General features: G+C 32.9%; 8 protein-coding genes and 1 long non-coding RNA gene across 30 annotated transcripts; 4 read left to right on the top strand and 5 right to left on the bottom strand.

Moving 5' to 3' along the window:
* Window positions 1-4,444: 4,444 nt before the first annotated feature.
* EXL5 (EXORDIUM like 5) lies at window positions 4,445-5,876 on the bottom strand. Its single transcript, XM_039032269.2, has one exon. The coding sequence runs from the start codon at window positions 5,591-5,593 to the stop codon at window positions 4,559-4,561; it is 1,035 nt and encodes a 344-aa protein (XP_038888197.1). The 5' UTR covers window positions 5,594-5,876; the 3' UTR covers window positions 4,445-4,558.
* Window positions 5,877-21,367: 15,491 nt separating this feature from the next.
* Window positions 21,368-21,727, bottom strand: LOC150036278 (uncharacterized). Its single transcript, XM_090313623.1, has one exon. It carries the CDS (start codon window positions 21,725-21,727, stop codon window positions 21,368-21,370), a length of 360 nt encoding a protein of 119 aa, XP_090169749.1.
* Window positions 21,728-42,666: 20,939 nt separating this feature from the next.
* LOC120077644 (uncharacterized) lies at window positions 42,667-52,381 on the top strand. Its single transcript, XM_039031594.2, has 13 exons — window positions 42,667-43,177; window positions 43,483-44,578; window positions 45,644-45,865; window positions 45,973-46,205; window positions 46,625-46,699; window positions 47,470-47,541; window positions 47,632-47,730; window positions 47,832-47,903; window positions 47,986-48,100; window positions 49,345-49,413; window positions 49,499-49,928; window positions 50,578-50,704; window positions 51,511-52,381. Exons 1-13 carry the CDS (start codon window positions 43,028-43,030, stop codon window positions 52,162-52,164), a joined length of 3,414 nt encoding a protein of 1,137 aa, XP_038887522.1. The 5' UTR covers window positions 42,667-43,027; the 3' UTR covers window positions 52,165-52,381.
* Window positions 52,382-57,420: 5,039 nt separating this feature from the next.
* LOC120078318 (Transmembrane amino acid transporter family protein) lies at window positions 57,421-59,262 on the bottom strand. Its single transcript, XM_039032553.2, has one exon. The coding sequence runs from the start codon at window positions 59,114-59,116 to the stop codon at window positions 57,815-57,817; it is 1,302 nt and encodes a 433-aa protein (XP_038888481.1). The 5' UTR covers window positions 59,117-59,262; the 3' UTR covers window positions 57,421-57,814.
* Window positions 59,263-68,212: 8,950 nt separating this feature from the next.
* Window positions 68,213-78,002, top strand: CGL1 (alpha-1,3-mannosyl-glycoprotein beta-1,2-N-acetylglucosaminyltransferase). The gene is made up of 19 exons (XM_039032275.2): window positions 68,213-68,571; window positions 68,800-68,850; window positions 69,689-69,776; window positions 70,495-70,557; window positions 71,000-71,034; window positions 71,142-71,218; window positions 71,311-71,356; window positions 71,463-71,525; window positions 73,511-73,577; window positions 74,534-74,602; window positions 74,681-74,750; window positions 74,849-74,910; window positions 75,343-75,433; window positions 75,726-75,819; window positions 75,970-76,032; window positions 76,116-76,154; window positions 76,226-76,396; window positions 77,176-77,303; window positions 77,511-78,002. The coding sequence occupies exons 1-18, from the start codon at window positions 68,503-68,505 to the stop codon at window positions 77,281-77,283; spliced, it is 1,326 nt and encodes a 441-aa protein (XP_038888203.1). The 5' UTR covers window positions 68,213-68,502; the 3' UTR covers window positions 77,284-77,303; window positions 77,511-78,002.
* Window positions 78,003-81,040: 3,038 nt separating this feature from the next.
* On the top strand, window positions 81,041-99,690 carry EMB2762 (CCAAT-binding factor). Its single transcript, XM_039031804.2, has 15 exons — window positions 81,041-81,618; window positions 81,732-81,824; window positions 81,916-81,989; window positions 82,282-82,343; window positions 82,427-82,478; window positions 83,002-83,096; window positions 83,887-83,957; window positions 84,052-84,153; window positions 95,811-95,869; window positions 95,957-96,131; window positions 96,747-96,920; window positions 97,866-98,022; window positions 98,489-98,546; window positions 98,625-98,730; window positions 99,021-99,690. The coding sequence occupies exons 1-15, from the start codon at window positions 81,244-81,246 to the stop codon at window positions 99,189-99,191; spliced, it is 1,824 nt and encodes a 607-aa protein (XP_038887732.1). The 5' UTR covers window positions 81,041-81,243; the 3' UTR covers window positions 99,192-99,690.
* Window positions 99,691-102,588: 2,898 nt separating this feature from the next.
* LOC120078339 (Pentatricopeptide repeat (PPR) superfamily protein) lies at window positions 102,589-108,485 on the bottom strand. 21 transcript variants are annotated; one of them, XM_039032583.2, is made up of 10 exons: window positions 108,099-108,457; window positions 107,947-108,016; window positions 107,803-107,856; window positions 107,115-107,150; window positions 106,356-106,713; window positions 106,153-106,271; window positions 104,955-105,134; window positions 104,687-104,743; window positions 104,204-104,268; window positions 102,589-102,939 (listed from the first exon to the last, which is right to left on the bottom strand). In XM_039032583.2, exons 5-10 carry the CDS (start codon window positions 106,485-106,487, stop codon window positions 102,899-102,901), a joined length of 594 nt encoding a protein of 197 aa, XP_038888511.1. In that variant the 5' UTR covers window positions 106,488-106,713; window positions 107,115-107,150; window positions 107,803-107,856; window positions 107,947-108,016; window positions 108,099-108,457; the 3' UTR covers window positions 102,589-102,898. The 21 variants fall into 21 exon arrangements, with proteins under 21 accessions (XP_038888511.1, XP_090170026.1, XP_038888517.1 ...); XM_090313900.1 differs by having other exon boundaries at window positions 106,356-106,705; XM_039032589.2 differs by having other exon boundaries at window positions 107,947-108,013; window positions 108,099-108,232.
* A 4,352-nt stretch (window positions 108,486-112,837) lies between these two features.
* On the bottom strand, window positions 112,838-116,793 carry LOC120078408 (uncharacterized). 2 transcript variants are annotated; one of them, XR_016529604.1, is made up of 6 exons: window positions 116,594-116,793; window positions 116,391-116,509; window positions 115,421-115,586; window positions 114,844-114,907; window positions 114,674-114,732; window positions 112,838-113,088 (listed from the first exon to the last, which is right to left on the bottom strand). It is a non-coding gene; the product is annotated as an uncharacterized LOC120078408 (long non-coding RNA). The 2 variants fall into 2 exon arrangements; XR_005482008.2 differs by lacking the exons at window positions 114,674-114,732; window positions 114,844-114,907.
* A 10,583-nt stretch (window positions 116,794-127,376) lies between these two features.
* GLR2 (glutamate receptor 2) lies at window positions 127,377-137,416 on the top strand. The gene is made up of 6 exons (XM_039032791.2): window positions 127,377-128,186; window positions 128,985-130,330; window positions 130,407-130,684; window positions 131,492-131,523; window positions 131,625-132,019; window positions 136,700-137,416. The coding sequence occupies exons 1-6, from the start codon at window positions 127,940-127,942 to the stop codon at window positions 137,144-137,146; spliced, it is 2,745 nt and encodes a 914-aa protein (XP_038888719.1). The 5' UTR covers window positions 127,377-127,939; the 3' UTR covers window positions 137,147-137,416.
* The last annotated feature ends 6,763 nt before the right edge of the window (window positions 137,417-144,179 follow it).

Here is a 144,179-nt window from a genome sequence, read left to right as displayed (position 1 = left end):
CATCCCTAGAAAGGAGAGCTCTATAGTAGATATCAAAGTAGTTAGAGGATATTATTTTTATTACAAATTTGGTTACTATCTCTCTTTTTATCACATTTTTAGAGAGCAACGGTTCATTCTATTACAATTTTGACATCCTTTCGAGAGTTGTTCTCTACTTTGAAAAAATGTCGGTATTCTCCTCTCATTCACTACGAGGAGGTACGAGAATAGTTGGTTGAGTTGTTCTTTGTTTCCATCATCTAAAAAACATATATTTAGAACTTAGTTGAAAAAATAAATTTATTTAACTGAAAAAGTGGAAAGAAAAACGGTACATGTTTCTCTGCAAAGTGGATTACAGCCGGTTTGCTTGGACTTCAGAGTTTCATTCCCATGATCACGTGAGTTTCAAAGCTATTGGGCCCGAACCATCCTCGTTAGTGGGCCCAAAAGTGGGCCTCACGTGAGTTGATCCGACACAAATAATTGGTAGGGTAGTAGGGTAGTAGGGTAGGTACCTCGGCATTTGATATTTTCCTCCCTCAATCTTTTTTTCTTGTTTTCAAACGCCACCAATAATTTTACATCCTAGTATATATATATATATTATTATAATGATAAGTTGTTCGAATTTTCTTTAATTGTTTTTTTTAATTAAAATTACATATTTAATACCTAAACTTTGAAATTTGTATACAAGTTCTTTGAACTTTGAGGTCCGGTTTGACAACGATTTTATTTTTTACTTTTTGTTTGTGAAAATTAAGTTTATAAGCACTACTTCTACATCCAAAATTCTTCCTTTGTTATCTACCTTCTACCAATTGTTTAAAAAATCAAGCCAATTTTTGAAGAAAAAAATAGCTTTTAAATATATATTTTTTTTTTAAACTCGACTACGAATTCAACTGAGAAAATTCTTATAAATAGAAAAAATTTTAAAATAATTATAGTTTATAGCAAAAAGTTCTAAAAATACGTACTTTTAGAACTTTTTGCTATAAAGTGTAAATGTTTTTAAATATTTTTTATATTTAAAAAAGCTCCTTCGACTATTGTAATTACAAATATGCAAAACATTGTTATAAATATAAATGGTTACCAAACCAGACATAAACTTTAAAGAATGTCTAATATGTTTTTAAGATTTTATCAATTAAACCTTTACATTTTCACAAATGTATCAATTTATATATTTAATTATATTTTATTTGGATGAACAACGTTTGTGGTTTATCATTTTATCAATTATAGTCATAATTCATAAACTTCGAGAAACAAGTCAATTTTGACTCCCAAATCATATTAACAAAAAAAAAACCATTCATATGACACGTCCATTTTATTAATCCACGTTAGAAGAATTCACATATATGTAAAAATTGATGCATTGACGATTTTCAAAAATAGTTATAATAAAGAGTTTAAGTCGATTCATGTATAATAATATACAAGTTTAATCAAACTGCTACAAGTCTCACATACTATTTTTTAAACAAAATCCGAATAATGATGTAAATTGACATATTTACAAAAATTTTAAATTTAAATCGATATAATTATTAACTATCGATTTTAATCAATTTAACTCTTAAAGTTTAAAGGTATAATTTTTAAAAATTTTATTTCAAAATTTGGGGGGAAATGAAAGAGCTATATTTAAAGGACAATAATATCCATTGATATTTTTGTTTTTGGGACTATTGGAATAATTAGTTGGGAAGCATGAAATATAAAGCATCTAACCTTCGCAACAAAAGTCAAATTATAGTACAGCTGTGAATTGAGAAAATGCCTTCATTTTCAACCTTTTATTATACCTATCTTTAACATTGTATTTTGTAATTTATTGTACCCAAGTTATTCATCGAAGAATAATTATTATTTTTAACTTAAATTCTAAGTTTTTTTTTCCTTTAATTTTGAGGTTTGTATTCGATTGATCCATTAATTTTTAAATATGTCTACTAATATTTTAACTTTTAATTTTATTTATTTTTTAATATAATAAAGTACGATGATTCAAACCACAAACCTATCGGTCTTTAACATACATTTTAATTTTGTATTTAATAGCTCACACGGACCCACATGCAGCATCGAGTATACGTATTTCGGAGTTTGAAATCATAGATTGAGTAGTCATCACATCTATGGTTTATTTAAGATGTCTTTAATTTTCACAGAGACGACTTGTAAATTATCGCTCCTACTTTTATATTAGATTCAGGACAACAATTTTTCCTCTATCTGAATATATATGTATGCATGATAATTATTATATTTGTATTTAAATGAGTGAAATTAAACAATAATTTTTAATTTTCATTAAACTAAACAAACAAAAAAAAATTAACTAGTTGGATTATTATTTAAAAATTGATAGTCAAATATTGTAAATTTTAAAAGATGACCTTTATATATATTAAACAATACTACTTTCTTAAAGTTAGCCTTTAAACACCCGTTCAACACTTGTTAAACAAAATATGGAGATTTTGACAATTTTACAGCTTGAAGAGAAATATTAAATAATAATAATAATAACAATAATAAAAACCCTTATAGAAGAGCGTTAATTTTGTAACAATTTAGTATTTAAATTTTAGTTTATTATATTTTAGTTCTTGACTTTTTAATTTTGTAACAATTTAGTTCATAAATTTTATTAGGTAACAATTTGGTCATAATTTAGTTTCCTTCGTAGAAATTGCTGTTGAGATTTAATGAGATTTCTTACCTAAACAAACCAATAAACTAATTAGAGATTCGATATTTTTGAAAAATACAAAGTCTACATCATAAAATAATAAAATCGGCATCTAATTTTGATAAATTAGTTTATGTTAGGGTGTAAATTGTTGTGTATTTAAAAATAAAATGACTAAATTATTATATACTAAAGTTCAGGGACTAACTTATTATAAAACTGAAAGTACAAGGACTAAATCGTTACAAACCAAAATTCATGGACTAAATTGTTACTTTCATAAAAGTTTAATGACTAAAAGTGTTTTTTAACCTAAAAATTAAATAAGTGGTCCACTCGCTTAGCATGAAATACGTCGTCGTCTCAACTTCGTTCTTCTACCATTATTTTAACAAAATCTATAACTTGATTGATATATACTTTTTTTTTTTTTTTTTTTTTATGAAGATTTGCAAAACTTAGTCACATTAACTTAAAAAGAGACTGGTTACGACTAACATGGCTCAGCTACATATTTTATGTGTTAGCAATTGCAAGATCTGCAGTTTGATTCCTCTCATCCTTATTGTATTAAAAGAGGAAAAAAATACCAATCACCCTATAAATTTTCAACTCGATAATGTTGAGGATCCCGTGTTGAAAAAAATAAAGAGACCTCACACTTTTTATAATATAAAGGAGTCATTCCTCTCGTTGTCAATTGGTTTTTAGATGAAACCCTCATATTACCTAATATGACATTAGGGCTAATAAAGTCAAACAAGTATTCGGTTTACTACTTTCTCCAACCGTTTCAAGGGACCTCACACTTTTTATAATATAAATGAACTATCCCTCTCGTTGTTAATTGATTTTTAGATGAAACTCTCGTATTATCTAATATGATATTAGAGCCAATAAAATTATTCGGTCTACTACTTTCTTCCATCATTTGGGAGTATTATAAAGTGTATAGACCACCAACAAACTATATAAGTATTGTTTCGATCTCAAACCCCCAAATATATTATTGTCAATGTATTATAATTGCTCCATAGTTATCTTTGCTATAAGATTCGAAATCACCGACAGACTTAACACTTGTCAAGCTGAATAGCTCTAGTGCAATAGAATTCCACGATGATTGATGAAGGATGTCGTTGTATATAGTTTTTTTTTTTTTTTTTTTGGGTGTAAATTTCCTATTTTAGTAAGCATAGGTACAAAATGCAACATGATTCAACTATAATATTTTTTTTACTTCGATTCCTTGGATGGTCGAGTGACGGATCTAAAAATTTTGTTGACGAATTTTATATAATTTAGTAAAAATAAATGTAATTAGTGTGACTTGAGTCTAAAAGGACTAGAAGATAAATATATCACTGAACTAATTAAACTAACTAATAGTTCTGATATTATGTCAGTTATATATATACACATGTATAACTAACACGAACCCCCTAGGTCCATAATAAATCTGCTCCTCAGTGGCCCCTGCCAAATGTTATACTAAAAAAAACTTATGCACAAAACTCATAACCTTTATTTTATATTTAAATAATATTTTTGCCTTTTGATTCCTCTATTTTTCATTTTAGTTCATTTTGATTCATCTACTTTTAAAATATTTATTTTAATCATTGAACTTTCAAAATGTGGCGATTTTGATCTCTTACAAGTGAAATAAAAATGAGAATGAAGAGATCAAAATTGTTATTTTTAAATTATAATGACTAAATTAAAACAAAATTAAAAGTACAAAATCAACCATTTTAAAATATAACGATCAAAATAAAAAAGTGGATAACCAAAAGTATATTATTTCAAGCATTATTTTATATACACATACAAAAAAAAAAAAGAAAAAAAAGTTCACCTTCTTCCTCAGTCCAAAGCGTTGGGCCCTGCACAGGCTTTTAAAACCGGACTCCATAGCCACTGCACCAAAAACCTCCGTCCATTTCTCCCATTCATATTATAACTTCTCCCTTCCTTATCCTTCATCACCGCCCCAATATACCCTCCGCCGCCGCCGCTACCGTACAAGCCCTCACACAGATCCCCAATCTCCGTCGGCGCCGTTGGATCCTCCCCTGCATACCAAGCATTCACCAACGGATTAGACGACAGCTCTGCCAACTCATGTCCGATCACACTTATCATTCCGTCCACCCCCACATCCCCGTTCGGCGGCGATAGCGCCGCCGGCCCTCCACCGCCCATGTACCCCGGGACGGCGAACGGATAAGCGCAGACTTCCGGGCATTGCTCGCCGGAATTTCCAACCCAGGCGTACGGCAACGTGTAACCGACCATCGACGGGAAGGTGAAGTAATGAAATCCACAGACGGCTCTGCAGAAATCTTGTACAATTACGTCGCCGGAAGTTAGGATTAGATAGATTCCGTTGCGGTGGTCGACGGGAAGCGGCGCGGATTTGACGGCGGAGGCGATGACTTGTTGGATTGAGAGACGGGTGAGTTGGGTGCCAAGGGAGTACCGGAGATCGGAATACTCACCGGCGACGACGACGGAGTGGGAGACGTTGGCGCCGGTTTGGTCCGTGTAGAGAGAGACCGTCCGCCACCACTCGGCGACGGAGGGTGACGGAGTGGTGGCAGCGGCGCCGGAGATGGAGGACAAAAAGTCTTTGATTAGAATTTTTTGGGGAAGAGCCCATTTGCCGTACCAAATAAGGTAGATGTTGATCGGAGAAGATGACAGCACCGGCCCCATGTGGTACCGGAGATTGACCAAATCGGAGGAACCTTCGAATTTTTTTGAGGAGGAAAGAGGCGGCGGGGGAAGTTTGGGGTTGTGGACGGCGGCGGATCTCGAAGAAGAAGAAGCTGCGGCCACAATCTCATTAGTAAGGATGAGGAGAATCAAAAGAGCAAAGAGGGGTTGAAGGGGAGACATTTCCGGCGAGTGTGGCGACGGAGACGGCGGAGAAGTGGTGGAGAAGAGAGGGGTGAAACTTTGGGGATTGAAGTGGGGTTGGAGACAGCTAGTTATGTGGCTTTAGAATTTGTAGGGCACTTACTTTTATAACGATTTTGCCACCTTTTTTTTAGTAATTTTTATTTTGTTTTAGAGGTTTCAAAATATCACAGGTTTAATTCTAAAGTTTCGAGTGTACTCGATAACCTCTAAACAGGGTATTGAAAAGATTCGATAATCCAAATAAAATTCATCATTCCAACCCAATTTGTATGATTTTTGTTGGATTATTAGATTGGATCGAGTTCAAATAAATGAAATTTTTATAATTTGATTGATTCATAAATTTACTTAAAATAACTCAAAACTAACCCAAACTTATTATTTACTTTAAAATGTATGAATTTTTTTACTTATGATATATATATTATTTATTTTAGTTTTATTTAATTTCATTATTTTTGGATAATTTTTTCTCCAACAACTTCTTAAAAATAATCTATTAGCACTCTGAAATAAAAATTTTCATTATATACATTGAAATGGAGTTTTAATTTTAATTCAATATATGAAAATAATTAAATTAAATTTTTATATAGTAATAATTAAATCAAGTTTTTAATTCATTTTAGGATAAAAAATTAGACAAATGATTCAAGTAACTCGAACCAACTCAACCTATTTTATGGTTGGGTTCATTTTTTAATAAGAGTTATTTGAGTTAAATAAATTTACAACCCGAACAATTGAGTTAGATCTAAAAAGTCCTTCGACCCAATCCAACTCAACCCACGAAAATCCATACCTCTAAATTTTTAAGTGTTACAAATTTACGTGTGAGATTTGAGTTTTATTTCAATTTGATTTATAGTTTTTTTTCGAGATTTTATATTTTTAGCATTGTTTTTTCATCTTTAATGTTAGTACCTTTTAATTAATTTAAAATATTCTAAAAAGTTATCATTAATTAAGTTTTACTATTTTCCATCATTGTTACAATTAAATTTAAAACTAATTATTAAACATTCGCGTAAATGATTAAAATTGAGTATTTAATGAAAAATTGAACTTAAAAGTATGTGGGGGGAACCCTCAAATTTTAAAGGGAAAATGTTAACATTTTGAAAATCAGATACTAAATTGAAACCATGCCCAAAACTTAAGGAATAAATGTAATAAATGTGTAACATATTGAAATATAGAGACCAAATGAAACTAGACCCAAAACCTATGTACCAAAAATGTATTTTTTTTGGGTTGTTTTCAAATATAGAAAAATATACCAAAATATTTACAAAATATAACAAATTTTAGAACTATCAATAATAGACGCTGATGGATGCTAGTAGACTTCTATCTGTATCTATTATCAGTGTCTATTAGCATCTATTAGTTCTAAAATTTTGCTATATGTTGTAAATATTTTTAATATTTTTACTATTTGAAATAATTTTTTTCCCATGATAAACGTTTAGATTAAAATGCTAATCTGGTCTCTATATTATTCAATTTTAGTTCTCGTGGATTCAGATGTTCAATTTTAGTTTACGTGCTTTTAATAAATCTTAAACTTAATTCTGAGTGTACTTTATTGTTGATTTTTGTTCATAGGTGTATATATATAAATAGTTTATCTTATTTTTCTATTTTTGAAAATGTCCTTTATATTTAATTGATTGATAGTTATCATCGACGATCTTAACGAATAATAAAACTTCCAATCAAACATTATATAGGAGTTATTAGACAATTCATAGACAAAAATATTTTTTGTGTTTCTTATTTCTCACTTTAAAAAGTTATTTGATATTATTGATACATCAATGTTATAGTTGTTTAATAACGATTCAAAAAATAATTTTCAAAAGTCGTTTCTTGTGCTAACAAGAGTATAGCTCAATTGGCATAGTGTTTGTATTATCGACCTTAAAATATGAGGTTTGATTCCCTTATCTCATATTTTAATTACAATACTTTTTTTAAAAAAAAAAAAAAAAAAATCGTCCCTCGTATACAAAGTAGTCAATAACTCGAAGTAGTCGATTTTCCGTAATTGACGTTGATATTAAAATTATTCTATTCATTACACTTTTTTAAAAAAATAAAAAAATAAAAAAATACACACACGTATATGTGTGTGATTGTCATACAAAGTGTCTAAATAACCACAAATTTTCCAACTATGATAATAATAAATATAATAATGTTGGCTAAATTAATATTTTTCTCTTTTGTGAATCTCAATATATATATAAAAATATTTATTTTCTCTGTGTGGATGTTTGTCTTTTTAAAGGAAAAAAAAATACATTTTGAACTTCAAAAGATTAATTCAAAGGTTGTTTCAGTGAAGTTGAAAAGGTTTTGATTTTTCTTTAAAAATTAAAAATCAAAATTCATTTGAAAATAATTTAAAGAAAAAATACATTTTTGTTCCCTATATATATTTTTTTAGTTTTGATTTGATTCATTTATTTCAAAATATTAGGTATCGTTTGGTAACCATTTGTTTTTTGTTTTTATTTTTCAAAATCAATCCTACAAATCCCACTTTCACCCCAAATTTATTCCTTTGTTGTTTTATTTTATTTACCAATAGTTTAAAAAACCAAGCCAAAATTTTAAAACTAAAAAAAGTATATTCTAATTTGTTTTTGAAAATTGGATAAGAATTCAACAATTGTACTTAAAGAAAGTTACAAATAATTGTAAGAAATGGAGAGAAATAAGTTTGATTTTCAAAAACCAATAATAAAAAACGAAATAGTTATCAAACGGAGGATTCATAGTTCAGTATTGAGTAAGATCTCAGTGATTATGAAAAGCAAAGCTATGTCCATGTATGTCAACATGTTACCGTTTTACTCTAGAAATTTAAGTTTTGTTTCAATTTGATCCCTAAATTTCAAGATTTACAATCTTAACACATCGATTTTTCACTACTGACTCACTTCAGCCTTGGCGTTAACGTTTATAATTCTTTTTAATTAACTAATAGACATTAACATAAAAGTTGTAGGTGAGTATTTAGTGAAAAATCGATGTTAAAAGTGTAGATCTTGAAATATAGAAATTAAATCGAAACAAAACTCAAATTTCAAGAGTAAAATTGTAACATATTGAAATATATAAATAAATTGGAATCAAACTTAAAATTTAAGGATCGAAAATATAACATTAAAATAAGTTTTTTCATAATAAGTTATGATCTTTTTCTTCTTTTAAAAAATTTAAATAATTTTTTGAAGGATATTTGAAACAGGCAAAATAGACCAGGTATTTTAACACATTTCTTATGTTTCCACCAAGATCTTTTTAGAGCCTAAGAAAAGTTATATGATGGGATAGTTACAATGTCATAACTCCTAATAATTGTTTCACATAGGTTCTAAGGGTAGTTTTTAAATTATTTCAAAATATAGCTCTGATATAAGGTACAATGTTATGACTCATAATAATTGTTTTTCCTTTTTAACTCGTTAGGTCATTTTAGTTCTTAATTTTCGAGTTAAGTTTTAATTTAGTCATTGAGTATCAAAATGCTAAAATTTTATCCTTAACATTTGAGTTTTGCTTTAGTTTAATCCTTATGTTTCAAGATTTATACTCTTAATCTCGATTTTTTACTAAATACTTACTTTATGTTTTTAGAATTAATCTATGTTAATAGATTAAATAGCATTAAAGGAATTATAATTAATTAAGTTCCACATTTTTTTTCACGTAAAATTTCACTTCATAATTATTTGCAATTAATCGATAGAAATTAACAAAATAGTATTTAATGAAAAATTGAGATTAAAAATATAAAATTTTGAAATTCAGGGATCAAATTGAAACAAAATTTGAATCTCGAGGGTAAAATCGTAACATTTTGAAACGTATGGACTATATTGAAACAAAACTCAAAACTTCATACATTGAAACAAAACTCAAAACTTAAATACTAAATGTGTAACCATTAAAACATAGAGATCAAATAAAAATTAGAGTCAAAACCTAATGACCAAAAAAATAATATTCCTTTATTTCACGTAGGTTCTAAATTATTTCAAAACATAGTTCTCAAAGATCGTCACTTCGACGCAAACTTTATCGATAAATAAATTAAAAGAAAAGGATTATATAATTTACAAACAACCAAATGTTATGTTATGAATGAAAATTTTGAAATTGTGTCGTTATTAGACTTTTATTGATTAAGACTTTGATGTATTTTTGTTAATACAAAACTTGGGTATTTATGAACTACAAAATTAGAGACTAATGTGCCAATTTCATAAAATATAACTATTTAAAATACATAGGGACAGAAAGGGAAATGAATTATTGGTTGTTTCTAAAGATATCCATCACTCTCAACTTCTAATGACTAACATTAAATAATCTTAATAAGATTTTATGGCCCTTTCTCATGAAGCAATGAGCTATATAATTTTGCATCAAATTAAAGCTGGTTTTATCATAGATAGCATCAATTAAAAAACCAAACACATTTTGTCACTATTTTTTCATATCAACACATGTCTTATTGGCTACAGTCCAGTTCAATAGTTTAATCCTAATTTGTCATGTGATATATTCTATTTTAATAGTTTGTTAGTTTTTTTTTTCTAAAAAACATTGTATAATTAGGACGATTGCAAAAACATTGCCATATAGTTTATGATGTACCAAAGTAGTACTATACATTTGTATATATCATTTGATTTTAGTTATTTTATTTCTTTAAATAAAATTTATGAATACTATTCCACCTATGAATTTCTTTTAATTATTATTATTGTTCATTTTTTTCAATGCTAAGTCAATTTTTGAAAACTTAAAAAAAAAAAAAAAAATCTAAAAACTTGTTTTTTTGTTTTAAGATTTCGACCGAAAATTCAAACATTTATTTTGAAAGTGTGAAAAGCGTGGTAAGAGAATTTAGAGAGAAAAAAAATATTGGTTTGAAAAACATAAAATTAAAAATAAAATTATTATCGAACCATGACTTAAACTTTTCAAATACTTATTTTATATTAGTTAGTTCTTGTCTGAAAAACATGCTAGGTTAATAATAAAAATTGATATTGTTTTTTATAATATGTGGAGTGGGGATCAAATCATTTCATACCTCAAAGCTGTTAATACAAATTCATGTGAATTAAGCTAAGTTCAAGTTGGTTGTACAAAATATTATCATTATTATTGCAAAATCCATAGACCAAATAATAGAACATTGAAAATATAAAAGTTGTAATGTGGTTTTAAAAAAGGAATTTCTTTAAAAATAAAAAATTATACTTCATACCAAAAAGTTTCAGAAATACTAAACACTTTAAGAACTTTTTGTTATAAAGTGTAAATATTTTTTAAAATTTTATATTTATAAGAATTTTTCTTTCAAAAACCTAATGTATTTCATATTATTTGATTTGAGTTTAGTTTTAATTTGATCTATATAATTAGCGTACGAGCATGATCATTTGTGATAGAAAAAAATTGTTGCCAATACTATATTAAACAAGTGAAATACTTTCTGAATGGTCGATATTTCAATTTACATTAGATAACTACATCTAACTTTATGAGCAAGTTAATAAAAATAGGGACATTAAAGATCCGTTGGATAACATTTCAGTTTTTTATATTTTGTTTATGCTTCTCACTTTTGAAAAAAATGACTTGTTTCCTAATCGTTTCCGTTTTTTGTTTCTAAAATTTGAAGAATGTTTTAAAAAAATGAGACCATAAAAAATAGTTTTTCCAAATTGTTTTCATTTTAATTAGATCCGTTCCTGGTTATAATCAAAATTGTGGTTGGCTGAGTTATGCCCGAGGCATATCTTGAGCTTATGATTCTGTTTGAATCGCACGGATAGCTTTTTATTTTATTTTGTTTTTCTTTTTTATATTTCCTTCTTCTCTATATCATCTTTTCTTTTATATTTATTTATTTTGTATTTATATGTTAATTTAATTTTCTAGTAGTTAGATTTATATATTATTTTTATTTACAAATTTGAAATTTTTATGTATATTTGACTCTTTTTAAATTTTAAATTTTGTAATATGCATATTTATATATTACTTTAATTTTTAATTTTTTTTTTTTTTTTTGAAATAGTCAGTACATATGAAACAAGTTAGAAGTTATATATATAAATTTTATTTACTAAGATATGATTCAAGGTTCACTTTAATATTTTTACAACCACGACATGTATGTAATAATATAATTAAGTTATATTTAAATTGACATCATTTAAAACAAATGATTTGAGTGAGAAATAATATTGCAAATCAAAATTTAGTAACATATGAATGATAGAAACAATTGTACTATTATCATTGATTTTACATCAGGACTTATTGTATTTGATAACGTAAACATTTAATAATTATATTTTATTTTAATGCATGCTATATATTTTATATATAATCAAATTATATTGAAACTATAAAATACGAGAAACGATAAAGAAAAAATGATTATTAAAGAAAGTTATATTTCTGTTTCTTTTTTAAAAAAATAATAAACATAAATAATTACCAAACATATTCATGTTTCTACTTTTTAAAATATAGAAAATAAAAAATAAGAAATAGGAAACAAGAATATTACCAAATAGACCTTAAATGTGAGATTTAATCAAATCCTGAAGTTCAAATTCAAGATTTTCAGAGTGAAATGGACTAATTTGAAAATCTAAATACTACCAGGACCAAAACGGTAATTTAACTTTTTTTTTTCGAGGGTAATTGAAAAAATGTAGTAAAAATTTTCACTACATGAGAATCTAAGCATGGAGTCGTTGTCACGCTTGTGAGAACCAATCACAAAGTGGAGGAGAAGGCCACTTTAAGAGATTCAAATTCGGTTGATCTGGACCGTCCAATCCGGCGAAGAAAGTTGGGACCGTCGTATTTGATTTGCTGGCAATCATTTTGATCGTTTACCGTGATCATCGATCCGCACCGTTTTACCTTTTTCTCTACACGATTCAGATCCACCTTCTCAGTGTCACTGTCACTGCCCACTCCTTCCCTTGCTTTTAAGTATCTTATTTATTTTTATTAAAATTACAAATTTGGTCTCTAAAATAAAAAATAATAATAATACTATTACCTTTACCAAATGATTTATAATTAAAATTTAGCTATTTTATTTAATAACATAATGGACTTTTATGAGGTTTTATTAAACCATTAAAGGTGTGTTTGATATGTGATAAAAGTATAGAGTTGAGTTGAGTTAGTAATTATTATCTGAAGAGTTAAATTATCTAGGGAGTTAAATTGTCTGTGTTTGTTTGCAGAGTTAAGTTAGTAATTATTGTCTGTGTTTGTTTGCAGAGTTAAGTTGGTAATTATTGTCTGTGTTTGTTGTGCATAGTTGAGTTGAAGGATATGATGCAATTTTTTTTGTGAATGAGATTAGTTCTATTTTTTTGCTGTTTATTTTTTTATTTCATTCTTTTATTTTTTAGTTTTATGCTTTGCTATTGTTGATTATTTTTCAAATATACACGTATTTTCTCAAACCATTTATGACATAAACTGAACAATCTCAATTCTTTTTCTTAATTTGTAGAACATCATATATTATTTTTGATATATTCTTTTCAAAGACTGTAATAATTCTAATTATCTTTAATCGATAAAACATACCAATAAAATATATTTCATATTGCTGCTCAATTAATTGGTATATTGTATATTGTATGTATATATATTGAAGGTAATTATCCCAATTACTAATTCGTATATTGTATGTATATATATTGAATCTTGCTAACCTAACTTTATTATTTCTGATGGTTTATTTTTATATAATATGGATAGTATATTTGGGGATCCAGACGGCAAATATGAGGGAAAAGAGAAAGAAATGAAAATATATTGATTTCTAGGGCTAGTTTTGAGGGATAAAAAAGGGAAGTTTTAAGTGGATTAAAAATGAGTTTTAATAACCCATAGGTTTGATGATAAAAAAAGAGAAAGAAATGAAAATATATTGATTTTTAGGGTTAGTTTTGAGGGGATAAAAATGTGGAGTTTTGAGTGGATAAGAAAGGGTTTTAATAACCCATAGGTTTTCTTTATGGGCTTAACAAACATGGGTAATAAATATCCACCCAACCCAATAACTCATCCTCATTTATCAAACAACTCCTAAGTGAAATTCCAACTTTTAAAATTGTACAGGTTAAATTCTAATTTTCTTTCCATCATAAGAACCAAATTTATAATATAATATTTTTTATAAATTAAATTTTTTATGTTGCCGACATGAGTATAGTTTAAGAGTCAATATATTACTTAAGTTAACAAGTACTTCTAGTCTCTCAAGTATATTTTGGAATAGCAATTTATTCTCTAGATTTTTTTTAAAATTGCACGGAGGGTCTCTTTATAGAGTCAAGATGAAAATTAACCCAAACTTTAAAAACCAATGAATTTTGACCCTCTACTAATGTTAGCACCATGTGAAATTACACTTTAACCCCAATGTAATTCTTCTTTTTTCTTTCATGCGTTATTTTTCTTCTATTTTTCGGCTAATCCTGCATCTTCCTCATATTCTTTTTTTCCCCTACATTTTTCTGCGTTTTTCTTCCATTTTTTCCTTCGTTTCTTCCATTTTTTTCATGCGTTTTTTTGTGTGTGTGTTTTTCCCCTTCTGCCCACTTCCCTCTACCTAAGGAGCGAGATCAAGAATCAAGAGGAACAATAAAAAATCGAGCAAGAATAATTGAAGGAAGGTGTTGATGCGGGAAAAAGTCGAAGAAACGAGATAAAAGAGCGAGAATCGAGAAGTGAGGAACGAGATCAAGTTCGTTTTCAGTCCATTCGTGGGTTGAATTGGTAATTTCATAGCACTGACGTCAGCAAGAGGCCAAACTTCATTCCATTTCAAACTGTGGACTAAATTTTACTTGTACCCTTAAAAAATGGTCATCCATACAAAAAATACGACATTTCTAAGCATGACAATTTAATATTTATATTTTTAAATTTGTAACAATATAATAATTGAACGGTATGTAATACTTTACTTTTTGTTATTTTCATATTATTAACGTTTTAGTTCATACAATCTTTTTTTCCCCCTCAAAATAGTTTTTATTATGTAACAACTTGGTATTTATATTTCCGATAAATATATTTGATCCATAATCAACTTCCCAATCACATACACACTAATTCATCTTAAACTTAACAATATTTTTAATGATAAAAGTTAAATTATTAGGAAAAAAAAATGACCGAGATCAAACCATTACAATTAAAAGTGTATAACATATATTTGTAACATTAGAATTTCAAACTACTTCTTATTTAAAAGATAAGAAGGTCGAGTCAATTATCGAACCAAGATCTCAAAATCAACCACCAAAATTAACTCTCTTTTTTTTTAAGTCTAAAATGAACTAAAATTAATATATATCATTATTTGTCTCTCTATATATATCATCCCTTTCTTCATAAATTCTCACAAGGACCCATCTGGCCATTTGGTATCATATCACGAATGCATGAACAACATCAAAATTAATAAGACTACTTAAAATTGACAACATTATTCACGATATCAATATATCGTTTTCTTTTTAATCAACATCATTGTTATAATACAATGGATCTTGTCAATTTATTATATCTAGTCGTCAATACGAGAATAACTCAATTGGAGTAAGTTTATATTATTGATCTCGGAATCAGAAGTTCGATTCCTCCATCCACATACAGACAAAAAAAAATGATTACATCTAGCTTGCTCGTATGGTGTTTCAACCGTTGAAATTCATTAAAATATTTGATGGTTTCAATTAGATAATGAAAATTAACATGCTTTTATGTATATGACAATCGTTGAATTATATAATTTACTATTGATTTTAAGTATTAATTTACTATGATTTTATTAATTATTAACTAATCTAACCGTTGATTAATATGATTATAGCAATGAGTGATTAATGTTTATTATGTCGTGTGTTTTTTGTTATATGATATTTTATCTAAATTATCTCAAATGTGCAACTTTAGTTTCTTTTATTATTATTTATCCATAAAGCTCAAGTAACATAAAGTATAAAGACATTGTTAACTAAAAATATTTGCCCTAAAAAAATGAATAAATAACCAAATATTCAATTTACATGTCACAATTAAAGGGATTTTTTTAACAAAAAAAGTTATGTATTTTAGTTATATGTGATATTATTTCAATATAGATTAGAATAGTTTTGCAACTTTTCCTTCATCATTAGTTGTTTTTATTGACTACATGAAGGTTTGTCTATTCCTCCCAAATGAACCATGCAAAAGATCTTTAATTTTATGATAACTCGAGTAAAAATTAGGGTTATTTTCAAATATAACAAAATGAATCTAAATATTTATATGATACAGTAAAATTTAACTCCTTCATCATTAGTTGTTTTTATTGACTACATGAAGGTTTGTCTATTCCTCCCAAATGAACTATGCAAAAGATCTTTAATTTTATGATAACTCGAGTAAAAATTAGGGTTATTTTCAAATATAACAAAATGAATCTAAATATTTATATGATACAGTAAAATTTAACTGTTTATCTGTGATAGACAATGATAAACTACTATCTGTGTCTATTTGTGTTACTAGATACATATAGTAGTCTACCGCAGATTGAATGTGATATTTTGTTATATTTGTAAATATTTTTCAACAATTTTGTCATTTAAAATAATTTTTCTAAATTTTAATTGGTTAATAAAAGATATGTTCAATGAGTAAAATATTCAAATTCTCTATTAATAATAAAAGAATATAATTAGTGTGTATGTGTTACTCGTTACTGCACGATACATATCTAAGATATTTTATCTCGATTATATGCTACATTACAACTTTATCGATTTTATTGGCTAACTGTGAGTTTTATTTAGGAAAAATTATAACAATAAATAAATCTTCTGTTCCTCATGATCGTGACTGTTCACACGAGGTTTCCGGAGAAACGTGTTTCGTGGAGTTGAACTTGAGTTGGTGTTGATGTTGGAGTTGATTTGATGCAATGTGATTCGATCTCTAATATTTGATCATTTGATTCTCTCTCAGTTGGGTGAATATGCTTGACTTGGAAAAGGAAAGCACCGAACGTTCTTGAAGTAGAAGTCTTAGAAGCTTGGAGTAGAAGTCTTGGAAAAGTATTTGTGTCTTTAAAGGTCTTTTCCCTTATAGAAGTGCAGCTTCAGGAGTCTTGGAAACTTGGAGTAGAAGTCTTGGAAAAGTATTTGTGTCTTCAAAGGTCTTCTACCTTATAGAAGTGCAGCTTCAGGAGTCTTGGAAGCTTGAAGTAGAAGTCTTTGAAGAGTATTTGTGTTTTCAAAGGTTTTCTGCCTTATAGGAGTGTAGCTTTAGAAGTCTTGAAAGCTTAAAATAGAAGTCTTGGAAGAGTATTTGTATCTTCAAAGATCTTCTGCCTTATAGGAGTGCAGCTTCGGGAGTCTTGGAAGCTTGAAGTAGAAGTCTTGGAAGAGTATTTGTATCTTCAAAGGTCTTCTGCCTTATAGGAGTGCAGCTTCAGGATTATTGGGAGTCCTCTGCTTGTTAGTGAATTCTCTCTGGGTCTTTTGAGTGTAGAAAATGTTGCCTTTACAAATGAAGAGAACTTCTCTATTTATAGAGTTCTCAGGTGGGCTTCGTGGGCTTGGTTGGTCCATAGGCCTGATCCTTGGGCCCAATTAGTTGGTTTTGGACCTGATCTGGAATTTGGGTCCAATTCAACTTGTAGTTTGGACAAGCCCAAATAGTAATATCAAATTGGATCAATTTAATCTCATCTGATTCATCCGCGTGACGCCATTGAAACTTACCTTCAATTCAATTCGGGACATGTGTTAACTTCTAATTGGACCCAAAGTCAATGATTTAGAAATTCGTCGTTAATTTAGCAAACGACGTAGTGACTTGTGATTGGTCCAAAATTTATCATTCAACAAATGTCCCTTTTTGAGATTTATGCACGTATATGGGTGGATGAATCTCGAAAAAAAAAAATGTAATCTGAGATCAAAGTATGATTTTTTTGACTATTTTAATTTGATGCATCATCATGATCAAAATATGAGAATTTAGCTCAAATTTTTTATTTGAAATCTTTTTCGTTTGATACACTTTCGCTAAGTAAACTTTAATTTGAACTAAAGTAGAATTTATGTTCCACTTTAATTGCAAATTTAATTTAATTTGAATTCGGAATAAAATTTGGGGTGAAATTGAATCTTGATCAATTTTTAATTGAGATAAAAATTTGGGATATGCTCAATTTTACTTGGAAATGAGTATAGAAACTAAGGTTGATTTAAATTTGAGATAAAATTTGGAATATAGCCAAATTTTGACTCGATATTTTATTCATAACTCAATATCAAGGTTAACCATTTGAATATTGATAAAATTTGGGATATGACCAAATTTTAATTGGGACGGATTTGACATTTATCTCACCCGATTTGGCTGGCTTGAATTTAGAATAAAAATTTGGATTAGAAGCGTTAGACTGAGATTTGGAATAACGGTTGATTTTAATTCCAATTTGAATGGAATATGAATTTGAACTTAAATGGAAGAGATTTTGGAGAGCCAACGTATTGGAAGGCAGCCTTACTAACGAGATCGGGCCATTACCAGTGATACCAAGCCATTATCAGTGAGATCAGGCCATTACCAGCGATACCAAGCCATTACTAGCGAGATCAGGCCATTACCAGCGATACCAAACCATTACCAACGAGATCATGGGAGAGAGCGAGATTAGCGAGAGCATTTCGAGCGAGATTGTGGGAGAGAGCAACACCAGCGAGAGCGAGATTTTGGAGAGAGCGACACTGGACAGAGCGAGATCAACGAGTGGATTTCGAGCGAGATTCTTCCTTTTTATTATTATTATTATTATTATTATTTTATTATTATTAATATATATATATATATGTATATATATATATATATATAATATATATATATAGTATATAATATATATTATATATATATTAATCTCAGGCAGCCATCTGCTCTGTGGGCTAGCGAAACCAGCCTTAGCGAGATTTCTTTCTCCATACTGTTGGCTTACGCCAGATTCTCTCAAGTTTTAAGCTCAAAACTCCTCGCTGATAAATTTAGGGATTCAAAACTCCACCGTGGCCCCTAATTCCGGCAGCCTCCAATTGAGCATGATCTTTTTTGTTGACTCTTAACTAATTTCTGCAAGAATTGGAGTTTTACAACAAAATAAACATTATTCAATTCGAGTAACCCGTGATTTTATAAGATTTCAACTGATTAGTAGAAAAATCCCATCGAACTTAGCTATATAAATACTGGCAGGACGCATGCTCTTCTTCATCTTGTAATGTGATCTCCTTCGTTCTTACGTCCTTTGCAGTTTGAATTGTGATTCTCTCTTCGATCTTATGTTATTTACATCCTTTGTCAATCGGACTCGAATTGCAAATCAGCCTTGAATTGCAGTAGGAGGCTGTAAGTGAGGAGAAGGGAGAAAGAAGGAAAGATGGGGAATTAGGGCTTCCCTTCCTTTTTTTTGTTTTCATATATATTTTTTTCTTTTTCTTTTTCTTTTTTTGTTTTTTGATTTTTTTTTTTTTTTTTGCTCTTTATTTATTTATTTTTTTACTAACTTGCCCCCTTACTATTTTTTTTTTGTAGGAGTTACGGTGCAACAAAAGGAGTACAACAAAACAAGTTTTTTTTAATCTCATCGACCCGTCTTTGGTGCGCTCGTGTATCCTGATCATCATGGGAGGGGCCCCGAAAAGACTTACAATTCTCCCATTCGATCATCCTATGTGGATCCCAAAAAGGTCTACTTTGTAGCAACGTTCGTACATCCTGATCGTCATGGGAGGGGCCCCCAAAGGCTTACAACTCTCCCATTCGATCACCCTAGGGAGGATCTCGGAAAGGTCTACCTTGTAGCGTTGCTCGTGTATCCTGATCGTCATGGGAGGGGCCTCGTAAAGGCTTACAACTCTCCCATTCGATCACCCTAGGGAGGATCTCGGGAAGGTCTACTTTGTAGCGCCACTCGTGTATCCTGATCGTCATGGGAGGGGCCCTGCAAAGGCTTAAACTCTCCCATTCGATCACCTTAGGGAGGATCCTCGAAAGGTTTGCCTTGTTATGTTACTCCTTGATCAAAATTTGAAGATAAGAGAAATATGCCATTGAGTATTTGAAGATGAGGCAGATATGCCATCAAACCTTGAAGATGAGAAGAATGTGCCATCAAGATTTTGAACGGAGTCAGGTTGGTTAGAGTCGATCTCACGTACAAGGTGAAGCCAGACGGACCGGAGTTGTCCTTGCATATGAGGTGGAGCCGGATGGACTAGAGTCGTCCTTGCATATGAGGTAGAGCTAGATAAACCAAACTTGATCTCGCATATGACGTGGAACCACACCCACATTTTTGGAGAGGAAGCGAAGCTACACAAATTTTGGAGAAGAGGTCAAGTTGTACCAATATTTTGGAGAGGAAACGAAACCGCACCACGACTTTGTAGATGAAACGAAGTCGCGTCATCAGTTTGAAGATTAAACGAAACCACGCCACGGTCATTAGTTTGGAGATGAAACGAAGCCACGCCACGACTTGGAGATGAAGCAAAGCCGCGTCATTAGTTTGGAGATGAAACGAAGCCACGCCACGACTTGGAGATGAAGCGAAGCCGCATCATTAGTTTGAAGATGAAACGAAGCCACGCCACGACTTGGAGATGAAGCGAAGCCGTGTCATTATTTTGGAGATGAAATGAATCCACGCCACGACTTGAAGATGAAGTGAAGTCACGTCATGATTTTGTAGACCGAGTCATTGAAGATGGAGCCGAGCTATGCACACTGACCTTGAACTTGAAGATGGAACGGAGTTGTGCACATCGACCTTTAACTTGAAGATGGAAGTGGGACCATGCATGCCAATCTTGAACTTAAAGATGGAGAGGCATTAACGAAGCCTTTGAACTTAAAGATGGAGGAGCATCGATGAATCCTTTGAACTTAAATATGGAGAAGCATCGATGAGACCTTCGCACTTGAGTTTGACAAAGCATCGTCAAATTTTTCGCATTTGAGTTTGATGAAGCATGAAGCTTTGGTAGTAGGCTTGACTTTGTGATTTTGAGCATGAAGATGAAGCATCAATGGAGCCTCTAAACTTGAAGATGGAGGAGCATATAAGTTTACTTTTAAAGAGGAAGCGAAGCGCATTCCACGTGTGTGCCTTTTATTTACTGTGTTGGCTCCTTACAGAGATGAACATCTCCAACCCATTGTGTTGCCCTCAATAGGGATGAACATCTTCAATCTGAAGTGTCATTCTTTGACGGGGATGATTAACATCAATCTTGTAGTATTAAACTTAGGTGGTTGTGGTACCTCTTCTGATGGACTAAACTTAAATTTCTTTAAGTTTCCTTCGTACCTTTAAAGAAAGAGATCGAATCATGACATAGTTCAAGTTTTTTTTTGTTGTTGTTTTTTTTTTATTTTTTATTTTAACTAAACTAAACTTGAAGTTTCTTTCAAGCTGCCTACATACCCTTCTTAATGATAGAGATCAAATCATAATGTAGTTCGAAGAGAATTTTTTTTTTCTTTTTTTGCGCAACTGAACTTAAATTACTTTAAGTTGCCTACGTACCCTTTATAATGAAAGGGATCAAGTCGTAACGTAGTTCATACAAAGGTTTTTTTTTTTTTTTATGCGTAAAACTTTTTGAGAAACTTGCCATTGATTGGGCCAATCCTTAGCCCGTCCTTATCGATTAACTTGTACACGCCGTTCGTGTAGACCTCCTTGACGATGTAGGGTCCAACCCATTTAGGTGTGAACTTATTCCCCATATGTCTCGTTGTGATAATGGGTCTCCTTACGGCGAGCTCTTGATCACCTATTTGAAAGGACCGAGGCTTTACATATTTATCGAAAGCCTTAGACATTCGTGTCTGGTAACATTCCAGCGCTTGCTGAGCTTCTAACCATTTTTCATCCAATGCTTCCAACTCTTGAAGCCGCAATTTGGCGTTGCCTTCCGTAGTTAGCCCTTTTTGCACTACCATTCTCAGCGATGGAATTTCACTTTCCAAATGAAGGACAACTTCTACCCCATAAACGAGAGAGTATGGGGTGACTCCTGTAGGGGTACAATGAGTGGTGCGATAAGCCCACAACGCTTCACCGATCTTCTCCTGTCAATCTCTCTTCGACTTGGAGACTATTTTCTTCAGCAGATTACACAATGTCTTGTTAAATTCCTTAGCCAACCCATTTGCGATGGCGTTATATATGGATGACTTGTACTGCTTGAATTTGAATTTTTCACACAACCTGTCCATCAAACTATTGGAGAATTGTCTTCCTACGATCCAATGGGGAATACCTTACCGATAAATGATATGAGTGCGGATAAAATTCACCACGTTTTCTTTCTTAACTTCCTTTAGCGCGACAGCCTCAGCCAATTTTGAGAAGTAGTTAGTGACTGCGAGGATGTAGGAGTGCCCTACAGTCGACTTAGGTGTTATAGGGTCGACCAGATCGAGCCTCCATGCTTCAAAAGGCCACAAGGCTATAGTCGGATGTAGAGGCTCGGGTGGTTGGTGAATGAAATTCGCATCATATTGACAGGCTTCACATTTCTTCGCATAATCCATTGAGTCCTGGATCATTCCCGACCAATAATAACCCATTCTTTTCAACTGTAATTGTAGCTTTGGTCCTGCTTTATGCACGCCGCATACGCCCGAGTGTACCTCCTCCAGAGCCTTCGCTGACTCTTCTTTACTGAGGCACCGAAGGAAAAGTCCCTCAAGGGATCGATGGTATAAGAACCCTTTGTAGTAAATGAAATGCGCAACCCTCTTACGAACATCGATTTTACGGTAGGAGTCATCCGGGAGCCTTCCGTGCTCAAGGTAATCTATGATCGGTTGCCGCTAGTCTTCCTCGTCAGTTAGGTAGACTGATAGCGCATTCGTTTCCCCATATACAATCCCAATTGGAGGTACAACCCATCTCCGCCAAAGCGATATATTAAGGGGAACATTATCCAGGTCCGTTAAAGCTGTGGCTAGGTTTCCCAAGGCATCTACTTTCTTGTTCTCCGTCCTCGGGACATGTTCCAATGCCACGCTTTCGAACTTCTCCATCAACTGGCGAGCATAGGTGAAGTAGGGTTTCAAGTCGTCATGCTTCACCTCGTACTGGCATAAGAGTTAATTGATTATCAATTTTGAGTCACCGAAGATTTCTATACAAGCTACTCCAATTTCTAAGGCCATTTGGAGGCCAATAATCAAAGCTTGGTATTCGGCGACGTTGTTTGAACATGACTTGGCAAGTGCGAAGCTATAAGGCAATATGTGCTTTTCTGGCGAAATGAGGACGATACCTGCCCCCGCGCCATTTTTTCGTGTCACACCATCAAAGAACATGACCACGGTCCTGAGGTCTCTGTGAAGAGAACTTTGTCATCAGGCAAGTCTTCACTTAACTCCCAATCCGATGGAACTGGGTGATCTGCCAGGAAATCGGCTAATGCTTGCCCTTTAACCACCCTTGTGGTACATAAACAATGTCGTACTGTTGAAGCATGATTTCCCATTTGGCTAAACGTCCCGAGAGGACCCGCCTAGACAGGATGTACTTGATGGGGTCGGCCTTCGCGATTAAGTGGACTATGAAGGCCTGCATGTAGTGCCTCAACTTATCTATGGCGAAGAATAGTGCAAGGCATGTCTTCTCTATGGGGGAATAATTGATCTCGGCTCCATTCAGGGTTCTACTCAAATAATAGAGAGCGTGTTCTTTTCTCTTTTGTCTTTCTTGTGCCAACAGTGCCCCCAGTGACCTCTTTTGTGCTGTAATGTATAGTATTAATGGCTTGCCTGCTACTGGGGCTCTCTAGATAGGAGGGCTGATCAGATATCTCTTTATGTATCGAAAGCACTCTAATAGGCCTCGTCCCATTCAAATTTCTCTCCCTTTCTCATCAGTCTTTGAAAGGGTTGACACCGCCTTGCTAGGTTAGAAACAAATCTCCGGATGTAGGCCAGACATCCTTGCAGACTTCTCAGCTCAGGTAAATTTCTTGGTCTTGGCATCTTTTGGATGGTATCAATCTTAGATTGGTCTATCTCTATCCCTCGCTGTCTCACAACGAAATGCAGAAACTTTCCCAAAGTTACGCCAAAAGCGCATTTGAGGGGGTTCATCCTTAACTGGTACTTTCACAGGCGATCGAACACGGTCCTTAGATCCTTCAAATGGTCCTGACGCCGCTTGGTTTTGACCACAAGGTCATCCACATAACACCCCACATTTTTATGTAACATATCGTTAAACACTTTCTGCGTGGCGTGTTGATAAGTGGCATCGGCATTCTTCAATCCGAAGGGCATTACCTTGTAACAGTATATCCTTTTTAGGGTTCGAAATGTCGTCATTTCTTCGTCTTCGAGGGCCATCCATGTTTGGTTATATCCAGAAGATCCATCCATGAAGGATAGGGCCTCATGTCCTATTGTCGCATCGACCATGATTTTTATGATGGGCAATGGGAAATCATCTTTAGGACAGCCGGTGTTTAGGTCGCGAAAGTCTACACAAACATGAAGCTGTCCATTCTTCTTTCTAACCGGAACAATGTTGGCTATCCACGTTGGATATTTAACTTCATGAATGAACCCGGCCTCAATCAGTTTATTGACCTCAACCTCAATCTAGGGGATAAGTTCTGGTCGAAAGCGTCGTTGAGCCTGCTTAACGAGTCGACACTTCTGTTTGATCGCGAGATGGTGGATTGCTACTTTTGGATCTAGTCCCGACATCTCTTTGTATGACTAGGCGAAAACATCCCTGTATTCGGTGAGTAAACTCATGTATTCGTTCTCCTCCTCTTCCGAGAAAGACGCGTTGATAAAAGTCGAACGCGACTCTTCTACTGTGCCCAGATTCACTTCTTTTAACTCGTCCACCGTGGATTGACCACCGTCCTCTAGTCCTTGCGAAACGTCCTCCACTTCCTCCTCGGTCATACCTTCTTTGGGTCCTTCGGTGATGGTGATGTGTGGCACAAAGTGTCGACTTCCTCCCGCTCTAGATTTTCGTTCTGAAGGTTGGTGAAAACGATGTCGCGTCTCTTTACTTTGAGCGTGCCCTCGCTTGTGTTTAAGGTAACGAAGGTCTTTCTCTTCATGCATGAGGGGATGGTACTATGGATTTCCCCATCACTTTTTGCCTCTTCTGATGGTTTCTGATCTGATAATGCTTCAGCGTTTTTAAGGTCGATTCATCGCCGGATTGATGCTCGAGGTATTGGCCCCTTCTTTCCTGTAGTTGTTTCGAGGGTGTTAGTGCAGACTCTTCCTTTTCCCTGTGTCTTGCTAGGGACATATTGATCGAGGGTACATTCAGTCCTTTCGTGCTCCAAGCGATCGAAAATGGGAGTGTGGGGTTTTCTTTCACTCTGCTTTGGAACTACACCTAGTCTTTCAAGAGCTGACGGTCGTACCACCACTGGCGTTTGACTGATGATCTCCTCATTTTCTTCATTTGGCAGAGTTAACCTTCAAAAGACTGAGCGTCGAGTATCTCTTGGGATAGTATGTGGGCTTCCCCTTTCTGCTTCTGTTATGTTTAATCTTTCGAATACCAGGGCTCGTGCGGCAGGTGGTCTGATATAGTCGAAGGCTGAGGCTCTTTTATCTTTGCCCTCATTTTCTCCTGTATCATCAACTTCTTCCGCAGTGATATGATTTCTGTTGGCCATTTTCCCCTTCGCTTTTCTGATTATGTGGACTGGCTCTAACGGCTCTTATCCGAGACCCGCCCTTAACATGGGTATAGCGTGTCTCTCTTACAAGAGCTTCTTTTTGGTTGGCGAGAGTCGAGGTTGCTCGTAAGTCAGTGTGAGTTGTGAAATCGTAGCCCGCCTTCGCCAACAGTTTGTATGCTTTGGGATCAAATTCGTCTTCCGTTCGCTTCTCGGGCAGCTTTGATCCCGTCTCTTCTGCCTCTGGCTTGTAGACTTCCTACCTCGTTATCGGGGTGAAGGGTGTAACGAAACTCTCCTTTAGAATTTCTATGTCGCCGACCTGTAAACCCTTTGAGCATTTTGCAAAAGACGACTCACCCTTGTTTCGTCTCGATAAAGGGACATAGCGCAAAATCGGAGGTTTTGAGGCTTTCCCGCCCCCCACTACAAGGGTTTCTCTTACACCAAGGGACATTCTGTCCTCTTTTGAGCTGAAGGCTCCCACCTTGCCCGCGTCTACTTGCGAATTCGATCGGGATCCATCCATTTTATTCGTCGGCAAATTCCCAACTGGCATAGCCTCACCGGAATTCTCGCTCTTTAAGTAAAACTTTGCATCTGCAAAGTGAAACTCGACTTTAGAAAACGGATTAGAATCTGCTTTGACCTTCTTAATCCTGTCTTGGTAAAACATGAAACACTGATGCAGTGTCGATGTAATCACACCATTCCCATGAATCCAGGGGCGTCCCAATAGCAGTTTGTAGATGGTCTTTGAGTCTATCACATGAAACAGTGCGTAAGCCTTTAGATCGCCAATGAGGAGCTCCAAGCGTATCATGCCTATCGCCCTTTGGATGCCTTGATTGAAACTCTGAATTACTAATTGGCTGTTTGATAGTTTGTCCATGAGTATGCCCAATTGTTTCATAATCGTCTTAGGCATTATATTGACGGCAGATCCGTTGTCAATGACGATTCGACCCATTCTCTGTTCTCGAATGTATCCAGAGACGTTCAGAGTCTATTATGCAATTTGGATCCCAACAGTAGATCTTCGTTTGAGAAGCCTATGGATGTGCAACACGAGGCATAAGCATGTGCTATGGGGTCGGTGCACCAGAGGCATTGGATTCTACCAGTGCTTCAATCAGAGTCGTTTTAGCCTCTCGCGGAAGTGAAAACAGGTCGTCTCTGTTGGATAGTGACGAACCCTTTGGTTCTCCCGTCAACCTTAATGGGCCTGGAATAGTATCTTCCTCCTCCCTGATATTGATAGCACAACATGCGGAAATCTCTGGTATATCCTCTGAACCCCAATTGCAGAAGTTCTTCGGGAAGAAATCTGCCAAGGTTATCTGTCGTCTGGGACGAGAAACATCCTCGTCTTCCCGTTGACAGCCTTGGGCCTATGAGCCTTTTTTCTACCCTTCCTTTTTTGTGTCTTGCTCTCTCTCTTGTAGCTTCTATGAGAGTGTATCTCTTTTTGGGTAGAGTTCAGTCTTCCCTTCTTACGGCGTGCCACAAGAATCCAGCCTTCATTATCGTCATCATCAGTGCGCTCTCTTCTGTTTTAAGGATCTGTAGCTTGGACCTCCTACTGAAACCGCATTACCATAAGTTCGAAGGTCCTAAACTGAACCAAGCTCTCCCTTTCTTCATAAGATATGGTGTGGCACCACGCTCGGAGTTACTGTTACTGCAGTGTGATTCGTTTGGACCACCTCGTCTAGATCCAGTTCTATTTTCCTTTCACGGGCCAATTTGAGGATTAATTCTTTCAATACGAAACATTTTTCGACCGGGTGACTGATGACCCTATGATACTTGCAATAATTGGGGTCATCCACCTTGCCGGCCTGTTCCGGTCGCCTACATTTTGGCAGTTGGATAAGGTGGTTCTCAGTAATTGTTCAAGCATGTCCGCTACGTCAGAGTCAGAGAATGGATAAACCTTCGCCTGTCTTTCTTTCAGGGTTGGGCGACGTATTTCGCCTTCTTGTCTTTCTTCTCTATCTTCTTTTCTTTCCCTTTCGAGGAGAACTTCAATAGGGTTGTGTTAATGACCATTGATTCCTTCGTGACACCTTTCACAGTTTTCTCAGCGCCCTTCACAATTTTCTCGGTGCCCTTGACCTCCTTCTCATCTTTCCTCGATTCATGGTTCAAAAAGTCCCTCGTCCTCTGTTGGCGATACATAGCTCCATGTCGTGAGCGCAGGTCGCTAATTCTTCAAAGATACGGGGTTTAATCCGTTGTAGGATATAGAGGAGTTCCCAATGCATACCTTGCGTGCACATTTCCACAGCATACAACTCCATGAGTCGATCTATGCAATCCATACTCAAAGCTCTCCATCGATTGATGTAGTCGACGACTAGTTCCCCTTTCCGTTGTTTGGAGTTTGTCAGCTCCATCATGCTGACAGGGCGTCTGGTGCTGTAGAAGCGATTCAAGAATTCTCTTTCAAGTTGTTCCCAGCTGTCTCACCTCAGGCTCTAAGTCTGTGTACCAGTCAAAAGCGTTTCCTTTTAGGTTTCTTACGAACTGTTTGACCAGTAGATCTCCTCTCGTTCTCGCATTTTTGCATGTTTCTATGAAGTGGGCGATGTGTTGCTTTGGGTTGCCCTTTCCGTCGAATTGTTGGAACTTTGGGGGCTGATATCCAGTAGGCATTCTCAGGTTATCGATCCTCTAAGTGTATGGCTTGGAATACATGAAGGAGGTTTGGGCCGGCCCTCCATTTTGAGCTCTTATGGAGATCATGATCATGTCTTGTAGGTTTTGGACCGACAAAGGGGCCACCGAGGCTGACTGTTGCGATTGGCTTTCTAATAGCACGGTCTTCCCTTTGTCGATTGCTTTCATCGTGGGTGCTAAGCTTGATTCAGCAGCCTCGAGAGACTGCATTTGTTCCTTCAGAGCAGCGATCTCATGGTCTCGCTCCTCGACGGCTTTCATCAGGAAGTTAATCTTCCTTTCCATTTCAGCCATGGTCGCTTCCGCCATCATGAAAGAAATCACATCTGACGGTGAATCTCTTTCCGATCTGTCGGGCGCAAAAGTAGAGTTGTCGAACAAGGGGTTTTCCTTGATGATAACCCCACTTTGTGGGGATTCCATTATTTGTTTGAAGATGTCGTGGGCGATGAGGGAGCTCTGCTCTTACTCCTGCGTGATTTCTTTTGAGCGGCCGTGGGTGACCAGTCCCTTGTATGAGCCATTTGTTGAGGAAGCTTTGGATGCCATCTTCTTAGGAGATTTAGGTGCCACCTTCTTATGCACCTTTTGGCTGATTTGAATGCTGAGAAATAGATGAGAGGTAGAGAAGTCCCACTTGGCGTGTCAATTTGTTCACAAGGTTTCTGGAGAATTGTATTTCGTGGAGTTGAACTTTAGTTGGTGTTGATGTTGGAGTTGATTTGATGCGATGTGGTTCGATCTCTAATATTTGATCCTCTGTTTATCTCTCAGTTGGGTGAATATGCTTTACTTGGAGAAGGAAAGCACCGAACATTCTTGAAGTAGAAGTCTTGGAAAAATATTTGCATCTTCAAAGGTCTTCTGCCTTATAGAAGTGCAGCTTCGGGAGTCTTGAAGCTTGAAGTAGAAATCTTGGAAGAGTATTTGTGTCTTCAAAGGTCTTCTGCCATATAGAAGTGCAGCTTCAGGAGTCTTGGAAGCTTGAAGTAGAAGTCTTGGAAGAGTATTTGTATCTTCAAAGGTCTTCTGTCTTATAGGAGTGCAGCTTCAGAAGTCTTGGAAGCTTGGAGTAAAAGTCTTGAAAAAGTATTTGTGTCTTCAAAGGTCTTCTGCCTTAGAGAGGTGCAGCTTCAAGAGTCTTGGAAGCTTGAAGTAGAAGTCTTGGAAGAGTATTTGTGTCTTCAAAAGTCTTCTGCCTTATAGGAGTGCAGCTTCAGGAGTCTTGGAAGCTTGAAGTAAAAGTCTTGGAAGAGTGTTTGTATCTTCAAAGGTCTTATGCCTTATAGGAGTGCAGCTTCAGGAGTCTTGGAAGCTTGAAGTAGAAGTCTTGGAAGAGTATTTGTATCTTCAAAGGTCTTCTGTCCTATAGGAGTGCAGCTTCAGGAGTCTTGGAAGCTTGAAGTAGAAGTCTTGGAAGAGTATTTGTATCTTCAAAGGTCTTCTGCCTTATAGGAGTGCAGCTTCAGGAGTCTTGGAAGCTTGAAGTAGAAGTCTTGGAAGAGTATTTTGTATCTTCAAAGGTCTTCTGCCTTATAGGAGTGCAACTTCAGGAGTTTTGGAAGCTTGAAGTAGAAGTCTTGGAAGAGTATTTGAAATTTTATTCTAAATTCAAGCCAGCCAAATCGAGTGAGATAAATGTCAAATCCGCCTCAAATTAAAATTTGGTCATATCCCAAATTTTATCAATATTCGAATTGTTAACCTTGATATTGAGTTATGGATAAAATGCCAAGTCAAAATTTGGCTATATTCCAAATTTTATCTCAAATTTAAATCAACTTAGTTTCTATACTAATTTCTAAGTAAAATTGAGCATATCCCAAATTTTCATTTCAATCCAAAATTGATCAAGATTCAATTTTACCCCAAATTCTATTCCGAATTCGAATTAAATTAAATTTACAATTAAAGTGGAACATAAATTCTACTTTAGTTCAAATTAAGGTTTACTTAGCAAAAGTGTATCAAACGAACAAGATTTTTAATCAAATGTTTGAGCTAAATTCTCATATTTTGATTATGATGATGCATCGAATTAAAAGAGTAAAAAAAATCATACTTTGATCTCAAATTACATTTTTTTTTTAGTTTCATTCACCCATATACGTGCATAAATCTCGAAAAGGGGCATTTGTTGAATGAGAAATTTTTGACCAATCACAAGTCACCACGTTGTTTGCTAAATTAACGATGAATTTCTAAATCATTGACTTTGGGTCCAATTAGAAGTTGACACATATCCCGAATTGAATTGAAGACAAGTTTCGATGACGTCACGCGGATGAATCAGATGAGATTAAATCGATCCAATTTGATATTACTATTCGGGCTTAAAGTCCAAACTACCAAAAAAAAAAAAGTTGAATTGAACCTAAATTTCATATCAGGCCTAAAACCAACTAATTGGGCCCAAGGGTCAGACCCATGGACCAACCAAGCCCACAAGGTTCACTTGAGAACTCTATAAATAGAGAAGTTCTCTTCATTTGTAAAAGTAACATTTTCTACACTCAGAAGACCTAGAGAGAATTCACTAACAAGCAGAGGACTCCCAATACTCCTGAAGCTGCACTCTTATAAGGAAAAAGATCTTTGAAGACACAAATACTCTTCCAAGACTTCTACTTCAAGCTTCCAAAACTCCTGAAGTTGCACTTCTATAAGGCAGAAGACCTTTAAAGATATAAATACTCTTTCAAGACTTCTACTTCGAGCTTCCAAGATTCCTGAAGCTGCACTTCTATAAGGCAGAAGACCTTTGAAGACAAAAATACTTTTCCAAGAATTCTACTCTAAGCTTCCAAGAATCCCGAAGTCGCACTCCTATAAGGCAGAAAACCTTTGAAGATACAAATACTCTTCCAAGACTTCTACTTCAAGCTTCCAAGACTTCCGAAGCTGCACTTCTATAAGGCAGAAGAACTTTGAAGACACAAATACTTTTCCAAGACTTCTACTCCAAGCTTCCAAGAATCCTGAAGCTGCATTCCTATAAGGCAGAAGACCTTTGAAGATCCAAATACTATTCCAAGACTTCTACTTCAAGCTTCCAAGACTCCTGAAGCTGCACTCCTATAAGACAGAAGACCTTTAAAGTCACAAATACTTTTCCAAGACTTCTACTTCAAGCTTCCAAGACTCCTGAAGTTACACTTCTATAAGGCAGAAGACCTTTGAAGACACAAATACTTTTCCAAGACTTCTACTCCAAGCTTCCAAGACTTCTACTTCAAGAACGTTCGGTGTTTTCCTTCTCCAAGTCAAGCATATTCACCCAACTGAGAGAGAATCAGAGGATCAAATATTAGAGATCGAACCACATCGCATCAAATCAACTCCAACATCAACACCAACTCAAGTTCAACTCTACGAAACACGTTTCTCCGGAAACCTCATGTGAACAGTGACAAACCATTATAAACATAACTCGTCTAACAAAAATTAACATCCTCTTAATGAATAGAAGAGTCGTTCCAATCTTTACATCATGCACTCATTGAACTGAAACAAAGCCTACATGTAGCATTCAAAAATATAACAGCTACAGGAATAGATGATCGAACCTTTAACAGAAGGTCGTGTTAGAGGTGGATTATTATATTGAAATCTGAAGTAGTTTTCTAAGATTGGAATAAGATGCATTATAATCTAAAAATATTTTAAAAAAATATATGAAAATGTTTAAACATACCTCGTTGGTGGTTCAAATCCCCACCTCCAATTATTGTACTAAAAAAAACTTTCAAAGTAACAAATCTTTTTTTGGTACTATATATTCAAAAGTGATACTAATCATTACCACATATTTGGAAGATTTTTGCTGAGTTTTAAGGACATTTTTTATAATCCATCTTGTTACTTCGGAACTAAATTTTAAATTTATCCATTTTAATTTTTGAAAAAATATTTATTAATATATAAAAACAAATTTTTTATCATTTAAATTTTCTTCATACCTTTAGTTGGGCCGCAAACCATGGTTTGATTTCCAAGCTTACATGCTGGAAAAACAAAACCCTGGATCCTATGCTTCAAATCTGTATAACTTGGTGGTTGATTAACTCAAATTGAAAAAAGATCAATAAAGAAAATGGAATTTAATCGGTAGGTTTGATCTTGGTAGAGTAAAGAAGGAAGGTTAATTAATTAATCTCCAAATTCCAATATTGTTTGTAAGAGCTTTTTAGAGAGAGAGAAAGCGGCAAACGACATTTATGGATAGATATATAAACAGAGAGAGTGTGGCGAAGGATGTTGTGGCGCTATTCGGTGATCAGATTGTGGCGAGGCTGCTATAGTCAACGATGGGATGTGATGGATGAGGCGGAGCGATGACCGATGGTAGATTATGTGGACAGTAAAGAGAGGTGTGGAAGAGTCTGATGTGTATATATGAGCGCATGATTGACAAGTTTATCAACTATATGAATGAAATGCAACGTTATCAAATATATTAGTCAAGCGTATACCAGTAGTGTATCGGTAGTGTTTCAAGGATATCGAAGATATATCAATAGAGTGTCAAGAGTATCATATCGGTAGTGTTTCGGTAGTGTTTCAAGAATATAACAATAGAGTATTAAGAGTATCATATCAGTAGTGTTTCAAGCATATTGAAGATGTATCAATAGAGTATCAAGGATATACATAGTTTGTCGAATGTATATCAGTAGTGAGGAGATAACGGACATCTTACATACTTAAATGTGGGTTGGCTTCCTTTATTGCCATTTTAGCTAACCTGATATATTTGGGCTACGGGCCTAATTTTTATAAATTGTTTTTTCTTCCTGCAATCATCCTTTTTTTTTTCTTTCCCGAAAGTGCTTGTAGAGAAAGTGTGTTATTGGGCTTTTACACGGGCCTGAAATCTTGTCTCTGTTGAAATAAATGGGCCTAAAAATGGGCCCCTACATGAGCTTTATAGGATAATTTACCGATGAAATAAGCGATTAACCTGAATTGTCTTCAGAAAATTTTCATCTATATTTTATGCCATTTTTCCTCTATTAAGGGATGGTTGGACTCTGCGCGCTCATTAGGAATGACCATTCAAATCGTAAAAATCGAATCAAACCAAATTGAAAACTCAGTAAAATCGAAAAATACAGTTCGATCTGGTTTAAAAATTTTAAAATCGAATTAATTCGGTCAAGTTCGGTTTCAATTTCAAAAACTAAATCTAAAACTGAACCAGACCGAACTGTTTTTTAATAAAAAAAAAATATATAACATAGATTTTTTTAAATACCAAAATTGAATCGAACCGTATATAGGCGGTCCGGTTTGAACCAATAAATCAGTTCGGCTCGGTTCACATATTATAAAATTTGGTTCGGTTCAATTTGACCACAAAACCGAACTGTTTCCACCCCTAGTTCTCACCCGGCGTTTGAGCGCGTGTTAAAATAATAGGGAGGAACGATTATTTTAACCTCATTTTGTAATAGTAAAATTATTTACAACTCAATGGTTAAAACAACCAACTATCTCTTTTTGATATTCTCAATAACTTCACCCATCGACAACCAACTCTAACAACCACATCTAGTGATCATTTCAGCAACTAACCCTATGAAGACCACCTTCGACATCCAATTTCGACATTGGACATCTCCTGCGACTATCTCTAAAGATTACCTCCGGTTGGCAACTTCATGATCACCTATGTGACTAACTCTGATGGCTAACTTCAACAACTACCACCTCTAACTCTCAATTTATGTGATGATCAGCTCCAAAGACTCCCTTCAATGTTCAACTCTTATGATCACTTCTACAACCCAATTCATAGTATTTCATAATCTCTATTTATATTAATTTAACAATAATAGAAACAAATTGGATATAGCAAATCAAACAAACTTATGTATAATAACATTTTGTTGCAGTTTAGTTCTGAAAAAACAAAACAAGTAAAATTAAATAAATCCTCAAACATGCCAGTGTATGAATTGTAGGAAACAATAGATAAAAAAACATACATGGAGATTATTATTTTTAAGATTTTTATGTAGAAGAAAATGAATTACGATACAAACAAAAATTATAATAGAAATAGCATATTTTAACGATTAAGTAACTAACCGAAAGTTTTAAGGACAAAAGTTATAAATTTACAAATTTTGAAAATAATTTTAACAATTGTATAAGTTTGAGTGTCCTAATTTTTTTTTTTATTACAAATATATGTTTTAATCCCTTGACTTATACAAAAATTAAGAAACAAATCCGGTTAATTTATATGGTTAACATAATATGACATTTAAGGTACTATTAATTGTATAATGATAATAATTTTTTGGATGGCATGAAATTGGTGTCAAATTGGTGAAAAATAGGAGAAGAGGAAAGTGGAGAATATTCAAAGTTGGCCAGATTTGTTATTTCTTATTTTCCACTTTTAGGAGAAAATTATGACTTTTAGGATCTACTTGTTTCACAGATATTGTTATGAAATTTCAGAAGAACATTTAATACTTGTGTTTGTTTCACGTAATGTCACTTAAAAAAACTTCATGATATTATTATCCTCACATGACTTTTTTTTTTATATACTTTGTATATTAGTGGGATTTTTATACTTGGGAGATAGATAGAGCATGATTAATTAATAAATTAATATCAATTGATTATTACTATTAAAATCAATTAATCGTGAAATATAAATACATCACTTTGACTTAATAAATGTCAACTAATACATTTGCCACTAATATTTTATATGATCTTAACTATTTAATATAAAATTTTATTATTAATTATTAATATTTTAATTAATTAACGTTTTTAATTTAAAATATTCGTTTAAAGATATTTTAATGGATTAAATAATTAATTAATAAAACAAAATATTAAATAGTTAAATTTAATCATACCTACATTACTTGTTCTCTTACATTTGATCAAATAATTATTTAATTTTGATTTATATATACAAAATTGGTAAATCAAACATATTCTTTCAATATTAATTATCCTGCATATCCAAACACATCAATTAAGTATCCCAAACATTAAAATTTCAGACATTTAATATCTATTCCCATAAAATAATATCTGTGATCCAAACGATCCTAAATATTTTATAAAGTTTTTTTTTTTTTTGGGCATAACATTTGTAGGAACGCAATAAAAGTTAAAACCTCCCAACTTAAAAAATCGAAGTGCATGTCAATTACAACGAGCCAAGTTTATTTTCTATGAAGCACAGATATTTCATGTGGGGTAAATAATCAGTATCAGACACGTATCGGATTCTGATACTTCCAAATATTTCTCAGATACGTATCTGACACGCAATTTGACGTATCTATACTTCTCATATACGTATCTGACACACGATTTGACGTATCTATTTCTATGCATAATTTTTTTTTTAAAAAAAGACATGTAACTCATCTAATCTTTTCCAGTCTAAAATTATGCAACCTATTTCCCTACTCGAGTCCAAAACTAAAAGAAAAAAAAAAAAATAACGAATCAAACACTATACTATAATCATCTAATCTTCATTTTCACATTTAAATCCCCACAAAGTCCACCAAAATATAAATCATTTGGATATCTTCAATATAAGTTATTCGTTTATCTTCATATTTCTCCCTCTAATTTTCTTTTTCTTCTTTGTAATATAAGTCACTTTATTAACTATTGTACTTCAACATCTTGGATGTTGCTTTTTTTGTATTGTATTTTAGTGTTTGTATTCTATTTTATGTTATTATTATTAACTTGTATGTTAAATTTAGCTATATCCTATATTTTTTTTAAAGAAAAAAAATGTATCTTCAACATATCAGTATTATCGTTTTTTTAGAAATATATATATTAAAAAATATATAAAAAAATGGCTCATCCTTAAATGTATCCGTATCTTAGTTTTTTAGAAATTGACGAATCGTCATATTCGATCATATCCGTATCTATGTCTTTGCTTCGTAGTTTATTCCGATGTGATTGTCTCTTATTGTACAAAACATGTGTGTATCCGCTAAATTGGAGTTTGTTTGGTCCTTTGACAAAATTAATATTAATGACAAACATTAATCCATATTCTCCTCGTATATTTATAGTGTCTTAAAAAGTCCAATCCATTGTTATGTTTTATTAAATATATAACACATTAAGAACACTAATACAAACAGACTTTGAGAATCTATCCAATCATGTGCGACCATTTTCGGAAATAATAATAATACATAATTATCAAAAGTAACACCAAAATTATTATATTTTCAAAATGTTCGAGTAACATGAATTTGACTAACTTGGTAAAATAAAATAAATATAAGTTTTTTTAAACAATTAGAAGGAGGATTTCAACCACACGTATGTTGTTCGTTAGCACGCATTTATATCAGTCGAGCTAAACTCATTTTGTCAAGGGAATATAAGTTATTGTTCAAACTAAATATCCAAACAAAAAATAACAAAAGTGTCGATGTCAACACAATTGTCGTACAAGTACAATTACTCTTTGTAGCTCAACTATTTCAACGTATTACTTATTTTTAAAAAAGTTATGATATGTTTGGTAGAGAATTTGGATTTTGTTTTATGTTTTTAGATTCACGTTTCAATCCAAGAGTCATAAGTAATCCTTGGAAATCGAAATAGTAATAGTATATGTGTTTGACAGACAATTTAAGTTTTATCTATGAAAACGGTTTTTTTGAATTCGGTGATCCGAACAGTATAAATTCCGAAAACAACATTTTAATGTTTTCATTGAATCTAGATTTTGAATTTTGAATTTTAAATTTTAAAATGCATAATTATATTAGATTGAGAAATAAAACATTTAGAAATATAATATGTTACGTTATAAACTCAATTAATTTTTTTTAAACGATATAATATGTATTATGTAAGGTACTATAAATTATACAATAATGCAAAAATAATAATTATATAAATATTTTTAATATAATTATATTAATAATAGTTTATTGTCAACTAAATATTATTCGTATTACAATTGGTTTATGATTTATAAATATATAAAATCGCATTTTTAAACAATTGTGTAAATTATAAGCCAATTTATAAATATGCTGCTAAACACATGTTTGAAAACATGAAATATAAATACGTTTTCATTTTTTTTTTTTTCAAATGGGCCTCAACTATTCAAATCCTCTCACCACGTATGATAAACCGACACGACCGACCTAAACCGGCCGAAATAGGGTCGACTGGTCGAAAATCTAAACAATTCGGTCGGGGTCGGTTTCAAAATTACCCGCCGAATTAGCTTTCAGCGAGCACACAAGAGGTCAGGTCTCGACCCGACCCGACCGAAATTTTTAAAAAAATAAAAAATAAATAAATAATTGAATAATAAGCTTCGATTTTCCTTCTTCCGTCCGCACGCCGCAAATTGTTAGGGTTTTGTTCTTCAGCTTTCAGCTTCGTTCCGTCTTCCGCCGTTCCTCTTCCTTGCTAATAATCCTTCACTTGCAAATTATGGATGGTCCGATTTTCAGAGGCAGTCGCCCATTTCGCAGTTCGCAGTCGCACCGTACACTGCTGCTTGTCTTATTCGTAGCCATTCTCAGTCACACCGGCGGGTCGTGTCGTTCCTTCCTTCCTTTTACACCGTCTTCGTGCAGAGACCTTCCTTTCGTAGCTCGTCTTTGTGCCGTTCCTTCCTTCCTTTCGATTCTCAGTCGCACCGGTAGCCGTTCCTTTCGATTTTCAGCTGTTCTTTGTATTTTGTAATGTATTCTAAATGGAAATTAGTTTGAAAACAATGGAAATTATGGATTGGCTTTGATTTATGGATGTATGGTTAGTGATTGACTTAACAATCTTACTGAGTTTATGTAAAGTTGAAATCCTTTGAGTTTTTGTAAATTGTGTGATACTGACGAGTGACGACGTCTGTCATGTTGTGGTTCAGCTACATGGATTCAATGGATATGGAGTTTGATGAAACTGCAATTGATGCTTCAAAAAATGAACGAGATGCAGAAGAAACGGATGCCAATACAAATATCATTGATGTTGGTTCAGCAAATGAGACATCATATGTTCCAAATCCACCAAAAAGAAGGAAGGCGGTGAAAAAAATCCATGGTTTGGGATCATTTTGAGAGGCTAAAAGGTGATCCTAAAGACACGTGCTCAATGTAAGTACTGGAGTTATCTATGCATGTCATTCCAAATGTAATGGTACTAGGGCTATGAAGAATCATTTGGAAAATTGTAAAAAATACCCTTTACCAGAAAAAGAGAGATCCAACCCAAATGACATTTTCTTTTAAAACTAAAGTCAAAGACAATGTTGGGGATAATACGTCACAACTTGTATGTGAGTCATATAGTTTAGAGAGTTATCGGAAAGCGTTGGTTGAAATGGTAATTGTTGACGAATTGCCATTCAAGTTTGTGGAGGGTAAAGGATTTAAGAAATTTGTCGATAGATTAACATGTGCAAGTCAACCTAGATTTGTTGTTCCGTCTCGGTTTACTGTGGTTAGAGATGTGCTTAAGTTGTATGTTAATGAGAAAAATCGTTTGAAAGACATGTTTGTGAATAGAAAGTATAGAATTTCTCTCACTATGGATTGTTGAACATCGGGACAAAATATAAATTACATGGTCCTAATTGCCCATTTCATAGATTATGATTGGAGATTACATAAAAGAATACTTAGTTTTTATCTAATTGAGAATCATAAAGGGGATACTATTGGTAAAGCCATCGAAAAGAATTTGAAGGATTGAGGCATTGAAAGGGTAATGACTTTAACTATTAATAATGCAAGCTCGAATGATACTGCCATTACTTATCTTTTGAAAAGCTTTGATAAGGGATTATTGTTTGGTGGAGAATTTCTACATGTTCGTTGTTGTGTTCATATATTAAATCTCATAGTATGTGATGCTTTTAAGGAACATAATGATTGCATTGAAAGGATTTGATATACTGTACGGTTTATAAGATCTTCTTCTACACGTTTTTTAAATTTAAAAAGTGCATTGAAATTGAAAAAATTTCTTGTAAAAGTTATGTGTGTCTTGATGTTCCCACTAGATGGAACTCTACATATTTGATGCTTGAGGCAGCTGTAAAGTTTGAAAAGGCTTTTGATAGATTATAAGATGAAACTGCTTCTTATAGACACGATTTGTCACCAAATAAGGAAGATTGGAAAAATGCTAAGATGTTGACTAGGTTTTTAAAGGTCTTTTATGATATGACATTGAAAATTTCAGGGTCTTTGTATACCACTTCGAATATGGTTTTTCATCGAATTACAGTGGTTCAGAATTGTATACGTTTGAATGCTGGTAGTGCAAATGCAATGCTAGTTGGAATGGCCAATAGCATGAAGGCCAGATATGAGAAGTATTGGGAGAACAATGAAAAAAATAATTTATTGTTGTATGTTGCTATTGTGCTAGATCCTCGAAAAAAAACCAAGGTTTGTATCTTTTTGCCTTAAAAATTTTTTTGGGCTAGAGGTTGCCAAATCTATGGGAAATGTAGTGAAACAATGTTGTAGACGTCTCTTTCATGAGTATAGTATTACTCATACTCAAAGTGGGAGTGGTAGTACTACTACTAATACACCAATTGTCCTAGCCTTGGAGACCATGATTGATTGTGATCCAACTGAAAAGGTGGGTGAAGACTTTATCTATGATACAATTGATCTTTATTTTGAAGGCGATGAGACTACGCCCTTCGAACAGGGGTCAGAGATTGATATTTATTTGTTGGAAGCGAATGTTAAGAATGAAGGTGATTTTGACATACTTCAATGGTAGAAGAGGAACAGTCATCAGTTTGAGGTTCTTAATCGCATGACTAGAGACATTTTGGCAATTATCTACTGTAGCGTCTGAGTCGGCTTTTAGTACAGGAGGACGTGTTGTTGATTCATCACGTTGTTCATTGGCTCCAAAAATAGTGGAGGCTCTCATTTCTATTCAAAATTGGCTAAATTCTGGTCCAATAGATATTGAAGTTCAACATGACATGGAAGAAGCTTCATTATTTGAAGAAGGTATTTATTCATCATTTGTATTTTGTAATTGTAACTTGTTGAATGAAAATCTTAATGAGGTTGTCTTTCTCTTCTTAATCTTAATTATATAGGATTTAGAGTGGTTATGGACAATGAAAATGACATCCAAGACCTTCCAAATTTTGCAAAATTGTCCGTTAACGATTAAGCATTTATGATTTGATTTTATTATAATTTGGTTGTATTTGGCAATTGACTTTATGTTTTATTGTAAATGAGTTGTATTTGACAATTGACTTTATGTTTTATTGTAATTTCTAGTTTGATTGCATTGTATATGAGTGTGACTATGTGTCATGTGACATTTCTATTTGTAACGTACACTCTCGACTCTCATATTAGTTTTGTTTTCGATCATATATGTAATATGTATTAAAGGTTCTTTAAGTAATTAAGCGAAGCGAGCAGTAACACAATCCCAAACAATAGACAGGTTAATTATTAAATATTAAAGGTTGTCAAATCTAGGCTAGCTCTATTCCATAAGTACTAAAATAATAAAATGTGAAATAATATATTGAATTTTGACTCACAATCATAAATTAAAAGATAACTAAACATGATTGATAAGAAAGTTAATAAATAGTTGTTTTTTTATTATTAAAAATTGTTATTTATAACGATAATGATTTATAATTAAATATAACTTCTACCTAATAGCCAAAAAAAATTATAATGATTTATAATTTATAATTGCAATTTTTCTTAGAATTTTAATAAATAAATATAATATCTTTTAAAGGAAGAAAAAAAAGCAAAAAAAATATAACTATAAAACGAAAGAACCGACTGACCGACCGACTGGTTGTGTTTTCGTTCAGTTGCCAGGCGGGATTGGTTTGGATATATTCCAAACCGATTATGATCGGTTCGGGGTCGATTTGATCTGAAAGCCGACTCCGACCAACCGATGATCACCCATACGTATAATGATAAAAATAAAACTACTAAAAAACAATTTACAAAGTAATTAATTTATCAAAATACTCAACTCATGAATAAGGTAACTATCAATTTCGAAGTTGAAGGTTAGATTCTCTTTTTTGGATATAGTGTTTTTTAGTACAACTAGAATGAGAAAGGAGATTAAACCGTGCATGCCAAATTCATTTAGCAAGTCACCTTGATATTGACTCTCTTTTTTGATTCACTCTATTATGTTATAAGATAATAATAAAAAAAATAATTCGTGTAAATTTGGAAGGGATTGGAAATTTCGTCACTTTAACCAAACTTGGAATCTTTATGAAAAAAAAAAAGAAAGAAAGAAAGAAAGAAAAATATAATTGATCTGGCCTCGTTCTAGAAATTATCGGGAAAGGGAGATGGATAAATATAAAAAAATGGATTACAAGGGTATAATAAATTAATGCAATGAAATTCATATTCTATAACACGATGATATATATAATTTATGATTTAAACTTAAAGAAAAACAACTTATTTACGATTATAAAAGTAAAAAACAACATACAAAAGAGAAGAAAAAGACTAAACTTAGTAGTTTTCAAAAGTTCAAAATAAAAGAAATAAATGGTTATTAAATTAAGATCAAATAATCAATTAATTATTGTTCTATTTGGTAATCATTTTATTTTTTAAATATTACTTCTATCTTCAAATTTCTTCATATGTTATTTACTTTTTATTATTTGTTTAAAAAATCAAGTCAAATGTTGATAACTAAAAAAAGTAGCTTTCAAAAAGTTTTTTTTTTGAATTCGGTTAGAAATTCAACAATTGCACTTAAGAAATATGCAAATCACTGTAAAAAAAAAAAATTAGATAAAATAAACATAATTTTCAAAAACAAAAAATCAAGCGGTTACCAAATGATACCATTTTTTGATTTTCACTCAGAAACTAGTACATCGATGAATAAATCTCATTCTTTAATCAATATCTATACTGATTATCTATTATTTGATATATCACCAACGCCTAGACAATAGCCACTAGTGCAAGAGTTAATGATAATAATAAAAATACTGATGAAAGAGAAGCTTGATGAATATAGAACCGATACATCACTTCAAGTTGAAGATCCAATCTTTCACCTTATATTTGTTGAGCTTAATAAACCAACGGAAAAAAGTCTCGAGTTCAAGAAGGATACAAATCTAAGCTTCCAATAACTAAAGAATACTTTAACTAATTAAGCCATACAAGTGACAATTGTATTAACATCTTTTTAGTTCAACGATTACAAAGTGAGAGATCGAACTATTGACATTTGAAATGATAATTGATATTTTATCTAATAAGTTATGTTTAAGTCGACAACTTTGATATACAATTGCTATATTCACAACAATAATCTAATACAATTTGATAGATTATTGTTCATTTAATCCGAAATTTAAATTCATACAATAAATTCAACATAGTTCCAACGATAAAACACTTATTACCATCTCCCAACGTTGAAATTAAAAAAAAAAAAAGAAAAAGAAAAAGAAAAATGGTAGTTTTGTAAATAAGATCAACAAATTCGGATCCCTTCAGAAAACGGAGAAATTAAAAGCGTTTGATTATTATTATTATTATTATTTTATTTTTATTATTATCATTATTATTTTCTCATCGACAAAAAAAAAAAACCTCCCACATCTTCCCAACCTGCTCCTTCATCAGTGTCTATCCCAATTTCATTTCCATATTATTTTCCCTTTATTTTGTATGATTTTTCTCTGAATTTGTTGAGAGGGTCATTGTTCCGATCACTCGATTTCGTTCTTTTAGGGCTCTTTCGATTTGTGTTTAATCCATGTGTTTTTGATCTGTTTTTGATTTCTCATGTTCACGTTTCGTGATTCCGTTGCCTCGTTGCTTCGATCCAAGAGTTGCAGATTTTGAATTCAGCAATGGCATCGGTGCAGAACCCAGCGCCGAACGTGGATCTCTTCGATGCATACTTTCGACGTGCCGATTTGGACCGCGATGGTCGAATTAGTGGCGCTGAAGCGGTTGCCTTCTTTCAAGGCTCCGGATTGCCCAAACAGGTTCTTGCTCAGGTAACTTCATTACTCCTTCTCCTTTTGCTTTCTTTTTCTTCTGGGTTTGTGTCATTTTGCACTCTCCGTGGTGGGTTTTTGGTTGCTGTTTGTAGTTGACAATAATCGATGTTGCTTTGGTTGAGTATGACTGAGATTTGAATCAGGTCTGTAGGTTTTTCTTCTCTTAGAGGATGGAATTTGCAATTTTTGTACCAATTGGTTTTATTAGTTCGAGAATCTTTGAGAAATTCTACTCATGTATCTTGATTATTTGGCTTCAGCTCTTGTTCTATTTGTGACCCTTTTTGTTGATTTATCTGCAGATTTGGGCGCTTTCGGACCCTAGACAGATTGGTTTCCTTGGTCGGGCGGAGTTTTATAATGCCCTTAGGCTGGTCACTGTAGCACAGAGCAAGAGGGAATTAACTCCTGATATTGTGAAAGCAGCATTGTTTAGCCCAGCTGCAGCTAAAATACCAGCACCACAAATAAATTTCAATACCCAGCCTGCATCTCAGTTCAATTCTACTGCCGCAGCACCTACACCTCAGAGTGGCATTGTTGCTCAAACGCCCTCCCAAAGTTCTGGATTGGATTCACAGGTTCCTCGAAATGTCACTACGAATGTTCCGCCGGTTTCTTCTAGGGAGAGTCAATCTGTAAGGCCTCCGTCAGCAACTTCAAATTCTGCTCTCCGTTCAGCACAGGGATTTCCAGGAGTAGGCACTGTTTCTGGGCCACCTCCGACGAATTCAAGCATCTCAAATGATTGGGTTAGTGAACGTACCAGTGGAGTTCAGGGGACACCCTCACAACCTCCTAATAGAGGAGTCAGTCCTGCTGGAACACAGGTTGGATTTGGGCAATCAAGTGCAGGACTAACAGCTTCTCTACCCCCAAGGCCTCAATCTGCTCCTGGAGTAACGTTGGCTGCACCATCACCTGTGGAGAGTAAAGTGCAAGGTATTTCTGGAAATGGGACTGCTCCTGGATCTTATTTTGGAAGAGACGCCTTTGCTGCAACCCCCATTCCCTCAAAACAAGATGTCACTGCTGACAATAAGACTTCCCCATTAGCCGCTGTTCCTGTATCTACTGTTACACAACCAATAGTTAGAGCAAGTTCCCTTGATTCTTTGCAAAGTTCATTTATGAAACCACCTCTTGCGAATCAGGCCCAACGGAACCAGGCACTTGGGAAGCCCAATCAACAGGGCATATTGCAATCTGCTTCCTCTGGATTACCAACAGGATCTCAGAACTCTGTTTCTGGACAGTCTCAGCGCCCTTGGCCTAGAATGACACAGAATGATGTGCAAAAGTATACTAAAGTTTTTGTTGAGGTAGATAAAGATAGAGATGGAAAAATTACCGGTCTAGAAGCACGCAACTTGTTCTTGAGTTGGAGATTGCCAAGAGGTATAAATCCCCTTCAAACGAGTTTTTACTTTTCCTTTTATATTTTGCAGGATTGCTGCGTTCCTTTTCACTTCCTATTTATCATCATTCCCGATTTTTATTTTGATTTTGAGTCTGTTATGCAACAAGGTTAGACTGTTTAGTGACTTCTAAGCACGTTCCTTCATGAAGTTGAATGTAGGTATTAGTTGTGGATTACTTCGTGTGATATTCAATAATTATCTTTGAGTTGTCTGGTGGTGGAGAAATTATTCAAGAAAGTTGGAACAATCTAGCTGACAATTTTGTACCAAATCATCGTGGGTTGGCATTGGCCTAGTGGTCAACAAGGGTTATGGGTTTAATAGAGGACTTAGAAGGAATGCGGTCAATCGAGAAAAAAAAAAAAAAGGAATGGGGTCAATGCATGGTGGCCACTTACCTAGGATTTAATATCTTATGAGTTTCCTTGGCACCCAAATGCTTTAGGATTAGACAAGTTGTCCTGTGAGATTAGTCGAGGTGCACACAAGTTGACTCGAACACTCACGGATATCAAAAAGAAAAAAAAAAGCAAAATACAAATTTGTACTATTTGATGTAGGAGAAAGGAACCAATATTTATGGTTTAACCATGCATCCAAGGAGTTTAGAGGGTGACAGCCACGATATGGTGGCCACATTGAATACCAACGATGCTTGCCACTAAACTTCACTAGCATACACACCTATATAATCAGATATGACACTGAACATAAAAACCACTTTTGACTTTTTAGTTTATTGTTGAATACGCTGTTACTTCCCCTGGATGATAGTCATTTCTTCTTCTTTGGACAAGAAATAATTTTATTGATCAAGCGGAATGTTAAAAAAATTATAATTTCCAAACTTGATGTCAGTACTATGCCTAAACCTTTCTATTTCTAGTAAGTTGGAAAATATCAGAATTGTTTCGTTGATGGTCAGATTAGAATCTTTTATATTTCTCATTTGAATGGTTGTTTGTTTGATAAATGTATGCTAATTTATTTTCTTGGTTGATAATGATATTCTCACGAGTATATTATTGTTGACATCTGTCAGAGGTTTTAAAGCAAGTGTGGGACTTATCCGATCAAGATAATGATAGCATGCTTTCTGTCAGGGAGTTCTGTATTGCACTCTATTTATTGGAGCGGCATAGGGAAGGGCACATTCTTCCTGCTATGCTTCCTAGCAACATCATGTTTGATTTTTCCAGCAATGGTCATCCTGTGACTCCAGCTGCATCTAACTATAGCAATGCAGCTTGGAGACCCACAGCTGGTAATCTCTTTTGACGAGTCACTTCATGGCCTTTTGCAACTTGTTGGACTCCTCTAGGTGGGAAGAACTTTACCTCAATGCTAACCTTTTTCCTTTTATTGAAAAAGGTTACCAACAGCACCAAGGCGTTCCTGGGTCTGGTAATCTTCAGGGAGCTCGTACAGTTGGAGTACGTCCGCCTATACCTGCTACAGCCTCCTCAGTGGAGGGTGAGCCACAGACCAGTCAACCTAAATCAAAGGTGCCCGTGCTGGAGAAAAATCTTGTCAGTCAGCTTAGTACAGAGGAGCAGAACTCCCTCAACTCAAAGTTTCAAGAGGCAGCAGATGCTGAGAAAAAGGCACCTTATTTACTTCCTTCTAATGCCTTTTTGTTCTACCCTCTGATATAGACATAACATAGTAGTGATCTTGGCTATATTTCTTTCGAGATATCATGGAATTACAAATAGAACACCTTGATTTTATGTCTTCCAGAAAAATATTGCTTGCTTTTATGCATAGATGTTATTTTTTATTTATTGAAAATTGGTCTGTGGATTGGAAAAGTTGCAGCTGGTGGTTTTCTCTGTCATTTTCTATTCTTTTCTCGTGTAGATGGAAGTGTGAAGTCCCCTCATCTCATGGGGATTAACATTCTCGCATTGTTACAAACTAAGCTATCGTATCATTTGCTCTAATATTAAATAATTTATATTTTCCTACTATTTTGTGTTTTGTCTGTCACTCATGTTCCTGACACTTGTTTTATTCAATGAAGGTTGAAGAATTGGAGAAAGAAATTTTGGAGTCCAGACAGAAAATAGAGTATTACCGAACTAAAATGCAGGAACTTGTAAGTACTAAGAATTCTTTTATGCATCTTTTTATCTTTAAGCCATGAGCCATTCGTGGTTATACTTGTATATGGACTGCAATGGAGTGTGGTTCAAAAAGTTTTGTAAAGATGAGGGGTCAATTGTTGAGAAACGCATTCACACACAAGGAACTTAGCAGCTTTTTCCTCGTATTTATTTTCAAAGTTTTTGTTTCTTGACCGGCGGGCTCTTTTTGTCTAGAGTGTAGTTTGTGGGAGGTGGTTCTCTCTCCCCTGGTCAGACTCTTTTTTGTTTATTTATTATCATGTTTTATTTAAATATATCCTCTTTTGATGTTTCTTATAAAAACAAAACTTTCTATTTCTTATGAAAAATAATAAAATTCTAGAAGTGTAACCGAGCACCTATCATATGCTTGACTTGAGTGAAAGGTTCTTGTTTTTATAAGCACTAGCTTTTGTTTTTCTTTTGCTAAAGAAGGCTTTTGTAGTGTATGTGTCTGTTGAAAATTGATTTTGTTCATAATACATCAACATTTTTTTTTCTCTGTAGAAGATAGTTTAAGTATAATATTTTATTTTATTACCATTGAAGGCATTTTTAAGGTCACGAGTCACTGGTTTTGCATTTTGGTGATTGATTGGCCCATCTGTTTTAATTCGGCTTTCAATTCTTAATATGTTATACAGTTGTGTACGTGTTAGATGTATAGGACAGGTGTGTTACAGTTATAATGTTTGGTTACCCAGCTGCTTTTCCCTGATTCTATTTTTCTTCTCTCAACAAGGTTTTGTACAAGAGCAGATGTGACAATCGGCTGAATGAAATATCTGAAAGAGTGTCTTCAGATAAACGTGAGGTATCTATATTTGATGGAGAATAACGTGTAGTTCATAGTGTTAAATTTAAATAATTACAGTGAACTCAATGAAGGTTTTGATTATATCAGGTAGAGTCCCTTGCTAAGAAATATGAAGAGAAATACAAACAATCTGGTGATGTAGCCTCCAGATTAACCGTTGAAGAAGCTACATTCCGTGATATACAGGTGTTCATCACTGTTTTTCAATCAGACTGTGGGAATCAATTTCAACTATGCTATGCATTCAGAAACTAACTATTATTCGATGCCGGTTTTCTCTGGTGTAGGAAAAGAAGATGGAACTGTATCAGGCGATTGTAAAGATGGAACAAGATGGTGGTGCAGACGGTGTTCTTCAGGTAAATTTAGTTTTGGGCCAATGGAACCCTACAGGAATTCACCTATAAGGCCATTGACTCATTTCTATATTCCAAACATCAGGCTCGTGCTGATCGTATTCAGTCAGATATTGAAGAGTTAGTGAAATCTCTCAATGAACGCTGCAAGACTTATGGTTTATGGGCAAAACCAATAACTCTGAATGAACTTCCGTTTGGTAAGTCTTTTGTACTGCATTATTGAATTCTCTGCCAAATCTCATTTTTCTGGGTATTACTGTAGTTTCCTTCCCAGCAGTCAATATTTGTGTAGACATGAAATAAGATCATGAAAACTTGGTTATGAATGATTTACATTCGAATCAACATGATCATTTACCTTTCATTATCGGGAACTAGTCAGTCGTATTGCACATGCAAGTTCAATCACAACATTTTGGGAACATGTATTTCTTTTTAATCTTATTTGGTATCTTAACTATGAGAAATAAGTGAATGTAATTTTCTTATAGAATATTCAGTTTTGGGTAATGGGTACATTATAAAAAAAGTGGAATTTAGTCACGGAGATCATAGGTTTGCCTTTCCTTTCTTTATTAGATAGATACTCGACAGTTGACACTATCAGCAATTCTAATAAGGTATCTGACAATAAAAGATTAAGTTGCATATGTGCGTGGAAGAAAAATAGCCACGCACCTCTCAATTGTCATCATTCTTTTCTTTTCAACTAATGAATTGTGTTAGTGGTCATTGAAGTTGCATATTTAATTAATTTCATCCAATGGTAGTTTTATCCAACATTACCGTCGTTTATGTAAAGAAACCCTACTCATCATTCCCTTCATTGGCGTTCATTAGTCTTACTGTATGTTACTTCCACATCATCGTTCTTAATATTATAACTTTTAGTCAAAAAATGTTTCTGTCGAATTTGCATATCGTAGCTTGCATTATTGATTTTACGACTTCGGGACATAGATTAGGAGCACTTTATTTGCCGACTCTTTGCATCAAGATAGTCTACAAGAAATATTTTTCAATTAATTACCTGATTAGTCAAAGTTTAAAAGAACATCAATTCATAATTTAATATTTCAAGTAACTTTGGATGAGATCTTAAAATTTATATATTGGAAGGGATGTGGGATTTAGAGCTCAAAGGTCATGGGGTTGTAGCCATAGTTTTAATCTATTTGGCTAATTTCAAATAAATGATAGTCCTATTCTTGTTGTTCTGATTATATGAAATATAGCTCATATGATTATAAAGTATCATGCACCCCCCTCTTTCCCAATTTGATGGTTTTTGTCATCTTATAATATTTTTTGCACACAGATTATCCTTTTTTTTTTGGGAGGGGGTTATTATGAAGGGATTATCTCTCTCTCTCTTCCTCTGTTTCTTTTGCTCTCCTTGCGGATTTTTTTTCATCATTTTCCTCAATGTTTTCAAATAAAGGTTGGCAGCCTGGCATCCAAGTGGGAGCTGCTGATTGGGATGAAGATTGGGATAAATTTGAAGACGAAGGTATGCTTGAGGAGTTTGTATTAGGCATCGCGTTAGCTTATCTGTTGTGACTACCGTAGATGAATCGTTTATAATTTATTTTCAGGTTTCTCTGTTGTCAAGGAGCTCACTCTTGATGTGCAAAATGTAATTGCTCCTCCTAAGCAGAAATCTAAGTCATTTCAAAAGGGAAAACTTGACAGCCAAAACGTTACACCTGCAGCGGATGATGATACCAAGGAAGGAGATTCTGCACCAAATGCTGATACCAAGAGAGAGAAACATGCTAGCATGGATGAAACAGCTGTTGAAAATGGTTCCGCACATGATAATAAAAGTGAAGATGGGTCAGCCAAAAGTGCTCCTAACAGCCCCTTTACAGCCAAAAGTGCTCCAAACAGCCCCTTTGCACCCAAAAGTGCTCCTAGCAGCCCCTTTGCAAGTAGTGTTATTGGAAGTCCCAAGGAATATATGGATTCCAATTTTGGAAAGGCTGCTGGCTTTGATGCTTCACCCCGTGATAAGGACACTTTAAGGTATTGTCAACAGTCTTTTTCCTTATAAGTAGCAGTTAAGAAGTTTTGTCCTTCTGAGATATGCCTTACCCTTTATCTCTCCCTTGTTGGGCCAAGTGCACATGTGAGGGAGAGTGGTCTGGAGTGAGTTGAAAAGAATAGGTTCTATGTGATTGGATATAAAATATCAAAGGAGAATGAGTTGAAAATAGTTTACCTTAGCCCAATAACTTAAATTTGTTGTAGGTCTAGTGATTATTTAATATACCATAATTCCTCAATCAAACTTTTCTTCTTGATTCTCTATTTCTACAAGAGTTTTTGTTTCTAATTTTTACTTCTATAGCCTGTTTCTGTGTACCCCTTTCTTTGTGGTTTATGGGTCATGGTCTTGATCTTTAATTGATTACCATTGTTACCTATATGTTTATAAGAAACAAACGTCAGTGTGCAAAGGTGGGTGAAAAAAGGCTCTGGGTGTTGGGGAAAACTTTTGATTTTTCTTTTTCCGAAACCTACGGGAGAGGAGATATTCAAAAGGAATTCGTTCTTTAGCAAGAAACAAGAGTTGCAAAAGGAGTTCATAACTACTATCATTCTTGTGGTTTTTTCATCTTGAAGTTTACTTTCTGCTCTTGAACAAATAATTATACCTGAACCATTTCTTCAGTGATCACGGAGGTGCGGGATCTGTGTTTTCTGGTGACAAGAGCTATGACGAACCAGCATGGGGAACATTTGATACGAATGATGATATGGACTCTGTTTGGGGCTTTAACGCAGGAGGTTCCACCAAGGTAAGCAGAAAATTGTACTTTATGAGTGACACTCAATTAGCACAAATGCTCCTCTATTATTTATACTATCAACTTTTCTCCCCTTAAGCTACCGTCTCCGTATTCTGTTCCTTATCCTTGAGAACTAGGACACACTGGGCACTCTGTTTTTTCTGGTCGGAGTATGTGTTGGTCACATATGTACAGACATGTGCAAACACAACATGTGTGAATTTTTGGACACATCTTGACACATGGACATGTCCGGTAGAAGAAAAAAAAAGGACATTTTATAAACTGCCATGGCAACCCATTAACAAAGTAAGAAAAAGTGCCTATTCATATGCAAGGACTCGGCCCTAAACAAGCAAAGTAGAAGGTTAATGCATTTTGAACCTGTATAAAATGAAGCAGTCCACCAAGTTGCCCAATTAAATTTGGCCACGTGGCAAACAATATTGTTTCTTTTTTAAAAAAATTGAATTGTTATTTTTCTATTATGTAATAAATGAGGACTGGTTGCCCTAAAATGAATTGTTTTGATTGCAACTTTTTATGTTCTTAGGTTTCCTTTTTAATGTAAAATGTACATGACTTATCTATTTAAAAGTGTGAAATATATGAATATATATGTATAATCAATACCCATGTATTTGATTTTTGAAATTTCAATTATGTGTTATGTTATCTTTTTGTATGGTGATCCTGAGATCTACTTGTTATGTTGTGTTTTTTGCCTATGTTCATTTTGCTTCAGCCTTTATTCTTTAAGCTGTTAATGAGACCTGCTGATGCATATATTTTTATTTGCCATTTACTCATTGTAGACCGACAGTGATGTAAACCGGGACAACTATTTTTTCGATTCTGGGGACTTGGGCTTGAATCCTATTAGAACAGATCCATTCCAGGCTAAGAGAAGCACATTTGCTTTTGATGAGTCTGTTCCTAGCACCCCAATCTTCAACTCGGGCAATTCGCCGCATAATTACCACGAGGGATCAGAACCAAGCTTTGACAGCTTCTCAAGGTTTGATACTTCCAGCGTGCACGACAGTGGTTTTTTCCCTCCACGTGATGCATTTTCACGGTTCGACTCAATGCGCAGCAGTAGAGATTTCGACCAGGGTCCTGGATTCTCGTCATTTGGTCAATTTGATACAACGCACAGCAGTAGAGACTTTGACCAAAGTGGACCTTCATCACTGACGCAATTCGATTCAATGCGCAGCAGTAAGGACTTTGATCAGGGATTCCCTTCATTGTCACGATTCGATTCGACACGCAGCAGCAGGGACTTTGACCAGGGATTCCCTTCATTTTCAAGATTCGATTCGATGCGCAGCAGCAAAGACTTTGATCAGGGTCATGGATTCCCATCATTTGATGATCCAGACCCTTTTGGATCGACAGGGCCGTTTAGGGCGTCCCTGGATAATCAAACTCCAAAGAAAGGATCGGATAATTGGAGTGCCTTTTAGCCAGGTTTGCATTGCTCATTTTACATATATGATATGTTTTGTCTAAAGCTTTCCTAGAACGGTTTAAGCTGTGGGATGATATGATATTATTTGAGATGTAGGTTTGTCCTCAGTGTGCCATCTTTGCCTCAGGTTGATGCTTGTCATGTATTTTCTCCCCCTTTTTCTGTTCACCTTGCGTATTCAATTTTTTATATAAATTTTAAATTCATTTGTACGTCTTTTTTTTTCTTTTTCTTTTTTTTTTTTCTTGAAAAAGAGAATCCTTTATATAGCTTATTGGCGTGAGAATTTGATTAATTTCCTTAGAATATTATTTCCTGTTGAATTATAATGCCATCGACCCTTGAGTCTGGATTTGCTGCTATTCTCCCCCCCATTTTTTGAGTGATTTTGTGATATTTTTGTCCAATACTGAAATATATTTGTGGAGGGGATTACTTTCTTTTTTAATCTTTTGATGTACTTTTTGTTTTACATTTATACTTGGAATGATAAATATTTTATTTCTTTCGAGTATTTTGTCAAACTTTTCTTTTCTTTTCTTTTCTTTTCTTACTATTTATATTTTTCATATTAGGAGAACCATATCCTTATTTCAACATTGTTAATGAAAACAAACACTAGGAAACATATAATTCTAATTATTTATTTAATGCTATTACTACTTTTTTTCTACTTAAGCTAAACTGCTAGAAAGAAATTAATTTGAGGAAATATCTAAAATACATAAATTGGAGGTTCATATCCAATGCAAAGATGCAAATTATTTTGTATGCTTAATTTTCTTTTTAAAATTACTTTAAGTACAATAAATATGAGGGATGTGAACAATAGAATTCTCGTATTGTATGCCATTTGAGCCATGCTTTGGCTTATCTTTTATTGTTCTTTTTTTTCCCAATTCAGCAATAGGGGTTGAAGATTGAACCCTTAATTTTTAGGATAATAATTTGTGGATTATTATTAAGCTAAGCTTGAATTAACAATTAATTACTCATTTAAATCAATTATTAATGGTCAATTGAAATATATTTTTAACATAATATAAATTAGGTAAGATTGTTTTTTTTTTATTAAAATAATAATAATAAATAAATAATGGAATATATTAGGTTGAGTCTACAAATTTCTATATTGTTAACCTGCCATTGAGCATCTTCTTCCTAAGTTTGTTATTAAAAAGAATCAATAAATTGAAATCAATTTTTGGTGTCTAAACAATAATGGGAGTTTGATGTGTATTTATAACTATTGCAATGGTTAGACCTAGATTTCATATTTGGATTCCAAATTTTGATAAGGTTTTAGAAGCAAATGTCGTAATTTCGATTAACTCTGGCTGGAGAGCTTTATAGACTATTTTCAAACTTCAAAGATCAATTAAAAATCAAATTCAAATAACGTGGACCAAACATATCATTTATGAAACTTAAAGGACCAAATATAAATTAAATTCAATTATAAACGATCAAAAATGTTAGTTTTAAAATTCATAAATCAAATAGAAAATAAATATATGGAGCACCCGAAACTCGACCATGATTGCGACTTCTAAAGTCTTTTAATTGTACACTTGTGACTTGTTAATTGTTCTTAAGTTTTTAATTATTATGGAGAGTATTTTTAAGTTAAAAATATTCATCAGGCATCACATTTTAATAAACAAAATGATTTATAGAACTTATTACATGGCTTCTTTTAGTAATCATTATATGTATAGATTAAAAAATCTTTATGTTCTAATAACAGTTGAATACAAATTTGAAATACGATATCATTTTCTCTTTTATAAATTAAACGAATCAAATTGTCAATTACATTGTGGTGTCCTGATCAAATAATTTCTCCTTTTTAAAAGAGTGTTTCAACAAAAATTTTAACTCCCGTCACTAATTAATAAAGAAGTTATCACAGTATAGATGGAGTTTTACACGGTCAGATATATAAAGAATAAATTATAAAGTGTTCTAATAAGTGTGGGAAAATAATAATGCTTTATTTTAATAATTGTTTATTTAGAAAGCTTTTTGCATCTACCATCCTAATACTATATTCTTAAAAAGGTAGAAACAGACAGCATTTTATAAAGGAAGTCTTTAATATGAGAAATGAATTAGGTAGACAACAACTTAAAATATAAAACGGTTTGAATCTTTTTCTAGATCCTAATTTATTACTTTCTTCCATTAAAAAGAACAAGAAAAAGAAAAATAAAATCAATCATTTTAGGTCCTGTTTAACTATTTTTTTTTCTATTTTTAATTTTTTTTTTAATTTTCAAAAATTGGCTTGGCATTTTTAACCCATTGATAAAGAAAATATAATAAAGAAGAAATTTGGAGTGGAAATAGTTTTTACAAGTTTAATTTTTTTAAAAAAAATAAAAAATACAATTATTACTAAACGAGGTTTAGTTTTGAATTTTTGAAATAACTCTGTATATATTTTGTCCTTATTACTTTTTTACTCAAAGTTCGCTTACCAATGTTACCATATTTTATTGTAACTTCGGTAGTTTAAGGTGCCAAAATGAATATTTTTATTCAGTGAGAACCAAACTATAATAATCATAAGCTCAAATAATAACAATAATAATTTAGAAAAAAATCATAGGCTTTAAACCTAAAATTGTCTTATTGATTGGGGAAGGAAAAAAAATCACAAACAGATGAAATTGTTGAAATGAACCTAAAAATAAAAAAATAAAAAAATAAAAAGATTGTTGTGAAATTGAGGAATACAACGAAGCACAACGGATAGGGAGAAAATATAATATAATGATATATAAATATAATAATAATAAAATAAAATAATTAAAATCATGAAAATTTAGTAGAAATTTGGAGTAGATTTCTCAGATAATGAGTATTTATGATAAGCTATTGACCTAATGCATACAAGTGATGCTGTATGCAAAGCATGTCCTCTTCTGAAGGAAGCTTAGCTCTCAATAAGTAATGGTCTTGCAATTAATTGCAAACGTTTTATAAATGATTCTGCTAAACCATTTTGTGTATGAACATGAGCTACAAGATGTTAAACACTTATCCCAATTGACATACAATAGTAATCAAAAGCTTGGGAAGTAAATTCACCAATATTATCAAGTCAAATGGTCTTAATTGTCTAATCAGAAAACTGTGTTATTAACTTAATTATTTAAGCAAGTAATCTTTCAAATGCAAGATTTCGACTCGATAATAAGTACAAGTGTGACAATCTATTGGATGCATCTATTAATACCATAAAATATCTAAACGGTCCACTTGGTGGGTTAATAGGTCCACATATATTACTATGAATTTGTTCTAAAAATGTAGGTGATTCAGTTCCCACTTTAGGTGGTGATGATCTAATTATTAATTTGCCTTGAGAGCAAGCATTACATGGTAATTCATTAGATTTAAGAATCTTCTGGCTCTTCGATGGGTGTTCACTTGAATTCTCAATAATTCTTCTCATCGTTGTAGACCCTGGATGACCCAATCTATCATGCCAAATAACAAATATATCTAGATTTTATGAACTTCAGGTTTTATTGTTGTTTATATTTCAATTACTCGTATATAATTATAATACAATCCAGAAGATAAAGTAAACAACTTTTCCAATATACGATTTTCATTTGAGATAGTAGAGATAATATATAGATATTCCATATTATTCTTACTATCAATCTCAATATGATAACCATTGCAACATATATCTTTAAAACTTATAAAATGTCTCTTTGATTGAGTGGAGAGTAATGCATGGTCAATTGTAAATTTTATTCTTCTAGGTAAAATAATATTTGCTTTTTCAAAATTTTCAATCAAATTTGCAAAACTTGATATTTTATTTGCTTTCAGTATTGTCAATTTGGAAAAAAATATTTTTTTATTTATAAGTATTGTGTGTAGTTGTATTGTCCGCTAGACATAGATCTTCTTTGCTCATTTTTTTAATCACCCAACACATGAAAATGATTCATGTTTCTTCATTAAAAAAATAATTAAAAAACAACACTTGAAATATACAAAAGTTACTAAAAAAACATGAAGATGGATAAAAGAAAACAATAACATTAAATCTATATATTCTCAAAGTCAAAAGAAACACTTGAAGTTCCATCAACTGTGCCAATCTTCTCTTTGGGAGATTCAAAGAAGTCCGTCACATCCAAATATGTCATATGAGATGGGTCAAATATGTCATTACCAAAATTTGTTTCCACATTTTTCTCTTTTTTCTTCAGAGAGATTTGATAGAGATTAACTAAGTGTTTTGACGTATGATAGGTATGTGACCAATGCCGAGTCATTCCGCATTGGAAACATTTATTTTTAACACTATTTGAACTAGAGCTTTTTCTTTGTGATAATCATTTTGTGTAGTTTTTTTTAAATTTAAATGATTAGAACGACCACCACGAAAATAATAATTATTTCTTCCTCTACCACAATCACAACCTCGACTATGATTATTAACATTCACAACATTAACTTCAGGGAATGATGTTATTCCAGTTGGCCGAGATTCGTGGTTCTTTATCAACAACTCGTTATTTTATTTGGCCACGAGAACGACATTAAATTAGTTTAGAATATTATTTAAAACCTTTCTATTATTGCTGCGGAAGTATATTCGAGACAAGAAAGATAGAAAATGTTATCTCTAACATATCAGTATCAGTAATTTTCTCTCCACATAACAACATTTTGTAACTAATTTCAAATAATGTGAAATTGTAATCACTTACTAATTTAAAATCTTGTAGTGTTAAATGTATCCACTCATAATGGACTTTAGAAGAATAACTGTTTTTTATTATCATACTTTTCTTTCAAATTTTTCCACAAGATACGATGATCATGCACCCATGACAAATAATTATTGCAATTAATGTTAAGGGTTGTGAATTCTAATTTTATAAGATTTGTCATGACAACACTATCACAAAATATTCTATTTATATTAGAAATTTAATATGTACTAAATATGCAAAATAATATTTAATTTATTAATTATAATAAAGTGAGGAAAAAAACTTAACCTACCTTTAGGACCTACCTTCAGCGATATGAAAAAAATATAATATAATATAATATAATAAAAAAATAAAATAATTAAAATTATGAAAATTTAGTGAAAATTTGAGATAAATTTCTCACAAAGATGGCAAAATGGCAAGTAAGGTGTGATCTTATATGAAGATTGACACCTGACATTAAGCAATGATTTATTTTTACAATATTTATAATAAAGATGAAATTGTTGAAAATAATAATGATCAACCATTTATAATTTAAAATCCATTGCACGGTACAAATACATTATTTCTAGTGTAAACTATAATACATCATGTTACAAGAAGAGAAATCCCACAAACAAGAAATTTGTGGTAATACTACTACTAATAATACCTAAAACTATACACAAAATCTTAACCAGATGCTCAATAACATCAGATTTGCCATAATTAAACCTTCTTGAAAGCATTAAATAGAACAAAATCTTAACCATAAACACAAATAAACATCGATCCTCCATTACTGAATCTCCTTGAAGCACGATGAAGATGGATGATGATGTCTTCCCTTTACAACAACAGAGACTTCATCATTTTCAACTTTGAATGAAAGCCCAGAGAATCAAACTTCCATTTCTAAGCTGAAATGGAAGAAGTTTCTTTAGCAAAATACATCTGTTCAACAGCACTAACAGTCCCAGCAACTCCAAGAACAATCCCAGAAACAACAATCATTAAATCTAAACACCAACCTTTCCATCCCATCTCTTCCTTGAAAACAAGCAGATGAAAAAATGCAGGCAGTACAAACCCTAATGAACAGCACAATCCACTCCCAACCAAAGACAAGAAATCTGTAAAATTAGGAACCCACATCGCCATTAAAGTTGCTAATACAACCAATAACCATCTTAGCCAAACACAGTATCTTCCTCTTGAGAATCGTCTCTCAATAATCTCATAAGCTGGATTCATCATCAATGGCATAGTGAAGAATAAGTTTATACAGAGACCCAGTTTAACAATGGCGCTTAATAAACCAGGACCCATGTTTGAAGTAATCACATCACTTGTTTCTTGTCCAAAAGCAAAGTAACCCAGAACCCCAAATCCACCATACAGAATAGCAATAAACGCCATTGAAGATCCTAAGATCTTACCAAATTGATCTCTGTCTTTCATCTCTGATTCTAGAGGGAGAATCATTGCGATTCCTTCAAAAGCGTAAGCAGCTACTCCCATGCCGTAGAAGAACACTGATAAACCTCCAAAAGCCTCCACTGGAGGTCGATTCTTCAAGAAAACAGAAATGTCTTCAACAATCACTACTCCCATAGCTCCTAGGTCAACCACATCTGCAAAAATACTCAATGGAGCCAAATGAGTCAGGGTTTTGATCGAATTCAAGCCCAATTGGAAGGGTAAACAGCCAATTATGTATAATATTTTAGGGGAAGCTCCTAGAAAATCAGAGCCTAAAGCCATGGGGGATGAATTGAACAAAGTGCTCAACGTATTGCCGATGAAGACTAAGTATCCCACGCAGAAGCCGGTTTGGGCTAAAATAATTAGAATATCGACGATCACTCGGCCAGATGAACCACAGATTGAATACCCTAAATCACCAAATGAATTGATCTCGGAGGAACCGTCGGCGACGAGCTTCCGACGAGTGTAGACGAGAAGCATCATGCAGTAATAGGTGACGGCAGCGACGGAGAAGAGCATCATGAGACTCATGACCCATCCGGTGCGCTTGAAGGCGTAAGGAAGGCCGAGAACACCGGCGCCGACGATTGAGATGAAGACGTTGGCGAACGTCTTCGCTTGAGAGGACCGAGGCCGTCCGCCACCGAGGAGCGGCGTGTTTTCTCCTGGTGGAGGAGGCTTCCGGCTGTGAGCGGAGGAGTACACGGCGGCGTTCCGTTCGTTCCCCATTAATACCGGCGAAAGAGGTTTATCGGCGATTTGTGATTGGTAGAACAGAGATGAATGGGGGAGAAAATTATTGGTGGAGTCTGAGGATGATGATTTATGGATAATTTGAGGGAGTTAAATGGAATTTTTATATTATTTATTTGGCCAAACATATGTTTGATTATTTTTTTAGGAGATTAAAATATCATCATAATTAATAAAATAACAATTTTTTTTTAAAGGAAAATCAATAAAATAATAATAATTTTTTAAAATCAATACTACTGCGATAAAGAAAATAAAACTAAAATATTTAAAAATATAGCACTAATACCTATTATTTATAAATATTTTAAACAATTTTGTCATTTAAAATAATTTTCCTTTCTATATTATTATTGATTTTTTTTTCAATTATTTATTAACAATTTTATAGGATGATACTTGAATGCTTCTCAATTTTAAAGTTGGTAGAGAAGGTTAATATAAATTAATATTTAGTTAGAAATTTGTTTGAATGCTGACGTTAGAAAATATTGACATTAAAATTAGTATAAGAACCAATATCGTATTTTAAATCATGATATTTGGTATTTTTTTTAATAGAGTATTGTTTGAAACGATAAAACTACTATGATATACAGCGACATTTTATTATATTTGTAAATAAGTTATTTCTTTTTCCTATATTTGATAACGACCATTTTCAATATATGGTTGATTTAAATTTATTTTTTTAAATACAAATATTTTTAAGTGAAAATTTATATATATTTTTTAAGCACTTAGAAAATCGACTGATTCTTGTTTTCTATTGTTTTAAAATTGTGCATATAGATTGGCATTTCAATGGAGAAGACAATGACTTAACAAATTTAATTGTACTTGAAATGGCAATATTTTTCAAAATTTTTAGAGAAGATAATTATAATTTTTTAATTCAACAATTATAATGGAGACTTAAAGTCGAACTACATTTAAATTTAACCACTTTTATGCAATAGTAGACTATCAACAAATTCAGGCATATTGACATGTTTGAGAGTGATTTTTTAAAAAATAATTATTGTCACTGTAAATCATCGTAAAACATGTTTTTAATTAATCAAAATCAATTTTAATTAAAAAAAAATAGAATTTAAGCATAAAATTAAATATTTCGAGTATTAAAGACGGGTTTTGAAGTGATTTTGAACTTAAAAAAATGTAATCTTAGTAATTTCAAAATCACTTCCAACCGACGCACTTGGTTTCTATTGAATGTTAAATTTATCTAATGCCAAATTTACATGACACAATATACTCAATGAGAATAAATTTAGAAGACGACAAAAGGTATTTTACATTAAAGTTCTTTTCAGGTCTTTAAAATATTAGTAGAAAATTGTGAGTTTTGTTCTCTATAATATTATTTTCTTTTTTCATATAGTGTTAATTTAACATCAACTAGTATCACCTACAATAAAAAGTTTACTTAGAAAAAAAAAGAAGGGTAAATTGTAAAAACCACCCCTAATATGATAGTAGTTGTAGTTATAGCCTTAAACTTTCAAATTTAAAAATTGAGCCCTCAATTTTATCCAAATATTAAAATTAGACCCTCAAACTTACATAATTGTATAAATTATAATAGTTGTATAAGTTTGATGGTTCACTTATATAATTATATTGTAAACTTGAGGTTCAATTTTAACACTTTAAGAGTTTAGGGACCCAATCGTTACTATTGAAAATTTAAGGATATAATTATAATTACTATCACACTTTAAGAATAATTTTTACAATTTTCTCCAGAAATATTAATAGATAAAAGATTAAGTTGAAAAATTTTAAACCAAAGGGATCAAAAATGAGAATTCTCAACCTTTGGATTAACACATGCAATTGGTCTATTTTGGTTTTCTTTTTAAAATCATTTTATTATTCTTCAATCAAGATAAAAACAAAGCATAAAACAATCATTTTATTTTGGCTTTATTAAATTAATTATTAAAGGACGCAATGTATAGTCCTCTAAAAATAAAGCACGTAATGTATAAAGGTAATTAAATAAAAACATATACACGTCATTGTAATTGAACCGTTGAAAAATGCTCGTGATATTATTTTATACATTTTGTTTGTTTTCTTTTTTATCTTTTAAATTCAACGGTGAAAATTCGAAACTCTAATTTATTATTGATAATATATATTTTATATTTTTTGCTCATATTAATTCATATATTTTATTTCTACTAAATTAAAAATAGAAAATAATATATTTTTTTTATCATAAAGTTTTGACAAGTTTAGTTTCTATTTAGTCCATTGTTACAAAAATATACACTTTTAGTCCTTAAGTTTTAAGTTTGATTTCAATTTTCTTTATAAGTTTCAAAATGATACCATCGTATCATTGAAGTTTAAATTTTGTTTCGATTTACTATGATATTTACTGTTTTTCACTCAACATTTTTTTCTTTGTTGTAGTGTTTCTAACAGATCTTTGATTTTTTGTATTTTTTAAAATAATTCATCGGTCTACTTAATGCAAAATAGAAAGCTTAAAGTTTTATTAGATATAAGATTTTAAATTTATATTGAACAAATGAATCAATTCTTACAAACTTTAGATATTTTATGGTCATGTACTTATTACACACAAAATTGAAAGTTCAATAATTTATTTGATACTTTTAAAAATTTAGAACCAAATAGATACAAACTGCAAAGTCCAGGAACTAAACTTATATTCTATCTTTAAAATCAATGATGACTTGGGGAAAGAGAACCAAGGATGGATACCTAATAATTAGGTTGTATTGAATTGGTATATTGTTTTCTTTTTCCCTTTAAATTACCAATGATATTGACTTGAATCTCTATCATAAGAAAATTAATATACATCACTTATCATTGAATTGTATTTGTTAAGGGTTGCCTCATGCAAGGCCTAAAATCTATAGACTCAAGCTTAAGAGAAATTGGGAGGCAACATGGGAAATCAAGCATCCCAAAAGAGAAAAATCAGAGCCTTGGATTCCGAGCCAATAAATATATATCAATCGAGAAATATCTTAAGCGAGCTCGGTCTTGAGCCATCTAGTCTCGAGCACTGTAAATTATCCTGACACCACAAGAGTTACACGTAACAACATGCGATTGTTAAAGGAAGCACGTAATAAATAACTCCATTCAACAATCTCAAACGGAAAGAATAAGTAATCTCACAAGAATAACTTTAACCTTACTTTTGTGTGTTTAATTGTAATGTACGTTCTCTGTACTTAGACGTTGAAGTGTGGTGTTAAGAGTGAGGTAGACTCAATACCACACTTCGATGTACGAATCTTTCATGCAAATCGATTTGGAAGTGAGATCAGATCAGATCAGGAGAAACTGACCAAAAGTCAAGTCCATGAAGAATCTGCAACGACGATGAATTCGTGTGAGATCCAAGCACCAACAATTTTATGTTAGTGGATTGGTACAATGTAAAAATCACATTCTATAATTTCCATGGGGCAATATTGTATAATTGACATGACTATGTGACCACCTACCCTTGTCTTATTGCTTGTGTGGCAGCTTCTTGAATCCAATGTTGTTCTGTTGCATCCATGGCCAACCCCACTCCTTTCATCTTCTATAATTTTCTTTAAAATTTTCAAAGTATCATAGACTTTAGATTTTCATCATATGATTTGGGTTTTATTTCAATATTGTTTTTATAGTTCAAAATTTTCATTTTGATTCTTATGATATAGTCAAAATTCCACAATTTATATGGTAATGTATTGATCGGTGAATGCATCCAAAGGAAATAGTCGAAGATATAAACTAAGGAATCTTTTATATAAAAATAAATATATTAAGAATTAGTTTATATGTAAAAATAAATATATTAAGAATTAGTTGTAAAGTTTTCCTAAATTAAATTAAAACTTTAAAAAATTAATTCATAAAATAACGAGAATCAATTGAAATTTGAAAATTATAAGGACTACAAGTTAGACGAGTCCCAATAACAAATTTCGAAATAATTCATTCAAAAGTTATAATTATATATATATATATATATAAAGTTGTTTGATTAAAAAAAAAACATATTAACATGATCTATATAGTATCATCTTGGTATCTAAATTTTTATAGAAAAATATTTTAAATGATAAATTATTGAAAATGTTTTTAAATATAGAAAAATGTTGTTGTCTATATGAGCGATAGGTAGTGATAAACACTAATAAACATCTATCAATATTAATGACAGGCATCGTCGATGTCTATAGTGATATTTTGCTATATTTATAAATAAGTTGACTTCTTTTACTATATTTGAGAACAATCCTACCTTTATACAACCCATTTGATATACATATATATTTTTTATTTTATGTTTTGTAAATTAAGCTTAAAAGTTATAACACAATTTTCTATTTTTAAAATTTATCTTTCTTTATTAACTATTTATACATAATAAGTAGGTTAAATTACATGACTAGTATGTGAATTTGTATGTAGGTTAAAAAGTTTATAAAATTTATTTTAAAACTTTCTAATATGTTCTTAGTCGGTAACATTATCTAATAGGTATCTAATGTTTCAATTTTATATATTTTCTTCTATATATTCAAAACTTTCAAAAATCATTCAATAGCTTTAAAAATGAATCTGATGTTTAATAAAAATTTAAACTTTTAAGGACCTAGTAGACATAAAATTGGAAGTTTAAATACATAATAGACGTTTTTCATCGTCGAATGACTTGTTAGACATAAACTTTAAAATGTAAGTGCTTATTAGATATCTTTAAAAATTTAATAATTAAATCCAATACAAGCTTAAAAGTTAAAAGATTTAACTTATAAATTAGTCTAATGGTTATTATTTAAAAGCAATTTTACATGATTAAAAGAAAAGAAAAAACCCACATAATGTTGCAAACAAATTAGTGACCATTTGAATAGGATATAACCATTGCAAAAAACAGTAGTGATCAAATATTTATTTATTTATTTTGGAGGAATCATTTGATGAACATATGATATTTGACATGGCACCTAAAAGTATTTTCAAAAGATTTATTTATTTATTTTTAAATAGCTCAATTCATCTAGAATATGTTAGCCATGATGAGATTTGCGGTTTGATTTTTTTTATCCTTACACGATTTTTTAGTTCAAAGATAATTCCAACATGATTATGATGCCCAATCTAATGAAACCAGCAACAAACATGAGTTTTAATTTATGTTTAAAAAAGTAATATTTTTTCTTTCAAATTTTAATCTTACAATAAAAATTAGGGTAATTATTTTAAATAATAAAATTACTAAAAATATTTTCGAATATAACAAAATGTCACCGTTCATCGTGATAGACATCTATAAGTAGGCGACATCGATATTCGATAGTGACATTTTACTATATTAGTAAATAAGTTGGTTCATTTCCCTTTATTTGTTATTCCAAGCGAATATTGCATGCAATAACTTTAAAAACTTATTATAAAATAATATGATAATTAGCATAGAATTTTTATAAATAAAAAAAAATCTAAAAAATATTTATACTTTATAGTAAAAATTTCAAAAGTATTTTGTACTCTTGAAACTTTTTACTACAAGTATAAATATTTTTGAACATTTTTTTTTATATTTAAAAATACCCCGTTGCTAACACTTATTATATATGACAATTGATTTATGGTTGCTTTAGCGATAAAAAGAGTATTACACACTTGCAATTTTACCTTTTTCATATATTTAAAATTAAACTAAATTGTATCCTTCATAGTTAATTCTTAAAAAAAATATATATAGATGTGTTATAAATTTAAATCTTATGTCCAATGACAGGTTATCATTCAAAAATAGTTCCAAAAGAAAAGTTGATCAAATGTGTTTTTTAGAATAGATCACAATATCGAAATATGTATGTTTTCGTATATGCACATTTTTTCTTGCATTAAACTTTAGTGAGGTTCGTGAAATAAGTTATATATTATTGTTCATGAAAAAAAAAGAACATTAATACGTGTTTGGATTGACTAGGAAAAAAATATTTTTCAAAATGTCATTTTCATTTCAATTTTTTTTATAAAAGTTGTTTGAAATAAAATGACTTGTATCTTTGGTTACATTTTCTCAAAAGTATTTTCTTACCCAAGTTTGTTTGATTTGTTATACATTCAAAGTATTTCTATTAATATCAAATTACTACATAAGAAGACTATTAAACACGATAACTTGGTTTACCAGAATGATCATTGGAGGTGATAGTCAGAGTTGACCATCGGAAGTATTCATCAAAGCTATTCATTGGAGGTGATCGTCACTAAAATTGGGTCTCCAGGTGGTTTGAAAGAGTTGGCCGCCATATGTGATGACGACGGGTGAAGTCAAGAGAAATATGGGAGGGAGTGAGAGTTGTTTATTTTAACAACTGAGTTGTAAATAATACTTAATGCATGATCACTGGAGGTGATAGTCGGAGTTGACCATTGGAAGTATTCATCAAAGCTATTCATTGGAGGTGATCGTCGCTAAAATTGGGTCTCCGGGTGGTTTGAAGGAGTTGGCCGCCATATGTGATGACGATGGGTGAAGTCATGCGAAATATGGTGGGAGTGGGAGTTACTTATTTTAACAACTGAGTTGTAAATAATACTTAACGAAAATGGTGTTAAGATAACCTTTATCCCTCATTTTCTTAACACATGCTTTAAACATCGAGTTGACCATTATAACCCACTCAACCCATTCCAAATTGAAGCCCCAAAGTTTAGTAGATTCACGAATTGTGAAAACTTTGAAAGCTCATAAACTAGAATTGTAATTTAACAATAATATCATTATCTATTTTAAAAAAAATATTATTTTGATTCCTATACTTTGAGATTTGTTCGATTATAGTTATTGTACTCTCAAAATGTCCAACTTTAGTTTACATATTTTAAATAAATTTTGAATTTAGTCTATATTTTAGTTTGTTGTTGTGTTTTTCAACCATTTTTTTTTTATTTACTAGTCTTTTCAATATTATTTTTAAAATATATTCACATATTATATTATATGCATGAAAATTATTATTATTATATTATTAAATCAATTTTGATCAAATTAAATTAAGAATTTATTGAAAGTACGAGGACTAATACAACGATTTAAAAGTAGGAGAACCGTAAAAACCACCTTTGCAACATTGTTGTAATTACAATTACATTCTCAAACTTTTAGTGATAAAAATTGAGCCCTTAGTCAAGTTTATATAAGTATTACAATTAACACTCAACTTACAATAATTGTAGAAATTAAACCCCCAAATGATAAAAATTGAAAATTCAAACTTATATAATTGCTACAATTTCTATAATTACGTATGCTTGAAGATCCAATTTTTACATTTGTGAAAATTTAAGGACTCAGCTTTTACAATTGAAAGCTATAATGTATAATTACGACTACCACCATAACTTACGATTGGTTTTTGTAATTTGCCCTTAAAAGTATATGGATTAAAAGTGTTATGAGGTTTTTATATGGATGAACCAATCATAGATGCGCTAAAGCCGAATGACCCAATTCTAAAAAACTAATGAAAATTAATCTTCTACTAATGTAATAAAGCACTATCCCGTTGGGGTGTCCCTCCCATCGCGAAATAATTGGAGCCTTAACGCAATATTAATTTCAAACCATCTTATTTTTTTAAACCAACATTTGACAACCCGATGATTAAAAATGAAAATTGCATAAGGATTTCGACCATTTTATGATAATGAGTGAGATGTTCCTAATGCGATAATGAGTAGTGGAGTGCCCTATAATGAAAATAGAAGGTTAATTTTCATTATTTTTAGAATTGGATCATTCAACATCAACGACTTGAAATTGAGTCATTAATATAAAAATCTCATTTTAACCTTTATTATTGTTGTCGTTATTATTATTATTTTAGTTTAGACAGAGAGAGTAATGCAATGCAATAACACACCATAATTTAAGTTTTTTAACCATGAATTCGAAAAGGAAAGCAAAGTGGGGGAATTCATATGGATAACCCAAAATTTGAGCTCGTTGACAAATGACCTTATGCTGATGTCACATTTGGGCAAAATTACCAAAATAAACTCGTGCATGCGAAAAAGCCTACTTGCTCTTGCTCTCTCTCTCGCTATCTTGCTTTCTCACTCCTCCTCTCTCTTTGTTTCCTCGCTTAGAAATCACTCTCATCTCTTGTCTCTCTCTCGATCTCGCTCTCTCTTCGTTTCCTCACTCACAAATCACTCTCATCTCCTCTCTCTTCCTTTCTTCACTCACAAATCAACTTTCTCTCTCACTCTCGTTCTATTTCCTCATTTCTTCACTCACAAATCACTCTCCTCTCTCACAATTGGAGCTGGTATGTGGTTTTTTGTCGAAGTTGGTTACGTCGGAGATGAAGAAGATGGAAAAAAAGAAGAAAAGAAATTTTCGCCAAAGTTGCTCGCTATAGAAGAAGAAGAAAAGAAGAAGAGAGAAGATAAAAAGAAAGAAGTTGTTTGTCGGAGAAGAAGTAGAAGAAGAACAAAAGAAAAGAAGAAGAAAAATCACTTGCCAGAGAAGAAATGGGAGAGTAAGAAAAGAAAGGACCTTGAAGAAAGGGCAAATTGATAATTTCACACACGCATGATGTCAGCAAAAGGGCCAATTAGCAATAGTTTTGTAAAAAAGGGGCATTTATCATTTTGAGCCTCCCAAATGAGTCAACGGTACAAACGAATGAATACTAATCTTCAATTGATGTAATAATAGAGCACTATTCCGTTGGGGTGCCCCTCCCATCACGAAACAATTGGAGTCTTAACGCAATATAATTTCAACCACGTTTTTCTAAAAATCAACCATCATATAAATATTTTTTAAAAATCAACAGTTGACAATCCGATGATTAAAAATGAAAATCGCGTTAGGGTTTCGACCATTTTACAATAATGAGTGAGATGTTCCTAATACGATAATGAATGGTGGAATGCTCTACGACGAAAATAAAAAATTAATTTTCATTATTTTTATAATTGGATCATTCAAAATTAACCACATGAGTTTTGGGTCATCAATATAAAAATCTCATTTTAACCAATATTATTGTTATTATCATCATTATTATTTTATTTTGGACAAGAGAGGAATGCAATGCAATATCAAATTACAAAGCACCATAATTTAAGTTTTTTAACCACGGATCAAAAAGGAAAGCGAAGTGGGGAAAGAAAAAAAAGCATACATTTATTTCTGAAGTTTCTCAAAATTTCAGTCCAGCCTCATGAACTGACTCGACTCCCAGTCGTCGCAACTGCAAATCCGATCAATTCATGAGAGAAATTCAACAATTCAGATTTTAATTATCATCTGCTTTGCCGTTTTATTGATATTCTCTTCAGAAATGGCGAATTTCTTCTTCGATTTCCGCTTCCTACTTCTGATTGCAGCTATGGCGTTCATCTACATCCAGGTACCCTCCAAACTCTCACGGAGTCTCTAATAATTTTGCTTTAATACCAGTCTGATCCTTCACGAAATTGTGTTCATCACTGCTTCTTTTTCCCTTGCGAGCTTCATCTGGTTTTCAGCTGAACCAATGTTATTTTGAATCAATAAAGTTGGTCTTAGCTTCATACTTGTTAATTTATGAATTCACTGCCATTCTTATATTTGACGAATTCTTATTATTTTTGTCTAGATACGGCTATTCGCGACACAATCTCAATATGCAGATCGGCTAGCTGAGGCAGTACGTCGTCCATTCTTCTCTAATATTGCATGGGATTATAGTTATACTCAATACACGATAAGAGTTTGTGTTATTCTACAATGTCATCAATGATAGTATTCTTAATTTCTGAATCGACACCCTATGAATTAGTTTTTGAGGACTCGATATTTTTCCATGTAACCGAAAATGCAATTATAGTTACCCTCGTTTGGATTCAAGAAAGTTTAAGAAATGATTTTAAATAAAGTGATATAAAATCCAAGAAATAATTTTAGATTAATTACTTTGTTTGGAACGATAAAGATTTGAAATGAATATATTTAAAATTTTGTGTTCGGATGATAACCTGAAAAGAAAACCGAGTTAAGAATTTACTAATATAGGCTTTTAACTATCATGTGTTAATTGAAATTAGAATTTGACAATGTCATTTAAGTAATTTACCTTTAAATCCTATGAAATCATGCAAAATCTGAGCATTTTAGTCAGGAAAGTTTTTTTTTTTTAAAGAAAAATCATTCTATTTTCTGCCTTATCAAACAATGGAATTCATTTGAAATCCATTATGAATTGAAATCCCTCAAAATCATGAGGTTCCAAATAGGCCATTGATGGATGCTGTCAACGACAATAAACTACAAGATAATTGTACATGATTATAATACACGATTCTAAAGAATCAAAGAAACAGTACAGGAGTTTGTTTGTATCAAAATGTTATGTGGAGCTAGAAATTTGAGCATATGATATTTTAGTTGAAGTTATAAGCCTTAATTGCTCTTTACAAAGCTTGATCAATTTTGTTGATTGCTAATGTGACTGCAATATCATTTATAGGGGTGATTTCTTATTTCAGGTTGAATCAGAGAATCATTGTACCAGTCAAATGCGATTACTAATTGATCAGATAAGCATGCAACAAGGACAAATTGTGACCCTTGAAGGTGTGGTGTCTATCATAGTGCGTTAGGGCACTATCTTAATTTGAACGTGCCATGCAAATTGGCAAATTTTCAATTTAAATTGATGAAAATGTCAAGCGAATGTGGTGGATGTTTTAGACGACTTTTAAACTTGTCCATTTTAATTGGATTGAATGTTTATCCCTGGCTCAATTGGTTGAATCCACCATAACGTGAACCAAAAATTTAGTTTGATTCTACATCTAGTAGGTTTAGCAGTTCAAAGTTTATGCTAATGATAAAATTGAGAGCATAGCATATTTCTCAGCTCTTTAATGAAGGTCAGAATGCGCTTCGAGGCTAGATTCCATTCTAGCTTACAAATTTATATTGTATAGAAAGAGTCTAATGTGGCTACTTCATTCAATATCATTGTTCCTTCTTATGCTTAGCTGGTGACTCTTGATTTCCTTGATATATTCAGATTTTTTATTCTTCTTATTTTATTTATCATTTTCATTTGCAGCATTTTTTGTAGTTTCTTATCGTCTTGCTAGAATATCTTCCTCACTATGATATGATATGCCTCTTGAGATGAAAATCCAACATCTAGCTTTATTTCACTTATTTTCATCCTCTAACCTCTAATTTTCCTTTTATTTAGTTAATAAGAATCAATATCTTGCTACTCTCTCTGTGACTGGAGGCAAAACCATCAGAATTATTACACTTATTTCTAATAAAATTGCTAAATCTTCAGATGAAAGAAAACACCACTTTGAAGAAGTCCTCCAGCTGAAGACTCTCCTTCAAGATCTTGAAAGTATGCGCTTCAATAGACTTCATTTTCTGCTTAACAGCTTACTTCCTGACTTTACCCATAATCTTTTGTTAAGAAGGTCAGAAAACCCATTCTGTAATATTTATGTTTTTTATGGATGTGGCTCTTGTCATATGTCCGAATTTTACGTCTCTAGTTATTGAAGTGGAAATATATAGAAAAGTGAGCCCTCCATAGAACACTAAAAGCGGCTTGATTTGAATGCTCGTAGTTCTATTTGATTGAGAAAGGCAGAATGATGTTTCGGCTGCTGCATTATATAAGCATTCTATTTCACCATTTTGTTCCATAAATTTTTTTGCCATCTGACAACTCTATGTAGTTGATTTTTTTACACTTTCCTTTAGTAGGATCAAATTGACATTCACTTGTAAGTGTTATCTTGAAGGCTCTTTGATTGTTTTTCTCTTTCTAAAATCTGTAGGGAAAGGTCTGCAACAACTCACAGACAAAACACAGGTATACTTAAAATGAAGTGATTCTAACCCTTTTCTTCCTTCCGCATTGTAAGCCTTTTAAAATCTGTCCACCTTAAATTTACAAATTATTTTGCTTGAAACTTTTAGGTGCCTGTGGCAGCTGTTGTAATTATGGCATGCAATCGTGCAGATTATCTGGAAAGGACTATTAAGTCTGTTCTAAAGTATGTCTTATAAGACCTTTTAACCGTTCGCTCATTGTAGTCAATGCGTTACAAATATTTGGCTTTACTAACAGCTGTGCAATATTATCTAGATACCAGACAACTGTTGCTTCAAAATATCCTGTTTTTGTTTCCCAGGTATGTATCTTAAATTCTTTCGTGGCTGTAAAAATCTATTGCATTGTTATGTTTTCAATCTATGTTCTTTGTAATATATATATATTTTAATTGTATTTATTCATAGGATGGTACCAACCCAGTTGTAAAAAAAAAGGCTCTTAGCTATGATCAGTTGGCCTATATGCAGGTTAGTGAACAAATACTCCTGTATACAGTGCCACGATTTTACCACGGTTATTCATTATATAGTTTCTATATTGATATCGTGTGCATGTTTGTCTGTGTGTGTATATATATATTTTGAGGTGATAATGCTGTCATTATGTCAGGGAATTTGTTGGGTGTAGGATGACGATGTTATGGGATAGGTTCGTCAAAGGTTTTGTATTTTCATTCTCTTTACATGGAAAATTTGGAGCATGGTAGGGATTAGTGATTCCCCCGATAAGGAACTCGACCCCTTAGATGGGAAATCCCTAGGACATTCCATCTTCATTACCTAATTTCTACAAATTAGTTGGTCGAGATGTCATTTTAGTAGGCTTTTTTTTTTAATGTTTGATTAGTAGTGGAATCTGTTCTTTTTACTGCTTTCTTGGTGCAATATTAAGCACCCTTTTAAATATTATAGTTTATCTTTCTTAGTTACCAATTGACAATCTTTCTTTTAATCACCTATAGGTGCTTGGGGTTTCCCCTTATTTTATTTATCAATGAAATGTTTCTAACTTATTCAAGCTCAAAAAGTAGTGGTTAATTTTGAGGATAGAAGAGGTCTCGGAATTGGGGCATTTTGAATCTTTGATGCAGCTGCTTGGTCTTCCTACACTCTGGAGGTCCATTATTATTATTATTATAGCTAATTGGGAACTATTTGAATTACTTAGTATTGAGGATTAGTGAATACTCGTATTGGCCATTCTCCTTATTTATTATTTTTTTGGGAAAACTTTTTCTGTTAAACCTGTATTCCTTATGTAATTATTTTTTGATAACTAAGATAAATAAATGCGCAATTGAAACAATGAAGAAAGTAGTACAAAGCCGCCTCCTCTGAAGAACCGTGTCCTCAAAACCTCTGAATCCTAATGAACGACATCATCCCGGGACACCTTCAAGAAGGAAAAAGAACCCTTTCCTAGTTCCCTTAAGCCAATCTCTCTCACCCTCAAGTTCCGTAGGTTTTTTAAAAATAATTTAAACTTATTATGATTATTATGTTAAGGAGGGGAAAAAAAAGAAAAAAGAAAACTGACCCCCTCTAAATCCCCATGCCTATCTGAAATGGGGGGACTTCAGATGAATTAACTCATTACATCACTTTGTAAGATCTTCATTAAAATTCTAGCAGCTTGTTTGAAAAGATTCTTCATCCAATAAATGTGCTTCATCCATTGGTCTATTCATGGTAGACAAATTATTAACTCTATCTTTAATCAAGCTGGCCCAGACACTCACAGTGATGAAAATAATCCTTTAAAAATAGTTGTTCTACCTTTTTATGTTACTTTTATTCTAACAAAATTAACTGTTCTGGAAGTAGTTACATCTAAGCTTTCAAAAGGTTTGAACTCTCCCTTCTACAGTTCGAACAGGATGACAAAAGATTTGCTACCTCAACTGCATTACTAAGAACTAAATACTGATACCTAACCAACTTTTCCATGCTCACTTCCTGCCTAGTGATACTTGTAAGCAAAAAACTAAGACGTCCTCAGCCACACACCAAATAGATTGACACAGTTCAACCCTATGCTAATTAGATAGACATGCTCACCTACTAGCCTCCCCTTTCTTCCTCCTGACATTGGCGATGCAAATAGGTGGCCTCAAGCCCCTTTTAAAATTTGTTGGTAATTGTTCTCCTTTTCTTGAACCAACTGGAGATCTCTTTGTAATCTACATTTGCATGCAATGGGGGAGAATATCTCATCTTTCCTTACCCCATGTGGTTTTTGTTTGTGTCAAATGTTCCCTAGACACGAGCATGGGGATTCTCTTTGAAGAAAAGGATGGATACGGAGGCAATCAAATGAGTTAATGTGTACACTTCTTGGGAACCTTTTTTGCGTCAGATGCATGATTTTTTATGGATATGCTTGCCAAACAAGCTCAAGATGATCTTGCTTTAAGGGCCATTTCACTCTCATCAACTCTTTCTGTTTTTTGCAGCATTTAGATTATGGAGAAGTGGAAACTGAAAGGCCAGGGGAGTTGATTGCATATTACAAAATTGCACGTAAGGTTATATTTTTCTTTGTTGTACATCTAGTCCCTAAACTCTAGAAGTTGTATCAATTTAGTCTTTGTACCCTAAAAGGTCTTAAGTTTGTGAACATTTAAGGTTGCTTTTTGGTCCTTGTATTTTAATTTTTTAAAATCAATTTTCCGTCTAATAGGTCAAGGTGGTTAACTTCATATGTGTAGTGCTTATGTGGTACCGATGATATTATTTGAAGATTATATGTTGGGCCAATTTGTGGCAGGTTTAGGTAGTTGGTGGTATAAGCTTTAGACTCATGGTGTCAAAGGGCAAAGACTTATTAGGCCTACAATTTGGATTTTAGAAACTCATTAGGTTCTTTTTAGACTAAAGGGAGTGAATAGATACAATCTTGAAAGTTGAGGTTCTATTAGAAACATTTTAAAGTTCAAAATTTAAATAGACACAATTCTCATGCTTTAGATCCAAACTTATAATTTAATTACATACTCACTTTAGTAGCTAACAGACAAAAAAATCTTACTACAATATAATGGGAACAAACTGTTACTAGAATATCTATGGGCGACGTCCGTAGAGGCACAAACATTGAATGGACATGCCCCTACATAAACACCACCGAACTAAATTTTGGCCTCTATGACTAGCTTCATTTTCATTTTTTTTATCATATAGAATGTAAGGAATCTCTAGCAATATTCTCAAATAATAGTACTTTTCTGAGGAAAATGGAAGTTCTCCATTTCCTTATGCCTATGGTAATATTACAAAAAGCCAACAAATTGGAGAGGTTTTTATGACCTTGTAAGGGGAGGGAAATTTATACCTATGCTTTGGAAGGTTAATTAGATTTACTTACTCATTAGCCCCATTCCCATGCTTCGTGATACCTTAAAGAAATTCCAACTCATATTCTCTTGAGTTGTTGAACATGTTAATAGGACTCACATGCGAACAATTGGTTGTCCCAGGTCATTACAAATGGGCGTTGGATCAATTATTCTATAAGCATAATTTCAGCCGAGTGATTATACTTGAAGGTGAGGTCGACTTTACTACTCTTTCCTTTTATCTCTATTTCGTTGCTCTTGTGGATAAATATTTTTATTTTTGTACAGATGATATGGAAATTGCTCCTGATTTTTTCAGTTACTTTGAGGCTGCAGCAATGCTACTTGATAAGGATAAGTGTGTCCAATGCATTCAACCTAATTTTCAGTTCTTTCTGCTGACTATAAGTATATGTATAACAATCCAAATCTTGAAACTCTTTTCAACAATGACAGGACCATAATGGCCGTCTCTTCATGGAATGACAATGGACAAAAGCAGTTTGTGCATGATTCTTGTAAGTTAGTTCTAGATACTTTCTCCATACACTAGTGGGCATGATATGAAAATTTATAAATGTAATATATTCTTCTTGGGAGCATTGCTAGAGTTTAATGATGGAATTATCTTCTCTCCCTTTTAGTGCACAATATCCATTTTTCATATTGTTGATGGCATTGACCTTCCACCTCACTCTCCCTCTTTCTCGGTGTGCTGCTGTTTTTGTTTCCCTTGTACCAAACCTTGAAATCCTATAGTTATATAACTATTGCTGGCTATATTAAAGATAGATTACTAGTTAGTTAAATAATGCAAGCTGCTAAAATTCACTCTCATCAAAGTTTTGCTATGATAACTTGGTTGCCTGAAATTTTGTCTATTCTATTACATTTCAATCTTTAGTGATTTGCCTTAATGTTATTCACCTTTATATATTTATACCCTGCAGATTTACTGTATCGCTCAGATTTCTTTCCAGGACTTGGTTGGATGTTAACCAAGTCTATTTGGGATGAACTATCACCAAAGTGGCCCAAGGCATATCCTTTACATTTAGTTTATTCTTGAATCTGGTTCCAAATGATCTAGATAGTTATGTTATGTTTCTTTGTGGGCTTCGGAAAACCTTTTGTAACAATTCTATAGACATTATTTTGCATAGTTGGAGCTCCTTTCTGTAGAGGGATGTCTCGGCTTGGTTTTTTATATGCCTGTGTATTCTTTCATTTTTTTCTCAACGAAAGTTGTTTTTATAAAATATCTATCTATCTATCTATCTATATATATACATAGTAAATTTTCCCTAGAACTGTTTCTTTGACAAAAATGAACTTATTGGGATGACTGGTTGAGATTGAAGGATAATCACAAAGGTCGCCAATTTGTTCGTCCAGAAGTTTGCAGAACATATAACTTTGGTGAGCATGTAAGTAACCTTTCACTTATTCACTTCCTTTGAGCCACGAGGATGAGGATAGAAAGTATTTTAATTTAACATTTACAAGCCATGACAACTTTCATCTATATGTTCTGCATTTTTCACGTTGGTCTTTCTGAATGCCTGGATCCTTTGCAGGGTTCCAGTATGGGTCAATTTTTCAAGCAATACCTTGAGCCAATCAAGTTGAATGACGTTCAAGTAAGCACTTTATGGTCTTTTCGTTGTCTTTTAGTTGAACTGAAACTGAATTTGAAGTTCTCTCTATCTTTTGCTTGCTAAAGATCGACTGGATGTCTATGGATTTGAGCTACCTGATGGAGGTAATATGCATTCTTATGTAATCGAAGCGAATTAAAAAATACCTATCACTAATTGTGATTCCTTTTCGTAGGACAAATATGTGAAGTACTTTGCAGATCTTATTAGAAAAGCAAAACCTGTTTATGGAAATGATGCAGTTATGAAGGCTTATAATGTTGTGGGTGATGTTAGAATCGAGTACCGAGACCAGTCAGACTTTGAACGCATTGCTCGGCAGTTTGGTATTTTTGAAGAGTGGAAGGTAGTTGTCCATTCTCCTTTTCACATCTGCAATTTCCTTGTGGCAAGATTAAATGCTTACCGATGACGGGTAGGAATAGCAGCAGGGAAATACCAGGGACGTTTCTAGGATATTAGAAGGGCATTTTCGAAGTTGGCTAGTGAAAAGCGATATAAATAGGATGAATTAAGGTTTGGAAATATGCAGAATTTTTTGGGAGTTTTGTTGGAGAAGTCCAAGCCTGGCAAAGTGCTTGGAATTGGGTATTGTAATTTTCCTTTTGGTAGTATTTGATAGGTTTTTCAACTTTCAAATTTGTATTGCATAGACCTCTTAACCTTCTCTTTTGTGCCTAATAGGTCTATGAGAAATTGACATTTAAAAAAAATCATGGAACTATAAATACGAAATTGAAATATTAGGATTCTATTTAATAATATTCATTTTTGTGCCTAATAGATTTACCAACTTTAAAAATATCACATAGGTACAACAATTTACACACAAAATTGAAATTTTAGAGGCTTTTTTGACACTTCTAAAATTTAGGGACCTTTTAGATAAAAACAAAAAAAATCTGAAAATCTAAGTTAAGAGACGTATTATACATTCTTTGAAGTTCATGAACCCGTTAGATAGAACCTTGAATTCAAGAGACTAAACTTGTAATTATTTCAATTGTTTTCTCATTTTCATTGCAATTTCTGGTTCCTTTAATAATGCAGCTTTACAATTGTACAAATATGCTTGTGAATGCATTTGTTAGATTAAAAGCTATACCATATTCTTTCGTTTCTCAGGATGGTATACCAAGGACAGCTTATAAAGGAGTGGTTGTTTTTAGACACCAAACCCAAAGGCGTATATTCCTGATTGCCCCAGATTCTCTCGAGCGTTTGGGAATATAAAGCACGCATTGATATACAAGGTCAGTAATCGCATACATATTATGAGCTCGGCTCTCCACCGTGTAACTTGATCGAAGAAACCCCCAACAATGCAATTCCATTCAGCTTCATTCCAATGCAATGTTTCAGTAGTTTCCTAAATTTAACGTTCTGATAATGGACCAAGTTTGAATCGAGTTAGCCAACAGGGTAGATTTAAGGTTAACTCGGAAAGTTTTTTGTTTCAGTGTCTTGCCCGAGCACCGAAGCTATGTTAATTCTCCATTCCATACAGGCACAAGAGGCGATCGAGCTACTAATTATTTGAACATCATATGAACTTATCTAACAGCCCATTCTCAAGGTACTGCATAGGAAAACATTTGGCGTTCCACTCATTGGTTCTTTCTCGGGATCGATTGAAAACATGCTGATGGTCACAGGCAAGAAAAAACTGTCTTTTTGGCTAAACTTGATAAACATTTTAGTTTGATAAGGTGAAATTGTTGTTGAAAATTAGCATGTTAAATGTGTTATTTCTAGCTTCAGATCTGAATGTCATTTCAAATGTTTCATTCAATGTGTGTAGTGGGGTTTTGACAAGTTCTCACTACAAATAAAGAGAGATGGAATAGAACATAGATGCATTCTTATGTTGTAGGTTCTTACTTAAATCTGAGACTTGTTTGCTAGCATACTGTTTTAGCTTGAATTTGAAAGGGATTGTAACTTGAACATCATATCTTTCTTTTTTCCTTTGCTTTGTCTAACATTCACTCTTACAACAAATTTTAAGATCTTGTTCTATCTCAAGTTGCAATATTACCCTTGACCTTTCATAAATATTTCAAAATTATCTTTGTATTAAAAAGTCGTCTGAATTTTAGATGGAAACCTAGAGTTAGAATGATGTAAAAAAAAAAAAAAAAAAAAAAAAAAAAACAAACGGAAATGATGCTTTTAAGTTACTATCACAACATTTCAAGTCTTAATTTTTGTTCAACATTTAGTATGATTTCTACTCTAAGAGCAGTTTTGAAACCTTTTATGAAAGGGAAGAGGTGATATTGTAACATTTGAAATAATAAAGGTATCATTTTCTTTTTAATAAATGACAGAGTTTAACCTTGAAAAATTCAATATTGGAAGTAAATTTGTGTTTTACTCTATCTATTGAATTTGGATTCCATATCTAAAATTTATTTTAAATGTAATAGGTAAATTTAATAACAAAGTTCAAAATTAATTCTATGGAACAGAAAATAATCGAGATATGATTTCTGCCACTTCCAACTAGGAGGAATGTTTGGTTTTTATTGTCATATTTTATTGCCATATTTTATTTCTTCAAAATACGTAATATATTTCAACTTCATAAGGTAACTCAAAATATAATTTTATGTCGAAATCAACTTAGTTCAAATGCTTTAAAACTTGTATGGTGGATCTCTATACTTTAAATTTTGTACTATTCACTTTATGGTCAAATACTCAATTTTTTTATTGAAAAAAAAAACTCAGATGATTAATCAATTGATTTCAATTTCGTTTTCTAACATTGATATATAAATTGTGTCCAAACAATTATCTCATATTTCTTTGTAGTAACTTTGGCTTAGCCATATAATTAGGTTGGGTGAATTCAAGAATCGATCATGTTGGCTTTCTAATCAAGTTAGTACAACTTTTGTTAATTTAGAATCCATCTTTAATCTCGAAATTTGTTCATGGATGCTAAACCTAATTATATTAATGTCTATGATGGATCCTAATTGTTCATTTATTAATTTGGCATTTAAAGAAGTCTACAAAATTTACCATCCATGCATTTACGATTTTTAAATGTAATGTTAATAAATGGTATAAATTGATCAACAATTTAAGAGTTTAATTGGAAAATTACAAGAAACAAATACTTTTTGGTCTATATGTTTTGGGTTTAGTTTATATTTGGTCCATAGATTTCAAAATATTACACATTTATTCTTTTAAGTTTTAAATTTGATTTCAATTTAGTCCTTAAGTTCTAAAATGTTACAATTTTATCCTTGACATTTGAGTTTTGTTTCAATTTGATATATAAATTTCAAGATTTACACTTTTAATATCGATTTTCACTAAATACATATTTTTTGTCTTTAGTAGAGATGTCCATGGGGTGGGACGTGGGCGGAAAAGTCTTCCTCGTCCCCATCTCGCACTCCATGTCATTCCCGTCCGGTTCTCTGTGGAGGAATTTTCTCGTTTGTTTTTTTTTTAATATATTCATTTTTAATAATGTTTATGTTTATTCTAAATCAAATAAAATTATATATTAAATGAGTTATTTTCAATGATTTTTTATTAAAAGAAAATAATATAAAATTTCATGATAAAAATAATATTATTGTAGGTGCAAAAATATAATTCAATTTCATAATTTCTAAAAGTTAAAATTTATATTACAATATCATAGTCTAGTATTCCATTTAAATACTAACATTTATGATCAAAAGGAAGAAAACCTTAAATGTTAAGACAACTTAGAAATGTATTAAAGTATATGAAAATTATAAAATTACTAATTTTTTGTACTCGGTTTTTATAAGGTATATATAAATAAAAACATAATAATAATAATTATTATAAACTCATGTTCTATTTATATAAATAAGTTATCAGTTTGTGATAATAATAATATACTTATTGATATTATTATTATATATTCATCGGGGCGGGTTGGGGAGGGAAACTGGGATGGGGATGGGTTGGCAACTGAGCTGGGACCGGGGGGGGGGGGGGGGACTCCCCGTCCTTGTCCTCACTAGGGAAACGGGTCCCTGCAAGGACCCATCCCTATATATATATATAAAGTTAATCGGGGACGGGGACGAGGACGAGGTAGAGGTACCCTCCCCATCCCCGCTTCGTCTCCGACTGGGGATCTGATGATAATCCTCGGTTTGACCCCCATCCCTGGTCAAACCGAGGATTCCCCGCCTTAGTCGGGGCGGGGACCTGCGATGACCCGATCCCATGGGGATTTTTGCCAACCCTAGGGATGGGGCATATAATCCCTATCCCTGTCCCTGTTTAGTCAACAAGGAAAAAATTTGTCCCTACTCCCTCCCCCATTCTTTGTTCCATTCGGGGCTAGTCCTTACGGGATAAATGGACATCTCTAGTCTCTAGAGTTAATATATCTTAATAAATTTAAAATAATTATAATTAATTAAGTTTTACTATCGTTTTTAAAATTAAATTTAAATTTTCATGTTCAATTTTTTAAATTTATTAATAGAGGTTAAATATGTAAAATATTAGAAGTTGGGAACCAAATTGAAACAATACTCAAATCACAGGTGTAAAATTGTAAAGTTTTGAAACTTATAAACTAAATCAAAATCAAAATCAAAATTTAGTGATTAAATGTGTAATATTTTGAAAACCTGTGGACTAAATAAAGGCTAGACCCAAAACATAGAGACTAACAAGATACTTTTCTGAAGCTAAAAGTCACATAATATTTTTCAAACGACATATGAATGAGGATATAAATTAATATTTTTCAAACGACATATGAATGAGGATATAAATCGACATACTCACTGACGAATGTCCATATTTTAAATTAATATAATTATTAGTGTAAAATTTTAATTATAAGTATAGATTAAAATCTCGGAGTAAAAATTGTATTTAATATAAGAATAGATTGATGTTATGATTAATTGTATTTAATTGTTTTTGGCAACATTAATTATATTTAATATATTTACGAGATTTCATGTGAGATTAGTTAACGAGTATTTAAAAGAAAAAAGAAATGCGAAGGATATCGTATTCCGGGTCAGGTATAAACGTTTATCCATGAACGGAATAGTACGCCCCAACACACAAACAGGTCCACTCTTCAAGTTCAAAAACCTAACTAGCGCTGTGTTCTACCGTAAGCTTTGACAGTTTTCTGTTCCCGCCGTGAGCTCTGTCGTAGCAGCTTCAATGGCGTCCATTCCCTCAAACAATCACAACGACAAGAAGAAGAAGAAGAGTCACAAGCTTTCAGACCTCAAAACCCTAGGCCTCCAACTTCTCTCATCTCGAGCTCACATCAACAACCTCCCTCTGCTTCTCACCTACGTTTCTCCTTCTTCTCCTCCTCCTTATGTCCTTGAAGCCCTCCTCTCCCTTCAATCCTTCTTCATCACCAACCTCCCCTCCCTCCCTTCATCCTCCTTCAAGCCTGCCGCCGCCGGAGACGACGTTCAGGTCGACGCCGAGTTCATTTACCGGACCTGGCTCCGTTCCAAGTTCGATGAACTCGTTAAGTCGCTTATCGATGTGGCGGTTTCTTCCGAATGCGACGACACTCTCAAGGTGCTGGCATTTTGTGAATTTCGAATTCGTTGTGTTGTTTGTGATTTGTTTTGTGTTTGGTGATTTAGTTTAATTATGTATTTTTCTTTATTCTGTTGTTGTGCGTGGTTTAGGAGATTGTACTGGATGCGATTATGGAGTTTGTTAAAGTTGGTAATAAGGGGAAATTTCACTCCGCTGTATACCACAGGTTTCTACAGAGTATCGTAAGTTGCTTTGCCATCGTTAATTACTAGATTTTTGCTGCGTTTCTGATTGTGCTGGAGCTGTGCATTTTACTTTTTCTCTTACATGTAGGCTCATTCTTTGACTCCAGTTGATACTCTGATAGCATTGCTTGTGAAAAAGTACTTCAATCACCTCGATGTCCGGTATGTTTTTTTTCTTCTTCATTTTTTCCCCTTTTAACATCCCGTGCCCAACGTTCAAAATATTTTGCTTTTGCTTCTTGTGCACTGACATGACTGGGATTTCATTTTAACGTTTGTTCCCGCCCTCTTTAGCTCTGTACATTGCATCCTTTTCCTTACATTGTTGATTCCTATGCTAAAAAAGATGTATGGCTTAGTTTTTACCATATTTATAACATTTTTCTCGAATTCTTGAGAGGCATGCTTTAGAATGCCTATGAGATCCATTTTAACTCGCTTCTCTCCTGTGCAGTTATTTCACATATATTAGCATTAAAGAACTTGCCAAGACTTTTAAGGCTGAGTACATGTCTGGTATTTTCTCCCACCTATTCTTGACATTTTGTTATTTTTATTTTCTGAATTTTCCCTTCAGTGAAACTATCTTCTACTTGTAGGTGATAGAAATGTTAGGATTAATGGCGATGATGGTGGTCATTCAAGAGAAGGGTAAATGTTATTTGATTTGAATCATTGTCCTAAAACACTGCTTCTCATCAACATTTTTTAAAGTCATTATACTTCTATATATGCTTGGGATTTTCTCCTTTTTTGGAAACGAAGTATATTAATATTTTAGTTACCCTATGTATATATGATGAGGGAGGAGTCAGCCTACTTTGTCTATGTGGGAATCTTTACCTTGTCTACAGGGAGGGAAACACGTCGTATGTTTTTTTTAGCTCAACAATTTAGGAGTGGGGACTCAATCGCCTGAGATTTAGGGATGCATTGGCACATTAGTTTGTTAATTTAATTAAGAAGTGTAATTTCTTCAATTCTTTGTCAGGCCATATGATATTTAGATCACAAGGAATATATTTTTAACCACCTTAATCCACAAGTTTGTGCTTTGCATGATCCCCATGGAATAATAATTTAAAGGCACTGGAATTATGAAGCCTTTTCAAAATTTGGTTCATCACTGGTGACGTTTGTATTGAATGCATGGAATTTACCTTCTTCCATGCAGAGTGGAGTTCATTCACATTGTGCACTCTATTTTATCCTCCATTCCCCCTTTGGAAAACTCAAATGAATCTGACTACACTATGTGGGTTGAATCAGGTAATTTCTACACAGATTTCGTTTTTGAGCTTATAGATGTCTGTTTGTTTTTATACATAGATCTTGAATTCTTAACATGTTGAATTTAACGTCTCTAACCTTCTCAAACGGTGTTCTGATGGACTGTTTTGGAGACGTAAATAAACTTCTTAGTTTCAACTTTCATATTGACATTTAATTTAGTTTGGTCATTAAAATGGCATCATGAGCTCCAATTTAAGATGAGTAATTTCTAATATGGCCAAGACTGGCCAAACTTTGAATTTTATACTTGGGCCAATTTGAGTAATTGGATTTGTAGGTTCTTTTTATAAACATATTTACACCTGGAATCTTTCATTTTTATGTTTAAACCCTCATGGTGTGTTCCAGAGAGCAGTGCTCAAGATTGTTGTTAAGGGTTCCCCCAATCAAATGACTAATAAAAAGACACTTAATACAACTGGAGAAGTTTTAGCATTTATAGTCTAAATATTCTTTTATCCAGCAGGAGAAGTTTTAGTATTTTTAGTCTAAGCACTTTTTCTCCAGCTAGAGAAGTTTTTTGTAATCTCTAAGGATGGCATACCCTTTTCATATTTCATTTGATTAATGAAATCGTTACCTGCCTAGAAAAAAAATCTAATAAAAAGACCATTGAAGAACTGCTGATCAAGATTCTAAATTTACATTTGTACGAATAACGAGTCATGACATTGAGCATTGCGATTATCTTCTGTGTTTATCGCCAGCACTCCTTTGGTTTTAAGAACCAGAGTTTTTGCTTAAGTTATTATTTTTCCAATTGAAGGTGATGATAACAATGCGCTTTCTGACAATCAAGAAGCAAAGCAGCTTAAGATGAAGAAAAATGATGAAGAGGTCCTTACAACTAGTTCGATCTTTATCTATTTTTTTTTTTTCTCTATTTTCGGTTTTGTTTCTTCTTTTAAAGAACATTATTAACACCCTTCAGGTCTTATCTGCATCAAAGATTGTTAGAAGAATGAAATTAAAATTTTCAAAAGCATGGATTTCATTTCTGAAGTTACCGCTTCCAATTGATGTGTACAAGGAGGTAACTACTCTGCTCTTTGTTTTTGGCTCTGTATAAAAGCATTTGTCATCCCGAAATTGGTCTGTATATCATGGTTTTTCCACCTATTATAATTAACTTGATCGATTACTCAAGAAGTCAATATTGTTTCTGGATTTTTTTTTTTTAAAGAAACGAACTTTTCATTGGATTAATGAAAATAGACAAAGTCTCAAGTACAAAAGACAAATATAGTGGAACAAGAGGTGCGCCTGGGCATCTCAGCTAGGTTGACACTTCCATAGCACCCTCATCATATCCACAAGGAAACAAAACAACCAAAATAGCCAATATCCGAAGTTCGACGACTATTACAAAAGTTATACCAAAACTAGAAAGAATAAAACAAACCAGAAATACAAAAGGAGGAACTGCTTCTAATATGGAGGATAGATAAAAGCCCGCCAATTCAGATTCAGCTCCTGGATTGAGAAATCTTCAAAGGCTCTTGATAGTGTGCACCAAGAAAAAGCGTTCAGTTGAGCAAACTCAAAACAATCTAACCGTGGAGAAGCTTTATCTTGAAAAATTTTGGTTTCTTTCAAACCATAATTTAGCTAGCAAGGCTTTAACCGCATTGCTCCAAAGCAATTTAGGTCTCTTCTTAAGGGCTGGCCCAACCAATATCTGCAAGACACTGCTCCTAAAATCACAACCAAAAACCCAACAAAGATTAAAAAGGAGGAACATATGGGACCGACACTTTTTAGCATAAACACAATAAAAAAGTAGGTGTTGTAAGTCTTCCTGGTTGTCCAAACACAGTGGACAAATGTGAGGTGAAAGGCAGTGAGAGGGGAGCTTCCTTTGCATGACTGTGGCACAATTTAAGTTCCCAAGCAACATGATCCATGTAGTGATGTTCACTCTTCGTTGACTTTTTGTTTTCCAAGGACCCTCCTAAAGTGAAGGTCAATGGGAGAGGCCAAGGCAAGAGATTTAACAGAGAAGACTCCACTTGCTTCCAATGACCAAATTCTTTTATCTGGAATACTAGAGGTTTTTCTGTCCACAAGAATGCACAAAAGAATCTGGAAATCATTAATCCTTTTTCAACAAACTTCGAAAGAAAATAGACCATGAGGATGTGGAGGAATCCCAGTGGTCGGAGTCAGAACCTTTAGGCTTAAGTGCAACCTTAAAAAGCCAAGGAGATTTGATGTTAAGTTTGTCCAGCCAAGGATCAGACCAAAAGGCTGTTCTGCTCCCATTCCCAACCTTAAAACCTGCCAAGTCCTCAATTTTCCACCACTGTCTTGAAATATTGATCCACGGGCTTCTAAGGTTGGAGTGCTCCTTTCCATTAGTGTGCCATTTGAAAGGGCTACTCCCATGTATGCTTCGTATGACCTGACAACAAAAAGGGTCTGCCTACCTTAATGCTTTTCTGATTTCTCCCGGAATGAACCTCGAAACCAGCCACTTGTTCTGATCTTCAGAGATTACATTCCATTCTAAATTTGTTGGGATGGTTCCAACACTAGGGAGTCTTCGTAAAGGGACTTATAGAAGTCAATGATTAGATTTTCAATTTCACAGAAAGAATTTGTTGGGAAACCTTGATTATTTGTTAATTCTGAAATCAGCAAGGGAGCGGCGGGAAAATCTCGAATTCTCATCTCCCAATTTGAGCTAGCTTACTCTTTTGAATTAAATTTCTTTCCTCCAATCTGTAAAGGGGCAATAAATCAGCCTTCAAGGACACTCTCAAATCCAGATCTAGTGTGGAAGATTCATGAGATTCTGCCTTGTTCTCTTCTTTGCCGATTTCTTCTAACAACTTTTCTTCCTGTCTTCTTTGTTTTCCTTCACAATCAGCATGCCAAACTTTTAAGGTGTTCTTTAAGTTTCACAATTTTGAGGATATTACAAAACCTGCCCAACCTTGATAATTTCCCGAGTTTAAGGATCTTTCTATAATTTGATAAAAATGCTTGTTTAGCAGCCAGCTATTGCAAAAGCGAAAAGGAGAGGGCCCCACTCAAAGGATGCAACTTCTAGCAAAAGGGGAAAATGATAGGAGGAGATCCGGACTTTCTTTACCACTCTTGTGTCTGCAAATGCCTCATCCCAATCATTTGAAACAAGGAATCTATCAAGCAAAGAACGTGAAACCACCCTTCCTTCCCTTGACCAAGTAAATCTTCCATTAGATAGTGGTATTTCCAGCAAATTGGCTTCTGCAATGAACTTGTTGAACTTCCTCATGCCTCTTGTTAATCTTCCCATTGGAAAGTGTTCAAGAATTGTTCTAGTAACATTGAAGTCTTCACCCAAGCACCAAGCTTCTGTGCAATAGGCTGAAAGGGATGATAATATAGGCCAAATAAATCTTCTTTCTTTGTAATCCGATGGGCCGTATACATTAGTCATCCAACAAACTTTTCTAAACGGATAAAGAGTAGCCTCCTTTTAGGACTTCAATAATTGAGATTTTGCTTTCATCCCACATAGTTAGCATTCCTCCTGATTTACCATAGGCTTGAACACAAATCCATCCTACATCTTTTGAGCTCCATAAAGCTTTGATAAGGTCAATTTCAAATGATTCTCTCTTAGTCTCTTGAATTAGCACCAAGTCCGGATTTGTATTTTTAATCAGACGTTTAAGGGCCAAATGTTTAGATTGGTCTCCAAGTCCTCCAGTGTTCCAAGTTATAATCTTCATCGTGGACAAATTCCTTGAATTTCTCACTCTTTCTATCCTCAAGTCAAGGTAAGCTCACAAGCTTCTACTATCGATCTCAACTTTTGGGGAATTTTCTTTCTTTGATTAGGAGGGAAACGAGATGCTTCAATCCTTCCAATTTCCTTGCTGTCAACAGGTTGAAACAAATTACTGAGATCAATACCAAAAGAATCAATTCCTTATGTTTCTGCTTGGTGCACCTATGTTTCATAAGCATCTAGCTCTTAGCACTAACAATTGATTTTCCATCCGAATCTTGTTGAATTGTGCTTGAATTGATTGGAGAAGGACACGAGGTACCTCACACAAATTGAATGTTTACGCCTAAGATTTTAATGATAGATTGTTGGAAGTTAAAGGACGAAAAAGGAGACTTTACTGACCTGTTGATTGAATAACTTGGAAGTTGAACTCGGACACAACATTCTTCCAGTAGATCAGAGTTCACTAATGCGGACCAAGAGTTGAGGAAGGAGGTTCGTCCATTGACGTAATGTTTTGGGAAAGGCTTGAACAAATGAGCACGCTTTTTTAGAGCCGAAGAGGAGATCCTAATCGTGGAGATTTTGTCTGGTTTATTACTTAAAGAACACTGGTTTGAATTATGCTATGAAGATTCAATAGGAGAGGAGTCTGACCGATTGTACTGTGAGGCTTGGATAGGAAAATCGGGAACTAAGTCAGAGTTTCACCATTGGCGTACCAGAAACTTGGAGTAGCTGAATCGTTTGGGGTTGTGGGGCCTACCATATGTTTAAGATTCTTCCCAGGAAAAGCAGGGGCGTTTGAATGTCTATTAATCATAAAACTGCTGGAATGGGAAGCGTTTCTTTTCTCATTAAGTATTCGACCGCCGAATTTCTCTCTCATTGAATTTGACCCATCAGATTCGTTTCGCGTGCTCGACTTTGACTCTTCCTCTTCAAGTGCGTTTAGCTTAGACGTGTTCGTACCTGGATTTTGAATCAAATCCACTTATAGCGTTTTGAGTCGTCTGCAACGGTCTTTGGTTTTTTTGATGAACAATGGTCGGCTTCCATGAAGGCCTTGAGAGAAGGATGAAGTGCTTTTTAATGGCTTCGAAGGGATTTCTAGAGAAAATCAACTTGAGAAAATCCCATTCACTGATTGATAAGTTGATATTCACATCTTCATCTGTAGCAACCTGTTGCAAACAAACTAAATCAATAGGATTAGAGAAATCACTAATGAATAGATCTTGTTAACAATGTTGGTAGCTTCAATTGATTCAACCTCACCAAAATTAACAAAGAAGTTGCCCCTGATTTCATCCTTTAACTCGATTGTCGCAAGCATAAAACCACACAAATTCTTTTTGACCTGGATTTTTGCTTCAGCTCAATTCATGAGGTTAAGTGTTTCAATTGCTGTGCTCTCCAGCCCTCCAAAGTGCACACCAATAGCCTCGAACATGTCTCTACACCAAAATTCCAGGGGAAGATTTTTTTATAGATAGCCAACCTCCAAATCCTTTTAAAAACGATGGCCTACTGTGCTGAAATGTGCTCCACTTTTCAAATAATAGATGATATTTCCCATAGTCAAACCATTTCCCTAGAGCTTCATTCATTTCTTCAAGCTTTCCTTGGTTAACTTTGATCAAAGCTCTGCAAACAAAGGATTAATAATAACTTTAGCTCGAAAGAGACCTTCCTGGAAATTGATGATATATTTCATTCATCAAACACAAATAGTCTTGATAGCACCCATAAATTATTAAAATCTTCTTGTAGCAGGCTCTGTTTTCCAATCTCTAAAGCAGGGAATGGAGATTCAAACTTTTTTTTGTTTTGTCGTTTGCTCTGTTTTAGCGTTGAGGAAGCGGAGGGCTTCTGGGCTTTAATACCAACGTTGCGTTGCTCTCATGTTAGTTCAGTGGGATGGGGAGTTCTGAAGTAGGTTCATCAAATGTTTCAACCATCAAATTCAATCTAAGTGACGCTTAAGCATTCCCAAAAAGGCTTTCCATCCCTACTGCACTTTCTCCACTGGTATATGGATGAAGGATTGACTGCCATGTGCCGGCCACACCACACATCTTAGAACCCGTTTGTGTTGGAAGTGAACTTCGAGAGTCTTGTTGCCCCAAAATCATCACGTCCATTCCTTAGGAAGAAACAATTACTTCATCCACTAAGAAGTTCTGAAATTTGATCCATAAACCAAAGAAGATGGGACTTTGATAAATGGAGGACTTTATTAGCTTTCACATCTTCTACACAAAAAAATTCGGATTCGAGCCAAGTGCAGAAAAAATCACCGTTCACTTTGCAACTAACCACTTTCATGATGTTTCGTGTAGTAGTCAGAGAGGTCGCTGGAGATCCTTGTCCCCGTAGTCGCTCTATGACCAAGAGTGGAGATGATTGGATAAGAAGAGTATGTTGAGGAAAGCGATTAGAGGTGTAGAAGGCTATCGAAAAAGTGAGGAGAGGGAAGGAGAGGAGCCGCAGATATTTTGGTCGGGGGAAGGAAGGAGGGAGCTGAAGAACATTATTCTTAGGTTTTATGTTTCTGGAAACAATTTACATCTCATTTTACCTTTGATGTAGTTATTTTATTTTGTGGGGGGCGCACAATGCAGTTATGCTTTCTAATGATCTAGATGGACAATTTATATCCATACGATTTGCTGCTGTTTGGGAACAGTATTAAAAAAATTGTTCCCCACTTTTTTCAATTTGTATTCTAATATTAATGTTCGGACAGTAATTCTTTTACGTTGGTTTTGGTTGAGTTATTTTTAATAGTTGCCTTTAGCTTGAGTATTGAAATAGAAGAGAAAGAAAACGACACAAGGAGTTTACGTGGAAAACCCTAATTCAGGGAAGAAAAACCACGATAGAAAAGGACTTATTATTTTTAAACGTCATACTACAATAAACCTTAACCTCAGATATAAATAGAATGAGATGAAACCCTAATTTAGCAAATATAGTATAAATTACAAAAATGCCCTTAGGGCTAATTCAACGTATTTCAACACTCCCCCTCAAGTTGGGGCGTAGATATCGGCAAGACCCAACTTGCTAATACAAGCTTCAAACGTTTGTCTCGATAATCCTTTCGTAAGAACATCTGCAACCTGTTGGACTGAAGGTACATAGGGAATACAGATAGCTCTGCTGTCTAACTTTTCTTTAATAAAGTACCTGTCAATTTCCACATGTTTGGTTCTATTATGTTGCACGGGATTATTCGCAATACTGATGGCAGCCTTTTATCACAATACAGCTTCATGGGCCCCGAACTATTCTCGTGAAGATTAGATAAAACTTTCTGCAACCAGATTTCTTCACACACTCCTAGACTCATAGCTCTATACTCTGCCTCAGCACTACTTCTGGCCACTACACCCTGTTTTTAACTTCGCCAAGTTACCAAATTTTCCCATACGAAGGTACAGTACCCTGAGGTTGACTTTCTATCAGTCACAAATTCGGCCCAATCTGAGTCAGTATATGCCTCGATGCTCCGTGTGTCATGTTTTCTAAACTCCAAGCCTTTCCCAGGGGTGGACTTCAGGTGTCTCAAAATTCGAGTCACAGCTTCCATGTGCTCCTCATATGGACTCTGCATGAACTGACTTACCACACTCACAGCATAAGAGATGTCGGGCCTAGTATGAGATAACTAAATCAGTTTTCCTACCAAGCGTTGATACCGCTCCTTATGCACAGGAATTTCTTCCGAAATGTTTTTCAGTTTGCTATTGACCTCAATAGGAGTGTCAATGGGTTTGCATCCAGTCATTCCTGTTTCCTTCAACAAGTCCAGAGTATACTTCCGCTGAGATACAGATATTCCTGCTTTTGATCTTGCCACTTCCAACCCGAGAAAATGCCTCAAACTACCAAGATCCTTGATTTCAAATTCACTTGTCATCCTTTGTTTTAGCTTAGCAATTTCTGTCGTGTCATCTCCTGATAGGATAATGTCATCAACATACACTACCAATACAACAATCTTTCCTAAGAGTGATTTTTTTGATAAACAAAGTATGATCAGAATGCCCCTGAACAAACCCTTGGGACTTAACAAACACGGTGAACCTATCAAACCATGCCCTAGGGGACTTCTTCAACCCATATAAAGACTTCCTGAGTTTGCAAACATGATTCCCAAATTTAGCTTCGAAACCTGGAGGTGGACTCATGTAAACTTTCTCTTTTAACTCACCATTTAGGAAGGCATTTTTTACATCTAGATGATGTAGGGGCCAATCTTTATTTACGGCGACAGATAGAAGAACACGAATCGTGTTTAACTTAGCCACTGGGGAAAAAGTTTCTGAATAATCAATCCCATACGTTTGAGTGAACCCTTTCGCAACTAACCTGGCCTTATATCTCTCGAGTGTTCCGTCAGACTTATACTTCACTGTGAACACCCATTTGCAACCAACTGTTTTCTGACCTCTAGGGAGAGCTACTAACTCCCAAGTCTTATTTGCCTCGAGAGCTCTCATTTCCTCCATTACTGCTGCTTTTCACTCGGGAACTTCTATGGCCAAATGTACACTGGTAGGTATTGCTAGAGCATCCAGCTGAGTAGTGAAAGCCTTAAAACCAGGAGATAAGTTACTATAGGTCAAAAAACTATGCAAAAGGTACTTTGTACATGACCTGGTTCCCTTTCTCAGAGCAATTAGAGCAATTGACATATCCAGAGTGGTATCATAGTTGTCAGTTTTCGTCTGTCTCTCTTCAGTATCAGACTTCTGAGACAATTCTACATCTTCTTGAGGATCTTTCAGCACCTCATTATCTCCTGAAGTTTCAACCTACTTTGAGCTTGTCTCATCATTTTCTATGTTCCCAGACTTCTCTTCAAGAATCTCCTCTGAAACAACGGGATCTTGAACCTGAGCTGGTTCCGACGCTTGGACATTTTCCAATGGAGCACCAGGGGTTTCTTGAATTTCCTTTTTGAGATTCTTCCTGTAGTATGTTATCTAGGACACTTGTCTAGTAGGAAGGACCGACACGGGAATAGCAGGAGCAGAGTTAAGTTCAAGACTAGGTAGACTGGGTCCAGAAATATTAGGATTAGGCTCAAGATTGAAGCTAATAGGTACGGAGTACGTGGAACTGTTAGTCTCTTCATTCGTGGTCTCCCCCTGAAGATGACTAACGGGAAAGAACGGTTTATCTTCAAGGAACATGACATCCATAGTGAAAAAATATTTTTTGGAAGATGGGTGAAAGCATTTATAGCCTCGCTGGTGAAGAGGATACTCGACAAACACACATTTTTGAGCTCGTGGAGCCAACTTAGTTCAGTGTGGACCATGAGTATGAACAAAGGCTGTACGCCCAAACACACGAAGAGAAACCTCAGGAATAAGACGGGTAGACTGATAGGACTCTTTAAAGCACTCAAGAGGAGTTTGAAACTTTAGAACTCGTGAAAGCATTCTATTAATGAGATGAGCTGCGGTAAGAACTCCATCTCCCCACAGGTACGAAGGGAGAGACATTGGAATCATCAAGGAACGAGCCACTTCAATGAGGTGACAATTTTTCCATTCAGCCACCCCATTTTGTTGAGGAGTATATGCACACGAGTTTTGATGGATGATCCCTTTTGACGCTAGGAATTCCTGGAAGGTGTGATTGACAAACTCACGGCCATTGTCATTCCGAAGAATGACAATCTTTGTGTTGAACTGTGTTAATATGGTGGTATAGAACTGTTTGAAGGTAGATAGGACTTCGGACTTATCAGCAAAGAGATATACCCATGTAAGTCGGGTATGGTCATCGATGAAAGTTACAAACCATCGTTTACCAGACAGGGTAGAGATGCTTGAGGGACCCCAAACATCACTATGGACCAGGTTAAAAGGCTGGGTAGGTTTATAGGGTTGAGAAACAAACAACACACGAGGTTGTTTAGCACGTATACAGACATCACAAGATAATGAAGAAACATTCACATTATAGAATAAATGAGGAAATAAATATCGCATATATTGAAAACTAGGATGTTCAAGACGGAAATGCCACAATAAATAATTTGTTTCAGACATAGTAAACGAAGATAAAAGACTAGTCCTAAACAAGCTTTTGGAGGAAGCATCTTCAGAAAGGAAATATAGGCCTCTGTCATATCGGGCAGTGCCAATCGTCTTCCTCGAGCTCAAGTCCTGAAACAAAGCAGTATCTGGTGAGAAGACAACTCTACAGTTCAAATCTTTTGTTATTTTGCTTATTGATAATAAGTTGTAAGAAATTTTGGGCACATGTAAGACATTTTGCAGAGTTAATCCATGAAATGGTGACAGTTTGCCTTTTCCAGCAATAGGAGCGAAGGACCCATCCACAATTCGAATCCTCTCATTTCCAGCACTTGGATAGTATGAGAGAAATTGGTCGGATGAGCCAATCAAGTGATCGGTCGCTCCTGAATCTAGAATCCATAACTCATTCCCTTCAACAAGGAAACTAAAAGATTGAGGGTTACCTGATTAAGCAACTGCCGATCCCTATGGTACCTGAATCACCAGGGTTGGTCAGTGGAGGCTGAGTTTGAGGTTGTGCGGCCCCCTCAACTGATTCACCCACTAGAGCACGTCCAAATTTCGACTTGTCCTTCGGAGGGCGACGTTTACTATTCGGAGGGCGACCATGGAATTTCCAGCACTGATCTTTCGTGTGCCACTGTTTTTGCAATGCTCACATACTGGGGGTGTTTTACTATTCTGCTTGTCACCATCAGCTCCAACAGACTTCACCCCGAAGGTAGCTGACTCTACAGTGGTAACACCCGACCCATTCATTGCACTTGATCTATCTTCTTCCAATCTAACCTCTGAACAGACCTCCATGAGAGACGGTATTGGTTTCTGCCCTAGTATTCGACTTCGAACTGTATCAAATTTGGGGTGCAACCCTGCAAGAAAATCATACACACGCTCAACCTCTTCTATCTTGGAGTATTGAATTCCATCTTGCGAGCAGTTCTAGATGATCTCCCGACATAGATCCATTTCTAACAACGACATCTTGCTGAAGTATGACGTTACATCCATACTCCCTTGTTTGCATTCGTGAACCTGTTTACGTAGAGTATACAGGCGGGATGCGTTCTGACACCTGGAATATAACCTTTGGATTGCATCCCAAATATCTCGGGTAGTGGCTGAATAGAGTAAAGGTTTCCCAATTTGTGGTTCCATGCTTCTGATTAACATTGAGTGGAGTAAAGAATCGTTTGCCTTCCAGACACGCTCTTGAAGATCTCTAGGATTCGGTCGTGGTATCTCTCCAGTCAAATATCCAAACTTATGGCGTCCCTCAAGGACCATTTTAATTGTTTGGGACTAAGAGAAGTAATTTTGCCCATTCAACTTCTCTCCCGTGATCATTCCTGCCGAATTTCCTATAGTTCCAGATAAAAAATTAGTAGTAGTAAGAGTAGGAAACATTGATACCGGATTTTCTGAATACACCGGGGAAGAATCATGGTCATTCAATCTGGCTCCAAGGGCGGCCATCTGTTGCTGGAGACTAACCAATTGTTGTTGGAGTTCCCCATGAGATTCAGATTTGGAATTTTTCTGTCCAAAAGTCATGGGATTTTCTTCAACGGAATCACCCATTTGAAACTGAGGTTGAACCGGGTACACATGAGGAAGAAGCTGTCCACCATGGTACTGTGAAGGAGCTACTGTCGAAAGTCCACCGGCGGTAGAATGCGGCTACCCGTGACCGGCGTTGCTCCTAGACGGTTGCGACGGAGGGTAACGGACAGAAGGCTCGGCGATCGGCTGCGAGGTTGAAGCAATTGCGCCGATCTGACTCGACCCGGCAAACCCACGACCGTCTGGAGCAGATCCGGTCTTGAGCGAAGTCAAGGGACCGATCGGCTGCAAGGGACAGACTGCGTGCGCCAGAAAAGGAACGCTTGCGTGCAAAGTCGAGGGGCCTTCATCGATCGGTTGGAATGACTGAGTCTGGAAGCTAATCGGCGCGTCGGCTGGAGCAAGCCCACCATCAACTGTTCGGCTCGCCGGCTGGATCTGTTCGGCTACGCCACCTGGGATGATGGTTCGGAGATAGCGGTCGACTGCTGCTTGAATCAAAGCCTCATTGGTCAGTGTACCTTCACCTATCAAGTTTGATGACTGAGTTTCTTCTATTGGGGCTAGGGTTTCATCACCTTACTCTGATACCATATTGAGATAGAAGAGAAAGAAAACGACACAAGGAGTTTACGTGGAAAACCCTAATTCAGGGAAGAAAAACCACGATAGAAAATGACTTATTATTTTTAAATGACATACTACAATAGACCCCAACCTTAGATATAAATAGAATGAGATGAAACCTTAATTTAAGCAAAAGATAGTATAAATTAAAAAAATGCCCTTTAGGGCTAATTCAACGTATTTCAACATTGAGAAGAAATTTTCTAGTGTTAATTATACCAGAAACACAAGTGATGTACAGGAGGCTCTCATGGTAGGCCATGAAATAGTGTAAGAATTCTTTTTTTTTTTTTTTTGGGTAACATTTTCATTAAAAAAATTCTAAAAGACTAATTTTCTGAAAACCACCCGAGCAGTAACTGTTTTTTAGCTTTATTTTATCTGGGGACTTAGGACTAGACCTATAAAGCAAATCCTCTGGTCTTTTGTAAACTTCTTGTGATCGATCCCCATCTAATTTAGGTAAGAAGTTGTATTATCATAGATTCTCTCTGTGTTTCTTGACGATACCTCTCGTATCATTGTACCATATTGTTGTCTTTTTCTTCAATTACTTATTCTTGATAAATACATGGGTTGGTTATTCAGAAAATCTTCTATGATTGTCTGTGTAACAACCTACCCTTCCCCATTGTCTTCACATTGTAATTCTTTTTATCCCCCTTTTTTAGCGTTGTTGTCATCTAATATCATTTTGCTCATCCTTTTGCTACTCAGGTTCTTGTAATTCTTGATCAGGAAGTCATTCCTTATCTTTCTAAACCAATCATATTATGGTTAGTGATAATATGGCTTGTATATTCTCTCTTATAAATAAAGCTTGTATTTCTCATTAAACACATTTGTTACAAAATAAAATGCAGCGACTTCTTAATAAAATCCTACGATATTGGTGGCGTCATCAGTGTTATGGCTCTTAGCAGCCTCTTCCTCCTAATGACAAAATATGGTTTAGAATATCCAAACTTCTATGAAAAACTTTACGCTCTACTGGTCCCTTCAATATTCATGGCAAAACATCGGGCCAAGTTTTTTCAGGTAAAGTTGAGTGGTTTGTCTTTTTTTTTTTTTTTTTTTGTTTACATTATCTTTTTCGGAAATGAATTTTTAGGAGTATGGATGGCGATTGCAAGTATCTTCTTGGAATTTTAAATGCTCTTCAATCTTGAGAGTATAATTATCTCCTAATTTAAAGACTATTTGGTTGCCTATTTCACCTAGTTTGAGTTAATTCCAGTAGATAATACAATGTAAAGGGAAGGGTTTTTGGCATGCTTTTCTTGGTGCATTTGGATAGATAGAAATCTCAAAAGAGGTTTGGGACATTGTTAAATTTAGTATACCCTCTTTGTGGATGTCAATTTCTAGGTTATTTATCAGTTAGGTTATTTATTTATTTATTTATTATTATAAATATTGGAGTTTGTTAGTACTTGGCTAGAGTTCTGATTCCTTTTGTTGCAAATTGAGAAGATGATCAAATATTAAAGCTACTCCCGTTTATTTATTTTGTACATAGAACACATTTCCATATCCTAGGGGTTCGTATGTCATCAACGATGAAAACCAAGTTGTAATATCACTAATGACTTTTCTAAATGTAATGGTTCATTTTCGGTGATTTCCTAACATTTTTTATACCGTTCTTGGCAGCTTCTTGATTCCTGCTTGAAGTCGCCACTTCTTCCAGCATACTTGGCTGCTGCTTTTGCTAAGAAATTGAGTAGGCTATCACTTGTTGTTCCTCCATCAGGAGCACTTGTCATTATAGCACTTATTCACAATCTCTTGCGGAGACATCCCTCAATCAACTGTTTGGTTCACCGGGTAGCTCTTATTTATTATTATTTTTTTTTAATGTGGAAAGCCATTTTATATGAGTAGCTAGCTTTACTGCAATAAGATTACTTTCTTAACCTCGCCTGTTGACCTTTGAAAGCTATAGTATGGCCTAGCCCATAGTGGGATAACTATATTTTGGGATTTAAGAGACATTAAGTAGTCACCTCTTGGTGGTGGAATTTGGGAATGGGGATCCAAATTACCCCGTTTGGTGGGAATCTATGCAATTCCAACATCTTAGTATTCCTCTTGGAGAACATTTTGTACATCAAACATGGTTTTCTAAATCCATTTCAGCATTTTGTTTAGCCCAGCGTTTCGGTCGGCAGTGGCATCATAAACCTATCAGATCTTGAAATTATGTACCATCGGCATCCTAATTCAGCACGCTTCAGACCAGTCTTACTCGCGTTCACGAAACTATTGCATTATAAAATTTAAAGTTGACAAGTAGATCAGTTAACCTATGAAGCATAATTACAATTAATTATAATTCAATTACATTTTATAAATCCTTCACCAATGCAAACAGTTATACGACTCAAACTTTGTTCCTAGTTATCTAAGAACCATTGGTTATGCTCTGAAGTAGGCATTTGTTTTCCAATTTCAAGCAATCCTGTTCCTAAGCTTCGCATTCTTGAGCCCCAACACTGAGCTATATATCAAACATTCTAGATTTTTCTAATTCTCCCAGAAATAGGTGGTCTGCGGGGATTCTCAAAAAATATCTATTGCCATAAATAAGTGGCTTAACTAGAAAACATTGTCGTTCGGTGGATTTTCTATTTGAAAACTGTCCACCTTAGGATATTGGTTATGATTGAAGGTAGCACTGTTTTTAATCTTATTGTTATAGATAGATTCTATAACCTGTGCATCAACTTCTTTTGCTTTCTTTGGAATGTAATGTATGTATGATGTGAGTAGGAGAATGTTAGTGAGAGTAAGAACGATGATTCAAAAAGTGAAGAGGTTGTTAAAGGCGCAGATGCTTCAGAGGTTGATGCTGATACACCCAACATGAAGCCAGGCATCGACCATTTTAACTATGAGGAAACTGATCCTATTAAATCTAGTGCCTTGAGTAAGTGTTGTTTTTTTCTTTTTCTTTTTTCCTTTTTACTTTATAAATGGGTGGTTTTTTCCCTTTAATTTCTTGGATTATATTCTTATCATCACGCGTTTGATAATTTATTTCGTGCCTTCCAATTGGATTCTCTCTCTATTGGAGGGAAGGGGACAAGGACATGTGGATTAATTAGTGTTCCTGTGGTGAACTGTTAATATCACCATCACTTGTCAAAATTGCTTTCTTGACTTACTTTCCTATGGTTTACACAAGATCTTTTAATTCATAAGTCTTGTCAGGTTTCATGGCTGAAAATACAGTTAGCTATGTGTCATGTGGTTGTTTGTTCCACAATAGTCCATGTGTGCTCAATTTGAATCGTGCCTTTTTGAGTTAATTATATTGGTGGCCGCTTTCTTTTTATTTTGTGTGGTGATTTAATATTTGGTGAGATCCTTGTTAACAAGAATTATTGGTACAGGAAGTTCACTTTGGGAAATTGATAGTCTTCGACACCATTATTGTCCTCCTGTTTCAAGGTATGCAGTTTAATATTGATCCAGAAACTTCCGTTGGTTCGGATTTCATACTGAAAACTAGTCCTTATGTTCTTGTAGGTTAGTTTTGTCCCTTGAGAATGATCTGACTGTGAGATCAAAAACAACTGAAATTGATGTTAAAGATTTTGTTGCCGGTTCATACTCTACAATACTCGGGCAAGAGGTAAGTTTCACTGGTTCGGTAATTTTGCTATAATTAGTAAGTTATTTTATATATTCTTGTAAGATTATATATTGTCCTTTTTTAAATTGCAATGGTTAAGATTATTGACTATTATTCCATAGAAAGAGTGGATGTTTTCTCCTTTGTTCGGGATGAATCTCCTAGCTATTTACGACCTTTGATATCGTCTCTGAAATCCATCTTTGCATCACTTCCCTAACAAAGAATAAAAATTGGATAAAATAAAATTCAAATGGTCTTTTTGTCCTGAATGGTGTCTTTGGTTGCAGTTGAAAAAGAAACTGAAGCGAGTCCCTCTGGCATTCTACCAAACACCCCCCACCACCTTGTTCTCGGAGTCTGATTTCGCTGGCTGGAGTTTCAATCACGAACACAGTGAGAAGAATATTGATGGTAGCGATCATCTTTCGGCAAAAAGACAGCGCATAGGGAGCTCATAACTTAGGTTTCTTCACCTCCAAATTTGCATTGGGGCATGTTCATTCCTCCAGTGAGAACTACATTCCAGGAAGCATTGAAATATGGTAGAAAGATGAATTGCTTATATTATCTCTCGCTTAGGCTCTATAAGAATCGCCCGACCGTAGCAGGTTAACTGTTGGAAGATTGCGAATCCTTTAAGCAGTTTATCACTCAAGAGTGGGGGGTGAAATTTTGCAGCCTTACCATGTGCCATTCCTAATTGGACTTCCAAGCGTAACAAAGAGGTGATATTTACTTGTATTAGTTTTTTCTTTATTTATTCAGGTTACTATTTACTTGTATTAGTTTTTTCTTTATTTATTCAGGTTACATTAATAACTTTTGAAGTAAATTTTGTTTTGATTTTTGTGAATTGAGGTGTAGCAGCCAGTTGTACACATTTTTTTTTTTGTAGTTTCTAATATATGACTTTGAATTTGTATTTTATAGAAATTTAATGAATTTAACTTCAGTGAAGGGTTGGAAATCTTGATTAATAGCCTGCGAGTTGGGTTAACTGGTTTTTGAAGTGATGCAAAATACGACTCGCAATGAAACGAGTTGAACCTCTTATTATTTTGGGATGACTTTCTCTTGAGGAGGCCCAAATGAATTTTGACTCAACTTTTGAAAACTCAAGTCTTTTAGCCTTTTACTTTCGCCATTGTTAGGTGAAATTATCAAAACAATCTAATATATGTGGGGAGGGTTGACTCCTCAATTCATGTTAAATCGTCTTTCTTCTCAGTTTCTTTTCTCTATGTTACATTCTTGCTCTTGCTTTTTGATCTCGTGCTCTCCATCTTCCATTTTTTCAGATTGTTTGCAAAACAAAAAATGTGCGTGAGGGAGGGAGGTTGTAAAACAAAGAAAAAGAAAACGGAAGGAGTTGGCTTGTTGAAGGGAAAAAAATTGAAGGATGCTTTTAAGATAAGGGGTTTTTACATAGAAGCCCTAAAGAAAGGCTCTATATTTTATAAATATCTTAAATTTTGATTTTTTTTTCAATGATGGCTTTTAAGGTTAATTTTGGACAATTATATCTTTTTTTTTTTATTATTATTATTTATTTATATTCGTTTTTTATATATTTTTTTCCTATTTATGAAGTTAATTTAATGGTGGAGAGGGAAAATGCATTTAATACAATTTTTTCTTCATTTTCAATTGAAGAGATAATGTATTTATTATAATTTTTTTTTATTTTTCAATTGGAGAGAATATATTTAATATGATTTAATTTTCTATTTCACGCTAGCTTGTTTTACATCTTTGTTTTCATGTAATATATTTCTTTGTTTATTTGGTATGTATATCCTATATTTCATTGTTAATTTGGTATATATATTTCAGATATTTTGATATGTATACACTTCTAATTAGGTATTACTTGTGGTTGTAATATATTTCCTTGATATTATGATATGTATGTCAATATACTTTGGAATATTGTCTTAGATGTTGCAAATATATTGGTAAGATTGACTACAGACATTCAACATAAATCACATAATATATCATAAATTCTATTTATATGACAGTATATATCATAAATTCTTATCCCAATAAATATATCATATAATATTATCCATATGACAGTATAATATATGAATATTATTTTAGATAACCCACTTAATATATCATATATTAAATGTTAATAAGTTTACATAAATCTCACATTATTGAAAATATGTACGATATATCGTAGTATATATCATATACGAATACATCATTTTCAAAATAAATCATCCATTAAAAAGCATATATGTCGAAATCACACCTTCACAATTATAAACCAAAATTCTATCATAAATAATAATACTTTAAAAAAAATATTTAAGTACATATCAAAGGGGGTGCCAAATTGAGACTAGGGTGCCAAATATCTATGGATCTAGATTAGTGGGCGTCGGATCTCCATGGATCTGGACTAGGGGCCCCGGATCTCCATGAATCTGGATTGGTGGGCGTCGGATCTTCACGGATCTGATTGGGCAGTGTCGGTTCTCCATGGATTTGAATAGGTGGCTGGATCTTGGTGCAACAGCACGAACAGAGGGAGACAGATTGCAAATAGGAGAGAGAAACGATGAGAATACAACTGACGACTTACATCGGCGATCAATAGTCGGTGGCATGCGAAAGTTGATGATGATGAAAAACGGTTAATGAGCGAGGACAAACGATACACAGTTGATTTTGATGGACGAACGACTAATGAACGAGGATGAAATGCACACTACTGTGGATGGTGGTGGACGAGCGCCCGATTCCGACGGACAAACGGTGGGGGAAGGGTGTGAAATTGTGTGAAGGGGATAGAGAAAGAGGGAGAAGGCAGACAAAGAGTGAGGTGTAGGGGGTGTAAAAATGCTAGAGGAGGAAGTAATTGTTTTGGGAAAAAAATTAATTAATTTTGCACATGAATCATCAAGAAAGCTTTTGAGTTTCTATTAAAAAAAACCTTTTAATTTCTTTTTTTTTTAATTCGTAATTATTTTAGAGGAGACTAAAAAGTAATTAGACTCTAATTTTTGTGTAATAAAGTTTATTTGGACATTTTTGAAAAACTTGCAAACTAGACATAATTGAAATATAGGACATTGCTTTAGGCCTTCTATGTAGGAACCCATGAAAAGATGGTAGATTTGAATAAAAGGAATAACAAAGAAAAAAATGAAATAAGGAAGCTTGCAGAATGAAGATTGAGAAGGAAGAAGGTAAAACGAGGAGCGAGAATCGAGTAGTAGACGCAAAGCCCATTATGCGTCATTTTTGGTCATTATATACGGACGTAAGTAAAATGCCAAAAAATAAATTTTTAAAAGTTGAGTTAGATCTCACCTGAACCTCCACAAATAGATTATTGATGCATTTTTCCTATTATTTTCATGCACTTTTATGAATTTGGCATAACTAAATAGTTTACATTATTTATTTAAAATTAAAATATTACTTAGAAATGTCTAAATTTGGGTCATGCTTCTAATCAATTGATATCAAATTTCTAAGAGAGGAAGTATTTGTCAATTATCATCCAATTACATTCACTTTTGACAAATTTGGACGCTTAGAATGCCCTTGAAACAGAGTATTTTTCAATAGAGAGTGAAAAGGTTTGAACCACATTTTTTTAGTTGCTAACACAATCTATTTGTCAAAGCTAAGTTCGCAGTATTTAATTTTTCTCCCCTTTTTGGTTCTGCTTGGGCAATCCAATCCATCCATTTCAAAAATGTGTATCAGAAAGCTTCCCATTTGTAATTCTATACACTCCAAATGCCAATGAGGCCCATATATATATATACACACATACACATACACATATATATTAACAACAATAATAAACTGATATTGTTGTCAAGAGGGAGAGGATAGGCAATAAATACGGATACTATTTCTCTTTTAAGTGAAGATTATTATGAAAAATACACATTCACTAATTAAATCTTTTTTGAGTTCAACAATTACAAAATAGAAGATGGAATCATCCACATTTGAATCGTTAACGTGCCTTATCTACTAAACTAACCTCTATTCTATTAACAATATCCTTGGAGCTTTTATCTTCTAGATGGTTTATTGGTTTGATCGACCCTTCCATTTTCCTGCCAATCGTCCTTAAAAAAAGCATGTGGATGAAATCAAACGTTCTTGAATTGTTTGCTTGATTACCTCATATTAGCTAGGCTTCGCCGACCAGTATAGTCTCAAAGATGAATTCAACTGCAAAAGAGGATCAAGAATCAAACTCATTTTTCGACACCATAACATATGAATACTAGTATGTAGTAAGGCACGTTTAGTTATTTTTTTCATGTACAAAATCACTCCTATACATGCTTTGAATTAGGTAAAACATGACAAAAGTAATTTTGATGATATCAAAATTGCTCTCAAACATGCCCTAAATCCAAAAAATACCAAATGGCTGCAAATCGAACAAAGTTCACCCCTCTAACAACAGATGATCACTGATGGCCAAACCAAACTAACAGAATATTTTAGACAACTCTTTTTTTTATTTTTTTATTTTGTAAAAGAAACAATTCATTGATATCTATAAGAGGAGAATCCCGAGCAAAGATATTACTATAGAGATTGCCAATTACTGACTAAAAATGATAAACTAATGTGAGTAAAAGGGTGCCTTAATTTACGGAATATTTTAGATAATTCTTAATATACTTATCGAGGGAAAAGTTCAGAAACAGCTAAATTCAAGTACCAAACAAACATTAAGACGGAAAATTTTGACAAGGGATGTCAAATCTGGTCAAGGCATCATGATAATTGAAAGGCAAGACTTACAGATATTTTTTTATAATGGCCAATCTTAAGTATATATGTGGAGTGATTTCAAATAAAAAAATTTCCAATACTCGAAATTCTCTTCCCTCTTCCGGAGTTACCTACTTGTGGGCTTATAAATATCTTTGGCAAAAAGAATTTCTCTAACGAGAGAGATAATAAAGTTCATCTTTTACAAAAGAAAGAAGAAAGTCCACCGAGAGGCAGTCATATATAAACCACTCAACCGTAGTTGTAAAGTGGAAGACGAACAAAATATATATGAAGATTTGCCTCTGTAATAAATGAACATCTCAAAGTCAGGAGGACCAGCTACTTCAAGATAGTGCTTCATTAAAAATTGGATAAAAGCCAAAAAAAATGTCCATGACAATGAAAGTCATTCGGATAAGAAAATATACAACACATCATGATCTTAGCCAAAAGGCCGAGAAAGTAACACCAAAATGAAAGCGTGAAAATAGAAGCAAAAGTTGCACCTAGAAGAATGGAATCACTAACATTCAAGGTTGAACATTCAACATTCTCTAGTATACTACAAGGTTCTTTTTTTCCCCTCTTTTGGGGATGAAAATATTACAAGGTTCATTTCATTCGCTAATTTGAATCTTTTTAACTTACAAGTGACACATTCATCAATAAAGTTCAATATACAATATGGTGAAAGTAATATACTAACCTTCCTCTTTCCGAATGTTAGGTTGGTCAACCAAGAGTTGCTGTAAGGAGCTGAGATCTTGCGCTCTACATATTTTCAGAGGGCAGAGGGTAAGAAATAGGCCATAGTAATGACATAAGGGGAATTCTCAAAAATAGAAATAAGGGAAACTATTTACACATAATAGCAATATTTTAAACTGTTTTCAGAGAAGCTGATAAAGGCTGATAGAAGTCTATCAGTGTTTATCAGCGTTTTTTTTTCTATTTCTGTAAATAGTTTTGACATTTTTTCTATCTGTGAAAATTTTTCATAACATAGTTTGGAGGGAAAAGAAGATGATAGTTGAAGGCCAATACTAGAAAAGGATGTTTCATATGCAACTATCAGAAAAAACTTGAAGCTCCAAAACCAAGTGCTTTTTTTCCCTTACACTACCAACTTCGTTAATCCTCTAATTACAACCTGAACATCCCGTCAAATTCCTCAACTGAAAAAAATTACCTAGCTTTCCAGAAAAGTTCTGAAAGTGCCGAGACGATAGATTCTTTAAGATTGTACCTAAAGAAATTGAAACTAGTTTATTAAGAAGGCAAACTAGACCCACATGATCAAGAACCGAATTGGCAAATGAAATAACATACAAGGGCATAAAAAAAAAAAAAAAAAAAAACTAGACCCACAAAAAGGAGTTCGAAAACTAAGAAATGAACTCCAATCCAAACCTAACATTTGCTTTCTTGACATAAAAAGAGATAAGAAAAACTCTTACTCAGAACGGTGCATGTTGCAGAGAAGCATTAACCCATTCAAGCAGTCTTCAAGGCTGGGTTTTAAACCAACTCTTTGTTGTAGTTGTTTCATTGATGGCTGATTGGAACCACCTTTGACTAATTGCTTCCCATCACGATTTATCTTCTCCATTGAACGGACAATATTCCCAAGTTCTTCCCTGAGATCGTTATTTAGGTTCTTCATTCATGAAAACAAGATAGCATGAATAATTTAATGGCCCGTTAAGCACGGACATGGATACAGCATGACACAAACAAGGTCACATGTTTTTAAAAAATCCAGGACATGAGCCCAACAAGACCAAGTTTATTAAAATTTACATTTATATATATACGCACATTTTTATACAAGAAAAAAATTCAAAGTCAATGAGTTAATGCATAAATATGTTTAAAAGATTAAGTTGGTGTATTTTGCTCTCAAATTTTATTATTTTTGATCATATGTGTCTATTTAGCATACTAAACAAGTGTTTGATGCATGTCTAAGAAATGTTGAGAGCCTACTTTGACTTTGTACAACCAGTATCTAACAAATCTATTGTATTAATAAGTATTGATAACAAGTGTCTAAGCGTATGAGACTGTTTGACATGTGTCAGACACGAACACACTATCCAAACTAAAGACTTCGTGCTTCTTACAATTAGAGTTACTTCATGATCTGTGTTACATACGGGCTAAGGAAGCACAAACACTTAAGTTTGGCCAGTGTGTCCGTGTCCGACATATGTCAAACACTTGGACACTCTAACAATTATTGGACACGTATGTGACAATAGTAATAAAATTTGAGGGTGAAGTACATAAAACTAAGTTTCTTAAACATATGAATGCTTCAACCAATTTACTTGTGAAATTTTTTTTAGTATAAAAATGTATATTTTAATAAATGTTTTCTTGTCGTGTCATGTCCTAGATTTTTAAAAGCTTACCTATTGCTTGTCTTTATCGTATTTGTGTCTCATATCCGTATCTGTGTTTCTTAGCATATGGGGTGTTAATTCAAATTTTTTACCTCTTGGTCGCGAAGGATATATAACTTAACCAGGTGATGGTGCTTAGATTGGCAAGTTCATGATCATCTATCATTAATGTTTATGGATTTTTCTCCCAGCATATCCCACAAATCACACGTAAAGGCAAGAAAAGAAACTGAAAGAAAAAGAAACTTACATTGTTTTTTTAATAGACGAGAAACTAAGTTGCAAGGATTCCATCTGCTTCCCCAATAATGCATCAACGATGCCATCCATGCCAGCCAGACTTCCAAAATTCTTAGGATCTTGAAGCAGCTGAAAACAAATTTTCGAAGATTCTAATCTTTAAATTAAAAACAAATACAAATACATGTAATTAAAATCAGAACTGAGACTGACCTGCACCCTACCGATGATAGAGGAAACATTTTGGAACTGTGAAATCAAGCGAACTTGAAGTTCATCCCAGCGATCTATTTCATCCTTGAACTTTCTGAATCTTTGCTGATACTTTTTGACCATGGCCTCCATAGATTGGAACTTCAGACCACTAGCCGTCAAGCTGACACGCTTCGTGGATTATAGATTGTCACAACACTGCCGTTACTGAGAAGAAAACAGAGGAATTGCACCGCCAAAGTTAGATTTGGGCATCACGGTTCGTGGATAGAGCATTGTCGTTGCAGGAAGGAGCTTGTGCCGCTGGCTGTAGCTCCTACAGTCGCTGACGTGAACATGAAAACTGGTGGCTGGACCGCTTAAAGGTTGCACACAAGAAAATAAGTGGAAGTCAAAAGGAAAGAAAAGATTATGTGTAACGACCCAACTTTATAGATCTCTAACCGGGTCATTACTACCATACATGCAATTTTAAAACCAAAACTAGTTGACCATTTAAACTCAAGGTAAAGAATTTTCTAAATAAATAAAAGTTCAAGGACCTTACTTGAATAGGATCTGTTTTATAGGTTGTATAACTGTGTCTTTGAGTTCTAAAAAATAAATAGAAGTTCACTAAAAAATCTTAAAAATTTCTAAAACAAAGTCTAGTTTGAATCCAAAAAACATTATTTGCTCTCTAATAAAAACTCAAATCTTCTTAAGAACTTGACTCTAAGCGGAAGCATTGCCTATAGTCTCATGGCACCGTCAACAAACCTCCTCATCATACGGCAGATACATTCTTTCCTTTACCTAAAAAAATATTATACGAAAAGATGAGTATATAAAATACTCGATAAGTAACCCCACTATTGGGGTCAGATTATGCAATCACATGCAAACACGAACTGAAATTCTAAATTGGTGGGACCTAATCTGAAATACTAAAACTAAACATAAACTATCATCCGAGTGAACAATTGAACCCGTCCTACCGTAGGTAAGATGTACTCATACTAACTGGTGAATCCGAAGGAACACATAACTGGTGGACCCGCTGGTGCACATAATTTGGTGGACCCAAAGGCGCACATAAACTAAATATGAGGTGTACATAGCGATGGGTAAGAGGGCAATTGTCACTAAACTGGTCTATTATGAAACATGCAATTAAAGATCTCATAACATTAAACCATAGCGTGGAATCTTATAAATTCATGAATTTATAACAAAACATCTCATAAACTCATAGCATGCATATAAATATATCATGTAAGCTTTTTTTAGAACTGTTTGGCAAAATGCAAAAATAGTTTTTTAAAACTATTTTGTCTGGCACAAAGACGGTTTCAATAGTAAAGCTAGTTACCTCAAAATCCAGCCCAGATAATTTAATCTCCCCTTTTTAAACTTTTAGGCCTAATTCCCAACATAAAATCATTTTTGAAATCTTCAAATCACTTACCCAACTTGTAGTTTGACCACAAATTACTTCCAAACTTCAAACAATAAACCCAACCTATGCAACATTTGATACCGAGGGTTAGAAACCCAAAATTCCAGCAACTATTAATTTTACCAGATGAACTTTCAAGATCTTGATACTCACCAAACGTCCAAATGCTCGATACCCTTGCTGGATAAGGGCTCTAACTCCTTCAAAGCTTCGAATCCAACTTCTAAAAGCATGGGTAACTCAACAATTATGCCAAAACTTCAATGGGTATCCTTAAAATCGACTAAAATCGCCCAAAAACTTACCCCAGAACTCAGCCTTCTGGATTTTGTCCACTGCACGAATCCAACAACAGCAACGGCGGAATCCGGTAGAGGAAAGTGGCTTCCGGCAGCGGGGACAACGTGGCTGTGATGAAGACTGAAGGCGGTGCACGTCGGCGGCGACTGGTTGCAGGCAGCGCGTGGCGGTGCTTAGCAGAAACTGAAGAGAGAGAGAACCGAAGGAGAGAACGGCGCGCGACTGTGCGCGAGCGGCGCGCGTGAGGGAAACTGAGCAGCAGTTCCCGGCGGACGCGCTACGGAGGCGGTGGACAGTTGAGCGACAGTGGCGGCGTGGGTTCAGTTTGCGTGAAACTAAGAGGCGAGGAATTTAGTGTTAATTTAGAGTCCTTTTGAACAATATTTGTAAAAATAAGGCAAGTTTAAAAAAAAAAACTATTTGCAAAAATAAGCTTAATATATATTTTTTTAAATGATAAAAAAATACCCATAAAATAAAATACGATAATGGTTGCTTTAAACTTTTAATTTTAAAAATTAAATAGGATCTTCAAACTTACGTAATTATATAAATTATAATATTTGTATAAGTTTGAGAGTTCAAATGCTATCATTTGTGGATCCAATTTTTACTATTATTATAAGTTCGAGAGTCCATTTTAATCTTTATATAATGATTTGATATGTTTTTTTTTTTTTACCAAATTCAATCTTTTACAAAGGTTGAACTATACTTTTTTTTTTCTTTCAATTTTTTAATCAATTGGGTTTTAAAAATTAAATTCAGTCCAAGTATAACTTCTATGTCTTACCAAATATCTACTCAAAAGTTCTAAAACTCCTCATTGTCAAACTTCGATCATAACTTATTAACTACAACCAACTTTAAGTTAACTATGAAATCCTTAAATATCAGAGACATTTTTCTTAAAGGAAAATTGGACTATATAGCAAGATTTGAGATTTGTTTGGAAGATTTTACAAAATCTAAATACAATCATATTTTGGTAAAACGTGTGCCCTGCACATGTCCCATTTTATCTATATTCCCAATTTACTCTCGATGAGTTATGGTAATTAACTAATATACATTTATACATACGATATAACAGTAATATGAACTTATGAGATTTAACTAATCTACGTTGACACATACGGTGTAATTGTAATGTTGACATTATGATTTAGCAAAACGGTTGGCATGCACGTGCACAACCTTTTTCATATTTCAAGTTTGTTCTCAATGAGTTTTAGGAGAAATGTTTACATATACAGTGTAATTGTGATACTAGCTTATCAAATTTGAACAAACCTGATTTATAAAAAAATGATACCTCATTGAAATAAAAGATTTTTCCGCATTTAAACAAAAGATTCTCCCTACTTTTTTTCTCCAAATGTCTCTTTTGATCAATCTTTTGTTATCCGATTCAGTTTTTTCTATCCAATTCTTTTTTTCATCTGTGTTCTGTTACATCCTATTATTTTTCAAAATTTTTTTAATTTAAATATCACATTTCATCCCATTATTATTATTTTTTTTTTACTTTTCATGCAACTGTTTGTTTATAATATTATTGTTTACACCATTTATACTTTTAAAAATTTTATTTAATAATCTAATGATATATCATTTTGATATAAATCATAGTTATATGGTTATTAAAATATTATATTAATATTGTTTTGTGTTGCTTCACAGATAATAGAGGTGATATATTGTACACTTTTTAAAATTAATCCAATAATTGGTTGGTTTACGTGGAACGGACACTCCAATCAAAGCTTTTGAAGGTCATCACTAACGCTGATCTTGTTACTCATCAAGGTCCAATTATGGTGGCAATTGGCCACTACATTGCATGCAGCGGCAATTTTGTTTCATGAAGGTGGTGATTGGTACTAATTTATATTAACCTTAGTGCTTCGAATTATTCTCTTGTTACATAAGATGGTGGGATTATTATTATTACTGCTTGCTTCAGTCTCTTTTTATTTCGGATTTTTCATATGAATTAGCGAAATTTTGTTGATTGGGGTTTTGGATTTTTTTGCTAGATCTTGAATACTTTTTCTTATTTGTCTCTTGATCTCAATTTCATTGATCATACTAGTAACTTGGATGGAAAGAGTAAATGTGACATATTTCTTATTGGTATTTTCGTGTTTCTTTTGATTATTTTGGCTTGTTTTTATAAAGGGTTCATATCAAAGTTGAATTTTGATGTTTGTAGGAGTAAGAAGGCTAAACTAGTGATTATCAATTTGGGGTTGTATTACGTCGAAAAAGGCTAATGTGTTTTGGATTAGGAACGAAAGAAAGAAAGTCTCAGTTTTTTTTTCTTCTTTTGATTGTAGAAAGTCTAATCGTTTTTTTTCTTCTTTTGATTGTAGAAAGTCTAATCCAAATACATTGTATCTAAGTTTGCAACTTTAGATTTTGGGGTAACGATTTTTAAATACGACGTAGTTTTTTTTTTTTTTTTTTTTTTTGAATTTTTAGGTTTGTAGAGAAAATATGTTTTTTAGAATTTGTGTATTTCTATCTTTCCATAATTACTAATTAATAATTTTAAAAAATGATTTTTTTCTATTTTTCTAATTTACAAACTTTTTTGCTATTTTTACAAAGGACACTTTAAATTTTATTATTCCTCGAGTTGACCCCTTTTTAAGGGCGGACAAGAGAAACAACAAATTTTAAAGTTTCATTTGAAAAAATGACAAAAAAGTTTCAAAATTATAAAAATAGCAAAATGAATTTATATAATAAAAAATATTAATTAGTAAAGGACAAAACTACTCTAAAACAACAAAATTAAGTTTAAAAGAAAATGCAAAGAATACATAGTCTTAAACATTCTAGAAGCAAAGTTAAAAATCACCCAATATGGTCCTTTATGCAAGGGAAGATGATGAGCAGTCGATGGATGTATACAACAATAGACTTCCTCCAAGGTGAGAAAGAACAAAGTTGATTTTACCAGTAAAGTTGTTGTTGGCAAGTGAATATGTGAAGGAATTGCAACTTCATGACGATGTGACCATTGGAAGTATGATTGTGTTTGAACCAGTTGTACGAGTCTCATCATCTTCATTCCATGTGATCATTTTGCTTATTGGACCAACTTTAAACATTATCAATCTCAGAATGTCATTGTTGAAAATGATGTTCAAAGTAAAACAAAAACAGAAAACATGTGTGCAACCAAAAAAAAGGTCGACAACCTGGTGAGAATGGTCGTTCAAGATCATGGAATTCAAGAAAGAGTTGTTGAACTAACGATCGAAGATATGAGACTGTAAAAGAGAAAATGAGATTTTGGGGCTTCTAAGTGAAGAAGATGAAGATGATAAGATTTAGAGTTTTTTGTTATCTTCTTTTAATAAATGATAATAATTATGATAATAATAAGAATAAGAATAAGAATACTAATAATAATAATCAACTGAAATATATATATATATATATACCCACTTGTTTCAAACATTTTTACATTTACATGTTTGTATATGAAAAATTGAAAACATCGAAAATATAAAGGAAAAAAATCAAATTAATTTGATAACAGTATGTATAAATTAATAAAAAAAATATTTAGATACAATTGAATTTGTAACAAACATATAAACAAATCAAAAGTTAGTTGGATAAAATCAATTTTGATAATAAAAAATAAATTTAAATATAAATTGGAGAGAAAAATAGTAAGTTGTTTATTCTGATTAAAAAAAACCGTTGAGTAGTTAGAAAAAATCTAATTTGATAATAAAATATAATTTCAAATATAATTTGAGAAGAAAAATGAGTTTATTTATTTACAAATACCACGTATTCATAATTCCACTTTCAAATAAAACCTATGAAAGAACTCTCCATAGCAAAAATAGCAAGATTGCAAAAATGAATATTTATTTGTTTGTCAAAATCGCAAATTAATGATATAATAATATAATAAGATGATAAGGAATAAAAGATAATTAAAAATACAAAAATGATCAAATTTAAATGAATATATAGTTTATTAGAAAAATATTTCGTAAAATCCTAATTAAAATTAAAAAATTTAATCCGAATTTAGAATAATAAAAATTAAAGATGTATTATAAATTAAAATCCAAATGGTGATAAACAAATTAAAATTGATTAATTCTGAACATTTTTAAAAAGTTATTAAATCAAATCAAAACAAATAGTTAATTTGAATCAATTAGGGGAGAAAAATAAGAAAGAGATTGATTTATTTCAAATTGATTCGTAGTTATCAAAATCTAATTTTAATATTATAAATAAATTTAAATTCCGAAAGAGGAAAAAAAATAAGGAAGAGATTGGTTGCAATTTAAATTATGATAAACAATATAGAGATTTGAATAAAATATATGGATAAAAGAAGTTTTAATAATATATGAATATTTAAAATATAAATTTGATAGAAAAATCTAGATATTTTATTAAGGTGAGATAAATTCGAAAAGTGGTTAAACAGAATCTAAAATAATAATAAAATATAGAGATTATGTTGACTAGGAGGGTAGTTGTTTTTGACAAATATCAACAATTATCCTAACCCTAAATATATAGGGTTTCTATTTTGGAATTACCAGGTTTTATATAATTCTTATTTTTGGGCGATTTTGTATGAAACCTCAAATTCCATCATGCACTCCAATTCCCTTTTCCCTTTTTTCTCCAAATTCCTAGTTCAGCTTAGGGCTATCCAATCCATCCTTTTGAAAAATGCATCTTAGAATGTTTCACATTTTTCATATGAATAGTTATAAATATTGATACTACTTTTTGCTTTTAAATTAAGATTGTCATGGTATATACAAATTCACGAGGAAAATCTTTTTTAGTTCAACGGTTGTGAGATGAAAGATCAAATCATCTACATTTGAGTCATTAACGTGTCTTATCTACTAAGCTATGCTCGTATTCTATTAACAACCTCCGTGAAGCTTTTTGATAGTTTCTTCATTTGATCTCCTCTTCCATTTTACTGCTCGTTGTCTGAAAAAAGAAAAAAAAATGTGGATGAAATCAAATGTTCTTGAATTGTTTGATTATCTCATATTAGCTAGGCCTTTGGGACTAGTATAGTATCAATTATAAAAGATGAATTCAAAAGAGGGCAAGAATCAAATTCACTTTTCAATCTAAAATACGACGACTCATCTACACTACATTTTATCAAAAAACTTTTATCATGTATATAAAAACACTTGGTACATATTTTTAATTATTCAAAATCAATATTGATGATAAGAAAGTCGTGTTTAAAAATGGAAAACGGAACATTAAAGTTTCTCATTAAAGACATATTTGCATATGAGCTTGAATATGATAAAAAGGTCCAAATGAGTTTAACTCAACTAGAAGTGTTAGTAACCAAGAGACTCGTGGTTTGAATCCCCTACCCTTTTTATTGTAATAGGGAAAAAAAAAACATGACAAAAGGAATTCAAATAATATCAAAATCACTCTCAAACATGTCTTGATCCAAACGCCAAATGGTTGCAAATCCTAACGAAGTTTAACTAGATAGCCAAACCAACCAAACATTTAAGAAATAAATGCTTAATATATTTGTCATGAATTGAGGGGAAAGATCATAACGATCAAATTGAAGTACGAAAATGAAATGTTATTCAGTATAAACTGTCAAGAAGAGATGTCAAATTTGGGTAAAGGCCATCAAAAACATAATGGAAAGGCAAAACTTGCAGCTGTTTTTCTTTATAATGGCCCATATTAAGTATATATGTGAAGTGATTTCAAATCCAGAGATTTTCCATACTAAAAATTCTCTTCCCTCTTTCTTGAGGGCTTATAAATAACTTTGGCAAAAAATTATGGAATCTTCAAGGTTGAACATTAAACATTTTCTAGGAGATAACAACATTTACCAAAACCCATCTAACTTCCAAATATACATGTTACAAGGTTCTTTTAATTCGCTAATTTGATTCTTTCTAACTTATGGGTGACTTGTTCATCAATAATAGAGATGTTTCTGGGTTGGGTTGGGTTGAATTGGGTTAAAGCACTTTTTAGACCAAATTCAATTGTTCGGATCGTAAATTTATTCAACCCAAATAGCTCTTATTAAATAATGAACCCAACCCAACCCAACAGATTGTTTGGGTCATTTATTCAAAATTTTATTTTAAAAATAAGTAAAATATTAATATGTAAAACTTTATTAAAAAATAAGATTTAAGAACCCAATCTCAATTTATATTAAGAAAATTTTTTCCAAAGTGGTAAAAATTATTTTTGAGAGTTGTTAGATAATAAATTATCTAAAAAATTATGAAATTAGATAAAATTTAAAATAAATATATGTATATATAATTGTATCATAAGTAAAAGACATACTTTTTAAAATTAATAATAAGTTAGGATTGGGTTGGGTTATTTTAGGTGGACTTATGAACCAACTCAACCCATAAAATTGTCATTTATTTGAATAAAGCCCAACTCAAACCATACGAATAGGATTGGGTTGATCGGGTTTTTTGAATCATTGAATTCTTTGAACACCCCTAATCAATAAAGTTCGATACACGATATGGTGAAAGTAATATCTACTTACCTTCCTCTTTCCAAATGTTAGGTTGGTCAACCAAGAGTTGCTGCAAGGTGATGAGGGCTCTATGATTCCCAACAATTAAAAATACACCTTTTCTCAGAGGAGAAAAAATGGGTCATAATAATAACAAAATTTGAAGAGGGAAAAAGAAGATGATAGTTGAAGGCCATTACTAGAAAAGGATGTTTCATATGCAACCATCAAAGGAAAATGGAAGCTCCAAATCCAAGTGTTTCCCTTACATTAATACCAACTTCATTAATCACCTAATTACAACCAGAAATTTCATCCCACCAAAACATTTTAGGATATTAAATTCCACAACTGAGAAAAAAAACTATTACCTAGCTTTAACATTGTACCTAAAGAAATTGAAACAAGTTGATTAAGGAGTCAAACTATACAGCCACTCCAAAACAAAGCAAATGAGATCAAGTTAATCTATTGGGGAGGATGAATGAAACATAAATATAGTAGTATCATATCAGAAGCTAAGAGTGCGTTTGGAATATGTTTTCTAAGTGTTTAATTTAAAAAAAAATAAGTCATTTTGAAAGAAAAAAAATTAGAGTATTTGGCAACCACTCAAAATAGTTTTAAAGTGTATTTTAAACCGTTTTCATAAAAAAAAAAAAAAAAAAGTTAAGTAAAAATGAGTTTTTTGAAAATTACTTTTTTCTCGAGTCAATCCAAATGGACTATAAAGCTTCCAGCAGAATATATACTTGAGAATTCAATAAAGAACCGAACCATTCGAGTAATCTTCAAGGCTGGATTTTAAACCAACTCTTTATTATAGTTGTTTTGTTGATGGCTGATTGGAACCACCTTTGACTAATTGCTTCCCATCAAGATAAATTTTCTCCATTGAATGGACAATATTCTTAAGTTCTTCCCTGAGATCTTTATTCTGATTCTTCATTCATGAAAACGAGATAGTATGAATACTTTAACAGACTATTTGAACTTAAGAAGCACAAACATGGATACGACACGATACAAACACAATCATGTCATTTTTTTAAAAACTAGGACATGGGCATGGCAAGGACAATTTTATTAAAATTTAAATTTTCCAACATATATATCATCTTTATACGAGAAAGAAATTCAAATTCAAAGAGCTTATGCACTTAATTATATGCTTAAAAGATTAGGTTGATGTATTAGGCTCTCAAATTTCATCGTTTCTTATTATATGTGTGTATAGTATACTAAACAAGTGTCCGATGTATATCTAACAAATGATGAACCTACTTTGACTTTGTACAACTAGTATATAACAAATATATTGCTTTAACAAGTGTTAGACACGTTTTCTCTTTTTTTCCTTTCTTTTACAATAGAATCAACAACTTGCAATGAGAAAAAAATGAAAGAATACAAGGACATACACAAAAACAAGCCCACAAAAGCAATCTTTCTAAAGAAAGTGTTTTCAACTAAACCCTAAATAAGTGTAAAAATGTTTGAGAGTGTCCAAGTGTTCAACACATGTCGGATACAAACACACTAGTCAAACAAAAGTGTTCGTAGATTTAGACTAACTTCATGATCGAGCTATTAGAAATTCAAACTTTTAACCTCTTAGTCGTAATGGATATATGACTTAACCGGTTGATGGTGCTTAAGTTCATGATTGTCTACGAATTTTTCTAGTAGGGTATCCTACAAATCACATGTAAAGACGAGAAAAGAAACTGAAAGAAAACAAACTTACATTGTTTTTTTAATAGATGAGAAACTAAGTTGTAAGGATTCCATCTGCTTCCCCAATAACGCATCTGCAATGCCATCCATGCCAGACAGACCTCCAAAATTCTTAGGATCTTGAAGCAGCTGAAAACAAAATTTCAAAGATTCTAATCTTTAAACTAAAAACAAATATAAATACATATAATAAAAATCAGAACTGAGACTGACCAGATCTGGGCGTCGTGGTTCGTGAATAGAGCGTCGCCGTTGCGAGAAGAAGCTCGCGCCGCTGTGTGTTGTGCTTCATAGGCCGGCGTTAGTCGTCGCTGGCCCGAGCTGGTACGGTTGCCGGCGTGAACTTGAAAACAGATGGCTGGACCCCTTGCCCACGAGAAAAGGAGTGGAAGTCAAAAGAGAAAGTAAAAGATGATGTCATGGGAGAAGGGCTTAGGTCATAAATGAAAAAACTGCAAGTGGTTCTTTTATATATATATATATATATATAAACTAAAATTTTAAAATTAAATCTACAAACATTATCTAAATTTATAAGGGTTTGTTTAGTTCGTAATCCAAAATTTATTTTATATTTTCAGATTCAATGAATATATTGTAATTAAAGTGTGGGGTAGGAAAATCAAAATCAAACCTCTTGTTGGCCTAACTCCACATTTTCATAACTCCATAACTCCCATAATAATGGAAACTTTTATTTATTTAATTAACTTAATATTAAATAAATCGAACAAAATAAAATAAAAATAATTAATTCAATTAATTAATCTTCATTAATTAAATATCATATATTTGATCAATATTTCATTTGGATTATAATTAAATGAATTTTCCTCTCATAACCTACAGTATGAATCTCATTCATATTAATTTTATTTTATAGCTTTAAATATGAATTGGATCCATATTATTTAAAATTTGAATCTTATTCAAACATATAATTTTCTCATATTGTATAGTTTATATTTTAATCTCATTCGAAAATTAACTTTATAATATAATGTATCTATATACATTATGTTGATTGTATATATACGATTAAATCAATTCCCAAATAATTTAAACTATTCAAATTCTTCTAAAACTACTTAATCCTTGTTTTATCCTTATTGGGCTAGCAAGGGGACCTAACAGTTCTATAGATTAGAAGCTCCAATGATATAAAATTAATTTAATTATACTCTTTAATTAAATTAATATACATTCATTAACTGTAGATCACTCCACTAAACACGCAACTACATTCCTCGTATTGTAAATATTTTTGTGTCCATGGATATAACTGTTACTAGCAAGTAGATCTTTCACGAGTTGTTCATGATTACAGCTGGATCAAATTATCGTCTTATTCTATAATTTGAAAGGATACTCGAGTACCCATTGCGAAAGTAATCTGTCCTAATATACATTTCCAAAACATACAAAAATTATAAAACACAAAAACAAGATATACATAATCTAACAAGTATGCATTTAGCCGTAGTTGGCAAGAAGAAACAAAATAGAAGGATGTAATATGTGAACTCTTCTGCCAACACTTTATAAAAGAAAACCTCAAGTTGGCAAGAGTTAGATTGGAACTTAGCAGTAGTTGGATGCTCGCATGACACCCGTGGGGGCAAGCCAAAACGAAGTTAAGTCTCCTAGACCAACACATCCCAACTCCACTATCTAGCTTAAAGAAACTGTATCTTGAAACGCATACATGCTTAGATATGAATTTAGTTGTGAAGGGCTCTCACCCATAGTTGGATGCTCGCATGACACCTTGGGGGCAAGCCAAAACGAAAGTGGGACACCTAGAACAATGCATGGGTGGTCCATAATTCATATTTTCTTATCTGCATCTTGTTTAAAAAAAAGCATCTAACACATTACTGGTTTAGAAAAATAGAATGTTTTGAGAAACAAAATGAGTTGTTGACAAAAGGCTTGCTGCACTGGAAATAAAACATTCTTCCTTTTAGAAAAGAACCAAACTTACGTTACATTTTCAAGACGCCAATCTATAAAGCTTATAATTTAAATATGATGAAAGGTGAAACCTGCACACTTAAGACAATGGACATAACAAAGAATTGTTTTTGGAATGCTCGAGGACGAGCATTGTTCAAAATTTGGGGGGTGTGATAACTTGTAGAAATATAAGTTATTGTCTCTCGAAAGCTGGAACAATTAGGATTTTTAATGATAAAATCTCATAATTCTTAGAAAAACGTATGGAATGACTCAAACGCTACTAAACTTACAAAAGAATATTTATTACTAAAAGTTGTGTCACTAACGCATATTATCGCAAGATTTCAACAAAGATTCTAAGTGTCGTAGGCGAAGCTAACGCATGGACATGCGTCGGAGGGATTTTAAGCAGCAAAGGTTCAATCAGGAAGTAGGCTGTTTTGTGTCAACTCACCACTTGCAAGCATGGACAACTAACTGGCGGTGTCTGAAAAGTATCTGAATGTCAGGCGACTGACCAGGGTATGGAATTTAATGTTATCTCATCATTAAGTTTGTGAAGAACAACGCCTATAAATAGATGAAATCCAACTAGAAGAAGGGTAATCAGCTCATTGTGTATAATTCAAAAAATCAGAAAGACTTAGAGCTTTGCTACTATTGCAAGAATAACACAAAGGGAAAAAACCCATCTCCATCTTTGATAAAGGGGTGAAGAGAGACCTAGCTCGAGAGAGAACTTTCCTCCATTTCTTCCACAAGTTGGTTGTACACTGATTTAAATTAAGCCAAAGAGGACTAAAGATTGTACTCTACGGCTTGGTTCTTTTCTTTTCATCTTAATTCCATTCTCTTCATCTCATTCGATTAAGTATTGACATTGTAAAGACAATCTGATTAAGTATTTTGAATATCTATAAATTTCATGAACAGCAGTTGCCTCTTGAGTTTTATTTATTTATTTATAAATTTGTATGTGGAGCCGAATCTACTCCAGCTTTCTGACTTAGTGGATTGTGAATATTCATTGTGTTGTGTTCCCTATTGCATGGTATTTGGGCTAGTTTTCCTCACTATGTGGATTTCTGTGACTTATTGATTATCTGGTTATGCCCTGAGTTGTACTTAGAGATGTCCACGGGGCAGGATGAGACCGGGATGTCATTCCCCATCTCCATTCCTATCTCCGCTTCCCATTTCATTCCCCATAGATCGGGAAGATTTTTTTCCTGTTATCTTTTTTTTTATATATAAAAAGTCAATTAATTTAAATCACTAATATGAGCAAATTGTAATTAAATAATTAACTTTATAACTAAATTAGTTATTATGGTTACTTTTACATGACAAATTGAATTTAAAGATAAGTTATTCAAAATTTGGCCTAAAAAGTTAATTAAATTTTTTTAGTAGAAATAAATAAATATAAATTAAATTATTTACATATATAATCTAAATTTAAATATTCAATTTAAACATATATCTTTCGCAATAAATGATCAAATTTGAAATTAAAATGTAATATTTATATAATAACAATAATAATATAACATTAGATAACTATACTAAATAAATATGTAGAAGCTAATCGGGGATGGAGAACGGGACGGGGACGGAGGCGGGGGTAGTGCGTCCCCGTTTAGCTCACGGGAATTTTTTTCCTCACTCCCTTCCTCATTTTTCGTCTAATTGGAGAATCCCTATTCCTGTAGAAAACTTGGACATCTCTAATTATACTTGACCCGTTGTCATGATGGTTTTAATAGAGGATATGATTAAGAATGTTCTTGAGATAAAAGATACACATGTGAGAGAGGTGATGACACCTCTAATTGATGTGGTTGCAATATATGGCAGTGCCACACTGGTGAACTTCTATAATTTGTGGGTGACTCGTTAGTACTTAAGGTGCGTTTAATTTTTAGGCCAAGTCTCCAATGGCCTTTCCCCACACATGTGGTTTGAATATACACACATCTACTATAAATTTACTTCTAGTATATCTTCAAACTTTTTCTATAAATGAATTGTTATAAGTATCCTATAACTATGACGGTCAGAGATTTGTTTTTGGGTTTATAATTAGTGTGCTAGAAGACTTTAATGATTTTTTAAAAAATAATGTTGATGATAAGTTGTCTATAATTTTAATATTGAACATGTGGCTTATAAATAGTTTTGTTGTTTATAAGTTCATGGCTTCGTGTTTTTAGTTTTGTCTTTGGCTTTGACGTTAAGTTCCTATTTTTATGCTTGGGTTGTTAAATTGTTCATGGCTTTTATTGATAATATTAGTTGTTTGGTAGTTATTGGTTTGTTGAAGAGGAGAGTTGTTGTTATGTTAACTAGTCTTTGTTAGTGAGTTTTGTTATGGTTGGTAGTCATTTTGTTTTTTATTTATAATTAGTGTGCCAGAAGACTTTAATAAATGTATGAAAATAATGTTGGTGATAAGTTGTCTTTAATCTTGATATTTGAACATGTGGCTTATAAATAGTTTTGTTGTTGGTAAGTTCATGGCTTTGTACTTTTGATTTTATCTTTGGTTTTGATATCAAATTCTTATTTCCATGCTTGGGTTGTTAAATTATTCAGGGCTGGTATAGCCCAATTTTGTACTAGTGTCTTTTCTCTTAGATTTGACAAGCTTAATGGTTTTGGTTTCATAAAATTTGTTTATGGTTTTCATTTAGTTGTTTGTGTTTATAAGTTTATAAATTTTCCTAAAGAAATGAAGAAGAAATTTTACAATATCTTAGTTAGTGAATACATTTAAATAATCTATTGAACTTTTGCAGTGATGTTTACTTTTTAGTCATAGTTTTCATTATGCTAAGAAAATACATTTTTTTTTTGTAGGAAAAACCACTAGATTGACAGGATTTTGTTGGTATGACAAGATTCAATTGCATGATTATTTTAGTTTAGTTGCATGATTATTTTAGTTTTGTTCTTTTTTTGCTGGATGTATCTATATAATCTTCAAAGTAGATAACAAACTCTCTAGATTTTTAGACTTTAGAGTTTTTTTGAATAATTGGTCAATATAATTAGTTGATAGGGCAATTAAACAATTTGTCACTTTCTTTGTTGTGAATTAGTTAATTTTTGTGTTTGTTTAAAGTTGAGTTGTGTATATAATAGATATTACAATTTTATTTCGTGCATGTATTGATAAAAGAAAATTATTATTGATTTGCACGTGCATAAGTAAAAAAAATTATATATTTTTATTTTTTCAATAACAAAACCATGACAGACATTTAATAACGGACATTTATCAATAAAAAGTAGGTGAAACCCGACATTAAAGATGATTTTCAATGTCAGTTGAAAAATGACATTGAAGATAGTATTCAATGTCAGTTGAAAACTGAAATTGAAGATAATTTACATTAAAATCTTGGTCATTTATAATGTTGATTTTGAACAGACATTAAAGATCTTTTATAACACGATCTTCAATGTCGATTTTCAACCGACATTGTACCCCTATAATGTCAGTTTTAAACCGATATTAAAGCCCAGTTTTGTAGTAGTGTCTCCTTGGCAGCTTCACAAGTCGCTACATATTCTGCCTCCATAGTGGAGTCAGCAATGCACCCCTGCTTGGGGCTTTGTCAAACTATAGCTCATCCATTAAGAGTAAACACTTATCTTGAAGTGGATTTTCTAGAATCCTTATTAGTCAGAAAATCAGAGTTATAATATCCTGTATGGATCAAATCCTTAGACCCATACACAAACATATAGTCTCCCATTCTCTTAAGATACTTGAGGATATTTTTAGCGACTATCCAGTGATCTAATCTTGGATTAGACTGATATCTACTGATTATCTCCATTGCATAGTAGATGTTAGGTCTAGTACATAACATTGCGTACATCAGGCTGTCAATAGTCGATGCATAAGAGATCCGTCTTAAAGAGAAATCAACAAAGGTTCCCTTGCAGAATGGGGGATCGATCCCAATTTAGTTTTACAGAATTCTAAAATTACAAAATAAATAGAATTATGCATTAATCAAAACTAATTTTACAGCATGCTAAACCATAAGAAATTGGGAAGGAGATCTTACCTTTGAAGCCAATTTCTTCACGAAATTTCCTCGAACAAATCACAAACACGATCCATTTCATTTTCCAATTGAAACACCACCACAAAATGAACCTTCTGTATTCTCTAGGGTTGAGAATAGATCGGAGTTGTGGGCTTTGCTCTAGGTTTGAAAGAGGGAAGATGAGAGATTAAGAGGGAGGAAGGGAAGATTTTTTTTCTTCTATGTGTGTGATTTTTCAAAGATAACCTTTCTTACAGAAAAACAAGGAAGAAGATGAATGAGAGTCCTCCATCCATTCGCCATGTGCGCATACTGATTAGAGAAAAATTAGGGGGAGGGAGTTGGAACTCTCTCCCTTTAATTAAATTAAAATTAATTTAATTATATATATGTGTGTGTTATATCAAATATAATACATAATCTATAATTTTATTTTCTTTCATAATGCACGGCATTTAATATAAATCATATTTATATTAAATTTATATATGAATCCTATTTACATAATTAATATTTGAATCATATTCAAATATTTAATTCCTCTCAAAATACTTTATATTATAATGTATCAAATACATTATATTAATCATATCACGTATATAATTAATTTAATTAATTATATCACATAAAATTAATTTCCTCAATTAATTTGAACATTCCAAATTAATCCAAAATTAATTCTCAATTAAAACCCTATTGAGCTACAGTGAGACCTTATGGACTTGTAGATTGAAGCTCTAATGGTACTTGGAGTAATTAATTAAACTCTTTAATTAAATTACCAAACTTCCATTAATTGCTGGTCATTCCATTAAAGACCAACAACTGCACTCTTCACACTACAAATTTATTTCTGTGTCCTTTGGATATAACCAATCAACAGTGAGATAACTCTTCACAAATTACTCGTAAGTATAGTGGGACCAAAATTACCATTTTGTCCCTACAGTTACATCTAACTTTTTAAGTACCACTGATTCCTCTAATGAACAATAAGTCATAGTCCAACTATGACTAAGTCCCTCTCGGACCAGGAGAGAGTGTGGCCACATTATTCAAGCCCCAAAATCAGCCCTTAACAAAGCAATTTATCTACTTACCTCGATATCAGGGAATGAGTGAATTCTGTCTTGTGTAGTTGTGTTCCCAACTCCCCGACAAATTCCCAAAATGGTAGGCTTATTGAGTTAGCAATATGGCCACTCTCACCCATACAAATCAAATGACTACCTTCATGAGCAAGAGTTCACAACTCACTCAGGATTCAGGTCATGTCACCTATGATCATTAATTTTTTATGATGGCATCTTGCTCCCTTTATTTTTCATTTTTTAAGGATTAAACTAGACACTTTTTTAAAATTTAAGGATCAAAATGAACCAAGTTGAAAGTACAATGACAAAAATGAACCAAAGTTAAAAATATAGAGACCAAAATGAATATTTTCAAATTATAAGAACTAAAATAAACTAAAATCTAAAATATATAGACCAAAGTAGTATTTGAACCTATTTTGATCTATAAAAATACTACAAATATGCCACATGTTAAAAGAGACTAGTATTTTGAAAGCCATGACAATTGAAATTCCAAATGTGTTCCCTATTTAGTCTAGTGGTCCATTTTTGGCAACAAAATTTTGGATTTATTTACATATAACATACATAGACTCCAAGCAAACTGCCACAAATTTCCTTTTGAAAGGGCTCCACCAATTTTTTTTGTTTTTTTTGTTTTTTGTTTTCCCCAAATAAAGAAAAAATATTTAGTTTTGAATTGAGTACTTGTCAAGTATGCTATCTATTGAACCTTCTCTTTAAAAAAGTGTGGTTGTAATTTTGTTTGCTTTTTAAGTTTTATTTAAGATTACATTTCCATCCAATTTCATTGTCAATATCATTAATGAAACAATGAAATTGTATATACTTGTTAAATAAAATTTGACTGAATTAACGTATTCTATTATAGTAGATAGATCCAATTAAGTTTAGTTCAATAGTAATTGACATGCATTTTCTTTCTAGAGGTTGAAAGTTTGATTCTCCATCCTTGTAGACGTTATACTAAAAAAACTGACATAGTGTTTTTACTATTAACCCGACGTCATAGATTCAAGTACCCTATCCCACATATTAAAAAGAACATGAATTGAAGTATTTAAAAGAAATTGTAAAATAACATAAGGATTAGTTTGAGAATTTAAAGTCACATATAAACTTATATCAAATATTGATTTATTTCATTTATAGAGAGATAATTCTAAACATCTAAAATCATTTTAGAATTGTTTTTTCAACAATTTAGAACATGTTTTTAGTGTAGTAATAGACGGAGAATCATGATCACCACACAAACTTTGTCTAATTTTTTAAGGTAAAATTGGTCTACTTATGTATTTTTTTTAAATCAAATATATTTTTGTAAGTAATTTAATAATTCTAAAATCACTTATAAAACCAAACATAATAATTTAAATTCACTTTTAAAAGTTTGGAATCAAACACTAATATGATTGTATAAAAACCAATTTTCAAAATTAATTGTAACATCACTCTCAAACATTCACTATACTTTAATTTTATATATATATATATATATATATATATATATATATATATATATATATATATATATATAAATAGGTAATTTAGGGGAGAAAAAAAAAGAAAAAAAAAAAAGCCAAAATAAGATAGGCACTTGACAATGTGTTTCCCATTTTGATGGTGGACATTGAGAATATATACACTTTGAATTGGATTCCAATATTGCCAAATGGAAGAGAAAAGAGCTATTCTTTTCCACATTCCCACCCATTTATATCCTCATTTCTATTATACATATATCACTTCTCCATTTTTGCCCAACTTCAAAGACAAATGACAAAAGAGGGTTTTTTTTTTTTTTTTTTTTTTTACCTTTCCATTCCTTTCAAGATCTTACATATACGAAAGGTGAAGAGATTCCTCGATCTTCACAAAATACATGAGTTACTCTTTTAATTGTCAATTGGTTTTGTAAAGAAATCTCATTTTTATTTAACATGATATCAGAACACAGAAAATTTAGAAAAATAACTAGAAACCCAAAGAAGCACATTCGATAGGACACGTTTAGAATTCCACTTTGAAAAGATCGAGAGACTTCTCAATTTTTATAAAATACATGAGTTACTCATTTCATTGTCAATTGATTTTGAGATGACATCTCATCTTTATCTAACACAGTATAAAAACACATAAAGTTAAAGAAACAAAAAAGTCAAACCCAAAGACGCACATTGAACATGTTTAGAATTTCAATTTAAAAAAATGAAAGAGATCTCACAATCAACATTGTTTCTCTCAAAGTATTCCCACCACCGATTTGAAAATGACAGCCATGTTTTTTTTCTCCCCTTTATCTTCCATCATGTTAGAAACAAATAGAAAACCACTCTCAAGTCTTTAAATCCTAGGTTTTGTAGGTCACCATTGCTTAAGTGGAGCTAGCAAATCATGTCTCTGCCCCAAAGAGGGGTGACCTTTGGGATTGGAAATTGGATATGGCAATATGAAGAAAATTTCCCACTTAGGTTAGCTATCCACAACCACTTGGTGGATTCTCAACTCACCAAGTTCAAAGTTATATCTTATTAAAATAAATGACAAATTTTAAATTTGTAAATATTACCCTTCAAAAAGTTGCAACATTATCTTTTAGCTTTAAATACTGTTCTTATATTTTTGGATTTTGTTCATTTTTATTCTTCTATTTTTAACATGTTCATTTTGGTATTTATAATTTCATCTTTGGTTCAATTTGATCTCTCTACTTTTAAAAAGTTTGTTTTGGTCATTGTACTTTCAAATTTTATTTGTTTTACTTTTTAAACTTTAAAAAAATTACCATTTTGATCCAGGGACCAAATTGGTTACTTTTTAAAAGTATAAAAACTAAAATGAACCAAAATTAAAAGCACGGTGATCAAAATGAATAAAGTTAAAAGTATACGGACCAAAATGAACCGTTTTAAAATATAGAGACCAAAATGAACAAAAATAAAAAGTATTATGACCAAAATGAACCTTTTGAAAGTATAGGAACCAAACGAACAAAAACCAAAAATACATGGATCAAAGTGGTGTTTAAGCCTATCTTTTATAATATTTCAAAACTATCTTAAAATAGAAATTCATTAGAATTTCAAACAAAAATTAAGATATGGAAGGGTATAATAATGACCTATAATGAAAATTACCATGCTTTAGGTCAAAGATTTTATTTGAAATTGTGAAGGATTTATACTTAGAAGGTCAAATGTCAAATGAAATTTTGAAAACATTTAAAAAAATGACAAAGTTATAATTCAACCTTATGAAATATTCTCATTGGTTGTGGCACAATATCATATAATATATTGGAAAGCACCACCACAAAGCTCAGTGCCCACTTCCCTTCACCTTTAAGCCCTTGCTTTCAACTACTTTTTAGCATCTTTTCATATGCTTCTTGTTTTCTTTAACCTTTTTTTTTTAATAATAAATAAATAGGGGAAAAAAAAACTTAGGCTATTGAGGACCCAACAATTTGTCTTAAATCCACCATTGAACTTTTAAGCCTTGTATTATATTCATTTATCACCCACTAATTCCAAGATTAACTTTTAGATATAACAATAATCTTTGGTTAAATCACTTAATGATCTAAAATTTAAGTTAATAGGTAAAGGTAAATAAGAGAAAACAAAATTGCATTAATTTGAACACGAGGCCTTCGAAACCACCTACTCTGATAAAATGTCAAATATCGATTAACCCAAAAACTCAAGTTGATGAATGAAGATAAATTTAATATTATATCATTTAACAATTTTAATAGTCGTAGAGTTTGAAGCCTTTTTTCCAGACATATCAAGTCCTTATGAAAGCATTTTTTTTTTTTTTTGCTCAATATATGCTTCTTGTTATTAAAAGCAAAAGTATGTGCTTCTTGTTATTATACTTAAGACTCATTTTCTCTGTTTTTTGGGTCTTTCTTATCATCCTTTCTTCTTCCTAATAGCTTCATTATCTAACACTTTTTTTTTTCACCTTTGATCTTATTCCTTAGGGTTTGAGATTATTGATGCAATCTTGGCTACTACTTCTTGTATTTGCTTTATTGTGGGATCTTCATTACTCCTCCAAGTTTAATCTCCTTTAACTTAACAGCTAAGTTTGAACTTCTTTTTTATTTGTGTTTTCTCAATTTGAAAACAAAGTATTCTGTTCTAACTTCCTGTTTTTAGTTATCAGATAATCTTTTTTCCTCTTGTTGCAAGAAAACTTGTTCTTTGGTTTATCCTGAAATTCTAGTACCATTTCATAATTACTCTCTCTATATATAGAAAGATATATTTTATTTAGAACTTATAATGATATTTTAGATAAATATGGTTTTCCATCTGTTTCTTCTGATAAGTAGTAACAATGCCGAACTTTGTTGATTCGTTTCCGTCGAACGAGTCGAGATTCGGTTGTGATATTCGATCACAGAAGGCTTAATTTTCAGCTTGATCTTTATGAGTATGGTTTGGCTTCTTTTAGTACTTCTTTGTGTTCAAGGAATTTCAGAAGGGGCCTCAAGAAATGAAGTGGTGAAAGTTGGAGCTATATTTTCACTTAGTTCTGTCAATGGGAAAGTTTCCAAGATTGCCATTGAAGCTGCTGAGAAAGATGTGAATTCTGATCCAAGTGTTCTTGGTGGAAGAAAGCTATCTATTTCCATACATGATGCAAATTATAGTGGATTTCTTGGTATAACAGGAGGTACACTTTTGTCCCACATAAGGTTTATGCATTCTTCTCTTTTGTTGATGGACTTGATTCTTGTCATTTTGATAATCGAAGTGATGTTTGAATACTATTTTGGTCTTGTACTTTCAGTTTTAGTCTATTTTGGCGTTAGTTCCCGAAGTTTTGAAACGTCTATTTTGGTCCTATACTTTTAAAAAAGATCATTCTAGTCTCTTCTTTCTCTATTTTATCTCTTTTTTTTTCAATCATAACATTCTGATAGTAGAAAGAAGTTTTAAATACTATTTTGGTTCGATACTTTTTGCTTTCATTTGTTTAGACGGTAGTCCTCATAGTTTTGAAATGTTCATTTTTGTCTCGTGTATTTTTAGAAAATTATCATTCTAGTCATTTCATTTTCTCTTTTATCTCTTTCAATCATAATTTCACCATAGCACTACTTTCACTAATTGAAATATAGCCATAAGTATAATTTTATATCGACGATTCCAGTTGTTTGTAGAATTTATATTAATTTTTTGCAAACCAAGACTAAAATGATACATTTTTTAAAAATACAAAGACCATAATTAACGTTTTGGAAGTTTTCCATAAACTTGAATAAATAAAAGTTGAAAGTATAGAAATCAAAATGATTCATTTTTAAAGGTACAAGATCAAAACAAACGTTTTAGAAGTATGCATAGACATGAATGAATAAAAGCTCAAACCAAAGAGACTAGAAATGGACCAAAGTTGAAAGAACCGAGACTAAAGTATATTTATTTTAAACTTGAAAGTAATTTTTCTTCTGTTTGTTTGTGATCACAGCAATGAAATACATGGTATCTGACACAGTTGCTATCCTTGGTCCAGAAGACTCTACAATGGCCCATATACTTTCCCATCTTTCTAATGAACTCCATATCCCATTATTGTCATTTACAGCATTAGACCCAACACTTTCATCTTTGCAATATCCATACTTCATTCAAACAGCTCCAAATGATCTGTTCCAAATGAATGCAATTGCTGATATGATTCATTATTACAGTTGGCACGACGTCGTCGTAGTTTTCACCGACGACGATCAATGTCGAAACAGTATGATTGCATTAGGTGATAAACTTGAAGAGAGAAGCTTGCAAATTTCCTCTAAAGTCCCACTTCCCCCTTACCCAACAGCAACAAGAACTGAAGTTCAAGATGCACTGACAAAGATCAAAATGATGGAATCTCGAGTAATCGTATTGTACACGTTTTCGAAAACTGGTTTCTTGGTTTTCGAAGTGGCTCAAAGCCTTAAAATGATGGAAGCTGGTTATGTTTGGATAACTTCTAGTTGGCTATCAACAGAACTAGATTCTACTTCATCACTTCCTTTGAAAATTGCCAACTCTATCCAAGGAGTTCTTACACTTCGTCTACACACGCCCAATTCGAAAAGTAAGCGATCGTTTATGTCGAGATGGAACGAGCTGAGTAATGGCTCATCAATTGGGTTGAATACATATGGCCTATATGCTTATGATACTGTTTGGATGATAGCAAGAGGAGTGAAAAAGTTATTGGATCAAAATGGCACTATCTCATTCTCCAAAGATACAAAAAATGCTGGTAGTCTTAGTGGAGAGACCTTGGATTTTAGTTCACTAAGAATCTTTAATGAAGGAAATGATTTACTTAACAATTTATTGAATATTAGAATGACTGGTTTAACAGGGCCTATTCAGTTTCTAGATAAATCCCCTTTACATCCTTCATATGATATCTTAAATGTTGTGAGATCTGGTTTGAAGAGAATTGGATATTGGTCTAACTATTCCGGTTTATCTGTCGTGGCGCCCGAAACGTTGTATGGAAAATCAATTAATCGTTCTATGTCAACCGATCAGTTAAGCAGCACAATGTGGCCTGGGGGATTGGCAACAAAGCCACGTGGTTGGGTTCTTCCGCTCGATGGAAGGCGGTTAAAAATCGCCGTTCCACGAAGAGTTAGTTATCAGGAATTCGTGACACCGGGAAATGGAAACGGAACAATCAAAGGATACTGTATTGATGTGTTCATTGCTGCTATCAATTTGCTTCCATATGCAGTTAATTATGAGTTCATTTTGTTTGGAGATGGTGAGGAGAATCCTAGCTACCTTGAACTTGTAAATAAAGTTGCATTGAAAGTAAGTAAAATTTTCAGAAGCATTTTGGTTTGTTCTTTTGTAGATTCTACTGAATGTGGGATATTGGTTTCTGTAGGAATTTGATGCTGCTGTTGGTGACATTGCAATCGTGACTAGCCGGACGAAGATGGTTGATTTTACGCAGCCGTATATCGACTCGGGGCTAGTAGTTTTGGCCCCTATGAAGAAGGTGAATTCAAGTCCTTTGGCATTCCTTCGCCCATTCTCACCAATGATGTGGGCTGTCACAGCAGCATTTTTCTTCCTCATTGGATTAGTTGTGTGGATACTGGAACATCGGACAAATGAAGAATTTCGAGGACATCCTAGGACACAATTCGTCACAATCCTCTGGTGAGTACTAAACACATGAGATGATCATGTCGAAAGGATAGTCGTTAACTCTATGATTAACTGAAATGTTCGAAAAATCCGACCTTTTTTGAGAACCTACAAACTATGGTTTTATGCATTCACACCATTTTCGTGTCATATAAACACTTTACTTCAGCAGGTTTTTGCTGCCATCCTTTCAATCAAGGGAAATTCTTATGAAAATTTCCTTTTTGTCCATATCTTTAATCGAATAGATACGAAAATAAACCGATTCGATACATTCAAAGAGATCAATATAAGAAAAATGCAACCTTGGTTTTTTAGAGAATGATAAATTGTCTCAAACAAGCTATTGGTATACTTGGAATATGTTATTTGCCGCTTCAAATGACGAAACCTAATTTGTATTCATTTATGCATTATTTTAGTTTTTGGGCCTAGGTTAAGAGATGTGTCATATATAAACCCTTTGACCCTATTGAATGTCTCTCTCTACCATCTGTATTATCTTTTTTTTTTTTAGTAATAAACTACTCTCTACCCATAGACATAACCAACACGTTGTTAGTGTACCATGTAAATCTCTATGTTGATCTTTATTGTTTACATTTTTTTCGTGTCATAACACTAGCATTCTAACTAATCATAGATTTACATTTCACATGGAACTCAATCATAGTTCTATTTTAGTTCAAAATCGCTCGAGCACGTTGAATTTTGTCTCTCCAGATTGATATAGTCAATGCAATATATAGCTTGTTCTTGTTCTTGTTCTTCAATCTTGATATTCATCCTCATCTTAGTATTTCTTATACTGTCATGCAGGTTTGGCTTCTCAACTATGTTTTTTGCACAAAGTAAGTCTTTTATTTGGAGATTCCATGCTTGTTTCCTTACTGTCAAGTACTTCATCATATTCTCTACAAGCGCTACAAGTTCAAAATATTCTCATTTTCAGGAGAAAACGTTGTGAGCACACTCGGTCGCTTCGTGATTGTCGTGTGGTTTTTTGTGGTTCTAATTATCACCTCGAGCTACACCGCTAACTTGACATCGATATTTACAGTACAACTAGCCGAGTCACCTATCACAGGAATTGATTCATTGATATCTAGCAATGTGCGTATAGGATTTCAAGTTGGTTCATTTGCTGAAAGTTATTTAAGTGAGCAACTTAATGTCCAAAAATCTAGGCTCATTGCTCTTGGATCCCCAGAAGAGTATGCTGCTGCCCTCAAGAATGGGACCGTCAGCGCTATTGTCGACGAGCAGCCATACATCGATCTCTTTCTCACCGAGTATTGCGATTATTCGATACAAGGTCAACAGTTCACCAAAAGTGGATGGGGATTTGTAAGTATATCTCAGACAAAACTTTCAAGTTATCATCTCCTTGACTTTTACAAATGTTTCGTTTGGTAATTATTTGGGTTTTTCGTTTTTTGTTTTTGAAGATTAGACCTATAAAACACTCTTTACTTTTTATCAATGTTTTAAAAAACCAAGTCTAATTTTTAAAACTAAAAAAAAAAGTTGTTTTTGTTTTTGAAATTTTACTAAGAAGTCAACTCTTTTATATAAAAAGAATATGCAAAACGTTGTAAAAAATTGAGAGGAAATGGACTTAATTTTCAAAAATCAAAAACAAAAAACAAAATGTTTACCAAATAGGCCTAAAATTTTCTTGCTTAGATATGATATAAATCCTTATGATATGTTTGGTTCATGTTTTCATAGGTTAGTGCAATCTATATTTAGATTAGATTTCTTTAGTTTTATATTCTTTTGTAAGAAAAACCAAACCTATAGTATAGGATAAGCAAACTTTCATGGTGAATGCATAACTCAGCTCCCTAAATTATCAAAGAAGTCTAATCCATGAACCAAACATATTTTGAACATGTTATTTAGGTCAAAATAGGTGAATTTTGTAACTAGTATATTTACAAGGAAAGAAGATACTTGAACAAAACAATATCTAGGCATTGAATTGGTTATTTTTTAGCTAGGAGAAGAGTAAAAAATATGTATGTTGGTTTGAAGTGAACAACACGAGCAAAAGGTCTAAAGAGAATGAGTTTAAGTTATGGTGACTAAGGAATAGACAAATCGGCTAGGATGTCGAAAGATATATAAACTAATAATAGTGATTGTTTTTCATAATAAAATGTGTATTGCATTTGAATGTCACATCAAAATGTGGTTACATTTTTTGTTGCTATATTTTGCATTCTTGCTATTCCTTTCGATTAATTTTGAGCTTGTTGTTATTATGAGATTAATAGATGAAAATTATTTACCATCCGATAGGTTAATAGGTGTTTCTTATTTGACAACCACCTAAAAAAAATTTGGTAAACAAAAGAAAAGAAATTTAGAGAGGACGAGATAAAGAAAATAGGTGTTTTTCTTTTTCAAAAAATAAATAGCTACTATTTTTTACGAATATATGCTTTAGTCTTTAGGGACCATTTTGTTTAAGGTTTTATTGATGTCTGGGAATAAATGATGTTTGGGAATAAGATGTCTGGCAATCAAATATGAGTGTTTGGTTGTGCATGGGAATGCTATCATAATTACATGAACAAAAGCTGTGTTTGTGTTTAATTATGTAATTAAACATGAAAATCTTATTATAATTATAATATATCAATAATTTAAAGAATAAATAATATTCAATATATCAATAAAAAGTTAATTACAAATAGTTATAAATATTTGAAGACCGAGTAATTTATAATTAAAATTAACCAATTAATGTATTTAATGAACGTCATACTAATTATAATCTAATACTTAATCATTTTTATTATTAATTAAGTTCAACATTAGTAATTTTAATTCTAATTAAATAATATAAGAAAATATATTTTAATGGATAATATATTATATAAAAAAGGAAAAAAAATGAAATAAAAATATGATATATTAATAAAGAATACTAAAAAGTATTTTGTAAGTGTGATATGTTAATAATGAATGGAGCAATAAAAATTAATCACAGTAAATAATCAGTGATGATTATATGTTCATAATGAATGATTAAATTAAAATTAATCTCAATAAATAATTACTTAATTATTTAAAAAAAATAATAAATTAATAAATTATTATTATTGAAAAAATGAAGTTTAATACTAACTAAATTTAACTAATCCTAGTTTACTAATTAAACATATTTAAGATAATGTTGGCTAATAAATTATTAATTTATATAAAAACAATTCCATTCATTTAGTAAATTTTTATTGTAAAAATAAGTTAGGTAAATATTTTAATAGATTATTATTGATTTATTAAAGTAAATATTTATATTATTTATGTTAAATTAATATTAATTAATTACTTATATTCAAAGTGAAATTATATGTAAAAAGAAAAGAGAGAAAAAGAGAAAACTGGGAATAGAAAATCCCTTATCCGTGAGAAATGAGGATGTCAGGGAATAACTTGCTTGAAAAGTGTGAAACAAACATAAGAATTTGATACTTATGTCAATTCCCATGCAAAAAACCCTCCAATGGTCATTTGGTTGACAGGTTTTCTGTATGAGAATTGGCATGGGTATTCAATTCTCATGTTTATTTCACATTTTTCACCTATTTGTTGGGAATAAGTTATTCCCAAACATTCTCATTTCTCACAAAAAAGGGGTTTTCTATTCTCTTCTAAAACTATGAGTTTTCTCCCCTCTATCTGTTTTTCATTGTACATATAATTTCACTTTGAATATAGTTAATTAATTAATTAATATTAATTTAACAAAAATGATATAAATATTTATTTTAATAAATCAATAATGATATATTAAAATATTTACTTGACTTAAATATATTTAATTAGTAAACTAGGATTAGTTAAATTTAGTTAGTATTAAACTTCATTTTCAATAATAATAATTTATTACTTTATTGTTTTTTAATAATCAAATAATTTATGAAGATTAATTTTAATTTGATCATTCATTATAAATATATAATCATCATTGATTCTTTATAAGAAGTTAATTATTTATTGTGATTATTTGTTATTACTCCATTCATTATTAACATATCATATTTACAAAATACTTTTATTCTTTATTGATATATCATATTTTTATCTCATTTTCTTCACCTTTTATACAATATATTGTCTATTTAAATATATTTTCTTATATTATTTAATTAAAAATAAAATTACTAATATTGAGCTTAATTAATAATAAAAATGATTAAGTGTTAGAATATAATTAGCATGACTTTCATTAAATTCATTAACAAGTTAATTTTAATTATAAAATTATTGAAATATTTAAAGTTATAATTAAAATATTGAATAATTATAATTATAATTATAATCTTCAAATATTTATAATTAAAATTATTATTGATTCATAATTAATTATTTTTTTATTGATATATTGAATACCATTATACTAAGATTTTCATACTTAATTTCATAAATTAAACACAAACACAATTTTTGTTTACAAAATTCTGATAGCATTCTCATACACAACCAAACACGGTCATTTTTTATTCCCAGACATTCTATTTTCAATCCTTAAACCAAACGACCCTTAATGTTTATGTAGTTTTTCATTTTAGTCCTTTATATTTTATCATCTTTCAATCTAATCGTCAATTGTTTTTCTGTATTTCTAATAATATATGGGGTGAAAGATTCGAGCTTCTAACATTAGAGTTGATATTGCAAACTTTATGTTAATTGAGTTATGTTCGTGTTGACTTTTATATCTCGTTATTGGTAAATATTAGATTTGACTAATGATAAACTCATATGGTATAATATAGTACTTATATTACTCAGTGAATTGACATATATTCAAAGAAACCATGCAATAAAAGGAAAACTCAGAAATTTCTGCAAAAAATTTAGAAACTTTTGGAGAGATTAAAAACATTCGATGACCTTTTTTTTCCTTTCTAAATTTCTACCAATGCACCAAGTATATATTGTTTAAGGATGTGTTTGGAATGCATTTTTAAATGTCTGATTTAAAATTAAGTCATTTTGAAAGAAAATAAAGTGTTTGACAACTACTCATTAAGTGAATTTTCAACTAATTTTGTCAAAACTGTTTAAATAAAAATGAATTTTTTTGAAGAAATAAAAAAAAAATTCAAGGCAATTCAAACGAGCCATAAGTTTATCGATAGTCAATTTTTAACAATCACCAATAATTGAAAATTTGAAAAATTGTAAACAATGAAAACTAAATTTAAAAAAAAAATGGAGAATAAAACATATAAGTAAATTACAAGTTCAATCCTTAAACTTTAGATTTTGCATCAAATAGGCCCTGCACTTTACATTTTGCATATGATAACGCTATATGAACTTTAAAACGTTTCAAACAAGCTCGTTAACTCTTGATTTTGTGTCTGGTAAGTCCTCGTGTTTTATAATTTCGTGTTCAATAGATTGTTGGGTGCTTTATTAAATACGAAATTAAAAACTTTATTAGACATTGATAAAAATTTGAAAATATTAAATTATATAAAGAAAAAAATAAGCATCTAAAAAAACATATATGACTTTGTTGCCAACCTTTTAGTCTCAGAATTTCGAAGAAATGTGCATTTAGTTCCCAAATTTTTAAAAATATGTGCATTCGGTTCATGCCTTTAAAAATATACCTATTTAGTCAAGTTTTCAAAATGTCTAATTTAGTGATTGAGTTTGTCACTTTAAAACGTTCTTGAAATTATTGTATTTTATTATTTTAAATATTAGGGTAATTGTTTTAAATGGTAAAATTGCTGAAAATATTTATAAATATACCGATAAACTGTGATAGATGTCATAATGGTCTACCACTTTGATGTATTTGTAAATAAGTTTGCCTCATTTTTCTTTATTCGAAAATATCATAAATATTATGACATTTTATATAAAAGATAATAATAATTTTCATACATTTTGACGAGCAAATACAAACTTTTTCTTCAATGAATTTAACAGTATGAGCCATATTATTTTGAAACAAAAACCTAAAACTTGAAGACTTATAAATTGCAATTTTGGTAGGCATTTCCACGAGACTCTCCATTAGTGGTAGATTTATCGACCGCCATACTCACTCTATCAGAAAATGGCCATCTTCAAAAGATTCACGACAAGTGGTTCTCAAGAAAATCTTGCAGTTCTGGAGATTCCGAACTCGATTCCGAGCAACTTCACTTGCAGAGCTTCATCGGATTGTTCTCCATTTGTGCCGGTGTGTGTTTATTCTCTCTTTTGCTCCATTTCTTCTACACAATGTGCCAATTCAATCGCCATTTGAAGAAAGATCCAGAAGCTTCGACCACCGGTGGCGATGGCCATGGCGATGGCGATGGCGTTGGCGGTTCCTGCCCTACGCGGCTGCGAAAATTCTTTAAGTTCGCAGACAAGAAGAAGGAAAGAAAGATGAGCTATTCGAAGAGAAAGATCGAAGATAGAGATACAGTCTCGAGTGAACGTGGAGAAGGTTAGGTTTTTGCAAAGTTCAGATCTCGAAGAATCGATTGATTCTCTTATCATTTTGTTTTTTTGTTTTAAAGTCGCAACTTCAATTAGCGACTATACCCTTTTTTTTTTTTTTTTTTTGTGGGAGGGGTGTTGTTTTTGTATTTGAATCATTGAGTATGATAAATGCATATTTTTGTTCCCTCTTTATGTAATTAGGCTTGAAATAAGCAAATTTCATGTATAAATTTACGTATACATCTACTTCTATGGTATCTTAAGAGATATTTGGAACAATGAGTTTGAGAAATCTTGAGAGTTGGTCGTGGCTCACGAATTCCTTGGACCAGACAACGGGTAGAGTTCACAACTCCACTCTTAACTCTAACTCCTTGGACCTAACACTTTAATTTGATTAGCAAGATGTAAATAAAGGAATCAATTATATTCCTAAAATTTAATGGGTCGATTTTGAAAAATCAATTATAACATTTGGTATTGAAACTTTAGAAGAATATATTTGGTATTGAAATATCTATGTCAAGGATAAAGGAAGGACACGGATGGATATGGATGGGTGTGAGTGTGGGTGGGGTGAGGGTGGGTGTGGGCGTGGGCATGCAACGTGTGCATGTGCGTGTGTACGTACTTGCGAAAATTGAACTAAACCATGTGTAATTACAAGTTTTGGTTTGATTAAGTTCGATTTGCATTATAACACAAGGTTTTCGACATTCGACAATATAGGCTAACTTTCTTGCAAAGGTCTGGATAAAAGAAGACAACTTCTTATTCATAATGAAGACAAATAACCAAAACCCGTTTGATAACGATTTGATTTTTTGTTTTTTGTTCTTGCAAATCAAGCATATAAATATCTCTTCTAACTCTAAGATAAATGCATTTGTTTTATAAGATTTATATTTGGGAGTGCTTAAATTTACATAATATTCTTAGAATGTCGTTACAACTATTAATTAATTTATAACTAATTTAATCTAGTTTGAATTTATATCATATATTTAATGAAAAACCGACATTAAAAGTATAAATTTTGAACCCTATGAATCAAATTGAAACAAGAGTATAACATGTTGTAACATGAACATAATGGAAACTAAACTCAACACTAGAGGTGTACAATGACCCAACAACCCAAAAAATCCCATCGCAGGTTGCATTAAAAAAAATTGGGTTGGCCCAACCCAACCCAAATTTTATAAGTATTAATAATATATATATACACACACAAGTATATATATTTCTCTTTGTTTAAATTTGATTAAATTGTGAATTTTTAATATTTTTCTTTTAAAATTGTTATGGTATTTGTTTTTGTTTAAAGTTTGTAATAAATATCATAGATATTTGATATTCAACACTTTAATTTTATGAGATTTTAGTTAATAGTCACGTAGTTGTAGATAAATTTACATATTTTTAATTTAAAAGAAAAAAAAGTAAGTTATACCGACAACCCAACTCAACCCAAACCCGAATTTTAAGAGTTGGGTTGGGTTAGGTTGAAGAATTTATTTACTCAAAAATTAAGAACTAATAAAAACTAAACCCAAAATCTAGTAAAAAAAATTTTAATTATTTTTTCTTTTTTGTAGAAAAAACTAGGGCTGACAAGAGAAATAACAAATTTTAAAATTTCATTTGGAAAAATGGAAAAAAAAAAAAAAAAAAAAAAAAAAAGCTTTCAAAATTGTAAAAATAGCAAAAAAAAAATTATATAATAGAAAATACTAATTATTAAATGACAAAATTACCCTAAAACAACAAGATTAAGTACAAGTGAGAATGCATTGATACATTACTTCAAAAACAATTCGAATACCACTCTTCAAGAAATTTATTTCGTGGAACTTGAACTTTATATTTGTATTAATTTTGTGGAAAATGAGTACAATCTCTAATACATAATATTTTGATGCTTTCAAAATAAACTAGAGTCTTTAAGCTGGTTGATCTTTTTGAATGATCGGCCTTCGGGCTTGTTGATTTTCTTAGATGATCGGCTTTTGGGCTTATTGATATTCTTGGAAGATTGGCCTTTGGGCTTGTTGATTTTCTTGGATTATCGACCTTTGGACCGACCTTTGGACTTGTTGATCTTCTTGGACGACCGGCTTTTGGGTTTGTTGATCTTCTTTGATGCTTGGCTTTTGTGTTTGTTGATCTTCTTGGATGATCGTCCTTTGGGCTTGATGATCTTTTTGGATGATCGGCCTCTGGGCTTGATGATCTTCTTGGATGATCGGCCTTTGGGTTTGTTGATCTTCTTTGAGGATTAGTGTTCACACGAGGCTTCCGGAGAAACTTGTTTCGTGGAGTTTAACTTGAGTTGGTGTTGATGTTGATTTTGATGTGATGTGATTCGATCTCTAGTACTTGATCCTCTAATTCTCTCTCAGTCGAATGCGTACTCTTGATTTGAGGAAGCGAAGCGTATGATGATCTTGGAGTTGAAATCTTGGAGGAATGCTCGTATCTCCAAAGGACTTCAGTCTTCAAGTGATCAGATTGTTTGTATCTTCAGAGGACTTTGGTCTTCAGAACTTTGATATGTCTTCTGATCTTCAGAGCTTCAGTATTTTATGATCTTCAGAGCTTTGATATGTCTTCTGATCTTTAGAGCTTTAGTATCTTCTGATCTTCAAAGCTTTGGAGGAGTTATGTTCTTTAGATCCTTGAAGTTTCGGACTTCAGATCTTCAGAGAGATTTTGCTTTCAATTCCTCATCCCTAAATGAATAGATATGACCTCTCTATTTATAGAGGCTCTCATGGGCCTTACATGGGCTTGGGTCTAATTACTTTATGGGGCCCAAATTGGGTTTGGGCTAAAGTTGGGCCTGGGCCCATTTGTTGTTGGGTTGAAATATGAGCTTGAGTTTAATCTTTAATTTTAACTCAAAATTTCACTATGGATTTGGATTAGGTTAAGTCCGAGCGAATTTAATTATTTGGCCCAATCCAACTTATAATTTTTTCAATAGGCTCGGGCTTTCATTGATGATGTGGCAATCTGTGATTCGCCGAAATTTCTCATTCAATAAATGCCCATTTTCGAGATTTATACACATCTATACGGTGGATGAATCTCGAAAAAGTTAATTTGAAATTAAAGTACGATTTTGACTTTAATTTGATGCATCATCTTGATCAAAATATGAGAATTTAGATCAAAATTTTGATTTGACATTTGTTTGACACATTTTAGACCATGTAAATAAAAAGATGAACTTTAGTTCATGACTTTCTTGTTTAAGAGTAAGCTTTTATTTGAACTTGAGTATAAAATTTATGTTCCACCTTAATTGTAATTGAATTTTGAGTAATATCCCAAATACTACCATTTGTTTTTTAGATTTCAAAATATACTCAATTCTTGATGCAAATTTGAAGTAGAATTTTGACTTCGTCTTTCTCTTTCCTTCAACTTTGATTTGGTGAAGTTTGAAGTGCAACATATTTTGATTTGAGGCAACACTTAAAGTTATGCCAAAATTTTGACATTGGAGTAAAATTTAGTTAGTACGTCAAATCTTTACTTGAATTTGGAATATGATTTTAATTTTATTACAATTTTGATTTGGAGTGATTTTGAATATAATTTGAATTCACTCCAAAAATATGGTTTACATTGGAATCTAATTGTCCACCTATACAAAAATTAGAATATACCAAAGTTTGAGAGAAGAATTCTATCCCCAATTTTGGCCTTTAATTTAATTTGACTTTTACTCAAACTTTGATAATTTGTAGGGAATTTCTGACCTACCAAAATTTGAAGCGAGCTAAAATGAAGTCTTAAAAAAGAAATCTAACCAAGTAAATCTTTGAATTTTAGGTTGCACTTAACTTGTGATGGAATCATTGTTGGGATTGATGCCCTAAAGTCTTGTGTCTTGTAGTTTGTAAACAATTTGTACGAACGTTTATGATGTATAATGTATTATGTTTACTTTACTTCTTGATTTTGCTCATCTAAATGTTTTATTTTCTTTACCACAAATCAATTAACTAAAATCTCTGATTGTCTTTATGTAACTTAAGCATGTATGTGGTGACATACAAATGGATCATGTCTTAAGAGATAACCAAAATGGTCTGTAGTATATGGATAAAGGAGAGAAACCTTATTCTAGTAACGCTACGGATGCAGCCCGCTTTGTGGAATAGTTACAAGTGCTATGACTTGTCATAAATGGTCTGATCCTAATCATTCGTGTAAGGGACATGCGAGCGGGGGCGTCCTATACAAAGAGTTTGTATAAGACCTGACCACGAAGTGTTAACGTCTCGTGATATAACACCGTTCATGACAAAGAATTTACTTCACTAGGATGACCATAGGTAACATGACCTCAATCCTGAGTGAGTTGGGAACTCCTACCATTGAAAGCGGTCCTTTGATTTGCATGGGTACGAGTGGCCAAGCCGCCGACTCAAACCTACTACTTTGGGGATTCGTCTGATTTAAGAATTGGGAACTCAGCTACACAAGATGGAATTCGCTCCTTTTTCGATGCAGGGGTAAATAGATAGATAGCTCCCTTAAGGGCTGATTTTAGGGCTTGAACGATGTGACACTATACACCTTCTCATGACCCGAGAGGTGTTCACACATAGTTGGACTATGTTATATTGTTCATTAAAGGGATCAGTGGTACTTAAGGAGTGAGATTTAACTATAGGGGCAAAATGGTAAATTGGCTCAGTTGTACTTACGAGCATTTGTGTAGGGTTATCGTACTCATGATTGGTTATATCCGATGGACACATAAATATATATGTGGTAAGAAGAGTTCAACTGTCGATCTTTAGTGGAATGCCTGGCAATTAACGAATAGTGGATCTCGTGGCTAAATAGTTAAGTAAACTATTCACGTACTGTTGGAGCTTCGAGTCATAGGTCCATAAGGTCCCCTTGATAGCTTGGATACAGGTTGAGAATCGATTTTTATGTCAATTTGAAATGTTCAAATTGACAAGAGGGAGTTCGATTATATATGATATAATTGAACTAGTTAATTGTATATGATATGATTGACTAAATGTATAAGATACATTATTTTGGAGAAAATTGGATATAAATATGATTTATATCAAGTAGAGGAGAAAACACTATAGTTGATATATGATATCAAACTATAGGTTAAAAATTTAATATGATTATATTCATTATTTTATTAATTGGGCGGTTATGTGATAATTGGCCGAAGTTTTTTCCGAATTTTGTACAAAAGTGAGAAGTTGAATTCAGTTCTTGTAACTGAAGAATAAAATGAAAATAGTTTTCATTTTGCAAAAGACATACGAGATTGCTCACTGTGTGAAAGTATTGTATCGCTTAGTGTTGAGAGCCTATATGATAGTGTTCTCCTACTAAACGATCGCATACCCGCGTTTCCTAAATGATCGCCCGCGTTTCTCAAACGATCGCTTACCTTTACTAGACGATCGCTTAGCGTGCCGAGCATAACTAAACGATTGCTTACCTTTTGATAGACGATTGCTTAGCATTTACTACACGATCGTGTACCCCGACCTAAACGACCAAGCACCTGACTATATGTTAGTCTTCCCTTTCTCTCACTTGCTTTTTCGTAGTACACGATTGTTTTTCTTCCTCCCCTCTATCAATCCCATCAAAGTCCACCATTTGGATTCTCACTCCGAGAATACTAAGGGCTTCGAGTGGTGGTGTCATCCCCGTTGCCTTTTGTTCGTGTGCTGCTATAACGACCGTGGTGGTACTAGGCAATTGCTTGCTAGACGAGAAGGAGCGAGAGGAGTTTGTTCACGTTAAGACCGAGATTTGTGAAGAAAGTCTTCAACTGGTAAGTTCTCGATCTCTTGTATTTTATCTTTTAAAGCATGCCAGTAATTAGTGTTTTCAATGCATATTTATATGTTAGAATGTACGTGTGGAAATTTTGTCACAATAAAATTGGAAAGATCCGCTTCCACTCATAGGCACTATTGTATAAGAGTTCATTTATTCACAACTTCCAACAATTTCTCAAAATTTTCAAGTGGTTGAGAAAAATGAGTTTTTTCTATTTGAATTTGAGATATTTGGTGGTTGTGATTTGATTCCCTTTTCTTATATAAATAGAGAAGAAGTGTGTGATAATTTCATAACCTTCCATTCTACTGCTTCATTCTTATATTTTTTGATCAAAATCAAGCCTACTTCTTTTTCTTCATTTTTTTTTCGTTTATTCTTCCTTCTTTTCAAGATTATTTTCTGCATCTTTTCCAAACTTTTTTTTTTCAAGTTTCCTTGGCCATAGGTGGTAGGATGTCACCGTCGTTGGCTTTGGTGTTTGATACATTGTTGTCGTCGTGTGTTGTTGGATGGCCAAGATTTCAAGACAAATTTATTTCGTGGAACTTAAACTTTATATTTGTATTAATTTTGTGGAGAGTGAGTACAATCTCTAGTACATAATATTTTGATGCTTTCAAAATAAACTATAGTCTTTAAGTTGGTTGATTTTTTTAAATGATCGGCCTTCGGGCTTGTTGATCTTCTTGGATGATTGGTCTTTGGGCTTATTAATCTTCGTGGATGATCGGACTTTGGGCTTGATAATCTTCTTGGACGATCGGCCTTTGGGCTTGTTGATCTTTTTGGACGATCGACCTTTGGGCTTGATGATGATCGGCCTTTGGGCTTGATGATCTTCTTGGATGATCGGCCTTTGGGCTTGATGACCTTCTTGGACATCGATCTTTGGGCTTGTTGATCTTATTGAATGATTAGCCTTTGGGCTTGATGATCTTCTTGGATGATTGGCCTTTGGACTTGTTGATCTTCTTGGATGATCGGCCTTTGTGCTTATTGATCTTCTTGGATGACCGGTCTTTGGGCTTGATGATCGATCTTTGGGCTTGATGATCTTTTTGGACAATCGGCCTTTGGGCTTGACGATCTTCTTGGATGATCGAACTTTGTACTTGATGATCTTCTTCGAGGATTAGTGTTCACATAAGGCTTCCAGATAAACTTGTTTCGTAGAATTGAACTTGAGTTGTGTTGATGT

The sequence above is a fragment of the Benincasa hispida genome, chromosome 5 (genome assembly GCF_027475165.1).
Source record: "Benincasa hispida cultivar pf3 chromosome 5, pf3_genome.v1.1, whole genome shotgun sequence".
Taxonomy (NCBI): Eukaryota; Viridiplantae; Streptophyta; class Magnoliopsida; order Cucurbitales; family Cucurbitaceae; genus Benincasa; species Benincasa hispida.
This window is presented reverse-complemented; position numbering and strand designations above follow the sequence as displayed.

Bases quoted from the DNA above. Each gene is read 5' to 3' on its own strand.
- LOC150036278 (XM_090313623.1), bottom strand. From the start codon at position 21,727: ATGGTAGTGCAAAAAGGGCTAACTACGGAAGGCAACGCCAAATTGCGG.
- LOC120078339 (XM_039032582.2), bottom strand. From the start codon at position 106,487: ATGGAGGCCATGGTCAAAAAGTATCAGCAAAGATTCAGAAAGTTCAAG. The intron at 105,135-106,152 runs GTAAGTTTCTTT...TAACGATCTCAG, and splicing joins TCGTCTATTAAAAAAACAAT to GGAAGAACTTGGGAATATTG. The intron at 102,940-104,203 runs GTTAGTATATTA...CCTCTTTTGCAG, and splicing joins TAACATTCGGAAAGAGGAAG to TTGAATTCATCTTTGAGACT.
- GLR2 (XM_039032791.2), top strand. From the start codon at position 127,940: ATGAGTATGGTTTGGCTTCTTTTAGTACTTCTTTGTGTTCAAGGAATT. The intron at 128,187-128,984 runs GTACACTTTTGT...TTGTGATCACAG, and splicing joins ATTTCTTGGTATAACAGGAG to CAATGAAATACATGGTATCT. The intron at 132,020-136,699 runs GTAAGTATATCT...CAATTTTGGTAG, and splicing joins CCAAAAGTGGATGGGGATTT to GCATTTCCACGAGACTCTCC.
- EMB2762 (XM_039031804.2), top strand. From the start codon at position 81,244: ATGGCGTCCATTCCCTCAAACAATCACAACGACAAGAAGAAGAAGAAG. The intron at 95,870-95,956 runs GTTAGTGATAAT...AATAAAATGCAG, and splicing joins TCTAAACCAATCATATTATG to CGACTTCTTAATAAAATCCT. The intron at 98,023-98,488 runs GTAAGTGTTGTT...TTATTGGTACAG, and splicing joins TATTAAATCTAGTGCCTTGA to GAAGTTCACTTTGGGAAATT.
- EXL5 (XM_039032269.2), bottom strand. From the start codon at position 5,593: ATGTCTCCCCTTCAACCCCTCTTTGCTCTTTTGATTCTCCTCATCCTT.
- LOC120077644 (XM_039031594.2), top strand. From the start codon at position 43,028: ATGGCATCGGTGCAGAACCCAGCGCCGAACGTGGATCTCTTCGATGCA. The intron at 45,866-45,972 runs GTAATCTCTTTT...TTATTGAAAAAG, and splicing joins AGCTTGGAGACCCACAGCTG to GTTACCAACAGCACCAAGGC. The intron at 48,101-49,344 runs GTAAGTCTTTTG...TTTCAAATAAAG, and splicing joins TCTGAATGAACTTCCGTTTG to GTTGGCAGCCTGGCATCCAA.
- CGL1 (XM_039032275.2), top strand. From the start codon at position 68,503: ATGGCGAATTTCTTCTTCGATTTCCGCTTCCTACTTCTGATTGCAGCT. The intron at 69,777-70,494 runs GTGTGGTGTCTA...CTAAATCTTCAG, and splicing joins ACAAATTGTGACCCTTGAAG to ATGAAAGAAAACACCACTTT. The intron at 76,397-77,175 runs GTAGTTGTCCAT...TTCGTTTCTCAG, and splicing joins GTATTTTTGAAGAGTGGAAG to GATGGTATACCAAGGACAGC.
- LOC120078318 (XM_039032553.2), bottom strand. From the start codon at position 59,116: ATGGGGAACGAACGGAACGCCGCCGTGTACTCCTCCGCTCACAGCCGG.